The following is a 144,179-nucleotide window of genomic DNA, read 5'->3' on the forward strand; positions in this document are numbered from 1 at the left end:
CTCAGGATTAGGCTTGAGCATCCCCAACTGGGACTCAATTTTTGTCAAACAATTGGCATCAATGCAATTTACAGGTGTAGGATACAAGACAAAGCATGAGTGATTGAAAGAACTATGAAACATAACCAAAAGTATCACCATGTTTTCCATTGAACTATTATAACATCAATTAGGTATTGCATCCATCCATTTAACAATTACATGTAAATACATGAAATAACCATGACATGAAATAGTCATATAACCATGCTTATAAATAGCCTAAAAGAATTAAAATATCAGAGATATGATAGCCATTAAATCCACATATAAATAAGTGAAAAGCAAGAGAACTTAGGATTTATTAATTATAGGAAAATCCAACTAGTTTCGGGACTTCGATGTACCAGCCAACTGTAGACATGGTGGAACCAAATCTTTCTTTCAGCTAATCACCCCCATGCCATATCCTAAGCATTAATGTGGGATCTCATAGAACATCAAATGGAGTCTAGAGGTTAAAACACCTCCACCCTCATCAAACCATGATCACACCAAAATCGATGCTCTGATCACACTTGAACCGAACTTGGAATGTCATCCAGAATCCATCACTATTGCTGAGGAATTTTCCATCTCCTTATCTCTCAGGCTTTATCACAATCCAATCCCGGATCACTAGGTCGTAAACCTATACTAGTCTCTCAGGCTTTACCGCAGTCCAAACTAGGATCACTAGGCTCTAAACCGAGACTCCTCCCTCAAGATCTATTATATATCCCACCAAAACCGTTCAATGGATTCCTAGGCCTTTGGGAATGAAACTTGAGACCACCTCTACCGCGGATTCCGAAATACATTTGGAAAACCAAAGCTAAAATACCAAAATAACCATCCCAACACCATGGCACCTAGAAAAAGGCAAGGCGCCGAAATACATTTGGAAAACCAAAGCTAAAATACCAAAATAAACATCCCAACACCATGGCACCTAGAAAAAGGCAAGGCTAGGCTGAAAACCACTGTCATAACCTGGAAACACCATGCCACCGACAACAAGAGAACCATACATCAACATGCAAATCCATGCATGTCCAAACCATCTATGAAATCACATATGAAAAAGGTTACCTGCAAGTATTACTACTGGAGTTACTTGACCCTATTTTTCGTTCCTTGATCCTTGCTTTCCTTACTTTCCCTTTTCTTGTTTTTCCTTCCTTCCTCCAAAGCTAGAGTGCTCCAAGAAACTCTAAGTGACCAAGAGTTGGAAAGAGATAATAATGAGAGAGATCCAAACTTGAACTGGCTAAGACCTTACCACTGACTAAGAAAAAACTTTCCAACTAATCCTTAGAAGCCTTTTTATCAATGAGGCCTCTACTTTCTTCATTCTCCATTATTTTCCTTCAATTTCCTCCTCACATGCAACTTGTGACCTTTCACCTGATGTTTCTCCTAATTTCCCTTATTTTCATAAATAAATATGCCAAAAATCCCTTTTTACCTTTTGATTCCTTTTCCTTAGCCTTTTCCAATTTGCTTAGCCAAAAACACGCATCTAGTGATGCCTACTAGGATATCGTTTCCCACCATTCATCTTGGAATACATTTCCCTTACATGTGGTTTTATTTTTCCTTTATTTACATTTATTACATAGAATTTTCATCAGGGTTGTTACATTAGGGAATCCAAGATATTCATTAAGGATTGATATTCTTTGAGGACTTAGAATCCAAGATAAGAATAGTACTGATGGAACACACCCTGAGAACATGGGTGGGGTATGTTTTGAGAGAGACAATGATGAGAGTGAATATACATCATTTGTCTCACAAGAATTGTGCTAAGATCTCGTGGAGAGATAGAGTTATTAGTAAAGGCCTTTCTATGTGACAATTTTGGTTGATATGATGCTAAACAAATGGGTTACCAATCCAACTCTTCTTATGACAATGTTTTCAGGTTCAGAGTAACCAAGTACCATTATGAATATGTCCCTAGTTAAGAGGGAGTGTGGAAAAATGTAACTAGGTTTCATCTTCATAATGGCATGTGGAAATATGATTTTATGTAATTTTTTGTCATCCACTGCAAATTTCTTTTCAATTGACCAAAGTACAAAATAACAAGAGAATTTTCATCCATGTCCCAAGTCACAATAGCCCTCAAATCTAAATCATACCCCCTCCAATGGATCGTTCTAGGAATTATATTTCCAATAGTATATGGAACTCCTCAAATGGACCTGAGAATCAATAGTTATAACATATTGAAGTGGTCCTTTGAAAACCAAACAACAAGGAGAAAATGCCTAAGGGTAAGAGGTTCAACATATTGGAAGTCTTGACATATCCACAATCAAATAATTAGGAGGCATGGCATATTGGAGGTTCCAATGATATCATATATCGATGGTTGCAATCAGAGGTCTCAGCAGCAGGGTACAACTGAAGCATTTCACCGATATGAAATTAGTGATCTTGTTAATTGGCGATCCTACATATCAGAGGTCCAAGGCATCGGAGCACCAAGAGATCAACACATCGCAATTGATGATCAAATAGATGGCACCCTTTCAAAGTTGTGATATCGCATAAAGTTCTGATTGTGATTAAATTCGCGATGATTTGAGCCTTCAGTTTAAAATCATTGGGAATGCCTCGAAGAATGTAAGAAAGTAAATCAATGAAAAACCAAGGGCAGATGGGTCGTTTCTCTCTCCTTCAACTGTACGCATGGTGCAATGAGATTGCTTCTAACAAGGGCCACGTGGCGGCTGATGTCATCTTGATGTGGTAGTATGATGGATACGTGGCATGATCTAGCATTTTCAAGTGTCCTAAGGGGGAAAATAGAGTGACATGTGTTACCCCTTACAATGTGTATGTGGCATATGACGTCACAATCAAAGGTCATAAATTGGAGGTTGAGGGATATCTACGTTTTGCTACATTTGTCCCTTTAAAAAGTTTCGATAAAAGGGCTCTAATGTGGGGACTATACCAATGGTCACAAAGTGTTAGGAAACCAACTCACAAAAAGATAGAAAACATAGATGAATGCCTTAGAAATAATACTCTTCAAGGAGGCAACCTCCTTTACATTACACAAATGAACAATTCTTGCATGATACAAATGACAAGACCTCCTTTCTATATATAGGAGTCTAAGGGGTCATAATATAATCAGATACGACATAACAATAATAATGTAAGGGCACAATAATAACAATAGTAGGCTTCTATGGGGCACAATAATAATAATATAGGGACTACATGGGCACAACAATATAATAAGGGGGTTTTACTAATAACAATAATGGGTTACACTAGTAGTATAGGGACCTAACATGCCCCTCTCCAAAAAGTGTTGTCCTCAACGTTTGAGTAGTTCTTGATGCTTTTGTATAAATTGTTGTCCTCCCATGTGGAATCTTCAGTGGGTAAGTTCTTCCACTTGATGAGATACTCTGAAATTGATCTATTTCAAAGATTTCGATTTCTCTGTTTTGTGACTGCTTCAAGTTCCAATATGATTTTTCCTTCCTTGTGAAGTTCTCACAATACTGTTTGAACTGAGATCTTCTGCAACTTTTGAATGAGTTCCCACTCCTTTGGGAATATGGATATATGTAATGCCTGATGTTTGGAGGAACACTTCATGGAATCAAATGAATAGCATGATCATGATCATGAATAGGTGTGAGGCATTTGGGAGTCTCAAATACCTTGGAATGATTGTCCAAACTTTTTTGGAGATTTGGAGAAATACATGATTTCGATGTGGGATCCTCTAGTGAACATAATTCTGCAATTACACCCCATTTTTCTTTATTTATAAGCTTTTTCATGCTATTATAATTGATTATCTTTCCAGGTTTTTCTTCGATACCCCTTAATTCAACTTCCTTTCCTTCCGAAGAAAATTTCATAAAAAGTTCTTGAACATTAAAATCTATTGTACCCAAGGATTGTAGCCATTAGACTCCTAGTACAACATCAGCACCACCCATTGGAACGGAAAACATTGGGCTATTCAATACATATTCTCTCATGGATAGCTTGATATTATGGCACTTTCCAGAGCAATTTATGGTTCCTCCTCTTAAAATCATCACTTGACACTCTTGTGTTGGATCTAGGAAGCAATTCAAGTCCTTGGCTATCTTACAATTAATAAAATTATGGGTACTACCTAAATCAATCAACATTACTACCTTTTTCTTCTTGATATGTCCTTCTATATTTATAGTTTGAGGAGTGGTAATTCAGACGTATGCATTACAAGATATGGTTGGATTCATTTCTTCTTTCTCTGGGGTTGGTTCTTGGTGAGTATCCTTTTCTTTTGATGTTTCTTGATACTTTTCTTCCTGATATTTCACTGTTTGAACCTTCTTCTTCTTGATATGTCCTTTTATCTTGAGAGTTTGAGGAGTGGTAATTCTTGCCAATGCTTTACAAGTTATGGTCAGATTCATTTCCTCTTTCTATGGGGTTGGGTCCTCGTGCATATCCACTTCTTTTGATGTTTCTTGATCCTTTTCTTCCTCCTATTCATACTCTATGTAAAATAATTTCTTCTCAACACACTTATGACCTTTAATGCATTTGCTATCACAACTGTAACAAAGCCCTTTTTTTCTTTTTTCTTCAAATTTTTGTGGTGTAACCCTTGTAGGTCGTGGAAGGCTAGGAGAAACAACACTTCCATTGTTATAGTTGTGAGGGGTAGACTTCCTTGTTTCCATAATTTTACTTTCCACTTTGTAACAAAGCCCTTTTTCTCTTTCCAATTGTTGTGGTGTTGCTCTAAAGAAGGTGTTGTTGTTTGTATCCTCATAATGTGCTATCATTTCCTCTGTGAAAATTGACTAGGTATCAAGTTGTTTACGAGAACAAAGCCCTTCATACCATAAAAATTGATCCAGTTCTAAATATGAAGATGCAACACATACCTTTTGTAACAGTAGTACACCATCTAGATCAAAATATTGCTCCATTTGAAGTATTCAATTTACCGGATCCTTGCCATCAAACTTCCTCATATCACCATTTCTTGATTTTAGGAGCTCAATCTTGAAGCGACTATAACTTTGTAATTTCAGCTCTTCCAGTTCTGAAATTTTAACTTGCAGTAGCCCTCCGTGTACTCTTTCCAATGCCTAGTCTGATCGAATTTAGATTTTCCAAGAAAGAGTTAGGCACAATCTCCCAAGATGACCTGATTATATACCTTTTCATAAGGGTGAATTTGTATGAAGTGCCACATGTCACTGTTTTAACCTTAGGATCTAAAAGATATAGACAAGACACTACAGTCTGTCCTCTTTATGTAACTTCTTATGAAATTTCAATCTGATGCTGATGATTTTTCCCAGGTCACCTGTTTAGAATGTAATTCGGGAGTCTGCAAAAAGGTGAAATTCCTAAAATCCTATCTCCACAAATATAATGCAGAAAGCTCTAAAATTCGGAGCCGAGCTTTAGAACGATTTCAACCCAGATGGGTTTTTATTTTAGCATCTGAAACATCGCAAAAAAAAAGAGGTGCGCAAATGCCACGATGGCCTGTTTGGAGTAGCAAAACCGTAGAACCCAAAGCTCTAATACCAAATGTTATGAAACCAGCTTACAAAAAGATAGAAAAGATAGATGAACGCCTTAGAAATAAGCCTCTTCAAGGGGTTAACGTCCTTTACATTACACAAATGAGCAATTCCTGCATGATACAAATGACAAGACCTCCTTTCTATATATAGGAGTCTAAGGGGTCATAATATAATCAGAGCCGACATAACAATAATAATGTAAGGGCACAATAGTAACAATAGTGGTCTTCTATGGGGCACAATAATAACAATATGGGGACTACATGGGCACAACAATATAATAAGGGGGTTGTACTAATAACAATAAGGGGTTACACTAGTAGTTTAGGGACCTAACACAAAGGGCATGAAGGATGAAAGGCAAAGCTAAAAGACGAATACCAAATGGCTATTGCAATCAGAGATTGGAAGCAAGTCGTGGTTCCAATATAAAAACCCTGACCGGAAACCTCTAATAGGGAGGATTTCATATATATGGTGCATGGTCGTAAGAGTTAAGGCACTAAGCAATTACAAGGGAAAACAACCCTCAAACAATGAATAAAATCCTTAGCCTCAGAAGAGTAAGCTGATGATCACAGCCCTTCATCTTACGTGAAATAATGCAAGAAGGGCTTGAAGAAAAGGGGGCCAAAGTAAATTGGAGTCCACTATTTTGCAAATACTATCAAGTTTAAAAGTCTTGATGTAGTAATGTTTCGATAGCGTGGTACAAATTTTTAAAGACGTAATGGGTCAATAGCTAAGGTATTGAATGGAGGTACGGGGGTCATGAATATTTAATGGTTCAGCATGGAGCTCCACACAGTGATGCAACTAAGGACTACCAAGTTGAGTTCCAATTTTCCTCTATGACAAGCCAACACAATTGATCGCTACCAACTCCAAAGAGTGGTGAAACCAGATAGTTAAGGCGAAAGCAACAAGAACTAGACGAGCAGTAGGAAAGGCACACTCAGGTAGAGACATGGCCTGAGGAGATGCCATCACATGGTGGTAGGGGAGATATTCCCTCCAATAATCATTTTGTTTTCCTTTTCCTATTTATTTGTAATTTCTATATTTTCAAGAACTAAATCAAATACGATCTAAATCATTTTGGGCATTAGCCTTCCCATGCCAAAACAGTTGGTCTATTGAATAGTTAGAGCTCAGGCTATGATATTTTGTAATTATTTCCCAAAGCTCCCCCTTTGTATGAATAGGGGGAAGAAACACTTAGACGAGGTTCCAGAATTCTGCACCTGTAGTGCTCCAAATTTTGTGTTTCCACATTTGGTTCTATCTACCTATTCATGATGGACTTGAGCTATGTATTTCTAAATGTAATGGACTAGTTAATTGGATTCATTTCGAGGATTAATGAAACTCTTTAGTGATTCCAATCATGGAAGTAAGTATTATGTTTTCTTGCTTGTATTTGACTTCTTATATGTTTCTCTACTACAAAAATTATGTAATGAAGCTGTTGGTCTCATTCTCTCATGGTTCTATGTATGCTGCTAAGTAGTAAGAGTACCTATGTTACTTAAAGATTTAATTATGTACCTTTAAGAGCCAAAATTTACATATGTTGATTAGTGATAAGTGTATACATGGGATATATATCATGAAACCTTAATTCACGCTCCACAATTCCTGTCATTCCACCTCTTTAGTCTTGCATCCTTCTGTTAGGTATTGTTGCTTAGTATTTTTTATGGTTCACAACCCTATGCATAAAATTCCTTCCTTTCTCTCCTCAACTTCACTTTCCTACAAATTCAATATTACAATTCTTATTTTTGTGTGTCGGCCACCAAAACAAGACATTCCTCTTTGAGATTATGCTAACTTACTCCTTGAGTATTTGGATCCATAGGTTGGCTTGAACTCACCTTGATGAAATGCCTATTGAACCAAGCCACATTTATTATCTTTTCAAACTACATGACAATTGGAGTGCAACAGAAAGCCTCATTGGTAATATTCCAAAGCACTCCTTTATCTAAGATGCCATAGGCACTGGTCTACAATCAACCTAGAGCTTGTCTCTAGGGAGCTTTCTATATCCCCTAAACCATTGTGGTACAGGTGCTAGAAAAAGCCACAACATGTTTTTAGCGTTGTTTTCAGGGAACGGATTAGAATATTTTTTCTTTGGTATGAGAGATATTTACATTCTCTCTATTAGGTGAGAAAGGAAAGTGTGGGTTGAATATATCTGACCTTGGCGACTCCATTGTTTCAATTTTATGGTAAACATCTTAGCGACTCCATTATTTCAATTTTTATCTAAACATCATATTGACTCCACAGTCTATATCTCTATTTGATCATCTTGTCTTTCAAGCATCCTCATACTCACTTTGATGTTAAATAACAAAAAAATCGTCCTGCATTTGAACATGAGATTAATCACCTAGAGAAGTTTTTCAAAATCGTCATTCTTGCATTCTTGGCCAACAAATTTTCCCCACTAAATTTTTCTTCTATTGTTGGTTATCCCAATCAAGTCCCTTCATTTCATGAATGGAATACCTATTTTCCTACATTCATTGGAAACAAAGATAGAAGAGCATACCCACACCTTAATGATTTTCATGAATTTATGGAACAACAGGGTATTATTTTTTACGATGCACAAATGAAATTGTTCAGGTACTCTTCAGAAGACAACTTTAGAATTTGGTATAGAACAATACCTCGTGGCAGCATATCTTCCTTAAAGAGTTTTCATATGGAATTAAATCATTATTGCAAAATATGATGGCCATCAGATGCTCTATTTGAAGATTGTTGTTCATATTTAAATGATGAAAATATTCTTGAGGTTAATGACTTTACTGAAGATGTTTTCGAGACTCCATTACAAGAAGATATCTACTCACATTTAGAAGCATCATGCAGTGATCAAGGAATCAAGGAAGGAGACCACACCAAGCTGGAAATAGACACTCAAAAAACTTATTCAGCCGATTTTGGTGATTCTACTCCTTATCATGCATATGACTTTGATGGAGAGTCAAGTAATGCAGAGCCACAAAAATCTCAAATGTGGGAAGCTACACAAGAAGTTTACGATGCACATCCTTCACCAAGAGGATAATTTAAAGAACCTCCTTTGATTTATGATTCATATTATTCAAAGGAGGATGAGGTGGTTATAGATTCTCAAAGGGAGTTGTTTATGAGCAAGTGGGAAGCAAGCTTGCAACAACAATTTTTTCAAGAGGAGCCCAAATTTGAAGAAACCAAGTAGTGTCTATGACTGCCTACTGTAGAAAGGTTCCTATCAGGAATTCTTAGTAGACTCTCCAATCTATGATTCTTATTATTCAAAAAATGAAGATTCTATTGCAGATTTCCAATAGAGTTGTTGTGTTGACAAATGGGTAGCAAAAGATCAACAACAAGCTTTCCTTGAAAAATATAAGCTTGATGAGCTAAACAATATTTTTGGCTGCCCTAACCAAGAAGATATTTGTCAGCAGAATTTTCATGAAAATAAGGAAGCTAAATTTTTTTATTATTAGTTCTATGACCCTGTAACGGATTACATGACCACATTCATAGGTGAGCAACAAAGATTGTTTCTGGAGCATGTATCAGGTTTTTTGTTTGAAGTCTTTTCATGGTGCATGCTTCTTTTGATTTTTACATTTCAACAGCATGGAGGCATTCGGCCTAGCACCCAAATGTTGACCTGACACCATTGGAAGAATGAACTCCCTTAGGTGAATTCATGCCTAGAATATAAGTAGGAGTTTTATATAAATAAGCTCATTCACTGAGCATTTATTTTTAGTTGCTTGAATTTAATTTTCTGCATTTTAGTTTGGTGAGGAAAGGACTCCCTGTAAATAAAGTTCCATGGATATTTTATGGTCGTATAAGTGCATTATAATTTTTGACTTTATGCCCAATCATAAAGTCTACTGGTCTTCAGGTGGTCAATACCTTGCCAGTAAGGCACTATCCCTAATTGGAGCCAATGTTGTCACCCACTGTAAAATTTGTTTTCAACTAACCAAAGTATAAAATAATAGGAGAATTTGCAGAAATCTTCTAGGGCACATAAGCCCTCAAAGCCAAATTGAGCCCCCTCCAATGGATAGTTCTTAGAATTATCTTTCCAATGGTATATGTAACTCCTCAAATTGACCCCAACATCAAACGTTATAGCAAATTGAAATGGTCCTTTGAAAACCAGACAATAAGGAGAAAATGCCTAAGATTAAGAGCTCTGACATATCAGAAGTCCTGGCATATCGGCGATCAAAGAATAAGGCACTATGGCATATCAGAGGTTCTAGTGATATGGTATATCTCTGGCTGTAATCAAAGTTCTCAGTAGTAGCGTACAACTGAAGCATTTTGCCAATATGTGATTAGCGATCTAGCATATCGGAGGTCCAAGGCATCGAAGCATCAGGCGATTGGCACATTGCAATTGGTTATCGTACATATGGCACCCTTTAAAAGTTGTGATATCGCATAAAACTCTGATTGCGATTAAATTCGTTGGATTTGAGCCTTCAATTCAAAATCGTCGAGAATGCCTCGAAGAATGCAACAAAATCAATCAGCGAAAAACCAAGGGTAGGTGGGCCTTTTGTCTTTCCTCCAACTAGATGGCTTACACAATGATATTGATTACAACAAGGGCCATGTGGCAGCTGAAATCATCTTAACGTGGCATTACGATGGACACGTGGCATGTAGATCTGTCTTTTTGAGGATTTCTAAGGGATAAAATAGGGTGACACATGTCACCACTCAAAATGTTCCACGTGGCATATTACGTCACAATAGGAGGTTGCAAATATTAGGTTGAGGGATATCGGTGTTTTGTAATGTTTTCCACTTTAAACAGTTCCGATAAAGGGTCTCCGATTTGCATACTAGCCCCATGGTCACAAAGGGAACAAAGGACCAAATCCGAAGCTAGAAGCCCAGTACCAAAGGGTTATCGCAATCAGGGATTGCAAGCATGTCACAAATCTAATATAAAAACCCGCTTGCAAACCTCTAATGTGGAGGAGTTTCGATATAAGGTGCGTACTAGTAAGAGTTAAGGCACTAAGGAGTTAATATGGGAAAATAGCCCTCGAACAATGAATAAAAGCCTTAGACCCAGAAGAGTAAGCTGATGGTCACAACCATTGGTCTTATGTTAAATAATGCAAGAAGGGCTCGAAGCAAATGGGGCCAAGGTAAATTGGAATCTACTATTTTTTAAATCCTCTCAAGTTTAAAAGTTCAGGTGTAGTAATCTTCTGATAGCGTGGTATAGAGCTTTAAATACGTAATGGGTTGGTAGCCGAGGTATTGAATGGAGGTATGGAGGTCAAAAATATTTAATGGTTTAGCATGGAGCTCCACCCAATGATGCAATGAAGGACTGCGAGGTTGAGTTCCACTTTTTCTCTATGACCAGCCAACACAGTTGATCGCTACCAACTCCAAAGAGTGGTGAATCCATACAGTTAAGGGGAAGGTGACATGAACCAGCCGAGTAGTAGGAAAGGTGCACTGAGGAAGAGAAGTGGCCTGAGTAGAGGCCATCATAGGGTGACAAGGAGATATTTTCCTCACATCATCATTTTCTTTCCTTTTTCTATTTATTTGTAATATTTTTATTTTCAAGAATGGAATCAAATCCAATCCAAATCATTTTGGGCATTAGCCTTCACACTAAGAGACAACTGGTCTATCAGACAGCTCAAGCTCAAGCTGTGATATTTTGTAATGAGTTTCCAAAGCTCCCCCTCTCTGTATGAATAGGGGGAAGAAACACTTAGAACAGGTTCTGGAATTCTGCACTTGTAGTGGTTGAAATCTTGTGATTCCACTTTTAGTTCTATCTTCCTGTTCATGAGGGACTTGAGCTATGTATTGCTAAATGTAATGGACGAGTGAATCGGACTCATTTCAAGGATTAATGAAACTATTTAGTGATTCCAATCATGGCAGTAAGAATTATGTTTCCTCCTTGTATGTTCCTCTACTACTAAAATTGTGTAATGAAGTTACTGGTATCATTCTCTAATGGTTTTGTGTATGTCACTAAGTAGTAACAATACCTGTGTTACGTAAAGATTTACTTATGTACCTTTAAGAGCCCATATTTAAATATGTTGATTAGTGATAAGTGTATCCATGGGGTATATAGCATGAAACCTTAATTCATGCTTTGCAATTCCTCACATTCCATCTCTTCAGTATTCCATCCTTCTGTTGGGTATTATTGCTTAGGATTTTGTATTGTTCACAACTCTATGCATAGAATTCCTTCCTTTACCTCCTCCTCTTCACTTTACTACCAATTCAATATTAAGTTGCTTATTCTTGTGTGTTGGCCACCAGAACAAGACATTCCTCTTTGAGATTAGCCTCAATTACCCCCTAAGTTTTTGGATCCTTATATTGGCTTGAGCTCATCTTCTGTTTACAAAAAAAATTAGCTCAAGTGCTATCTTGTACTCTCTACAATCAAAACATGATGATCATAGACTACCTAGGTCTCAATATATAGGCCACAGGTCCTCCAATCTCCTATATTACGTATTTCTCTTGGAAATAGATCCTTCTCCATGCAAGGAATACTTACTAGAAATATCCAAGCATCTGATAGTACACTATCCCTCATCTAAACTCAACTGGGCCTGTGTCTGAACTGACATGCATCATTTATCCATGAGGGAATGCTCAGTTATCTGAAATAATAGTTGTCACATGCATGCAAGCATTAACAAACTATATCTCATTAATTTAACAACTTGTTAAATTAATCTAACTAGACTTGACAAAGTAAAACGAAGTTAACTGATCCTCTCATTATATAAGTCATACTTGATTCCTCAATCAATGGAGAAAATCAAGGATAAATTCCTCAATCAGTGGGACAACTAATTGCATGTTCTCACAAAGACTTCAAGTTTAATTTTCCATAATTAATTAACTCATGGAAATTAATTAATTAATATTTTAAACTGCTGTTAAGACCAAATTCGTTTTTACTTCCTATAATTAGACCAGGGACTGCTAAAAATAGGAAGGGACCCAAAAATGTTATTTTTAGAAGATTCTATTTTTAGCAGTTTCACCTTTCACCCAAGGTGGCCAAAAATGCTCATTGGCAAAACTGCTATTTTTAGAAGTGTTATTTTTAGGAGTTCTATTTTTAGGAGTTATATTTTTAGCACATTCTGAATTTAGCATTTCTTGTTGCACACTTTTCAACACTCCCTCTCAACAAGAAAGGGATTATCAGCAACCCTGATCCTGTCTCTATGGACTCAAACTTGCCCTTTGATAATGCCTTTGTCACAATATCTGCATCCTATTCCTCGGTCGAAATGTATAGCAGCATCATGATCCTCTTGACCACACAATCTCGTAGATGATGATAGTGACTATCTATATGCTTGGACCTGTCATGAAACACTGGATTCTCAGAGAGTTTAATGCAACTCTGATTATCACCTAACCAAACAATCCTACTAGAATATTCCGCATCCAGATGGCCTCACATGCATCCTGACTAGCAGCCATGTATTCAGCCTCCGCTGAGCTAAGTGCAACAGATCTCTATTTCGTGCCATACCAAGAAACCACAGCTGACCCAAGGTTGAAGATTCCTCCAGAAGTGCTCTTCTTGTCTAATGGACTACCTGCCCAATCTACATCCATGAAGCCTTGGAGCTTCACTCCCTCTGTCCACCTGTACCATAATCCATACTGTGTAGTGCCTCTTAGATATCTCAGCACATGCTTTGCCGCCTTCCAAAATAACTTGGTTGGCTGAACCATAGCTTGACTCAGCTGGTTCACCGCAAAGCACAAATCTGGTCGTGTGTTCACTAGATACATAAGTGAACCCACAAGCTGCCGATAAATAGTAGTAGCTACTACCTCACCTAAAGTAGCATCCTCCTTCCTCCAGTTCCCTGCTAGAGGAGTCTCCATGGGCTTGCACATCTCAATGTGGAAGCACCTAGGTATCTCATTAGCATACTTGCCTTGAGACACAAATAGTTCCCCATATCTATGCCACACCTCCATGCCTAGAAAGTAGTGCATGAGGCCCATGTCCTTCATCTCAAACTCTATTGCAAGGTCCTCCTTGTAAGACGTGATCAACTGATCATCACTTGTCAAAATCAGATCATCGACATAAAGTACAATAATCAATAGCTTACCTTCTACCATGATGTGATAGAGGTTCACATCCGCTTCACTCTTAGTGAAGCCCAACCTGGTGAAATAGTTGTCGATCCTAGTATACCAAGCACAGGGTGCTTGCTTCAGCCCATACAATGCTCGCTTGAACCTTGCAACAGGAGAAAAGGTCTCATCATAGTCAATCCCCTCCACCTGTGAGAAAACACAGGCAACAAATCTTGCCTTGTGTTTCTCAATACTACCATCAGCTGCCCATCGGGAAGTAACCACTAACTTTTCCCTCAGTCTAGGGACAACATCCCACACACTGTTTCGCATGATAGAATCATACTCCTCTACCATTTCATCCACCCAAGCTAGTTGTTGCATTGCCTCCTCAAAAGAAGAAGGCTCAGTCACTACACACTCCCCAACGAGGGCCATGTAGCTAGTGTATCTATCGGAAGATCTCCTCTATTTGCGCTGAGAGGATGGCCGCCGCACATTCTCTCTCGCATCCTGCATCAATCTATCAGCTTCCCGTGAGCATTTCCGCGCATCTCTGTAAGACGCTCCAGCAGTGGTGATCTCCACTACTGGAATCTCTACATGTGGCTGATCCACATCATCAGGAGGCTCCTCCTCCTTAGGAACTAATAGTTCCTCATCATCACCATGCAACTTGAGCTCCCTCTCAAGTGACACTCACATGGCTCACTACTCATCGAACTTCAGATCCCTCAGCACTACGGTCCTCTGACTAGCAAGCAAAAACACAGGATAGTTGTGAGGTGTATCCGTGTACCCCGCAAGCATTCCCAACTTAGATATTAGGTCTAGCTTCTTCCAAGCATCTTTGGTCACATGACAAAAAACTGGTGATCCAAAGATGAGGAAGTGACTCACATCTGGTCGCTTCCCCGAAAAAGCCTCTATAGGTGTCTTCATCCCCAACATACGATGAGGACTTCTGTTCTGAAGATATACTATTGTATTGCATGCCTCAACCCATAGATGAAGTGGCAGTCCTTGGTCATGCAACGTCACTCGAGATGCTCCCACAATAGCCCTGTTCTTCCTTTCATACACCCCATTCTGTTGTGTGTTATGAGGTGCTGCGAGTTCCCGTTTAATTCCTTCTGAAGCACAAAATTCCTTAAACTGTTGGGAAACATACTCTCCACCATTATTATTCCACAAGGCCTTTATTTTCATCCCTAATTCTTTCTCTACCAAAGCTTTGAACTCACAAAACTTCAAGAAGGTTTGATCCTTCTTTTGCATGAAGTAGATCCAACATCTATGAGAAAAATCATCAACAAAAATAACATAATACCTATGCTTTGCCATGGAGGTTGTAGAGAAGGGCCTGCATACATCTGAATGAAGTCACTCCAAAATTTCTCCTGCTCTACTATCTCGATCATGAAAGGAAGCTTTTGCATTCTTACCCAAAGTGCAACCTTTGCATGTGCTCGTTTGTTCCAGATTGCACTTGGGTAATCTGGTAGAAATTTGTTGCATGATCTTCAAGGCCCCATGATGTAAGTGGCTCAGTCTCCTATGCCATAACTCACCAATATCTTTGCCATGCACCACCTCTGCTTTGGAACTTAATGCAGCATAGTCTTCTACCTGTAACTTATAGATATTCTTAATTCGAACCCCTATCTGTTTGGTCTATCTAGTGCCGATATGCCTTAGGAAAACCTTTCCCAAACTAAAGACTACATCATAGCCTTTATCCTCAAGCATAGCAATAGAAACAAGATTCTTTTTTAGCCCTGGTACATACATAACAGTAGAAGTAGTGAGGGGAGAACCATGCTCCCTATGAAACACAATTGTACCTTCACCTGAGACATGGTACTTTCCATCATCACCCATCTCGATCCATATCTGGAGATCCTTCTCCTCCAAAGTGCTGAAAATATTCTTGTCACCTGACAGGTGGAAAGAGGCCCCACTTTCCAAGTACCAAACACATCCCATGCAGGATGAAACCATGCATGCAATAAGTGAGAAACTCATCTCAAACTGTGAAGCTAGTGCATCACCATCAGATTCCTTGGAGGAACCTTTCTTGGACTTCTTCTTTGGGAAATTAGTAACATAATGGCCTAACTCATGACAATGAAAGCATCTCACCTTCGACTTGTCAAACCTATTCCCTCCTTGAGAAGACTTGGATTGGGATGCCTTCCCTTTCCCTTTCTTAGCTTTAAATGCTAAAGCCAAGTTCTCTTCATCATCATGTTTTAATGAAGAAGCTCCATCCCTGGTGCTCCATTTGATCTCCTCCTGCATCAAATCTGACCATAGTCATTCCCAATCTGGTAGTTTGTCCCTTCCATTCACTAAGTCCTGGTAGCTATTCCAACTCTTAGGAAGGCCAAGGAGTGCTAGACTCACCATATCATCATCAGCAGTCACACCCACTACACTTGCAAGCTTATCCCTATAGGTGGTGAGCTTGTTCAAGAATGTAGATATAGTATCACCCTTTTCACACTTGATTTTTGCGATGTTTGTCCTTTAGTGCCAACTTCCTCTGATTAATACCATTCTGATATAAATATTTCAATGTTTTCCACATTGCATGCAGAGTCTCCTTCCCATGGAGGCTTGAAATTATGTGATCTCGAACTCCCTCCAAGATGATTCTCCTAGCTCTAGCCACACACTTCTTCCATTCAACTAGTTGAGTAGCATTAGTAGGCTTAGGGACTTATTGATCAATGAAGTCCTTAAGACCGTTATCTTCCAATACTACCTCCATGTTATCCTTCCAAGCTATGTAGTTTGAGCTGCCATCAAGGGCATACTCAAGCCTCAAACCATAGAAAGCCATAGGTGAAATAGATGTGATAAGAACTTGAGATCTATATCCGAATAATAAACTTCAAGTTTCTCTTTCCTGTATACTGTTCTTCCTTGATCACCTGTGCTCTGATACCATGTAGAATCTTTCTACAAATCAATTAGCTCTAATACCATGTAGAAATTTCACACTTGTAGATCAAACTAATATATGCAATGTACTAAAGCATAATACTTGACCTAGTTCTACAAAACATTAAGCGGAAGCATAATCGATTTCATGAGCAACATCAAGCATAAACACATATAATTGATCAAGAGAAATAATTAACCATAGCACAAGATATATCACTGGGGAAAGCACCAACATAAAACCCCTATCTGTATTATCAATCAAGTGGAAATTCTCTTCTGTTTACAAAAAGAATCAGCTCAAGAGTTATCTTGTACTCTCTGCAATCAAAAGATGATGATCATAGACTACCTAGGCCTCAATATATAGGCCACAAGTCCTCCAATCTCCTATATTATGTATTTATCTTGGAAATAGATCCTTCTCCATGCAAGGAATACTTACTAGAAATATCCAAGCATTTGATAGTACATTGTACCTCATCTGAACTCAACTGGGCCTCTGTCTGAATTGACATGCATCAGTTATCCATGAGGGAATGCTCAGTTATCTGAAATAATAGTTGTCACATGCATGCAAGCATTAACAAACTATATCTCATTAATTTCACAACTTGTTAAATTAATCTAACTGGACTTGACTAAGTAAAACTAAGTCAACTGATCGTCTCATTATAGAACTCATACTGGATTCCTCAATCAATCAAGAAAATCAAGGATAAATTTCTAAGTTAGTGGGACAACTAATTGCATGTTCTCACAAAGACTTCAAGTTCAATTTTCCATAATTAATTAACTCATGGAGATTAATTAATTAATATTTTAAACTACTGTTAAGAACAAATTCGTTTTTACTTCCTATAGTTAGACTAGGGACTGCTAAAAAAAGGAAGGGACACAAAAATTCTACTTTTAGAAGATTCTATTTTTAGCAGTTTCACCTCTCACCCAAGGTGGCCAAAATTGCTCATTGGCCAAACTGCTATTTTTAGAAGCGCTATTTTTAGGAGTTCTATTTTAAGCACATTATAAATTTAGCATTTCTTGTTGCACACTTTTCAACATGTTGATTAGTGATAAGTGTATCCATGGGGTATATAGCATGAAACCTTAATTCATGCTCTACAATTCCTCACATTCCATCCCTTGAGTATTCCGTCCTTCTGCTAGGTATTATTGCTTAGGATTTTATATTGTTCACAACCCTATGCATAGAATTCCTTCCTTTACCTCCTCCTCTTCACTTTACTACAAATTCAATATTAAGTTGATTATTCTTGTGTGATGGCCACCAAAACAAGACATTCCTCTTTGAGATTAGCCTGAATTACCCCCTGAGTATTTGGATCCATAAATTGGCTTGAGCTCGTCTTGATGAAAGGCCTATTGAACCAAGCCCCACTTATTATCTTTTCAAACAATGTGAAAATTGGAGTGTAGTGTAAAGCCCCATTGATAATCTTCCACAACACTCCTCTATCTAAGATTTCCTAGGCACTGGTCTACAATCAAACCAGAGGTTGTCTCTAGGAATATTTCTATATCCCCTGAAGCACTATGTTAGAGGTGCTAGGAAAAGCCACAACATAATTGATGAAAAGAAGAAAATAAATTATTATTAATGTTCGTCTCATGGGTTTCATGAGCAAGGAATTTTATTTATATTGATGGCTCTCATTGTGAGGCTTTAGGATTTGTCATCTAGTCATACAATTCAATTCGAGTCTATGTCATGAAAGAAGGACCCTTCTTGGGAATATTATATTTGTATATGAGTCAATCAAAATTTAAAATAGACATCTCGACTCACCCTCTTCATGTTGCCTTATTTAAAGAGGAAACATATATAAATAGGGATGCTCAACATCATTTCTCAGTTAAAATTTCGATGGAACAGTGATCTGAAATAGAAGTGCAAAAAGGGTAAAATGAGAAGCCTCCCAACCTGCAAAGTAAAGAAGAAGAAGTGATCTAGATCTCTTCAGCTACCAGAATTAACGAAAATCTTTTACTTCTATGATGTTAGGAGAATTGCATATGAAAGAATATGAAACAACCACACATGCATGCTTTAAGGAAGATGAAACATAATGAAATCCATTAGAACAAAGAAGACACACAAATTTATAATGGAGTTCACCTAGTGTGGGTTATGTCTCTAGGCACTGGTGTCAATCATGGGGAGGTCATTTCATTAAATGATAGAATATGATGATGAGTACATAGTACATTCTTTGTCATTGCAAGGATAAATTCTCTCAACTAGAGTGGCATGTCTCTCCACCAGACATTCTCCCTATAGGAACTCTCACTCAAATGGGCCCTCCTTTACGATTACAAGCTAATAAAATATCAAATGATGTGGCATACAAGTATCCCTCAACATAATGGTAACAAGGATCCTGACAAAAAAAATCATCTCATCAAATCAATATAAAGACATGGATTAATTACATCATATACTTCCACCTTCGGGGATGGCTGAAAAATGCAAAGGTCAGCTGTTGAAGCAAACATCACTATTGGATTCGTGGTGTGAAATTGTGTCAAATGACTATAAAATTTTCCCCTTTTGGATACCATCAAATTTTGAACCCTCGAGAATCCTTAAGATTCACCCAATGATTCCTTCCTGAATATGGCAAAAAAATTCGCTGCTCGGATGAAGATTCTGAGCACACCACTACACTCCCTATGAAATTCTCTGAAAAATGACTAGAAAGTTAGCATCATTCCACCTCTCTAAAAAATCAGCCTCCAATGAATCTTTTAGATTCTTCAAGATTCTACCAAGATTCCTTGCTACTGGCTGCCTGAATTTCTGTTGCTCAGTTGGGAAAATAGACAACACATTTGGACTCCTGGTGAGAAAAAATGGCACTGGCACCTCTAGCTCTCTACAGGAATCTTTTCAGCTTCTTTTGGATTTTGCACTCATGGTTCCATTTCATCTAGGCTGCTCAGAGTTCCGCATCTATCCTCCACCACCATTCTAGTCATATGGGCAAATGAAAAGGCTTTTAAATATAAGTGGGGGGCGAAATTGTCAAAACCTAATGGCTTGGCAGTTTGGAAATGTTTATATTAGATAAATTAACAATTTAACAAATTTTCCCTCTCTTGTGGCCAAATTCTGTGCATTGGGATTTTGACAAATAGTTTCCTTAATAAGACTGCCACTTGGTCAAGTTTGACTGGAACTTTGACCAACTATAACATGAGCATACAAAATCAGATTTAAGTGTTGTTCACACCATTGGAATGAAGGCGATGAGCACTACGATCTTGTCCTAGATTCACTTCCATTTGATGAATTTTATTTTTGAGCTATTTTCAAGGCCACTTCTATTTATGGATCCTCCTAGATCATTCCTTCCCACTGAGGAAATTTTTTGTCCTCCAAAAGCATGAACAGATCTTGCACACTTTATGTGTCTTCATCAAGCCACACTTTCAACATCTGGATTGCATGGAAATATGGTACATTCTTTGCAATCACATACTAAACCACACATGACTCAAATAACCCCATACTGGCCAAGAATTTATAACACACGCTCTTTGGTAATTTTTTACATAATAATAGAAATGAATATGCCACCTATCAACAAAAGGCCAAAAACATCATCGTTGCTTTAATGAGCGATGGAATTTAACACATCATCACTTTTACAGTTATTCACAACACATGATATATAAAATGTGCCCATGAGAAGATACTGTATCTCGTAAAACCATCTCTTACTCAACAAAGTGAAGGTAAAATAATCCTCGAGTTGATTCGCTTGATGAAAAAAATATCCCGTTATTTTCTTCATAGGTTCTTTTGGGAGCATCTCACACATGGCTCTTTGGTGTCCACCCTCATTGCAGTGACTATAATAGCTCTTTCTCCTTCAAAATTTATATATCATCTTTAAAGAATTATTCCTGGTGCACCTATGAGGAGTACCCATTGAGCCATCACTATCACTAGAACGTGATGAAGTGCTCTCACCATCTATTTTTGGTTGTTCATTGGTTGTCTTGGAGCATTCCCCAACCTCTTTTCTCACATATCCAAGTCCTGCATAACGAGGTAATTACTCCACTTTGATGGGATTCAGAATGCCTTGGCAATTAATGTTGAGGCCCTTTCCTTGATACCCCATTTTCTTCAATAATTTTGGTCCAATTCCTATAGTATGTTTCTCAAAAGCAATGAAATAATCATCATAAAAACTACATGAAATTGACGAGTCACTTTTTACCTTAGTTGTTGATCTTGAAACAGGTGATGATGGCTTCCCTAAGCCTTCGTTATGCTTGAGTTTTTCCAAGGCCTCTTCCACGGATTGTAGTTGAAGTTGTAGTCTCTACTTCTCCTCTTTTTCTTCTCGTAGAAGTCTCCTCAAGTTAGCATTCTCTATTTGAAGGATCTAATTGATCTCCTCATCCGAATGATGAAAAGACGATGAAGAAGAAGAATTTTCACTCAAGGGGGTAGATGGAGAATTGACCTCTTCTCTTTCTTTCTCGCGTTCCTCTCTTTCCATCTTCTCCTCATGATCTGCATGCATTATTTCCACCATGCATGCCATCCTAAGGAGGTCCTCATAGAGATAGTTGGTGTTCTCCATTACCCTTCTTATTGTGTGTTTAATCATTCACACTCGTAATTCACATCATCGAGAAGACAGCTCTGATACCAAACTTGATCTGGATCTCTTCAACTACCAGAATTAACCAAGATCTTTTAATTCTATGATGTTAGCATAATTGCATATGAAATAGTATGAAACAACCACACGTGCATGCTTTAAGGAACATGAAACATAATGACATCCATCGGAACAAAGAACACATGCACATTGATAATGGAGATCACCCAGTGTGGGTTACATCTCTTGGACCTGGTGTCAAGAATGGGGAGGTCGATTCATTAAATGAGTACATAATACATTATTTTTCATTTAAAGGATAAATGTCCTCAATCAGAGAGGTATGTCTCTCCACGGGATGTTCTCCCTTTAGGAACTCTCACTCGAATGGGCCCTCCTTCAATGTGACAAGCTAATAAAATCTCACATGATGTGGCATACGAGTATCCCTCAACAGAATGGTAACAAGGATATCGACAAAGAAAACATCATCTCAGCAAATCACTGGAGAGACATGGCATAACTACATCATATACCTTCACCTTCAGGGATGGCCGAAATATGCAGATCTTAGCTACTGAAACCAGCATCACTATTGAATTCATGGAAAGAAATTGTGTCAAACGAATATAAACTTTTTCCCTTTCTTGCACCGCCAAATTATGAACCCGCGGGAATGTCAAAGATTCCCCCAAAGATTTCTTCATGAATATGGATGAAAAATCCACTACTCAAATGAATATTCTAAGCACAGTACTATGCTCCATGTGAAATTCCATGAAAAATGACTATAAAGTTGGCATCATTCTACTCTTTCAAAAATGAACCTCCAAGGGAATCTTTTAGATTCCTCAAGATCTTGCCAAGATTTCTTGTTACTGGTTGCCTGAATTTATTCTTCTCACATGGGGAAACGACCCACACAGTTGAAATCTTGGAAAGAAAATGTGAAAAAATGACTATAAACTTATTAAATTCTGACACTGACACCTTTGGCCCTCTAAGAGAATCTTTTCAACATCTTGTGTATTCCTTACTCATGACTTTGCTGCATCTGGGTTGCTCAGAGTTCCATGCCTATCCTACACCATTGGTTTGGTTGTATGGGAAAATGAAAAGGCTTTTAAATATAATTAGGGGCTAGAGTTGTCAAATTCCAATGGGCTAGCAATTTGGGAAATGGTTATATTACAAAAATTAACGATTCAACAAATTCGCCCTTTTCGGTGGCTAGATATCGTGTATCGGGATTCTGCCAATTTTCTACCTCATTAAGGTCACTGCCAAGTGGCCAAGTTTGACTGGAACTCTGACCAGCTATAACTTGAGCATACGAACTCAGATTTGACTTCCATTCACATCGTTGGAATCAAGGCAATGAGCAATATGATCTACTCCTAGTTTCACTTCTATATAATGAATTTTATTTTTGAGTTATTTTCAAGGCCACTTCTATTTTTGGATCCTCCTAGTTCAAGAAGAGAGAGGTTCTTAGGGTACTTTATGGGAATATTTTAAGGGTATAAAATCCCTATACGTGCTATTAGTCTGTTACAACAGTAAACGATGAAAAGAAGTATATTGCAACAATAAATGTCGAGGAAAGGAGAAGTCTATTATAGCAGTGAAGGCCAAAGAAGTTTGTTGCAACAGTGGAATCCAAGGAGAACTGCAGTCCTCCTAGGAGCCGAAGTGGAAGAAGGTTGAAGGTCTAAAGAAAAATAAAGCCAAGGTTGAAGAAGAAGTTGAGATGGAGGAAGGAGTAGAAGGTTGACTATCGTCGACGAAAGATCTTGTGTCTTGGTCTTAGAGTGGAAGATATGTCAAGGATCTTTGTCTAGATATTCATCAACTGGAATCTCTATAAGAATTATTTTATCAATTTTTTCTCTCAAAGCGTGAGAGTTTTTTGTTCCCTGGCTGATAAACTATGTTCTGCGTCTCTTGTCTCTTTATGGTTTATGCATTAGTAGTTGTTTGATGAAGAAGAAAACTAATAACCTAAGTAAAAGAAGATCCTAATTTAAAGAAGTAAAAATAACACACAAGAAGTTATTAATAGAAGATAAATCACTTAATCTTTATGCCCTAGATTTCTTAATAGTCTGCACTACCTCCCAACCCATTGGATTAATCCTAGCTGAATAGGACATGTTACTTTGAACTAACCTAGCCTCCATGGCTTCATTAGGAAGATGGGGTTACAAATTTCCTTCTCTCCCTATGTATGCAAAACTCAGTTAGGATAACATCACTTCATTTAGGTCTTTGAAATCTTTCTAATGGCATAGTCTTTTCCTCAATCCAACTCAATATTGAATGTTATGCCCATTTGGACTTGGCATTATTACCTTTGACACATTAACAAGGATTCAACACATGGAAACGATGTGGCACCCCTTCCTCATGTAAAATCCACCATGTCGCTTTACAATTCATAATGCCTTCATGCACCACTTCCTCATGTGAAATCCACCATGTCACATGCCAATTCATTATGCCTCTGTGCAATAGTGTCAATGCCATTTCCTAATAATGGCACTACATTCAAGCCTTTTTCGTGCATCACACATTTTTATGTCAAGTGATGGTAACAAACTCTAGCCTATAGCTATGTTTACTTCATGCCAATATTCCGCACCACAAGGGTACACCACTCTATTTGTTGAAAATAAGCAAAAAGAAATGATAAAAATAGAATCCAGAATATTCCAATTTTAATTTGTCCTTAAATTAAAATTCGAATTTAGTCTCACCAACTGCTTGGAAATAATTAATTAATTCATTATGGATTAATTAGTTGGAGAAATTCAAGTTAGAAGTCTTTCTGAAGTCATGCAATAGTAATCCCTTAAATTAAGGAGATTATCATTTAATGAAGGAGATAAGATTGAGTTATATTTCAGTTGTAATTAGTTAGCTCAGTTAACTGAGTTAAGTCTAGTTAAATTAGTTCCAAACTATTCGAGGAACAAATTGTGAGTTATCAGTCAGTTGATGCATGCATGCACTCAACTGGTGTACTCTAGATAACAAAAGATTCTCTCATCAATAACTCATGCATGTCTATTCTGAGAAAGACCTAGTTGGGATTAAAGTCAAGGATAATGTACTATTAGTTGCATGTCTTCTCCTATAAAGGAAACTCATGCATGCAGAAGGAAGAAGGTTCCTTGAGGATTGCACAGTTCTGATAGGGTGTGAGATCAGTGTGAGAAATCAATGTTACACTTGGTAATAGGAGAATCACCCAAAGGAAATTGCAAAAGGAAATAGGAGCTTGGAGGGCAGAGAGGAAGGCTTATGAGAAGTCTATTTTGCCTGTGAGCTTCTGTGAGTGATTGTATTGAGAGTTGGCTAGTTGTGAGAGCTAAGGCTTTGTGTAATCCTGATATATTTCCACATTGTATGATAATATAGATAGTGGGGTTTTTAGTTGAGGCTTTCCCATGAGTATTTTCTGTGTTGATTCTTCTTCTTATGGTTATATGTGTTCAGCTCTAATTCATCTAGATCTTTAAGCTTCGACAAAGCAAATTGATAGTAGAAGTAGATTATAGTATTTTTTTTCGGTATATTTCATTATCAAGTTAATGTACAGTCAAATTTTCTACATGATCTTACAGGTAGATTTGTATAGAATTTGCAGAATTTCTACATGGTATCGGAGCTATGAACAATATACATAGAAGACAATTCGAAGTTTGAAGTTCATGGTTGCAGGTGTAAATTGAATTCATATCATACTTCAAGGTTGGCCAATGGCGTTCTATCGCTTGAGACACAAGTATGCCTTGGAAGGTAGCTCGAATTACATAGCATGGAAAGATCGCATGGAGGCTGTATTAGAAGACAATGGCTTGAAGGATTTCATTGATGAAGAAATCCCAAAGCCAACTTCAACTAATGCACAAGAGTTGGCTGAGTGGAAGAAGTGTGTGGCAAGGGCGAGATGGATCATCCTTAAGGGAGTTCGAGACCATATTTTCTCTAGTCTCCATGGGAAGGATACTCCATATTCAATGTGGAAGACATTGAAGGACCTCTACAAGAACAGTAGTGACCAGAGGAAATTGGCGCTCAAGGATAAGCTTTGAAGAATCAAGATGGAGAATAGTGATACTATTTCCACATATCTGAACAAGCTCACCACTTGCAGATGAGCTTAGTAGTGTGGGAATAACTATTGCCGATGATGATATGGTGAGCCTTGCTCTCCTCGACCTTCCAAAAGAGCTGGAATAGCTACCAAGACTCTGTGAATGGAAGGGATAAACTGCTAGATTGGGACTGACTGCCATTGGATCTCATGCAGGAGGAGATCAGGAGGAGCACTTGAGATGGTTCTTCATCCAAGGATGATGATGAAGAAAATCTGGCCTTAGCAGGTAAGGCAAGGAAAGGGAAGGGGAAGGCTTCCCATTCCGAATCGAATTCTTCTCATGGGGGGAAGAAGGTTGACAAATCTAAAGTGAGATGCTTTAATTGTCATGAGATGGGGCATTATGTGACTAATTGCCCATCAAAGAAGTCCAAGAAGGGATCCTCGGAAGGATCTGAAGGTGAATCATTAGCCCCATTCCACATGACTGGCGATAAAATTTTATTTAGTACCTTGGAGGAGAAAGACCTCAAGATGCGCATAGAGATGGGTGACAATGAAAGGTATAGTGTTTCAGGAGTGGGCACGGTTGCTTTTCAGAGGGAGCATGGAGCTCTTATCACCTTGACAGATGTGAAGTATGTTCCTGGATTGAACAAGAAATTGGTATTTATCGCGATGTTCGAGGACAAAGGCTACGATGTTGTCCCCAGTAAGGGAAAGGTTTTCCTCAAACACATCACCATGGGACAGGTGAAACAAATTGGTTCACTAGTCAAGAACCTGTATGGTCTTGAGGTTAAAGATACATGCAAAGCCTTGAGGAGCAAGGAAAATGTTAGAGACTTGGTGGTTGAGAGGGAGACTAAATTACCTCTCAACATGAAGCCCTAGAAGAAGTCTCAGACAATTGTAGAGGAGCCACAATTGGAGATGTTGAGAGGAGACTGAGTGGAGGCATCCACTCATGCAGAGACCTCAAGTAGGGGGAAATTTCAAGCCAAGTGGGCAAAGGGATCACATGCAGCCATACCTCCAGGTGTGAGGTGGGGCGATGTGAAGTGATAGTCCCAAGAAGGCTGAAATTGGGAGGCTCAATTGAGAGGTTTTATCTCATGGATCGTACCTTGCTACGGGAGCCCAAAGTACAGAGTAGCAGGAGGAATCAGTGGGATTGATGCAGTCAGAGATCAAAGTGATAGAGGCTAGAGAAGGCAGATATTAAAGAGCACAGAGAAGGTTTGACAACAGTGCAGAAAGGCAGAGTCAATAGAAGCGCAAAGTTTTTAGTTGACAGAGGCAATAACAGTCAGAGACTTTGATGACAGATGCATCATATTGATTCAGGTTGGATATTTTTTTGTTTTTGGAGTTGCTGGAGAAACAACACTAGAGATAATTGTTGCATGCATAACATTTAAAAGGTTCAAGATCGAAATCGAGTTAAATTCCTTTCTTGTTGAGAGGCAGTGTTGAAAATAAGCAACAAGAAATGATAAAAATAGAATCCAGAATTTCCAATTTTAATTTTCCCTTGAATTAAAATTGTGAATTGATATTTGAATTTATTCTCACCAGCTGCTTGGAAATAATTAATTACTTCATTATGGATTAATTAGTTCGAGAAATTCAAGTTAGAAGTCTTTCTGAAGCCATGCAACAGTAATCCCTTAACTTAAGGAGATTATCCCTTAATTAAGGAGATAAGATTGAGTTATATTTGAGTTGTAATTAGTTAGCTCAGTTAACCGAGTTAAGTCCAGTTAAATTAGTTCCAAACTGTTTGAGGAACAAATTGTGAGTTATCGGTCAGTTGATGTGTGCATGCACTCAACTAGTGTACTCCAGATAACTGAAGATTCTCTCATCAGTAACACATGCATGTCTATTTTGAGAAAGACCCAGTTGAGATTAAATTCAAGGACAATGTACTATCAGTTGCATGTTTTCTCCTATCAAGGAAACTCATGCATGCAGAAGGAAGAAGGTTCCTTGAGGATTGTGCAGTTCTGAGAGGATGTGAGATCAGTGTGAGAGATCAGTGTTACACTTGGTAACAAGAGGATCACCCAGGAGAAACTGTGCAAGGAAATAGGTGCTTGGAGAGAAAAGAGGAAGGCTTATGAGAAGTCTATTTTTCCTGTGAGCATCTATGAGGGATTGTACTGAGAGTTGGCTAGATGTGAGAGCTAAGGCTTTGTGTAATCCTGATATATTTCCATATTGTATGATAACACAGATAGTGGGGTTTTTAGCTGAGGCTTTCCCTTGAGGATTTTATATGTTTCATGTGCATTGATTCTTCTTCTTATGGTTATATGTGTTCAGCTCTGATTCAGCTAGATCTTTAATCTTCCGCAAATCAAATTGATAGTAGAAGTAGACTATAGTATTTTTCTTTGGTTTATTACATTATCGGGTTAATCTACAGTCAGATTTTCTACATGATCTTAGAGGTAGATTTGTAGAGAATTTGCAAAATTTGTACACTATTACCCACAATATGATGTAAATTACTTCTCGTCGTGTAATGGAGATACTTACATCTTGCAAGTTCTATCCCTTCCATGTATTTTATCAATCCCATGGCGAGTTATATAAAAAAAGTCACCACATACCTTTCTCTGTGGTGCCACAATTTGCAATGACATGACCCTTATCCACATGAGCCATCCTTCAATTGTTTCATGGTAATATTATGCCAAGTTTCACCACAATCGAAAATAATATGTCTTCTAGATGACACATCAAATAACCTCCATGTCACCCACTCCTACAACCTCTTGCTAATGTCATGTCGATGCCAAGTTAACTTCATCCTACCATTTGGAATTCCATAATGGTGTCATGTGTCACCCAAAAAATGGTCACTTAGTGACCTAAAAGGGTCATATCTACATGCCGCATGTCATTCCATTAGTGTGCCAAATTATCAGTTTAGTCAAATCATAGGCACATGTCACTCATGCTTTGCATGGCATCTTCCACTTAAACTTAGATCTTGGGTCCCACCAATGTCTCAAACCTCTATGCAAACTATTGATTCCCATTCATGAACTAAGGGAGCTCCTTGTTGTTCCCTTTGTCAATAACACAAACATTCGAAATCATGGAAGAACCACAATTCATACCTCCATGAAAAAATAAAAATATTGGTGATGGGTGGTGGGAAGTTTCAAGTACCACACCCTTCATCAACCATGCCACCTTCCACAAACAATTCCCTGGCATAACTAGTATGGTGTGACGTGAATATTTCGTAGTGGTTAACAAGAACTTTCCCATCCCACCCTTTGTTAACTTAGTTCCTTAATAACTTTCACAATTCTTCCTTAGAAATTCATCAAGGTCTCTTCAGTACGAGAACCCATGATGAAGTCATAAGAACGTCAACACTATTAAATGCCCATTTTCCAACACTTTATAATGTAATATTTGAATATTAGATTGCTTCCATCATACATGACAAAAAACCTAGATGTCTCTTATCATGTCGTGAGAAACATTTGATCAAAATAACTCATCATCTATAAGGCATGGAGATTTCCACTCCATCATAACATAAAACACATGGATTTAAGCACACCAAATAGTTCAATGAGATTTATTAATAGTTATTCACACATAACATATAATCTAAATTGATCAAAACCACAATCAACTAGTCATATCAACAGCTAAACATAAGTATATGAAGAACTTGAAAGTCAAGGTCATATCAACATCATATGGATGTGCAGGTCCCTTATAACTAGTGTAACCATTCACAACCACCACATTGTAACACACATGAATACATATTCCTCATTGAGTGTGCTAATATACCCACTACCATTGAATAATAGTAATCATCATTCATATTGCATAAACATGCACAAGTCATAAGTAACTTATCTTAGAAATTAGATGATTGGAAACTAAGAGAGGGACTTCAACTCCCCTCCCAACGATAGGCCCATTACATTGCTATCCTTTCTTATAGTTAAAAACCCTCAAGCTTCATTTAGAGTTTGAGAGTGAATTTCTTAAGGAAAATTAATATTGACATTTCACAACACATGGGAATCTAAAGCACACAACACATCCACTTGTACTTGCACTCTCGTAGGAATCCAGGGCAGATAGTGCCTCCACCCAAATAGTCACTTCCAAGATTTTAGAGTCAAGAGTGTCTCCACTTGCAATATGGCAAGAATCTAGAGTATAGAATGTGTCCACAATAATAACTTATAGGATCTCCATAGGATCCCACAATGTTTCCATTGGAAATCTGGTAGGAAACAAAGCACACCATGCATCCATTTGATAACTTTCATGGGAATCTATATACTAGCTTTACAGTCTCCACCTATGAGAACAAAGATAATTCCCATAATAGTTAGTGTCTCCACTTACTATGTTGAAATCTAGAGTCCAATACCACCATACCTTCTTAACACTTGATCATCACCTTTCTACAACATTCCCTATCTAGATCTTAAGCCTAAGAATACACTGAGCCTCGACTATGCTTCCATGAATTTCTTCTTGTTGTAGGACAATCATGTCCCTTGGTATGATCATGAACTTACTCATTAGTTATCGCTTTCTATTCTCATCTTTCTGGATAATGCATGAACTACATCCTCATGAGAGTGTCCCCCATCTTCCCCAATGCATTTTTTTACTTCCTTTGCATGTGACCAATGTCCATCATTTCGCACAACCATCTCTTCCTTTCTCAGACATCCATACACTAGTGTAAATTATTGTACCATGTAAAAGTGATATTGATGAGAATTAGTCACTACATTCAAAGTATGGCTACTTCCCTAAGCTATTCCCAAGAAGCTACTAGTCCTAAATCTTCCAAATTTGTGACCTCTCTCTGAGTCAAGTCACTTTCATGTTCACAATTTATTTACAATTATACATAAAATATTTACAAGATGGCTAATGAAAAAGGGTTATTATAGACCCCACCTACATAGAGGAACAAGATCCTCAGTGTTCTATACATGAACACAAAATTTATAGTGAGATTTATATAAACAACTATTTTACATTTAAATTTGCTCATGTAATTAAAAAAAAAAAAAGTAATATACCTTCATTTTCTCAGCATCTACCAATAGGCTTCATTTGGTCCAAAGTGCCTCCACTACACATTAACCTACTCAATTACTCAATATCATAGCATGATCTACTTCTGATCCAAAATGAAAAGTGGCTTCTGTTAGAATTCACTCCCAAATTCCACATGTATCACAGACCAATCAACAACATGATCAATAGAATTTACATACCTTTAAAAAAAACATAGGGAAGAAATCATGAGCCTTCAGTTTAGATGTCAAGTTCAATATGTAGGCCACTAACCCCAGCCTTTTAATTATTTGAAATGGTCCATAGAATCTGGGTTCTAGCTTTGCAAAAGACAATTCTCAGTGAATTCTTCCTTGGTCTAATGCAAAGATAAATATGTTCTCCCACACGGAACTGCTTGTGCATTCTCTATTGATCTGCATAGCTCTTATGTTTATCCTGAGTTATTTTCAATTTCTTCCCCATAGAGATTACTTCTTTTTCCTTTTCTTTTAGCATATTTGGCTTGATATACACTATACTCATAGGATCATCCTAAGTGATAGGTGTATTGCACTTTTTTCCATAAGGACCATCAAATGGACTCATTAATAATGACTCATGGTACCCATTGTAATAGGAAAACTATAGAAGAGGTATAAATTATTCCCACCTCTTTGGTTGATGCATGAGATACATTGTACACATGTCTTCCAACACTTTATTTATTCTTATATTCTGACCATTATCTTTGAGGATGTGAGTCTATGTTGAAGGCCAACTCTATCCTGAAGCCACCAAATAGAGTCTTCCAAAAATTAGAGGTGAACTAAGCATCCCTATTCAAGATGATCTTTGTGGGTACATGCAATCTCACTCTTTCTCTTAAAAATCAAAGAAATGTCACTTTCCTTATCAGTGGAATTAATGACTATCAATTGATATACCTTCCTCAACTTATATAACACCACCATTATTTCATCACACTTCCCAGATGTTATTTCCAGTCCAGTGATGAAGTCCATTGATATAACTTCCCACTTACACTCAAGAATGGGGATTGGTTGAAGCAATCCCATGGGATACACTCTACCTTCACTTGATGGCATTCCATGCACTTGGAAATCTATTCAGCCACATCATTAATCATGACTAGCTAATTAGTCTATCCTTTTCATGGATGTTATCATTTTTTGGTAACCAGGGTAACAAGTATATGGTATTTTACGAAATTCATCCAAGATTAGCTACTTAAAGTCACCCATAAATGGTATATGCCCTTTTAATTTAACTTCAACAAACCGTCATCTATAAGTGAGTAATTCCTACTCAATATTCCTTTTGGGCCCTATTGCAAGCATTCTATTATTTGATGGTAGTGTTTATCTTGATGTACAACCTCCTGAATACTCTCGTGGATGTTAAGTTCATATGAAATTATAACTTCCAATTCAACTATCTATAGATTACTGAGTAAGTGCATCTACTACTTCGCTTTCATTTCCTTTGATGTACTAGATTTAAAAATAAGTCTCACTAATTAGGGCTAACTAACTTGCCTATCTCACATTCAACTTGAGAAAATCAAATAAGTACATTAGCGCTCCATGATTGAACATCAATACAAATTTCCTTCCGAGGAGATAACGCCTCCACATTCTTAGTGCGTGGACTATTGTTTCCAACTCCAAATCATAAGTGACATAATTCCTCTCATGTTCATTCAAATTTCTAGATACATAGTATACCACCTATTCTTCTTAAATTAGGACCCCAGGAAGCCACTCCATGTAGGCACTTATGCACAACAAATTTTAATCCTTTTCTTTATAGCTCTATGATTGGATGCCTAATCTTCGAGAAGTTGTGAATGAACCCCAATAATAACTAGCCAATCCCATGAAGGATCTTACTTTTGTCATGTTCTGAGGAGTAGGCCCTCCATAATGGGTTTAATTTTCTCTAAATCTACCACTACTCCCTCTTTGGAAACAATGTGCCCAACATACTAAATTTGGGACTGGAAGAATTCACACATATTGAGTTTAGAGTAGAGATTATGCTCTCTTAATAATTTTAGTATTACTGCTAAATGTTCTTCATGCTCCTCTGGTCTTTGAATAAACCAAGACGTGTTTGAAAAAAACCAATACAAAATTTTCCAAGTACAAACTTAAAAAAAAATCATTAGACATATAAATGTTGCTACTATGTTTGTGAGCCCAAATGGCACAACTACAAATTCATAGTGCCGATACCTAGTTCTAAATTTCATTTTATGAATTCCTTCATCTTTGATGTGTACCTAATGTACCCAGACCTCAAAATGGCCTTTGATAAGACTGAAACTCCCCTCAGTCAATCAAACAAATCATCAATCCTTGGCTGAGCATATATGTCCTTACTTATAACTGATTCAATTGTCAGTAATAATTACACAGCCTAAGGGTGCCTTCATTCTTCTTTATGAATAAAATAGGAACTACCCAGAGTTATAAGTTGGGTTAGATATACCCTTTTTCCAACATTTGTTCCATTGCATTCGATATATACATATTTAATTATTTACTTTATTTCTTTCCCATGTGGTTAACAGCTCGTAACGATTGATGACTATTATTTCTAGAGAACTTTTTTATCATATAGATCTAACCAAAAATATCACTTCTTGTTGGCTCAACCATGATGCCTGACTCCGAGAGCATCGAGATAATTGTCGTTGACCTCTCAATATAAGAGGTTCTTTTAATGATGGGGATTCAATGAACTAAGTTAACCCTCAAGGCCAATTCATAATGATTTGGATTTAAAAAAAAATTAACAAACATATAAAAAACTTAATAAATTTGATTAATAAATGTATAATTAAAAATAAATATATATTTAAATATAGAAATGTGTAATAAATAAATAAATATGTATGACTTATATATTATAAAACACATCTTCTTGACTTACTAAGTCAGAAAATTATTATTTTCGATGATAGAAAAGAAGTATGAAATAATCTCAACTAATCTATTAGTTTCTTAAAATTCGATAGAAAATAGTTTTCTTAATGGACATTAATCATGATTTAACCATAGAGATGAATAAAATGATTCTTCATAACAATTATATTTCATAATTTTGTATTTAAAATTAATTAAAAGGTATATAAAAATTTAATATTTACAATAAACACCCTATGTGTGTGTGAGAGAGAGAGAGAGATTAAGATTTTAATACAATTAAAAATAAGAATATTTTAAAAGTTTCATATTTATATAAATATTCCCTCATTGGGGTGCGAGACAACTCATTTTCCATCTCAGGACTCTCGTCATGTGTGAAATGATAGTTGAAAGGGTCGGAGGGTAGCTCGACCCTCTCCCTCGCATGCGTGATGAGGTGAGTTGGGTGGAATGCATGGGATGTGTTAATGGTGATGAGACAAGCCCTGAGGTTCTTAATCTCCAGGTGGGTAGGGCTCAACGTCCCATGCATGCATTTTCCTTGTGTTCAGGTTCGACTCTTGGAGGTAAGAATAGGATATTGGAAATCACTCTCTTGTATATAAGGAAGGTTAGGTGGTTCTTCTCCTAGGACACGACTGGTCCTCTTTAGTTCATGGATTTTGTAGTCAAGTGTGTTCTTCTCCTTTTCTGCGCCCTTCAATCATGTCCTGCTCAATCTTCTAATGTCTCTCGAAATCGTAATAAGAATGTTAGCAATTCGATTCTCGTGAGAAATGGTACTCGTTTTTTGGAAAATGAGAAAGTTTTTATGGTTTTTTCATATGCAATGTCTATTGTTTCTATGTCGGTCTCCATTTTCTTTGGCATTCTACTGTCTCCAATGGACATGTATGGTATTTTTATGGTTTGTAGTCTTTTGTTGGAGGAATACATGTTTTTGAGGGTTGATTTTGTCTTTGAATTGTTGGCCATAAGCATGGGAATGAGCTTAAACTATCTCCATATGATTTATTACATCTATCGTGTGGACCTTACTATTATTGGGCTCGAGGAGCTGGCCTGTGGAGCCTTCTTCCTAAAGCGATGGACTAACCTTGGATTTTTCTTTGTATGTTGACTCAATTGAGCATAGGGTACTGGAACATAGTATTGCATGTCGAAGGTGGATTTCCTATTCAGCCCTTAGTTTGTATGAAAGGTTCGAGGCTAACAAAGTTTGCCTCTTTCTTTTATCTCATGTTATTGTGTCAAGTTATCAAAACTTATTTAATCACCCTTCCTGCGAGCAGACAATCTTGTTCTAGACTGTTGCTCGACCTATTTAGTTGACAGTTTGTAACTCTATTGTTTTTTTGATAATTCAAATGGTGTGTCCATCCCTTGGTGCTAGCTCGTCCAGAAATGTGGGCCAAGGTTGTAGTCGACAATTAGGGAACTGTGGCAGTAGGGTTTCATCCCTAACACTCCAACCTAGAAGAAGCGGTTGCAAAATGATGCTCAAATCATCAGCAGGGTAGCCTAGGATTATAATACAAGCACCCCAACTTAGGTTAAACAAATGATGTCGACGTGGGATGAAAAATTAAATCAACGGGTATAAGATGAAGTTTAGATAGAAGACTGATGTGTCTTAGTTCCTGACCCAGGACATACACGAGGCCACACTACTTTATGTAAACAAATTGTCCATCTCTAGTGGCTGATGAAAAGTATTATGGCTAGAGCTATCATGACCTCTCTTGCAGGCTCTGGAAAATCTGATCCAAGTTTTCAGGAAATTAAGAAAGAACTTGAACTTATCCAATTCCAAATCCAGCAGCAGAATGTTCTTCTTGGCCGCATTGAGCAACACATTCTATGTCTTCCTCAGTCTCAACTACTAGGCTCCAGTGCTAAGGACCCAACTCGGGTGGAGTCCTTTGTTGTGTAGTAATTAGTATGGGTATGGTAGCACCTAATTTTGTTTAATTTTCTTGATGTATATGTTGGCTAGTAGTCTATATTATAGCTATTTAGATGATAGATGGTTTCCATACATTCATTCATATAAGGCCTTGTTTGATAGAATTAAATTATTGATATTTTAGATGACATATAATGTGTTTCAATGGCCAATAGACCTAGTTTCCCAATGGGTAGGTTGAGGCCACTGAATGTCTTTTTATGGATGGTACTTGCTTTTTAAAATATGAATGAATGAAAAGGTCTTGCCAAGCTTACAATTATATATATATATATATATATATATATATATATAATATTAAGAACTAAAATTTTTTGAGGTGCAAATATCTTTTCATATTTACATTTAAATGATTTCATGTGCTATTAAGGTATCAACTTGATTATTTTAAAGGATGTGAATGTTTACATCTAAAGTACCATAATACCCACTAAGGTATCAACTTAAAACTAGGCATTTGTGATGCATACACATAGAACCATAATACCCACTAAGGTATCAACTTAAAACTAGGCATTTGTGATGCATACACATAGAAGAACAAGTATTTGCTTGATGTGATATAGATCGATGGTATTTACCATTCCCAATAATTTTGCATAAGGAATCATGATTGTTGCTTTATTACCCACTAAGGTATCAGCTTAAAACTAGGTATTTGCTGATACATACGAAAAGAACGCATATTTGCTGGATGTGATACAGCTTTATGGTAATTATGATTACCAAAAATGAGGCAGAAGGAATCATGATCGGTGGTTTGAATGTGAATAAAAATCAAAATTCCCATGACTAAAATATATTAAATAAAGTTTAATTTAATTGTCCTAGTTGATATCAATAATTGATCTTATAATATAATAAAAGATATACCATTAAAATTTTGGGGAATACAATTGGGAATCGTTTGTATGAGACAAAACCACAAAATTAATAACTTTATGGCATAAAGTATCACTGTAACAAGATGATAACATTTCAAAATGACATGATTAATCAAAACATAGATTTGCACAAACTCTAATCATATATCAAATATTACAACTTTTTTTACAAGATTGAAAAGGCCCGTACAAATAAAAATATGAAAAGACTGACATATATATTATTGCAGCCACAAACTTTATTGAAACATAACAGTATTTTGAAATATACAAAGACGAAACTATACGGATGATACTACTGTAAACTCTAAAATATAGTGATTGGCTTCAAGACACTATAAAATAGGATGTAGGGCTTTCAAATTTCATTGTCAGAGGCCTCTGTTGAGCATGCTCTCCACCCTTTTCATCGATATCAATCTTTCCGCCGCCAATTTCTGCTTCGTTTTCTCAATGTAATCCTCTGCCTCTTTGTCAACAGCCCCGTCCTCAAATTTCACAGAGCTCTTGACTCTCTCAGCAGCCGCTGGTTTAGACCCCTGACTAACTTTAGCTGTATCACTAACTTTGCCTGAATCTGCTGCTTGGTTTTCCCCAACTTTAGCGGCGGGCTGCATGGTGGTATGGCCTGCAGGAGATTTCTTGCTAATATCCTCATGACTAACTTGAGAGCCCCACCCACCACACAGGCGTGAAAGAGCTTTACATACGCCAGATTTCTTATGTCGTCGTTCTTCTCGATTGCTGTGTTGCTCAGAAGTCTCGGAGACTCGAACCCTGGTTCTTGTTGCCATTACTGCACATAGAAATATGCAGATTTTCTTCCACTGGCGATATGTTTCTGTACATTCATACGGCTATATATAGTGCAGAGATAGGTAGCTTAGATGATAAGCACTTGAAATTAAATAATAATTAAATTGACTGTGCAGCCAGTTGTACATTTTCATATTCCCGTTCACCGAACTTATTCTCTATTTAAGATCACGTGTGCTTGCGCTCTCTTCATGACGATCATTTTACATGCCATCATCCAAGTTTGAAGAATAAAAAAGCAAATAAAACTAGGCTGAGAGAAAATTAAGTTACGTAAAGAATATTTGAGAAATTAACCAAAACAAAAACCAAAAGGTTGGGTGTTGAGCAAGGTATCCACATTTTCAGTGAAAAATGAGTCACATAGTTGGAAACACGTGCATGAAGTTGGAAAAACTAATTTAATTGAGAGAATCAAGTTCACTAATGGTGTCTCTTCTTAGAGTTTTCCAAGAGTATAACTTGTATTAAATTCATGGTGGGTTTGTTTGGTTAACTCAAAACATAAATATTCAAAACAAAATGTGAGATATTTTAAATAAAATTTAATATCTTTCTTACTAACAATACTGAATTTTATATTTATCATAATATTTTAATGATAACAGTTTCTATAATTTATAAAGTTAAATGTTTATCATAACATTTTTATGATAATATTTTTTATAATTTATAAATTTAAATGTTTATGATGCATCTTTTATACTTTGTTTTATAATTTCTTTTATTAAATTAATTTTTAAGCATTATTAAATTTGATCAACCATTATAAATACAAAATATATTTATATTATTTCTTTTTAACATTAAATTAAATTAAGTTGAATAATAATAATGATAATGATAATGATAATAATAATGGGACCCGCGATCGATTCCGGAGATGGCCCCCACTGCTCGCGTCTGCAGTTCCTTGGGCTCGCTACAGGGTTTTGCGCAAGGAGGATACAGATCTAGAGGCGATCACCCGCCTCTACAATCCCTGGCTCAAAGGAACCCGGATCTAAACGACCCTTCTGTCCGCCAAGATCTCACAGATACGCTAAACGCCCAGAAGGCGAAGAACGCAGACAATCATTGGATTGAACCAAGCGGTCCGAATGGCCATTCAGGACACCACCAGGACTCGGCTGACGGGAACAAGCTCGGCGGAGAAGCAGTCTATTGCAATAATGGAACTCGCAGGATGGAAAATCGTAAATTCTGTCCAAGGTATGGAAGAAAAACCCCCTTCATTGAATATCAGAACGATGCACTGTCTTTTATTGGCGTAGATCGGGTTTCCCTCCTACCATGGAGGGCCGAAATGGAGACTTTTCCATCGATCCGTGGCATCCTATACAGAGCATGCCCTGAACTAACAGATCTAGGCCCTAATATGGCATATCGACCCTATGTTGTCCCGATCCAGGGGAATATGCGCAGATCGAGACCTGGGTTCGTCGAACCAGATACCAACATGGCAAATCAGACACATATGATAAATCGGGCACAAATCATATCAGATCTGGTCGCCCATCCATTGATATGGGACAAGAAAAAGCCACAGAACAAAATCTCTGCATCAGATCCATCAATTACAAGAGCTGGAACTCCGGCAAGAGGATTCCAAATATTTATAAAACTACCTGAAGGTAAATCGAAATTTATCTGGGTTTAAGAATCGAATACTGTAATGCAAGTGCAGGAAATGATCATGAAACAATTAGGTCTCCCCATCAGATCACAAAATCTGATATATGAGGGCAGAGCTCTTCAAGACACTAAATATCTCTGGGAATATCAGATTAAACCCCTGTCAACAATAATACTCAATCTGAGATTGAGAGGGGGAGCATCTGTCAATGGCAGAAACAATAATAGAGCTGAAGGGAGTGGCACAGGTGCAGGGAAAAAACCAGGTAACACCTCCTTCAAAGACATCCTCCAAGGGAAAAACAAAGAAGGAACAACGCCAAATCAAGCAGGGATGGTCGCCAGGCCATATATTGTGGAACAGCTGGATCATACCCCAGTATATAACATAGACACACCAGAAACAGAGGAGTACTGCAATATATATGAAAGGAAAGCAGTTATATGCAGATTTAACAGCTTTTGGCCCAAACCAGTTGACTTATTCCACTGGATCTTCACGAACTGGACCATGCAATGCGAAATACACCTCTGCTCCAAAGGATTCTTTATAGTAAATTTCTTATCAGCATCTGACAGGGACACAGTAATGCAGGAAGGACCTTGGTTCTGGGGATCCACGGGACTCTTCATCACACCATGGTTTCCAGAATTTGACGCAAATACAATGGTTGTTACAAAAATGCCAGTTTGGGTGCATCTACACAACCTCTCAATACATCTCTGGACTGATCAAGTACTAGCTGGAATTGGAAATACCATCAGAAGCTACATCAACTGGGACACACAGCGATTGGAGGAAAGAATTTACACATATGCCCGGATATGTGTGGAAGTAGACCTCAGCAAAGGCCTACCAAACCAGATTCAGCTAAAGCATGGGCAGAGGAGCTGGACACAAGGGTTAGACTTCGAAAACACTGCCTTCAGATGTATAATATGTAGACAAACATGCCACCTACAAAGCACATGTCCAGCAGCCAAAAAAGACAACCGAAGAAAGAAGAAAATAGAAAAACAAGTGAAGGGATGGAAATTCCCCCCACCTGATTCAGATGACGAAGAGGAAGAAGAGATGGAGTCCACAAATCCAAAACAGCCCAACCAGACGAATGAAGTACCAACAGCGGAAGACAAAAGACCACAGGAACAATCAGAAGTAACACAGGCAAATACAATTGATACAATGGACATGAGCAGAAACAAACGACATCACATATCAGATTCTTCAGACTCTGATAAAGAAAACCCACAACCTGTGGCTGAAACTGCACTGGCATTGATAAGTCCAACAGAACCACAGGGGGTTTGGAAAAAAGTCGAGAAGAAAAAGGGGCGAAAACTATGATTTTCCCCCACATGTACATAATCATATATGCATAACATAATGTTTTTTTTGCACTTGTACACCCTGCGCGGTGTTGACGGATCACTGATTTTTTTTAAAAAGCACCACTTTTGACGGATTACTGTTTACAGCATATGCCAAGGGCATCTACAACATGTAATTTTTCAATATTAATGAAAGATTATGATTTTTCCAGTGAAAAAAAAGATAATGATAATAATAATAATAATAATAATTATTATTATTATTATTAATATTATTATTATTAGATTTGATGGTACATTAATGAAAATATGACACACTATGTAGTGAAATGTAAAAATATAAGTTTAGTGTTTTATATATTCATTTTAAAATGAATTTAGATAAACTTGTATATACTTTGTGAAAATTAATATATAATAAAGAAATATATTGTTTTTTAATGATATTTTTTTTTAAATATTAATGTTATTTAATAAATAAATTTATATTGTAGGTGTTTATCATTTTAGATCTAAATTTGAAAAAGTAATATTTTGAATCACTTTGTATATACTGTTATGTTCCTTATAAATAATTTTTTCTGTTTAATTAAAACTAAAAAAAGAAATATCTTTTTGAAAATGTAAGATCTATTATGTGAATACATATTTTCATTTTTATTTATGGTGTAGATTTTATGTTATTGATTTTCTTCAAACACTATAATATTACTTTTAAAAGGGAAAAAAAAGATAAAAACTACAAAAATCAAATATATTTGGATAAAAAAGTCAACAAAAAATTCGATTGGCATCAAATTCACCACCCAACATGAAACAAATAATAGATTTCATCTCATCAAATTGAATTTGCAAAAACAACATAATATTCTAATATATTTTTACGTTAAAAAAATATTAAAATTTATATATAATTTTCATTTATTGTTAATATATATATATATATATATATATATATATATATATATATATATATATATATATATATATAGATATATATAATGCATGAAGTGAATAATTTTCTTCTACTTTTCCATCTTATTTATTAAACGAGAATAACATAATATTCCACATGAAAAAATCTAAACTAATAATTCTAATATTTGTCGATGCTTTCTCATCACTGAAGATATCTACCTCATCGATTCACATTCGAAATTTTATTTGTATTTGCTTTCTTACCAATTAAGATCTCTATCTCATCGTTTCACATTCAAAATTTTATTTGTATTTCATGTCTTGCTGTATTCTATTTTTGTACATGGATCTATTGTAGAATCATGGTTGCTTGCTTTATGTCATCATCCTATTTACTCGGGACTCATGTATATTTAAATGATTAATTGTCTAGGTGAATATGTAGGCCATTGACCCTAGCCTCTTATTGATCTAAAATGGTTCACAGAATCTGGGTTCTAGCTTTGCAAAAGCCATAATTCTGAGTGAACCCTTCTTTTGTCTAATGCAAAGATAAACATGTTCTCCCGCACAAAACTCCTCGTTCATTCTCTATTGATCTACATAGGTCTTATGTTTATCCTGAGCTATTTTCAATTGCTTCCCGATAGAAATTATTTCTTGTCCCTTTTCTTTTAGCATATTTGGGTTGATATACATGCTACTCACTGGATCATCCTAAGTGATAGGTGTATTGCACTTTTTTCCATAAGGAGCATCAAATGGAATCGTTATTAATGACTTATGGTACCCATTGTAGTAGTAAAACTCTAGAAGAGGTATAAAGTGTTCCCACTTCTTTTGTTGATGCATGAGATATGTTGTCAGCATGTCTTCCAACACTTTATTCTTGTATTATGACCATATGTTTGAGGATGTGAGTCTATGTTGAAGGCCAACTCTATCATGATGCCACCTAATAGAGTCTTCCAAAACATAGAGGTGAACTAAGCATCCCTATTCGAGATGATCTTCTTGGGTAGATGCAACCTCACTCTTTCTCTTATAAAAATCAGAGAAATATCACTTTCCTTATCAGTGGAATTAATGACATCAATTGATATGCCTTCCTCAACTTATATCACACCACCATTATGTCATCACACTTTCAAGATGTTATTTCTAGTCCAGTAATGAATTCCATTGATATAACTTCCCACTTACACTCAAGAACGGGGATTGTTTGAAGAAATCTCATGGGATGTATAGACTCTACCTTCGCTTGATGGCATTCCAGACACTTGGAAATCTATTTTGCACATCATTCATCATAACTAGTGAATTAGTACGTCCCTTTCATGGAGGTCATCATTTTTTGGTAACCAGGGTAACCAATATATGGTATTTTACGAAATTTATCCAAGATTAGCTACTTCAAGTTGCCCATACATGGTATATACCCTTTTCATTTAAATTTCAACAAATCATCATACATAAGTTAATAATTCCTACTCAATATTCCATTTGGGCCCTACTGAATACTCTCATGGATGTTAACTTGATAAGAAATTATAACTTCCACCTCAACTATCTATAGCCTATTGAGTAAGTGCATCTTGATGTACAACCTCCTGAATACTCTCATGGATGTTAACTTGATAAGAAATTATAACTTCCACCTCAACTATCTATAGCCTATTGAGTAAGTGCATCTACTACTTCAGTCTCATTGCCTTTGATGCACTTGATTTAAATATCAGACTCACTAATTACGGCTAACTAACTTTCCTATCTCATATTCAACATGAGATAATCAAATAAGTACATCAGCCCTCCATGATCGAACATGAATGCAAATTTCCTTTCAAGGAGATAACACCTCCACATACTTAGTGCATGGACTATTGTTGCCAACTCCAAATCATAAGTGACATAATTCCTCTCATGTTCATTCAACTTTCTAGATACATACTAGACCACCAGTTCTTCTTACATTAGGACTCCATCAAGCCCCTCCATGTAGGCATTTATGCACAACAAAATTTACTTCTTTTCTTTACAACACTATAATTGGATGCATAATAATAACTAGCCAATCCTATGAAGGATCTTACTTTTGTCATATTCTGAGGAGTAGGCCACTCCATAATGGATTTAATTTTCTCTAGATCTACCACTACTCCCTCTTTGGAAACAATGTGCCCAAAATACTGAATTTGGGACTGGAAAAATTCACACTTATTGAGTTTAGCGTAGAGCTTATGCTCTCTTAATAATTTTAGTACTACTAATAAATTTTTTTCATGCTCCTCTAGTCTTTGAATAAACCAAGACATGTTTGAAAAATACCAATACAAACTTAAAATAAATCATTAGACATATAAATGTTTCTACTATGTTTGTGAGCCCAAATGGCACAAGTACAAATTTATAGTGCCTATACCCAGTTATAAATTTTATTTTATGAATTCCTTCATCTTTGATGTGTACCTAATGTACCGAGACTTCAAATCGGTCTTTGATAAGACTGAAACGCCCCTCAGCCGATCAAAAAAATCATCAATCCTTGGCTGAGTAGATATGTTCTTAATTATAAACTTATTCATTTGTCAATAATCATTACACAGCCTGAGGGTGCCTTTATTCTTCTTCATGAATAAAATAGGTACTCCCTAGAGTTACAAGTTGGGTTAGATATATCATTTTTCCAACATTTGTTCAATTGCATTCGATATATGCATATTTACTTTGTTTACTTATTTGTTTCCCATGTGGTTAGCGGTTCATAATGATTGATGATTATTATGTCCAGAGAACATTTTTATCATACAGATCTAGCTAAAAATATAACTTCTTGTTGGCTCAACCAGGATGCCTGACTCAGAGAGCGTCGAGAGAGTTAAACCTTTGACCTCTCAATATAAGAGGTTATTTTAATGATGGGGACTCAATGAACTGAGTTAACCCTCAAGGCTAATTCATAATGATTCAAATTTAAAAAAATATTAACAAGCATATAAAAAACTTAATAAATTTATAATTAAAATTAAATATATATTTAAATATAGAAATGTGAAATAAATAAATAAATATGTCTGAGTTATAAATTATAAAACACATATTCTTCACTTAATAAGTCAGAAAATTATTGTGATCTAGGAAAGCTACTCCCTTATTTTCGATCATAGAAAAGAAGTATGAAATGATCTCAACTAATCTATTAGTTTCTTAAAGTTCGATAGAGAATAGTTTTCTTGATGGAAATTAATCATGATTTAACCATATAGATGAATAAAACGATTCATCATAACAATTATATTTCATAATTTTGTATTTAAAGTTAATTAAAAGGTATATAAAATTTTAATATTTAAATAAACACCATATATATATATGTGTGTGTGAGAGAGAGAGAGAGAGAGATTAAGATTTTAATACAATTAAAAATAAGAATATTTTAAAATTTTCATATTTATATAAATATTCCCTGATCGGGGTGCGAGACAACTCATTTTCCATCTTAGGACTCTCACCATGTGTGAAATGCTAGTTGAAAGGGTCAGAGGGTAAATCAGCCCTCTCCCTCACATGCGTGATTAGGTGAGTGAGGTGGCACACATGGGATGTGTTAATGGTGATGAGACGATCCCCAAGGTTCTTAATCTCCAGGTGGGTAGGGCTCAACATCCCATGGATGAATTTGCCTTGTGTTGGGGTTTGGCTCTTTGAGGTTAGCATAGGATCTTGGCAATCACTCTCTTGTCTGTAAGGAAGCTTTGGTGGTTCTTCTCCCGGGACACGACTAGTCCTCTCTAGTTCATGGCTTTTGTAGTCAGGTATGTTCTTCTCCTTCCCCCCCCCTTCAATCACATCCTACTCAATCTTCTAATGTCTCTCGAAATCGTAATAACAATCTCAGCAATTCAATTATCATGAGAAATGGTACTCATTGTCTGGAAAATGGGAAAGATTTAATGGCTTTGTCATATGTAATGTTTGTTGTTTCTATGCTAGTCTCTATTTCCTTTGGCATTATACTATCTCGAATGGGCATCTATGGTATTTTTCTGCTTTGTAGTCTTTTGTTGGAGGAATATATGTTTGTCGGTGTTGGTTTTATCTTTTAATTGTTGGCCCTAAGCATGGGAATGAGCTTAAATTATCTCCATCTGATTTATTACGTCTATGGTGTGGACCTCACTATTATTGGGCTCGAGGAGCCGACATATGGAGCCTTCTTCCTAAAGCGACAGACTAACCTTGGATTCTCTCTGTCTATTGACTCAATTGAGCATATGGTAGTGGAACACAATATTGCATGTCAAAGGTGGTTGTCCTATTCAGCCCTTAGTTTGTATGAAAGACTTGAGCCTAACAAAGTTTACCTCTTGCTTTTATCTCATGTTATCGTGTCGGGTTATCAAAACTTATGAAATCATCCTTCTCGCGAGCGGACAGTCTTGTTCTAGACTGTGGCTCGTCCTATTTGGTTGACAGTTTATGGATCTATTATTTTGTTTATAATTCAAATGATGTGTCCATCACTTGGTGCTAGCTCATCTAGAAATTTGGGTCAGGGTTGTAATAGACAATTGGGGAACTATGGAAGTAGTGTTGCATCGTCAACCCTGCAAACAAGAAGAAGCGCCATAAGACTAATGCTCAAATCATTAACAAGGTTGCCTAGGATTATAATACAACTCAGGTTAAACAAATGATGTTGACATGGGAAGCATAATTAAATCAACGGGCATAAGTTGGAGTTTAGATAGAAGATTGGCGTGCCTTAGTTCCTCACCCAAGATATACACGAGGCCACACTACTCAATATAAACAAATTGTCCATCTTTATTGGCTGATGAAAATTATTATGGCTAGAGCTATCATGACTTCTCTTGCAGGCTCTGACAAATCTGATCCAAGTTTATAGGAAATTCATAAAGAACTTCAACTTATCCAATTCCAAATTTAGCAACAAAATGTTTTTCATTGTAAAAGCCCTATCCTAGGGTCTTCTAACAAATCTATTTCTGGTGAATTTAAATGCAATAAAAGACAATTGTTTACTTTCTTACAAGGCTTTTAAACAAATAAAATTTTACCATTACGTTCTAATCCTTATAACTTATGGAGAACATTTCATTTTAATAAATTTACCTGAGTAATCTAGAGAAGAATACCTATACCAGTGGCTGATGGAGATGCCTTTGAGCTGTTGTTCCTGCTAAACACTCCTCTTGACTGACCCAGCTGGATTTAGCTCCCAGCCAACTAGGAAATAATTCCTAGCCCAGGAAACCTCAACAAGTTCCCTAGCCCTCTGAGCCCAAGTCCAACCAGATGTAGTGTGTGTATCCAAGATGAATAATCCAGACCAAGATGAACAATATTTCCCTCCTCTCAACGAACCAAGAAACCTCCATAGGTTCTTAATGTCTCCAAAAATCACAACAAATCCTAAAGTCACAATCAACCCCAAAATCATAAGCAAGACTCCACCTCCCATTTTCTCCCTTCCCCCTCCCCTTTTTATACCCTCCATCTCTTCTCCATCTCAACCACCTCTCATTAATGTCATTAACTTCTCATCCATCCTTACAGTTGACTTCTCTTCTCCCAAATAAAGCTGGGAGTACATTTGGAAATGTGACATGAATATAAAATTGGGAAATTAATGGGAGAGGACCATGTCTTCTCCCAAGTAAATCTGAAAGTAAATTTTGGAATGTGAGATGAATATATATATATATATATATATATATATATATATATATATATATATATATATATATATATATATATATATATATAATTGAATGGAGAGGACTATATCTCCTCCCAAGTAAATGTGAGGGTACTTTGGGGAATGTGAGATGTAATTAAATGGAGAGGACCATTTCTTCTCCCTAATAAATGTGAGGGTACGTTGGGGAATGTGAGATGAATATATATATTGATAATGAGTTGGATAGGACCATGTCCTCTCCCAAGTAAATGTGAGGGTACATTGGGGAATGTGAGACGAATACATATATTATTTGAAATAATGGAAGGAGACCCTATCCTACCTAATATTCAATTTGAAAAGGTAAGTTGTGAATTTGAATAATAGAAATCATGAATTTTATATTGGACCAATATTTCTCAATGTTTTCAAATAATGTAAACATTAATAAAATTTGCAAGTTAATATTTAAGTGGAGCATTACATACACCCCTCCTTCAGAGAAATTCATCCCGAAGTTAGAATGAAAAGATACAAGGACTTCGAAAGCATAACAAACTAGAGAGTTATAGCCGTAAAATTTGATAAGTGAGACAATGACATTACTTCCCATCAAGAGTCTTCAACTGATCTATATCCTCCTATCCATCCTGACCTACTTCTGTTCCCACCCTATTCGTCCTCTGCTGCTTTATCACTGGAAATGGCCATACTAACCACTGATAAAATCGATATGGTGGAAGTGTCAAATACATCAACCTAACTTTCCGAGAAGGCAACTGGCAATCGTCATCACACATTTATGGGAGTGTGTCCACCCCTGCCCTCCCACGATTCCAGGTTTCAGAGGATACATGGTGGGAAATACCTCCACCCCTCTTTCACAATTACGGTCAATTCCCTAACATGGACCACACTACAGAGCTGGTTGGGCTTGTCATTGAATAATCCAATCAAGTAGCCTTGCCACCTAGCATTTGCATTTTACTCATGTCATAAGAGTGAATATCAAGTAGATACCAAATGTAATAGAACAATGTGCATTATACCTTCCCCACGAGATGTCTCGACCTTCCCTCAATGGAAGAGTAGCTCTGGGCTATCATATAGTTCTTTCCCCCTCTGGGTTAGCTCGTTCACGCCTTTATATAACAAAATGACATATAACCATCACATTATTAAGTCTAGTATCCACTTGTCAATTTTGTAGTTCATATTAGATACAAATCATAATTTCATTATGTTACTTATTAGATAAATCATATCCACTTAAGCCATACATGAAGCAACTATAACTCTGATAAGTCAAGCACTAGATAAATCATCACCAAGTACATCATACATTAGGTCATACATCAAAAAATTTCATCATCAAAATCAAACCTAAGTAGTTTCACGTGTCCAACCAAATGCATCAATATTACATAATGTTCATAAATAATAACATGGAACTACAAATTAAAACCTTAACATAGGCAGCTATCTACATTAAAATGGGCATCATAAATGCTCATGTGACATCTTTGTGGAACTCCTCGAATCAATTAGAGTTGAAACAGATTTAACTATCTGTCATGGAAAATAGCATTTGAACCTAGATATGCTATAAGGTGGAAGCAAAACCAAAATAATGGCAAGCAACGGATTAGTGCATTATCAATTCCACTAGAAGGTGCTAGTATAAGTTTCATGCATATAGTTCCTTTAAAGCCGTAGTGAATTTTATGGTTTTTCATCTTCCAAACCAATTAGTTAATCTTGAAAGTAAAAGACTCAAAACTTCATAATTGTTTCGAGCATTATTTTCATATTTTATATTTTGGAAATTGAGAGAAATGTCCCCTAAATGTCAAAGGTTAAAATTTATTATATATTTAGTCATTGTTTACTAGTACTAAAACAATTTCATGATATATAATGCAGCTCACAATATGACCATAGAAATGATAAATAATTAAACGAATGGAATGATATGATTTCAATGACTCGGCATACTAAAAAAATAGATAATTTTAATGAAACGGATATTTTTTTAGATACCAAAGCATTAGTGACAAAATATGTGGATTCTGCTTATATATATATACCGTGTAAGGGTGAATATATGAAAATGACACTGATTGCAATACATATTAGCAACAAAATATATAATCAATGAGGCTCCAAATGGACTCTAGAGTCAAAAAAATCATTACACAAGCTACTGTCTTGGTATATGGTACATAGTATAAATTATTGATCAACACGATAAAAATAAGATTCCATTATTTTTTTATAGGGTCATAAACATCGTTATGCCAATTAAGTTGTGCCTCAAGCTCAATAGTATGCAAATCACAAAGTAGATAACCAATTTCCAAAAAGAAGAATCCAATTCATTTTTTTTTGGGGGCCTGATTGAGAATGATTATATTATATATGATAATTTATAATGATTTAATAATGAGGATGGATGGCATGGTGTCACTTCTGGTTTCATTTAGTATACCATATTCCATGACCACGGAATGGGAAAATAAGTGTTAAGAATCTAATAGCTGTGATGGAAAAATAGGATGAAAAAAAAATGAAATCAAAACACACTCCTGAACATAAGAAAAAAGCAACATATCGAGTTGTGGATTTTGGTTTTCCACATTTTGTCGAGCAAAAAAGGTTGTAATGGTTTTTTTTTTTTTTTTTTGTGAGAATAAACTGTTTTTTTAATCTATGGAAAGATGAAACCCATATTTTCTTTATTGTGGCAAAGCTGTGAAACATTGCAAGCCCAAGGATGCCTAACTCAGAGAGTGTCGAGAGAGTTAAACCTTTGACCTCTCAATATAAGAGGTTATTTTAATGATGGGGACTCAATGAACTGAGTTAACCCTCAAGGCTAATTCATAATGATTCAAATTTAAAAAAATATTAACAAGCATATAAAAAACTTAATAAATTTGATTAATAAATTTATAATTAAAATTAAATATATATTTAAATATAGAAATGTGAAATAAATAAATAAATATGTCTGAGTTATAAATTATAAAACACATATTCTTCACTTAATAAGTCAGAAAATTATTGTGATCTAGGAAAGCTACTCTCTTATTTTCGATCATAGAAAAGAAGTATGAAATGATCTCAACTAATCTATTAGTTTCTTAAAGTTCGATAGCGAATAGTTTTCTTAATGGAAATTAATCATGATTTAACCATATAGATGAATAAAACGATTCATCATAACAATTATATTTCATAATTTTGTATTTAAAGTTAATTAAAAGGTATATAAAATTTTAATATTTAAATAAACACCATATATATATGTGTGTGTGTGAGAGAGAGAGAGATTAAGATTTTAATACAATTAAAAATAAGAATATTTTAAAATTTTCATATTTATATAAATATTCCCTGATCGGGGTGCGAGACAGCTCATTTTCCATCTTAGGACTCTCACCATGTGTGAAATGATAGTTGAAAGGGTCAGAGGGTAAATCAGCCCTCTCCCTCATATGTGTGATTAGGTGAGTGAGGCGGCACACATGGGATGTGTTAATGGTGATGAGACGATCCCCAAGGTTCTTAATCTCCAGGTGGGTAGGGCTCAACATCCCATGGATGAATTTTCCTTGTGTTGGGGTTTGGCTCTTGGAGGTAAGCATAGGATCTTGGAAATCACTCTCTTGTCTGTAAGGAAGCTTTGGTGGTTCTTCTCCCGGGACATGACTAGTCCTCTCTAGTTCATGGCTTTTGTAGTCAGGTATGTTCTTCTCCTTCTCCCCCTTCAATTGCATCCTACTCAATCTTCTAATGTCTCTCGAAATCGTAATAACAATCTCAGCAATCCAATTATCATGAGAAATGGTACTCATTGTCTGGAAAATGGGAAAGATTTTATGGTTTTGTCATATGTAATGTTTGTTGTTTCTATGCTAGTCTCTATTTCCTTTGGCATTCTACTATCTCGAATGGGAATCTATGGTATTTTTCTGGTTTGTAGTCTTTTGTTGGAGGAATATATGTTTGTCGGTGTTGGTTTTATCTTTGAATTGTTGGCCCTAAGCATGGGAATGAGATTAAATTGTCTCCATCTGATTTATTACGTCTATGGTGTGGGCCTCACTGTTATTGGGCTCGAGGAGCCGACATATGGAGCCTTCTTCCTAAAGCGACAAACGAACCTTGGATTCTCTCTGTCTATTGACTCAATTGAGCATATGGTAGTGGAACACAATATTGCATGTCAAAGGTGGTTGTCCTATTCAGCCCTTAGTTTGTATGAAAGGCTTGAGCCTAACAAAGTTTACCTCTTGCTTTTATCTCATGTTATCATGTCGGGTTATCAAAACTTATGAAATCATCCTTCTCGCGAGCGGACAATCATGTTCTAGACTGTGGCTCGTCCTATTTGGTTGACAATTTATGGCTCTATTATTTTGTTGATAATTCAAATGATGTGTCCATCACTTGGTGCTAGCTCATCTAAAAATGTGGGCTAGGGTTGTAATAGACAATTGGGGAACTATGGAAGTAGTGTTGCATCGTCAACCCTACAAACAAGAAGAAGCGGCCATAAGACTAATGCTCAAATCATTAACAAGGTTGCCTAGGATTATAATACAGCTCAGGTTAAACAAATGATGTTGACATGGGAAGCATAATTAAATCAACGGGCATAAGTTGAATTTTAGATAGAAGATTGGCGTGCCTTAGTTCCTCATCCAAGATATACATGAGGCCACACTCAATATAAACAAATTGTCCATCTTTATTGGCTGATGAAAAGTGTTATGGCTAGAGCTATCATGACTTCTCTTGTAGGCTCTGACAAATCTGATCCAAGTTTTTATGAAATTCATAAAGAACTTCAACTTATCCAATTCCAAATTTAGCAACAAAATGTTCTTCTTTGTAAAAGCCCTATCCTAGGGTCTTCTAACAAATCTATTTCTAGTGAATTTAAATGCAATAAAAGACAATTGTTTACTTACTTACAAGACTTTTAAACAAATAAAATTTTACCATTACGTTCTAATCCTTATAACTTATGGAGAACATTTCATTTTAATAAATTTACCTGAGTAATCTAGAGAAGAATACCTATACCAATGGCTGATGGAGATGCCTTTGAGCTGCTGTTCCTGCTAAACACTCCGCTTGACTGACCCAACTGGATTTACCTCCCAGCCAACTAGGAAATAATTCCTAGCCTAGGAAACCTCAACAAGTTCCCTAGCCCTCTGAGCCCAAGTTCAACCAGGTGTAGTGTGTGTATCCAAGATGAATAATCCAGACCAAGATGAACAATATTTCCCTCCTCTCAACAAACCAAGAAACCTCCATAGGTTCTTAATGTCTCCAAAAATCACAACAAATCCTAAAATCACAATCAACCCCAAAATCATAAGCAAGACTCCACCTCCCATTTTCTCCCTTCCCCCTTCCCTTTTTATACCCTCCATCTCTTCTCCATCTCAACCACCTCTCATTAATGTCATTAACTTCTCATCCATCCTTATAGTTGACTTCTCTTCTCCCAAATAAAGCTGGGAGTACATTTGGAAATGTGACATGAATATAAAATTGGGAAAGTAATGGGAGAAGACCATGTCTTCTCCCAAGTAAATCTGAAAGTAAATTTTGGAATGTGAGATGCATATATATATATATATATATATATATATATATATATATATATAGATATATATATATATATATATATATATATATATATATATATATATATAATTGAATGGAGAGGACTATATCTCCTCCCAAGTAAATGTGAGGGTACTTTGGGGAATGTGAGAGGAATATATATATTGATAATGAGTTGGAGAGGACCATGTCCTCTCCCAAGTAAATGTGAGGGTACATTGAGGAATGCGAGTTGAATACATATGTTATTTGAAATAATGGAAGGAGACCCTATCCTACCTAACATTCAAATTGAAAAGGTAAGTTGTGAATTTGAATAATAGAAATCATGAATTTTATATTGGACCAATATTTCTCAATATTTTCAAATAATGTAAAAATTAATACAATTTGCAAGTTAATATTTAAGTGGAGCATTACATACACCCCTCCTTCAGAGAAAGTCATCCCGAAGTTAGAATGAAAAGATACAAGGACTTCGAAAGCATAACAAACTAGAGAGTTATAACAGTGAAATTTGATAAGTGAGACAATGACATTACTTCCCATCAAGAGTCTTCAACTGATCTATATCCTCCTATCCATCCTGACCTACTTCCATTCCCACCCTATTCGTCCTCTGGTGCTTTATCAGTGGCAATGGCCATACTAACCACTGATAAAATCAATATGGTGGAAGTGTCAAATACATCAACCTAACTTTCCCAGCAGGCAATTGGCAATCGTCATCACACATTTATGGGAGTGTGTCCACCCCTGCCCTCCCACGATTCCAGGTTTCAGAGGATACACGGTGGGAAATACCTCCACCCCTATTTCACAATTACGGTCAATTCCCTAACATGGACCACACTACACAGCTGGTTGGGCTTGTCATCGAATAATCCAATCAAGTAGTCTTGCCACCTAGCATTTTCATTTTACTCATGTCATAAGAGTGCATATCAAGTAGATACCAAATTTAATAGAAAAATGTGCATTATACCTTCCCCACGAGATGTCTCGACCTTCCCTCAATGGAAGAGTAGCGCTGGGCTATCATATAGTTCTTTCCCCCTGCGGGTTAGCTCGTTCACTCCTTTATATAACAAAACGACATATAACCATCACATTATTAAGTCTAGTATCCACTTGTCAGTTTTGTAGTTCATATTAGAAACAAATCATAATTTCATTATGTTACTTATTAGATAAATCATATCCACTTAAGCCAAACATGAAGAAACTATAACTCTGATAAGTCATGCACTAGATAAATCATCACCAAGTACATCATACATTAGGTCATACATCAAAAATTTTCATCATCAAAATCAAACGTAAGTAGTTTCACGTGTCCAACCAAATGCATCAATATTACATAATGTTCATAAATAATAACATGGAACTACAAATTAAAACCTTAACATAGGCAGCTATGTACATAAAAATGGGCATCATAAATGCTCATGTGACATCTTTGTGGAACTCCTCGAATCAATTAGAGTTGAAACAGATTTAACTATCTGTCATGGAAAATAGCATTTGAACCTAGATATGCTATAAGGTGGAAGCAAAACCAAAATAATGGCAAGCAACAGATTAGTGCACTATCAATTCCACTAGAAGGTGCTAGTATAAGTTTCATGCATATAGTTTCTTTAAAGCCTTAGTGAATTTTATGGTTTTTCATCTTCCAAACCAATTAGTTAATCTTGAAAGTAAAAGACTCAAAACTTCAGAATTGTTTCGAGCATTATTTTCATATTTTATTTTTTGTAAATTGAGAGAAATGTCCCCTAAATGTCAAAGGTTAAAATTTAGTCATTGTTTACTAGTACTAAAACAATTTCATGATATATAATGCAGCTCACAATATGACCAGAGAAATGGTAAATAATTAAATGAATGGATGATATGATTTTAGTGACTTGGCATACTAAAAAAATAGATAATTTTAATGAAACAGATATTTTTTTAGATACCAAGGCATTAGTGACAAAATATGTGGATTATGCTTATATATATATATATATATATATATATATATATATATATATATATATATATATATATATACCGTGTAAGGGTGAATATATGAAAATGACACTGATTGCAATACATATTAGCAACAAAATATATAATCAATGAGGCTCCAAATGGACTCTAGAGTCAAAAAAATCATTACACTGGCTACTGTCTTGGTATATGGTACATAGTATAAATTATTGATCAACACGATACAAATAAGATTCCATTATTTTTTTATAGTGTCATAAACATAGTTATGCCAATTAAGTTGTGCCTCAAGCTCAATAGTTTGCAAATCACAAAGTAGATAACCAATTTCCGAAAAGAAGAATCCAATTCATTTTTTTTGGGGGGGGGCCTGATTGAGAATGATTATATTATATATGATAATTTATAATGATTTTATAATGAGGATGGATGGCATGGTGTCACTTCTGGTTTCATTTAGTATACCATATTCCATGACCATGGAATGGGAAAATAAGTGTTAAGAATCTAATAGCTGTGATGGAAAAATAGGATGAAAAAAAATGAAATCAAAACACACTCCTGAACATAAGAAACAAGCAACATATCGAGTTGTGGATTCTAGTTGTCCACATTTTGTCCAGCAAAAAAGGTTGTAATGGTTTTTTTTTTTTTTTGTGAGAATAAACTGTTTTTTTAATCTATGGAAAGATGAAACCCATATTTTCTTTATTGTGGCAAAGCTGTGAAACATTGCAAGCCCAGTGCCCACACAATCTTATGAACCCGAAGAGTTATAGCAAACAAATCAGCTATAAATGTGTTGTGGTAAGAAATTCCTAACCGGAAATTATGAAGAAAACTGAAATTGAATTTTTGTTTGTTGATAAAAGCATAAATCTGACGTTCTGGAACCCATCTCTTTCACCTATTAAATAGATTCTTCCCCAAAATTTCTCTAAACCTTCTTATTAGCATGTTTAAAAGATTCTTGTCCCTCTAAGATTAGGCAAGATAATCATAGGATGAGATAAGAACAATTCTAACAGTAGTCCTCGAAGAGATAATGTAAAATATCATTTTGGAGAAGATAAGAATGCTGATTTTGAAAAGGATAAGAACCCTAACGAATGCAGAATATTTCTGATCATGTTTTCCAATTGAAGAAAGAAAGAGATGTTTTTCCGAGTTTGACCTAATGTTGTGAATTTTGTTGCTATCACAAAAAATCTTCTATTCTTTGACATCCTCTACAATTCATGGATCTCCAGTGTATTTTTCCAGAGTGATAGTTGAATCTGATACTAAATATGAAATTGCAGCTTCTCGAAAACACAATTTAAGAGAATTTACTAAAGATAACAAGCCAACAGTGTAAGAGAAACATATATAATACACATTTGATTTTATAATTTGAATAATAATCCACACACCAAGGTCAAATTAATTCACAAAAGAATACGGATTAATGTTCAAACTAGTTACGATCCATACAAAAATCTTTGTGATTGTCACTGTCAAAAATGCAACTCCAACAAAACTTTTCCTACATAAAAGGAATCTCAATCATAAGAAACCCATGGCCAAATAAATGTAATCATTGTTAACACCAAACCACTTAAGAAAGACAATTTATAAATGTAATTTTCCCGCAGGTTTGGCATTCCTTGTAAATGTAACCCTGATCTATTTTCTAGTGCAACTTAACAATCTATGATAGAAAACATTCTAAATACCAGTAGAAAGATTTCTCTAACGGATAGAAGGTTTTATGAGGTGTAAACTATAAAATTTTATCTAGAATTTGAATAGGTATTTGAACACCAGACCGTTTAGGCACATCAATATTTAATATTGAGAGTATTTGTGTGCATGGATAGACTAGTTCAGGTATTCAAGCACATTGGCTTATAAAGTGAGACCATATGCAGGCATTTATGCATGGTTATCATTAAGTAAAAATGTACATAAGTCGCATTGGTTCAGGTATTCAAGCACCTTTGGTTTCAAAAGCATCCACATACACATGTTTATGAAAGGTTTTCATGAAGGACAAATGTGGTACCATTCATTGGTCACCATCAAGTCACATCAAAACAGCATAGCAAGATATATTATATTAGGAGACTCAATGTTGTTCTACGTAGAGAAGGGGCTTGATATAGACTGTTGCTTAGAAGGCCATTACCAACTTGCTGGGACTCAAAAAGTGATGAAAGGGAAAAATTGCTTCAAAGGTAACATATTTGTGCAGAACAAAATCTAATTTTGTCTAAGCATTTACTAAAGCAAAGTTGTTTACTAAAATCAAAGGCCAGAATCCTCGAGGAATATTTTAACACAATGATTACTCTAAAAGTAATCCAAGCATAAAATGCACCATGGAATAAAGATTCCAAAATCCCCACTTCTAGCCAATTGATTGCAAGTCACTGGGGCCTATACCACAAGCACATCTGAAACAACTCAAACACCAAAGGGTTGGCTATGTTAGCTAACCCCGCACACCAGCTTATGTAATAGCCAATTGATAATCTGGGAGTGTGTACAGTTTTATAATCTTGTACTCAGTTTATCAACAGAAACTCAAGCAGCTAATTAATAATTTGTACTGCACACAAAAAACAAATAGTTGAAACTCAGAAAAGCAACCATTATAGACTCTATATAAACAATAAATGCCTGAATGCATTGCACTCAAACACCAAATACTTAAAACTCCAAATGGCAAACAAATAGCTAACCCTGATATCACATAGCATTTCCTAGACACATCAAACATCTCACATCCCAAAAGCCTATCCAATCATGTTAGCCCGAAATGTTCACATGCATTTAGGACACATACCAAATATTAAATAACTCCAACCCCAAGAGTCTACCGACTTCAGCAAAAACCAAAATGGTAAAATGCCCAAAATCTCAAGGCCACACACCGCAAATAGATAAAACCAACAAAATACTAGAAACATGGTCATTACATAGTTGATTTTATATTTTGAATAATATTACATATCCAATTCAAAATATAAAACCAACAACAAATTAGAAACATCTATAATACACATTTTATCTTAAATTTTGAATAATCTTGTATATCCACACAAATCAACTGAGTCAAATTAATCTGCAAAAGAAATTGGATTAATATACAAAGTAGTTACTGAACATAGAAAATGTTTGTGTACACTTACAAAATGTAGTTACAACAGTTGTCAAAATCTCAACTACAGTAAAACCAAGGCCTAATAAAATCAGTTGTTATTAATTCCAACCCAATTTTGGAACAGATGCAGGTTTGGTGTTCCTTGTAACATAACTAACCCCTTTGAATGATAGCTTGACATATCTAAAACCATGGACATCTAAAATACGTATGGCACTAACCAGTCAAACTATAAACCAAAATAATTCTCCAAATGGCACACATTTTTTTAGAAGAAACAACTATTGCCACTTTACTTTGGATGACAAACTACTTGCCACTTCACTTGAATGACAAACTACCCGAAGTGTTCCTGGGATGTATAAAACGATTTTATGGATCACACTATAATATTTAATCTAACATGTGAACAAGGGTATTCAAGTACTATGTTGATATCAGCAAGAAACTCGAGCATGCCTACAAGTCCCTTCAGTTTGATTCCCTCTCAATATTTGCAGTCGATCCTAAACTATACTCTAAGCGGTCTCAATATTTTATTTGCAGAATCTTTCCTGAGGAATCATAAAAGTTGGGATTATTATCGATCTTGGACCATGGGATCATTAAAATGTTTGCAAATGCAAAAAAATTTAGATGATTTTTTTTGAACAAATGAAGCAAGAAATACCTGATGGAATATGACCCTCAATCCTTGGGCAGGTCTCTAAGGTGAAGGATTAGTTGGATTCCCTATTGAAAAGCTAAACGAAGGTGCCAATGTTTACAAGTCAAGTACTTGGATGTGCCCACTGAAGCTTATGTACCTTAATGTTTTCCTAGCACTTCCACCTTTATAGACCACCAAGGATCGCAGTAGCTTCCACATCTGCATGAGACAAAAAAAGACTCTTGCCATTTGATTTAAATGTATTACCAAATATTCGATTTATTGGAAATTGTCTGGCAACTTCTTTGCTTTAACTATGGCACAAGCACAATGAAAAGTGTTTAGGTGTAGGTATGTTGCAAATTGTAGTCACCTTTATAACTTGTCCTCTTCTTCTTCATGGACTATGTTATTCCTTGTAGAAAAGTTTAAGTAATTCTAACAACTTTTGGTACCAAATTGTTTCAAGATCAGTCCTCACCCCCATAGCACAATGAAAAACAATGTCTGAGCCTCCATCTAAGAACTTAAAAGGGCTTAAGCCCCCAAAGCCTCCTGCAGATAGGTTGAATCATGTTTAGCCTATTCATATCAATTCCCCAATGTATGTATGGGGCCCTGCCCCGAATTATCCTAACTGACTCTCTCCTATGGCTGGCATGGTCATTTTTTAGCCTTTTAATGCTTGGGCTTCTGCCCTTTGATATCATTTTTTTTATGAACAATTTTCTCTTGAATCTAGATTGTGGGTGTTGTGGCCTAAGCCAATGCACACTTGGATTGTTGTCGCTTTATGCTTGTAGGGACTGCTTGGGCGACCTGTTTTTTGTATGAAAGCCCTCTAAATTAATAGTTAAATGAAGCTTTAATTCAAAATTTGAATTTATCTAAAGATCATCATAACCATATTCCTAACAATACCTGGAGAGAGTAAAATTAGAGGAAGAAAATCACCTTCCTTCTGTGCATTTGACCTCCTACTCTTGTGGAATAGAACCAATAACCACTGGGAAGTTCAAATAGGACATGATTCTACATTTAGAACATCAGGCTATTCATCTACTAGCTCTGGTACATGCCAAGTACCATTATGCATAGGATATTACCATGGTGTTAAGGAACTAGTAATTTATCTCGCAATCATGTGAGAAACTAGTTGACAAGAAGGGGATATAGGATTTAGTTACAAAATTAATTAACAAGTTATAGAACATTTTGGGAGTAGATGCAGTGCATAATGATGACAAATTACAGCAGAATCATTCTAAAAAAAATTGTTAGTATTTCCCAATAAAATGTACAGCGAAGAAACACCCTATTCATCATTGTTTTTTTTACCATCAAAAATCTAGAATTAAAAGATGACAAATTAGAAGAATATTATTATTGTTGTATACTAGTTGTTTCAACAATAGATTCTTGATGACACTATTTGATTAAAGAGATCTCTCCCTAATGTATCACAACCAGTTGCCACAGGTTCTTTTATAATGCATCACATTCTACATATGTAAGTGTGGAGTAAAACAACACCCCATCTCCATGGAGTCCCATAGTTTGTCTATACATATCAAACAGGTCACAGCGCCATATGCACACTTTTCTCAACAATGAGAAATGAGGTTTTCTTGTCACCTATAATGTTAATGGATTCCATTCAGCGTTGATCCTTTCATGGGAGAAATAAAACATATATTTACTTGAAAAAGAGTTTCACAATAACACAATTAGAGTTACAGCCCTCTAAAGTCATGACTACAAGGAAACTCCAGCCCTAAAAAAAAACTAGAAATACTAGCATATGAAGCACTGTCTCTAGACATTGATGCCAAAACTGATGTTCTATCATGTCTATTTGCCATAATTTTGAGGTACTGTAACGGAGAAATGTCGCATGATTCAATGACAGATAATTTCCCTTTAGATGCTAGGCCCACCCATTTACAACGTTACTGACCTTGTACCTCTACATCCATATCTTCACGGCTGGGAATCAACATTTGGACAGATCGGCTTACTCTAAAAAAAATAGATTGAACTTTTAAAAGGCAATTTTTCTTAATTGGTTATGCCATTATTTTAATTTTCAATCCCTCTTTTTATGAAACACAAGAATACAAACCCACAAGAAACACCTCTCACAGAATTATAGTCTAAAATCTAACAAGATTCTCAAAACTAAAGGGAAAAAAGACAATAATTTTATACAGAAGATCGTGAGAGCATTTTGAAGAAAAGTTTAGACATATTCATGATTTTAAGGACAACAGAAAACTCTTTTACAGAATGTATGAATTACAGCAAAATGCAGATCATTCATTACTAAACAGAAACTGTGCGTCTATAGAAAATTTCATCCTCACTCTCCTCATCTTCCTCTTCTGAATCAACAACATCTCTTGGTGATTCCAATGCTCCACCCATAGAGAATAATGGACCCACGTCCTCATTCTCAATATAGTTACCTTCCAGTCTTTCTTCAAACCTTTGGTCACTGCAATTAAGCAGCCATGCTAGGCTACATCTAATACCCTTTCTTGACATTATTTGAAACCGAGATTTGATTTTGAATTCTAGGCGGTATGTAAAGTAAGATGGAAATTCTACAAGTTCCTCTAATGGCTTGTTCATCTCAGCCTTAGAAAAATAAAAACTATGTTTCATGAGTTCCACATTTACAACAAGTAGCTGGGGACAAGAAACTACCATCTTTGCTATGTCCTCATCTGAGAAACCATGTCCTCTGAAAAACTCCACTCGTTTTTTAATTGGAACATGAGGAAGGCTTACAACTTGTGGCATCTTCTCTAAAATTCTACCAAAGTCTTCAAACTAAGCCCCAGGATCTGTGCATACAATGCTATAACAGAAGCAAGAGCTTTGCGCCGTACAACGAAACTAAGAAAACTTTCCACATTGCGCTTCACTATCTCGTCCAACTCATATCTAAGAATATACGGTCTCTTCTCGATCATTCTAGCTAGAACTTGTTTGGGAAGTCCTAGATTCTCAAGGTAAGAAACAATAGGTTTAATCACTTTACCAACCCGCATACCCAAAATCTGAGGACACTGTGTCACCATCGGTCTAATGTCTCTTGGGTTCACTCCAATACTGACCAAATAAGCGACAGATGTACTCATTTTCCCTTCGAGTTTAAATTCCAGAATCTCGGGATACTTCTGTAATACTATTGGAATGTCGATTCTCTCAATGTCAAGACCTCGCAGAATTTTAATAACTGGCACAAGGTCTACAATAACACTAGCATACAACACTTGGGGATGTTTTCTAAGAAAGATTGGAAGCTCCTACTTTTGAAAACCCAATTTATTCAAATAATCAAGGATGGGAACCATATTTTTCTTCACACTACAACCCAGCATGAGTGGAGCCTGATTTATGTCATCGATGGTGAGACCTAATCTTTGTAGGAAGTCCATCCTTTCTTTCCTAACATCCACTGTCGAAGGAAGTTCTAAGTGTTCCAGCTCGTCAAGGACTATCCCGCTACCTCTCAAGTAATCACAAATGATCACTCGAGAAACAAGCTTCTCCTTTCTCCCTGCACAACACCCCAAGTCACATTTGGCATCTGGCACTCAAGAATGTTGTTCAGCTCGCCGGAAGCTGCCCTACTAGGTACTCTGAAAGCAACATTCCCTCCATCTAGCATTTTCATTTTCAATGTCAAAAACAAACTTTTCCTTGAAAGAAAACAATTTCTTTCAAATGGATGTCATCCTATATTGCATTTTATTTCACACGAGTTTCCATTGCTTCATTCAATGGAAACTTGGGGAGCGGATGTTGCTCCCACACTCGTTTGATCCCACACATATGCTTTTCCTGGCGTGGCCCCGGAGGTCGAAATGTGATTTTCTCTATTAGGGTTTAAGTGTGCAATCCCTGCATGTAGAATTGAAAGAAAGCAAGAACGAGAACGATTTGTTGAAAATCCCCACATTGCATCATTCTAAACACTGGAATTATATGAAGATGTCTGCAGCAAAAGTCCCAATGCCACTTCATTCATGCCATGAAGGACCGAACCACGACACTGATACTGGCGAGCGTGTGGTTGTTAACCACAACAAATTAACAACCACAAGGTCAGAGGTTCAAGCCCTTCTACTATCAGAATTTGGGGTTTGGTCGGAGGTTAAAGCCCTTCTATCAGTATTTGGGGTTTAGTGGGCTTTGGGTCTAGATTTTGAACCAAAGCTCTAATACCATGTGTAAGAGCCCTTTCCTAGGGTCTTCTAACAGATCTATTTCTGATGAATTTAAATGCAATAAAAGACAATAGTTTACTTTCTCACAAGACTTTTAAACAAATAAAATTTTACAATTACGTTCTAATCCTTATAACTTATGGAGAACATTTCATTTTAATAAATTTACCTGAGTAATCTAGAGAGGAATACATGTACTGGTGGCTGGTGGAGATGTCTTTGAGTTGATGCTCTTGCTGAACGCTCCTCTTGACTGACCCAACTGGATTTACCTCCCAGCCAACTTGGAAATAATTCCTAGCCCAGGAAGCCTCCATAGGTTCCCTAGCCCTCCGAGCCCAAGTCCAATCAAATGTAGTGTGTGTATCCAAGATGAATAATCCAGACCAAGATAAACAATATTTCCATCATCTCAACAACCCAAGAAACCTCCAAAGGTTCTTAAGGTCTCCAAAAATCACAACAAATCCTAAAATCACAATCAACCCTAAAATCATAAGCAAGACTCCACCTCCCATTTTCTCCCTTCCCCCTTCCCTTTTTATACCCTCCCTCTCTTCTCCATCTCAACCACCTCGCATTAATGTCATTAACTTCTCATCCATCCTTACAGTTGACTTCTCTTCTCCCAAGTAAAGCTGGGAGTACATTTGGAAATGTGACATGAATATAAAATTGGGAAATTAATGGGAGAGGACCATGTCTTCTCCCAAGTAAATGTGGAAGTACATTTGGGAATGTGAGATGAATATATATATATATATATATATATATATAATTGAATGGAGAGGACTATGTATTTTCCCAAGTAAATGTGAGGGTACATTGGGAAATGTGAGATGTAATTAAATGGATAGGAACATGTCTTCTCCCTAGTAAACGTGAGGGTACATCGGGGAATGTGAGATGAATATATATATGATAATGAGTTGAAGAGGACCATGTATTCTCCCAAGTAAATGTGAGGGTACATTAGGGAATGTGAGATGAATACATATATAATTTGAAATAATTGAAGAAGACCTTATCCTACCTAATATTCAATTTGAGAAGGTAAGTTGTGAATTCGATTAATATAAATCATGAATTTTATATTAGACCAATATTTCTCAATATTTTTAGATAATGTAAACACCACTAAAATTTGCAGGATAAGATTTCAGTGGGGCATTACATTCTTGGCCACATTGAGCAACACATTCTCTATCTTCATCGCTCTCAACTATTAGGCTCGAGTGCTAAGGACCCAACTCGTGCAAGTCCTCTGATGCGTAGTAGTTATTATGGCTATGATAGCACCTAGTTTTGTTGAATTTTCTTGATGTATATGTTGGCTAGTAGTCTATATTATAGCTATTTAGGTGATAGATGGTTTCCATACATTCATTCATATAAGGCCTTGTTTGATAGACTTAAACTAGCATTTGCAGCTCTTGTTGCAGAGGAAACGCCGTAAGGCATAGAGTGTGGAAGAATAGGGACATGTGAATGGGCATTGTTGAAAGCAACGGTGGATGATAAAGAGTTGCAATTGAAATTGTTAGTTATGTGTATGTTGAATATAGATATTTTATAAATAATAGTGTGTAGAAGAATAGTGACATGTGAATGGACATTGTTGAACGCAAGGGTGGAAGATATTGAGTTACACTTGAAACTATTAGTTATGTGTGTTTTGAATATGGATAAGTAATAGTAGTGTGTGGAAGAATAGCAACATGTGAATGGACATTCTTGAAAGCAAGGGTGGATGATAATGAGTTATAGTTAATGTCATATAGAGGTTATCCATTATTCATGTAGCAGTTGTTGTTTATGTGAACATATTTTTGTACATTATTTTAAGTTTTTTTTTTGTATTTGGAGATTTTGTTTTTCCATATGTTACATATTTAAGAATGAATTGTTACTTTTAAAGAGGGCACACAAGGTTGCTAGCCGTCACAAACCATCATGAGAGTAAAAATTAAATGTCCTTTTCCTACTACATGGTTCTGTCAACTAGGTGTTTCGAAAAATACAAGTGAAAGCCATCAAACTCCTTGCTGAAATCAAACTCTTGGTGAAATTTTCGTAAATACAGGGATGCACAAATTCCTTAACTTGCTAGAACTCTATTAAAATGACATTTTTCACTACTTACTTCATATGAGATGTCATGAACTTTGGTATTCTTCTTCTACAATTCCAAGATTTCAAATCATGATTCATACGTAGATAATCTACCATAAATTTAAAAATGAATGCATATTTAAAACATGGTAAATGCTTAGAATTTTCATTATATAGTGAATATATGTACATTATGATATGAAATAAGGAAACATTTTTCAGCCCTGTCGTGGAAAATAAGCTCGAGGGAAGCATCTAAGAGCCGTGGACTCTTTTATGATTGAGAATGTTGTTGTAATCAATGCTTGACTAGCTACAATAGCTGCTAAAGTGGAAACAATGAACATTGACTAATACACAGGTTGTGTATTGCTTTGTAAAATGTAGAGCCTATGTCCCCTGGGTTTTTTAATCAAATAAGCCGCTTGTCTCGTATATGTGATAAGCAGAGATGGGTAAACCAACACACAGAAAGCAAGCTGCAACAAGCAACCCAAATTTCTCATTATGGTATTAAAACTTGAGGATGAAGCACGCAGGTATGATGAAATACTAATAATTATGTCCTTGACATATAGCTTGGACCTGGATTAAGTTCCTGTTGAAATGGCCTAAGTCTGTAAACATGGCCTCGACACCTGGATCCAGTTAGAACAAAGCACTGATGTTAGTGTTTCTATTTGTATAGATTTAACATAAATAATTGGGATGAAGTTATGAATTTTGTTTGAGAAAATCATTGGTATGGATTTATCAATTGAGTTAGAAAACAGCTCCAAGTATACTATATGATAAAATGAGACACATATCATCATGCGAATAATCAATACCTGTTATACATAAGCCTACACCTCCAAGCATCACCCATCCTTATTAGTGATATTCATGAAAGTAATAATATATATAATATGAGTTGAATTCCTTGAATGCTCCAGGATAATATTTCACAATATTATACTACCCTATCATGATGTGCTTTTTTGAAACCAAAGAGACCTCAAAAGGCTCAGTTGCATGGAAGCAACTTGGAAGGGAGGAAAGAGACTCATAGGCCAACCACAGGTGCAGTTCAAACCAAAGGGTAAAAGTTTGCAGCTGCACATAGCAATGCTAGAGTCGACATGCCAACACATTCCAAGTCAATCTTTCTCAAAAATCTATCGAAGTATAACACGATCTTTCAACTCCTTCACAGGAAGAGGATCAACAGATGAAAGATGTAAGCACCCCAAAGAAACCATGTTTCTTTTTGAGTCTTACATCCAAAATGAGGGACAAATTTCAAGCTGAGAGTAGAAAATCAGTAATGTATATCAAACAAGTCCACGACCACTTGCCATTCATCTATACTTTTATGCTCTTGGGAGAGAAGTTTCCATTGTGTGTTATTTCAAAAACATATCATATAATTATTTTTTACCAGGAAAAGTGCTTGAAGGAATTGGTTATCATATTAATTCATTCCATCCTCCTTCACCGCAAGAAATAAGAATGGAATGATAGTTCTTAGTTTTCCCATCAGATTGAGGATGATAAGATGAGCTATGAGCTAATTGAGTACCGAGACAAGAAATTAATTCTGTCCAAAAATTTCCAGTGAAAATGGGATGTATGTCACTTACAATAATCTTTGGGTTCCCATGTAGCTTTTGAATTGTTTCCATAAATGCAGTAGAAACTGTTGTTGTTGGGAAAAGTATCCAATACGGAATGACCCTATCCCACTCTAAGGGTGATAGTACCTCAGCAACAACTGAATGCAAAGCTATTCAAGATTACTTCTTTATGAGATGAGAGAGAGAAGAGAAGGATGATCTACTAACCGTTATCTTGCGCTTAATAGTCGATCTAGTCCTCACTCCTTACTGCTTGCTCCTAGCTCCTTGCTCTTTCACCGGCCCAGCTACACGAAGATCTTGTAAAAGCACAAGAAAAGGAAACTACAAGAAGCATACATCCATAATCGATTCAGGGATTAGCATAAATCAAATATACAAGCATCTATTCACCATAAGGGCACATGCGTATAGAAGAACCTCAAATACTTTATTAATGGAAGAAGTAAAGTTCTGAGAGGGTTACAACCATAAGAGGCCCAATCCAGCAACACCTCCCAGCAGAAAGAAATCTCCTCTTCACCTCCTTCAAGAAATCACCCAATAGTTCTATACACAAACCAACAGCACTTCCTTACTTGCACAAAATTCTAGCCTCCCTAGACCTCATGAGAGAGCTCTATATATAGGGTTTTGGAGAAAGGATGAGTCATCTTGAGACTGGCATGAAGCTGACTAGTGTCCTCTCCCACTTTAGTTAATCTTCAGTTCTTGAGTCCACTTGGAGATTCTTGCTTCCACTTGGAGATCAAGACCCTCTTACTCACCACAAGGCGAATTCCTTGACCCAAGTGTTAGTTTGGAAGCTTCCTGGGCAGTTGACACCTTGCAGAATGACTGTGCCACTTGGCCAATCTCACCCAGCGCAGGTAGCCTTCATTAGTTTTGACATTCAGCGCAGGTACAGAGTGGAGCAGTTGACATTCAGCGCAGATGCTCAGTGGAGCAGCTGACATGATCCAGAAACTGCTTGTTTTTTAGTGTTTTCAGGTGGAGAACTGCTTTTCAGTGCTGTGGTTTGCTGACCTTGTTCCTCTAGGGGTAAGAACAACATGTTTAGGGACTTTGGATCCCTCAGATTATTGACATTTCATGCTTCATGTTGTTAGGCACAAAAATGTCTATAACAGTTACCCCCTAAAGTATGAGGTCGTTTATCGGGTGAAATGCTTTATCAGGAGGATCCGAAGTTCATTCAATCGCTGAGAGGTGCCCTGTAATAAAATACAATACAATACATTATTTTTCATTCTGCTTTCATGATCTAGCTGAGGCGGGCATTCCCATGCTCAGCTTTATAAATTCATTTTGGTACATAGAACAGACGATCGTCTGATGGTAGACTAATAATTCTCTGCTGAAATTATCATCCTTTGAGTAGGATGATCATCTGCTGCAATGATGTACATAACAAATGTCTTTATATTTCCTGAATATATATCGCAGCCCGGTGTAGAGCCTCTACTTTACACCTTATCATCCATCATTACCTACTGTTTTCATCACTTTCCTCTCTCTTTTGCCTCATTTTCCACCCAGATCATTACATTAGTTGTCATTAAACATGATCAAGTGAGCTTTGCTAATGGGTGATTGTTTTGTTTAGTTTTTGACATATTTGCAGAGATTCCGCAGCTGTCTGGCAATTCCGTAGCCATTCAGCGATTCCGCAGCCATCTGATGATTCCGCAGCCATTTTGTTGATCTCAAGGTTCCACGTGCTATTTTGCAGAACGAGCCACATGGGAATGTTGGAATATATGTGCTCGAGGTTCCTCTGCCATTAGTTCATCCAGCCACGTCATCTGTACCTCCGGTCAAAGGGGGTCAAGTTACGGTCAAATAAAGGCAGCTTAACGTTGATGCGTAAGCTGTTTGGTCACGTCGGTGGAAAAGATGACTTGTCCGTGTTTTGTAAGCCGTGCGGAACATGATCTAACGCTGGATTCATTGCCCATAACGACCAGGACCTCCAGCTCGACCATGAAGCATATGACGTGTTCACTGCACCTTTAATACGCATGATATTCAGTTTATTTTATGTTTTATGCTTTACGCATTAGGCCATCTTGCAGATGCCTATAAATACTTGCGTCTGCGTACGCTTATGTTAACTTTTTAGCTGCTGTAGTTTATGAACTTGTGAGAATTTTAGCACTTTTCTGAACTCTGTTTTTATAGAGCTGTTCCAACACTTTTGACTATGTATTTCTGCATATAAAGTAATGGAAACAGTGCTGTTTTGAAGTTTTAAAGCATCTGAGTTTTCTGTGGGTTGTATGGATGGAGGGCCCCCGTTCATGACTACCCTTGTATAAGTATTTCATGTTTATACTTCTGCAATTTCTTTATTTCACATACAACATTTCCTTTTCTTGAGTTATGTACAGCTTGATTTCTTTTCATTGCTGCAGCCTTTATTTTCACTGATCAGATTTGCTTCTTTGCAGGTTTTAACCCGGGATTGAGTGTGTTGTATTTGATTTAATATCTAATGGTAGTTGCAGTTGTCTTATTCGTAATGCTTCCTTTTTTACTCTGTTTTCTAGATTAGTTTTTATCTTAGTTTTACAAGTTGGATGCTAACTAATTTATGCTCTCTTTATCATGAATGGTTTATCTTTCAGAGAACAGAACACTAATTAATTGCAGCTTGTTTTTAAGTAGTCTTGGCTTGTGGCACTAATACTTTTTCCACTTGTTACACATAATCACATATGTAGGAAGCAGTATGATGGAAAAGGCTTAGTAGTGTTATAATTTGTCATTTAGAGTTTTTATCAATTCTTGGATTTGTCTTCAGCTACTTCCTAATCGTGTTTTACACAGTACTATGTGGTAGAAGCAGGGAGTTAGGAAGAGATAACCATTATCATCAGTCCTTGAAGTGATTTTCTTGTTTCTTTTATTTGCAGCAATATGAGTAGAGACTAATGCCATTAGAACATGGTCATTTGCTTTCAAGTCATTTCAAGTTCTTCATTTCTTTCAAGTTCTTTTCCTTTACAAATTCAGCAAGTAATTAGAAATCACCAATCACACACTTTCACTCATCTAGAACTCACTTTTCACACACTTGCACTCATCTGTCTATAATCATCACTCCATTTTAGGAAGATAAATCAACCACAAACAACACCCCCAAACGACAAAAACTCTAAGCGGTTGCTTAAGTACATATAGTACACCTTCACTTCATCAGCTTACGAGCCCCGGCTTGACAATTAATGACATCAATTTAGGAACACTAAATTGACTAAACATTTTGGCGCCGTTGTCGGGGAAGTGAAATTAAGTAGCCATACTTAGAGAAAAAAAAAACATAAAAATTTCAAGGAAAGAGGTCAATAACCTATCCAAGTATGCTCTCCTCTTGCACTTCAAAGTGATCTGGAGGATCAGAAAGGAGAAAGTTATTGATTTAGTAGTTTCTTGAGTATGCTCTCTTCTTGCACCTAGAGTGACCTGGAAGATCAGAAAAAGAACTATTAACTTGACTTGAAGAAAAAATAAAAAATGACATGCATAGAGCTAGAGATTCTAGAGGAAGGTTTTTAGCTAGAGCTCGAAGTTCAATTTTTACAAGTCCATCTGCTTTAAGGGATAGACAAGAGACACCCCCCTTATCTCCAACCGAAACTCCTAGTCCTAGAATTCCTGGAATTCAAGAGCCAAGAGTTGACTCTCCTACACCTTCTATTGAGTTTGAACCAGCAAGAGACTCTTCTCTTTCTCCTACAGGAAGACCAATTATAATTGAGGAATTGGAATCATCTGAAGAAGAAGGATAAATCTCTTCTCATTCACCTTTTGTAGAGGAACCAGAAGATTTTGAAATCCCTAGGAGAATCATCATGGAAGAGGAAGAAGGAGGAGGTAGAGGTAGAGGTAGAGGAGGAGGAGGAAATAACAATAACAATAATGGAGGTAGAGGTCCCATTGGAGGAGGAAATAGAAATGGGGATAATTCATTTGGGTTTCCCATTGTTAATGAGGATTCCCGAGCCACTATGAAAAACATATCACCATCTGTCCTCCCTAACTTCCATGGGTTAAGGACTGAGGACCCTGAAACATTCTTATTTGAGTTTGAAGTGGTGTGTCGAACTTATGACTACCTGGATGACTCTGAGAAACTCAAGTTGTTCCCTTCAACACTGAAGGATCAAGCCTTGAAATGGTTCATGGGGTTACTCACTCAATCCATTAGGACTTGGGATGAGATGAAACAGACATTTTTGGATAGGTATTTAGACTATTGCATGCCTACTAATCACAAGGATGAGGTTTTTAAAATGATACAAAAAGAAGATGAGAGTCTAGAAGATTTACTTGAAAGGTTTCAATATAACTTGAAAAGAGAAAAAATGAATACCTTGGATGAAGAGACCTTAAAAGCCCTCTTATTAAAAGCTATCAGGGATGAATGGATAGACATCTTAAACATGATGGGGAAAGGGGATATTTCTCAACTTTCTCTCAATGACATAGCAGAACTTTGTATCCATCTCTCGAGGGGCAAATCAAAAACTCAAAAAGGGCCTAGAGATCCTTCTCTCCTTAGGGCAAATAAATCTGCAACAGAATCAGTGAGTAGGGCTGAAATCGGCAGTATGCTTGATGAATTTAAAACTGACATCTTAGGGAGTCTTAGTGAACAACTTGATACCCTTAAGATTCACAATAAACAAAAAGCAGAAGCTAAGGCATTGGCTATCTTTTGCCCGAAATGTAGAAAGAAACATGCTTTAAGGGAATGTCCCTTAGATGCACACGTTGTAGAAACATGTGTAATTTTCTCATAAACTCATGAGACCAAGGATTGTCCTTCAATTCCTGGCCTCAAAGCAGTGTTTCAAGAGGATCTAGATACACTTGAATCTCTCTGTTTTATTGCAAGGAGACCTTGGCAAGGACAACAGAATCAAGGGTTTAACAACTCCATGAATTCTCAATCCCAACCAAATTGGAATCCTTGGCAACAACCTTGGCCTCAACCTCAAAATGCTTTCCAAGCATGGATGCAAAGCATGCAAAATCCTTATGTGAGATTTTGCTCAATTCTATCAATATCCTCCATCATTTCAGAATCAGCAAGCTCCACAACTTCCAAACCAAGGTCAACAACTATCATTTCCATACCCTCAACAACAACAACCTCCTCCACAAAATCAAAATTCTCAACTCTCGCTTCAATCCCAGCAGAAGTCAAATCAACTTCCCTCTCATCCATTACCAAATCCAAATAATAGGAACCCTCAAAATGCTTACATGATGGAAGGTAAACCATTCCCTACCTATATGGTTGTTCCTCTCAATGAAGTACAACTCAGATCAGGTAGAATCCTAGATCAACCTTCCACAAGTGTTCAACAACCAAGCATTTCTGAGGAGGAATCTCTCAAAGTCAATAAAGGTTCTGAAGTATCACTTCAAAACCAAAATATCCAAAAATAAAAAGAAAAAGAATCAACCTCTACAACTCCCATAGTTGAGCAACCTACACCTTTAGCTACACCTCCCTTTCCAGAAAGATTGCAAATTGACAAAGGGGTGGAAAAGCAGATATGGGTGCCTGACTATAGCTTCCTAGATGAAATGAAGAATGTATGTATCAAGATCCCCTTGTTACAAGCCATTAAGGAAAATCCCATTCTAGCGAAGACAATAAAGGAGTTGAGTTTGAAGAAAACAGTAAAAAGAACCAGAGATACCAAAAGGATACACCTAGTTGGAAAAATTGCAGACATAATGATGGGTAAGATTACCATGCAAAAGTATGTGGATCCCGGTAGTCCTATTGTCAAAACTCATATTAATGGGGTTGAAATCCCAAATACTTTAATTGACTTAGGAGCTACTATCAACATCATGAGTAGACAGACCATGGATCAGTTAAAGCTTCCTAACCTTCTCTTTACACCTACTTTGTTGCAACTTGCAGATAGATCAATCATTAAACCTGATGGTGTATTGGAAGATATTCCAGTCTCTCTAGATTCTTGGGAATATCCCGTTGATTTTATGATTTTAACTCCCAAGAACAATCTAGGAGGACATCCTATTATCTTAGGAAGACCTTCGCTAGCAAAATTTGATGCTTTCATCAGTTGTAGGTCTGGAGACATGTATATATCAGATGGTAATTCCACCAAGAAATTCAACTTGTATCCCCCAGCAAAAGCTATAACAGAAATAGGAGAAGATGAATGGGTAGAGGATGAAGATACTATTCAACCTGTTCTAACCATCTCTGAGATTAGTGAAGACAGTCAAATTCTAAATACATTAGAAAATTTTGAAGTACCTTTAGAATATGACCCTGAACATTTTCAGATAGATGCAGACATTGAATATCTCTCCTCTAGACAAATGTCTCTCTTCTCAATGGAAGATTTTGGTAGTTATACAGTTGAAATCCTCCCAGGAAAAACATTAAACATTAACAAAAACTTGGGAAGACCACAACAAGAAGAATTAACTAAACTGTTGCAAAAACATTCCACTGCCTTTGCATGGGAATACACTGACATGAAAGGAATCGATCCTAAGACTTGTATTCATAACATCTACATTGAAGAGAATAGCAGACCTATTAGGCAACCACAAAGAAGGATGAATCCAAACCTTAGGGAAATCGTGAAAGAAGAACTCCAGAAATTGCTCAAGGTAAACTTCATTTACCCTATTTCAGATAGCCAATGGGTTTCTCCCTTGGTTATAGTGCCCAAAAAGAATGGTAAATGGAGAGTTTGCATTGATTATCGAGAATTGAACAAGGCAACCTTAAAGGATCATTTTCCTCTACCTTTTATTGATCAGGTACTAGACACTTTAGCAGGTAGAAAGTATTTCTCATTCTTGGATGGTTTTAGTGGGTACAATCAAATTCAGGTAGCACCTGAAGATCAAGACAAAACCACATTTACTTGTCCTTGGGGAACTTTTGCCTACCGAGTACTCCCTTTTGGATTGTGCAATGCACCTGCTACATTTCAAAGGGCTGTATTAGGAATCTTTTCAGATCTGATTCATGATTGTGTAGAGGTATACATGGACGATTTCACAGTTTATGGTAATACATTTGAAGAAGCTTTGGAAAATTTGGAAAAAGTACTGGTAAGATGTAAGGAAACAAATCTTTCTTTAAGTCATGAAAAGTGTTTTATGATGTTTACTGAAGGGATTGTTTTAGGACATCATATTTCAGGAGATGGAATTAAGGTTGATAAATCCAAAGTTGAAGTCATCTCTAAGTTACCTGTTCCAAATTTCCAGAAGGATGTTAGAAGTTTTCTTGGGTTTACTGGGTATTACAGAAGATTTATTGAAAACTTCACTAGGATAGCATCTCCTCTTTTCAAATTGCTTACCAAAGACTGTGAGTTTAAATGGGATCCTGAGTGTCAATCTGCCTTTGAAGCTTTAAAGTCTAGAATATTTGAAGCACCCATCTTAAGGGGACCAAATTGGAAACTCCCTTTCCACATCTCTACTGATGCTTCAGATACAGCTCTAAGAGCTGTTTTGGGACAAAAGGATTTGATCCCTTATGCCATTTATTACACAAGTAAGAATTTGACTCCTACTGAGTTAAATTATACTGTTACAGAAAAAGAGTTTTTAGTTGTGGTACATGCAATCAACAAGTTTAGACATTACATAACCGGCTATGAAACCTTTTTCCATACTGATCACTCTGCCATAAGATATTTAATGAACAAACCTGTCACTAATGGTAGAGTTACAAGATGGCTTTTACTTTTGCAAGAATTTAACATTACTCTGTTAGATAGACCTGGAAAGCAAAACAAAGTAGCTGATTTCTTGTCTAGAATCCAAAACACTAATGAAGATTCTCCAGTAGAAGATAAGTTTCCAGATGAATACTTGTTTGCAGTGACTACCAAGATTCCTTCGTATGCAGATATGGCTAATTATCTAGTTACAGGGAAGCTTCCTCTACACTTATTTCCTAATGAGAAAAGGAAAATCATTCGGGAGAGTTCACATTATTCTTGGATTTCTAATGAATTGTTCAAAACAGGTCCAGATTGTATAATCAGAAGGTGTGTTCGGGAAGATGAAATGCCTGACATCCTTAAGGCATGTCATGATGAACCATGCGGTGGGCACTTTGCGGACAAGAGGACAGCCTATAAAATCCTTTCTTTAGGATATTATTGGCCTTCTCTCTTTAAAGATGCAAAGCAGTATGTTAAAAGGTGTGACAGCTGCCAAAGAGTTGGGAAACCAACTCCTTCAAATGAAATGCCTCTACAGCCTCAGGTATGCATCGAACCCTTTGAGAAATGGGCTCTAGATTTTGTTGGACCAATTAATCCACCATCAAAGCAAAAGAAGTATATACTGGTTTGTACTGATTATGTTACTGAGTGGGTGGAAGCAAAAGCATTACCTTCTGCCACTGAAAATTCAGTTGTTCAATTTCTTTTTGAGGATATTTTCACTCGTTTTGGTGTCCCAAGGGAAATTGTGACAGATCAAGGCAGCCAGTTTACATCTAAATTGATGGAGAAGCTAATGGAGGAATATAAGATCAAGCACAGAACATCTACTCCCTACCATCCGCAATCCAATGGTCAAGTGGAATCTACCAATAAAGTTCTTGAAGGCATTATCACCAAGACTGTTCATCTTCATAGAAGAGATTGGGCAGAAAGGATCCCTGAAGCCTTATGGGCCTATAGAACCACATGGAAAAACACAACATGACATTCTCCCTATGAACTTGTTTATGGGAAGGAAGTCCTGCTTCCTATTGAGTTCCAAATCAAGACCTTCAAGATGGCAGTCCAATTGGGAATGAGCCTCTCAGAAGCCCAAAAGAACAGAATGGACCAACTGAATGAGCTAGATGAAATGAGACAAGATGCAATTTTAAGGACCGATCTAGTTCAGCACCAAAGATCTAAGTGGCATGATCGTCATATCAAGGAAAGAAAGTTTCAGAAAGGAGATTGGGCTCTATTGTTTGATTCAAAGTTCAAAGACTTCAAAGGAAAGTTTCAAACTCATTGGCTTGGGCCATATGAGATTGATGAAGTCTTTAGCAATGGAGCAGTTCAAGTAAAAACTATTGATGAATTTCATACTCCTCTTATTGTGAATGGCCACTGCTTGAAAATCTACTAGAAGCCATTCTCAAAAGAAGAGTTTGTCAAATTGTTCAAAGAAGATTTTGCAATCAGGTTGGTGGAGAAGGATTCTTCTCCTCCATCAGCCTAATCTTTGGTTTTTGAAAAAAAAAAAAGAAAAAAAAAAAGAAAAAAGAAAAAAAAAGAAGAAATGTATGAGCCTGAAAACCAATCTCTGATTGGCAGTCTCATACAGAAAACCTGAGGTGAAAATCAGGGTCACCTGACACCTCATGTTTTCCAAAAAAAAAAAAATCTCTTTCTCTCCTTATTTCATCTCATTTCATCATCACCACCATTTCATTCATTTTCACTCCACCTCATTTTTTTTTCATTCATCCATCCACTCACTACATTCCATTCCATCAATAAAGTCATTTTTAGATAGTTAAAGTTGTTTTTGTGCAGTCGGAGGTTACTACTGCAGATTCCGCAGCTGTTTGATGATTCTGCAGCCATTCAGCCATTTCGTAGCCCTCTGCACCTGCATAAAAAAAAAACACAGTCTATTTGAAATTTCTTTACAGCTCAGTAGTCATCAATAATAAATGGAAAATAGTCATGCAACAACCATAAATCAGTGAAGGGTTAGTGGCAAGTCATCAAAGGCAAATCTAAGCAGGAATCTGAGGTATGGTTTAAAACCTAAACTTACAGTTATTTCATTATGAAAAGTTTTCTAGGTTATGTTTCTTGCCACTAAATGTAATGATTACCAGTCATGCGACCATATACCCACGTATCTCCCAAGTCTATCAGTCCTTGATTACCACGATTTTGAATTTCACTTGCGGGTGCTTCTTCCATTAAGATCTCGTACCTAAGTGACGTAGCCTAATGTACTACGTCTCTATATGACATTAACTCACGCAGCCAAGTGTAACTCTGAAACCGAAACCTAAGGACATAGCCGTTTCCATTCATTATTCCATAACCCTTCTACCCTCTTACGCTCATATCATTTCACTTCCGCTGTTTCATTTCCACTCACACTGTTTCATTCCATTTACGCTGTGCTCACTACGCTGCTACCATTCACCATACTCTTTTTTTCCTCTCCGCTAATTCTAATCACCAGTGGAGGTCTGTTACGGCCGTATCCAGAGCTAAAACCATAATCCACTGTGTAAGGCCATTTTGAAGCCGTGTTCTAGAACAAAGCCGTGAATTGACTATGTAAAGCCGTTTTGAAGCCGTGTTCTAGAACAAAGCCGTGAATTGACTGTGTAAATCCATTTTGAAGTTGTGTCTTAAATAGAACAGAGCTGTAAGAGCCAATGGGGAAGCTCTTAAGGGCAGAACCGGAGGGTTCAAAGTTTCTGGAGGGTTATCCTCAGGTTAAAGAGGCATTGCAAAAGGCAAACTGGTTACAATGCATCCAGAAGTTCAAAGGCTACCATAAGGAGGTTACGAAGGCCTTTGCACGGTCCTTCAGAGAAAAAGATAATCACGTGGAGATAGGGGATTTACAATTCACAGTCACTGAGAGCAGCATAGCACAAGCTACCTCACTTCCACAGACTGGAGAAAGGTGATTTAAGAACCGGTCAGTTCAAGATCAGCAGTGGAGACAAATCTTAAAAAAACCCAGGTATGGATACCAGCATCTTTACAAAAGGGATTCCTGTTTCTTATGTTAAGGAGGAATGGACAACTTTGCTCTTATTAGTGCAAAAAATTTTCACTTGTGAGGGAAGATTTGGGGTCTTATATGTTTACCATGCAAAGGTTATGATGCATTTTCTAGGAGATGATATTAACCTCCCATACTTTCTACTTTCAAGTCTTAAGAAAATGTGTGCAATTGTCCAAAGGAACCCCAGAAATATTGAAGCACATTTATATCATCACGGTCTTGTGAAATTGCTAGTTGAGGAACAATTGAAATCAAAAAGACACACATGGGAGAGGTTTCTCATAAGAAATCATTTTCAAGAATTAGGAGAAACTTCTGGAGGGTCCCCTCAAGTACCAAAAAGAAGTAGAAGAAAAAGAGGAGAGGGGGTTAACCAAGAAACTATTGCCCAAACAGAAACTATTGTTCCTGATACCACTATTCCTGAAACAACTGCCCAAGAGGAAACTGTTCAAGAACAGTTTGATGAAGAAACTGATATACAACATCCTGAACAGGAAATTGATCCTGGATTTACTGAAGATGATAACCAAGCAGCCCAAGGAATTATCACTGAAACTCTTTCAGAACTTGCTCAAGAAATTGCTCAGAAAAGAAAAGAAGAAAGGAAGAAACAAAAGCAAGATAAAGGTAAATTTGTAGTCCAAGAAACTTACCTCACTCCTGAGAATTCTAGTGAGGAAGACACTCAGCCCTTAGCTCAAAGAATGGCCAAACTTCATGAAACTGCCCTTTCCAAAAAGGAGGAAAAACAAAAGCAAAAAGTACCAAAAGAAAAACAGAGTACCACCTCTGTAACAAGGAGCAGCAGATTACAAAACAGAAAAGTAGGGGCCACAAAGGGTAAACAGTCATTCTTCATTGACTTAAGCTCACCTCAAAAAGGTGCTACAAGTCCTGACTTGGAGAAAAGTCCTTCACACGCTGAGAATGTAGAGACTAGTCCTCCACGTGAGGAAAGTCCTTTTGAACATGAACTTGAGCATGAACACGGATCTGAATTTGATTATGAACCAAGTCCCAAAAAGTCACATGAGGTTGACCCGGATCAGCAGAAAGTGTATAATTATCTGGAGACATTGGAGCAAGCAGTGGCTGGGCCAAGCACTGCTCAACCTTTAGAGCAACAAGTTCACTCCTTAAAACAGGAAATTTTTTAGATTGAGGTTCTAAATCGACATATCATGAAAGAAAATGAAAAGTTGAAAGAGCAAGCCAAATTGGATAAGATGATTCATGATAACACCATGTTACATTTGGGCCTGTGGCAAAGAAGTAACAAAAAGTTAAGCAAGAAATGCAAAAGGCTAAACAGAGCCTTGATCAACCTAAAGTTCAGATGCTTAGTAAAGAAGCCAAGGGTCAATGTGTCTACACAGAGAAAGAAGAGGAGATTGGATGTCTTGGCAGAGGCATCACAGCAGGCTGATTAATCAGTGTTTTTGCATGAGGGCATGCAATGCCCTCGTAGTGGGGGTATGTAGAGCCTCTACTTTACACCTTATCATCCATCATTACCTACTGTTTTCATCATTTTCCTCTCTCTTTTGCCTCATTTTCCACCCAGATCATTACATTAGTTGTCATTAAACATGATCAAGTGAGCTTTGCTAATGGGTGACTGTTTTGTTTAGTTTTTGACATATTTGCAGAGATTCCGCAGCTGTCTGGCAATTCCGCAGCCATTTAGCGATTCCGCAGCCATCTGATGATTCCGCAACCATTTTGTTGATCTCAAGGTTCCACGTGCTATTTTGCAGAACGAGCCACATGGGCATGTTGGAATATATGTGCTCGAGGTTCCTGTGCCATCAGTTCAGCCAGCCACGTCATATGTACCTCCGGTCAAAGGGGGTCAAGTTACGGTCAAATAAAGGCAGCTTAACATTGATGCGTAAGCTGTTTGGTCACGTCAGTGGAAAAGATGACTTGTCCGTGTTTTGTAAGCCATGGGGAACATGATCTAACACTGGATTCATTGCCCATAACGACCAGGACCTCCAGCTCGACCATGAAGCATATGACGTGTTCACTGCACCTTTAATACGCATGATATTCAGTTTATTTTATGTTTTATGCTTTACGCATTAGGCCATCTTGCAGATGCCTATAAATACTTGTGTCTGCGTATGCTTATGTTAACTTTTTAGCTGCTGTAGTTTATGAACTTGTGAGAATTTTAGCACCTTTCTGAACTCTGTTTTTATAGAGTTGTTCCAACACTTTTGACTATGTATTTCTGCATATAAAGTAATGGAAACAGTGTTGTTTTGAAGTTTTAAAGCATCTGAGTTTTATGTGGGTTGTATGGATGGAGGGCCCCCGTTCATGACTGCCCTTGTATAAGTATTTCATGTTTATACTTCTGCAGTTTCTTTATTTCACATACAGCATTTCCTTTTCTTGAGTTATGTACAGCTTGATTTCTTTTCATTGCTGCAGCCTTTATTTTCACTGATCAGATTTGCTTCTTTGCAGGTTTTAACCTGGGATTGAGTGTGTTGTATTTGCTTTAATATCTAATGGTAGTTGCAGTTGTCTTATTCGTAATGCTGCCCTTTTTACTCTGTTTTCTAGATTAGTTTTTAGCTTAGTTTTACAAGTTGGATGCTAACTAATTTATGCTCTCTTTATCATGAATGGTTTATCTTTCAGAGAACAGAACACTAATTAATTGCAGCTTGTTTTTAAGTAGTCTTGGCTTGTGGCACTAATACTTTCTCCACTTGTTACACATAATCACATATGTAGGAAGCAGTATGATGGAAAAGGCTTAGTAGTGTTATAATTTGTCATTTAGAGTTTTTATCAATTCTTGGATTTGTCTTCAGCTACTTCCTAATCGTGTTTGACACAGTACTATGTGGTAGAAGCAGGGAGTTAGGAAGAGATAACCATTATCATCAGTCCTTGAAGTGATTTTCTTGTTTCTTTTATTTGCAGCAATATGAGTAGAGACTAATGGCATTAGAACGTGGTCATTTGCTTTCAAGTCATTTCAAGTTCTTCATTTCTTTCAAGTTCTTTTCCTTTACAAATTCAGCAAGTAATTAGAAATCACCAATCACACACTTTCACTCATCTAGAACTCACTTTTCACACACTTGCACTCATCTGTCTATAATCATCACTCCATTTTAGGAAGATAAATCAACCACAAACAACACCCCCAAACGAAAAAAACTCTAAGAGGTTGCTTAAGTACATATAGTACACCTTCACTTCATCAGCTTACGAGCCCCGGGTTGACAATTAATGACATCAATTTAGGAACACTAAATTGACTAAACACCCGGATGGATGGAACTAGATCCGGGGTCTTCAAACTCGTTCGATCTTCACTCTAAGTACAAGTCGCTGCATGTGAGAATTGCGCTGAAGTCGAACATGGAAAGACATCGCTTGATTACCGGTCAATAATGTAAACCGTTAACAAGCGCGAGAGGAATCACCAATAATGACAATGACCCTCAAGGTACTGCAGTACAATTCACGTGGTGTGAATAAAGGACTTGGCGTCGAACACCACGCAAAATCTTCTGGTCGAAGGTCATTGATGTATACCTGTCGCCGGAAGTGAGAAACTTGCCATTGAGGCATGCAAGCTTCAAAGTACTGGGGGTTTTGTTCCTAGACCAACTTCTTGGATAATGAGCTGAAGTCAACAAGAAGCGATCCGTCAAAGGAGGGCCTTAATGAATCCCACATCAATGACACGGAACGGAGCTAATGATTTTAGTGGAGGTGAAAACAATCTGTGAAATATGATTCAGGGTGGCGATCATGGGTGGATGAAGGATAATGTATGGCAGTGGATGGGACACAGTTGACTCTTTCTGAACACATCTCTTGAACATATAATGACACTGATGTGATGGATTGGTAGCATTACCCCAAATGTGTATGGTTTGGCGAGGACCATGGTGATGAGACCGGTGAATGAAACAACCCAACCCGATGTGATACGGAGGACAAAGTGTCATGTTCAAGAGTGACTTGCTTCCATTAAAGCTTCGAGGTTCTCCCAATTTTTTCCCCAGACATTTCTGACCAGTACCTCTTTATTTTTGTCAAGCTTGAGGAGGATAACATATGCTTGTTCTATAACCTGCCCTTCGAGCAAGTCCATCGCTATGTTTTAATGAGCCTAGCGATAGGGAAACTCGTTCTCGTCTAAAGACAAGTTTGTCGCTATTTAATCATTTTAACGAGTCTAACGACAAGGAAAACTCGGTCCTTTTCATTTTTAGAGAGTCTAAAAAGGTACAGAAAGTTAACTCCAAAATTCCTTTTTCGTCATCTAATCCCTTAAGTCCGAAAAAGTATAAAACAATACAGAAGGGATGAGTTTTCGATTACTTTAACGAGCCGAATAAAACAAGCGCTTGACCTTTTTGTGTAATAATCCCTCAGGTCCAGAAAGATTAAAATCTAGAGGAGGGATAGCTCTTCCTGTCACTTTAACGAGCTGGAAGGCCAAAACTTGGCAAACTTTTCATATTTTACGAGTCAGGAGAAAAGAGCTCAAAGAAGACTCGTCTTTTGAGGAACGAGTGATAAACAGGGATAGCAGCAGATTCCAGGTACAGGTTGGAATTTTCCAATCACGGCAGTGTCACAAGGATGGCTAAGTGAAATCACTCTTCGCAGTTGTTCCTCAAAATGGGTAAACAATCATATGGAGGTGAACGATAGGCCAAATGGAATGGAGGTGGCAGGTGCAAAACACGACCAAGGCTTTTATGGCTAATAAATTTACGATCACAATGGTTATTTCCCGGTACTGGGTTCATTTTTTAAAGAGCTTGAATGCGCCAAAACACTGCTCAAAAGCTTATGTTTATTTTTTAACGAGCATGAACTATGACGCTAAAACTGCTCGGATCTCGCTTTTCTATTTTTTAACGAGCATAAATTCCGCGGTAAAACTGCTCGATTAAGTTTGCATGCCCCCAGCATAATAATGCAAATCGAGGTGCACGCAGGTTACTATTTAAGCATAGTAACGCTTGAGGTACAACCCGTTGCGGGGCTGCGCCGATGGAATTCCATCGTAATCCATTAACTCGTAGGCTCCTTTTGCTAACACCCTTTTAACAATATAGGGGCCCATCCATAAGGACTTGAATTTACCTGCTCCCAATTTATCGGATTCTTGGTCATAAAGCAAGACCAAATCACCTTCTGAGAAGATACGGGGTTTGACATTTTTGTCGAACTGAGCCTTGACTCATTTCTTATGAGCTTCGTTAGCCAAGGCGGCGTCACGGCGGGTTTCATCCAACTGGATTAATTCCAAGAAACGGGGCTCTTCTTCTGAGGTTCCGGGGAGAAGATCGATTGCGAGTTTAAGCGACGAAATTTCGCACTGGATTGGAAAGACTGCTTCCAAGCCATACACCAGTTGAAAAGGTGTGAACCCGGTTGCGTTCTTTACCGAGGTCTGGTAAGCCCACAAAGCTGAGTACAGGATTAGGTGCCATCTTCTTTTATGAACCCCGATCATCCTTTGCAACATACGCTTCAGGACCTTGTTGATTGCCTCAACTTGTCCATTGGCTTGCGGATAATATGGGGTAGAGCTGTCCTGAGATAGCCCTAGCTTGGCATCTAATTCGACCATCATGTGATTGCGAAAATGTGACCCATGATCTGTAACTATAGCCTGTGGTACGTCGAACCTGGCGACTACATGGTTGAAAAAGAAAAGGGCAGCTGTTTCACCAGTGTTATCCAATGTAGGCATCGCCTCGGCCCATTTGGTAAAATAGTCAACAGCGACTATAATATACCCATGCCCCCGGTCGAGGTGGGGTTACATTGCATGAAATCGATGCCCCACTTGGCGAAGGGCCCAACAGCAACTATCGGCTGTACAGGTGCGGGTGGTCGTCTGGTTTTGCTATCAAAGATTTGACAAGCATGGCAGCTTCTAACTGCGGTTATGCAATCTTTGAACATGGTTGGCCAGAAGTATCCTGCTCGTAAGATTCTTTGTGCTGTTGCATATCCAGACTGATGTCCTCCACACGCGCCTGAGTGACAATCATTCAGGGCTTTTTCGGCCTCCTCATGGGTAAGGCACCTCCTCAGAACTGTATCGACACCACGACGGTAAAGTGTATCATCGACGATCATGTAGTTTTTTGTTTGGTATCGTATACGTTTTTGTTCGGAGTGAGAGGTATTAGACCTGAATTTTTGGGTTTGGAGATAAACTATGATATCGCCATACCACTCATCGCTTACAGATATCATAAACAAACTTTCGTCCACGATTGACTCTTCCGATGTTTCATCGTTGGACAACGATGGGAGATCGCATAACAATTTCGCGAAAACTAGAGCTTTCTTTGATTTGGATTTTACAAATTCCAGATCAAACTCTTGAAGGATCGCTATCCATTTTGAATATTTGCCCCCCAGCAACTGTCGCGACAGTATATAAGTCATGGGGTTGCAATCTGACAGGATGGTAGTTTTCCAAAAGAGGACATAATGTCGAAACCTTTGAATTGCTTGAACAGCTGCAAGCGCTAGTTTTTCAACATAAGAATATTTACTTTCTGTATCGTTTAAGTTTTTACTTAAATAATAGATAGGGTGTTCAATTCCATCGACTTCTTGAACTAAAACCATCGCGATGGTCGTATCCGCTGCAGCCAGATACAGGTTAAAATCTCTTTGATAGTCCGGGGCGTACATTAATGATGCTTTTACTAGACAATCTTTCAGAGCATCAAAGGAAGCTTGCGCCACCTGGTCCCAGACAAAAGGTACATCCTTTTTCAATAGACGAGTATAACCCTTAGCAAGTTCTGCGTAATTTGGAATGAACCTCCTCAGAAAGTTTGCTTTCCCTTGGAGTTTCTGAATCTGAAGAAAATTTGAAGGTGGAGGCAAATTAATGATAGCCTGAACCTTACAGGGGTCGAGACGAATCCCATCTTTAGAGACTACAAAGCCAAGTAAACGACCAGAACCGACGCAAAACACACATTTGTGCGGATTGAGTCTTATCTTGTAGTGTCGGCAACATAGAAATATCGCTCTTAAATGCTGCGGATGATCAATCCGCTTTCGTCAATGAGCCGGAAGATCGTCGAGATAAGGTTGAACAATGTTCTTGATGTCATGGAAGGCATAATTCATCGCCCTCTAAAACTTCGCCCCTGCGTTCTTTAAACCAAAGGGTAATTTTCGATAAGCGAATGTGCCCCACGGACAAATAAATGCAGTCTTTGACTGGTCCTGTGGGCGGATATTTATTTGATTATACACGGAAAATCCATCCATAAATGAAAAGATTTCACATTCGGCGCATTCATCAATCATCTGGTCGATGAAGGGTGTAGGGTAGTTTTCCTTCGAACAAGCTTGGTTTACATCCCTATAATCAACACACACTCTAATCGTCCCTTGTTTTTTCATAACAGGGACAATATTCGATACCCAATCGGTCAGAGGAACCGGGTAGATGAATCCAGCATGGAGGAGTTTTTCAACTTCCGCCTTAATGGCAACGGATTTCTTCGGGTGCACCTGCCGAAGCCGTTGTCTTACTGGTTTGACATCAGGATACATTTTGATTTCATGTTCAACGATACTCGAGTCAATGCCTGGCATTTCATCATATGACCAAGCAAAGACATCTCTAAATTCACGAAAAAGAGCGTTATATATTTCCAGTTCTGAAGGGGAACAACCTTTGCCGACATAAATATTCTCTACAACATCTGTTTTGGTCGAGATATTTATGGCTATAGTCTCTTCAATATTGGATAGGTTTCGCTCAGAATTCACCGTATTTACAGTATTCGTTAGGAATTCAAATACTGAAGGGTGATAAAGGTCACTTTTAGTATCTTATTCATATTCCGGAAGAAGGGAACGATGGTGGTGATCATTCCATGGTGCCCCCTCAATCATCATTGATTGTAAGATTCCTTCGTCAGTCCCGTGTACTTTCGACCAAGGATCTAATGGGGTTCCATATTCTCTAGACCTATCTACCCAAACGCTTGACGAGCGTTGATTTGGGCTCGCCTCCCATGCTTGAAACATTGATTGCTACAATATTTCTAAAGGGCTTGGGGGCAAAACCATTGAATGATCCATGTTGACCTTCGTGGAAGATATCATGTTGCAGGTTGCTACAAACGGTACATTTCCTATATAAATAGGAGGTGGTAGCGCGAAAGTTCCCATCAAGGTGGGGTCTTTCAATAATCCTACTCCGATATCTTGAATTGAATGGTTACTCTCATGGATCATGGGAATGCTTCCTGTTACTTGCGAACCATTAGGGAGGAAATTCTGTTGGTCGACGATCGTAATCCCTCCTTCAAACGGGAATGCGATCTTCCTAAAATAAGTCGACACGACAGCTTCCATGGCATAAATCCATGGTCTACCCAGTAGGATGTTATAGTCAAGATTTCCATCAATGACTTCTACATCAATTTCTACTGTTTTTCCTCCTAGTTCAACTTTCAAGTTATTAAGGATACCGTAAGGGGTATAAGTCCTTCCGTCGAAAGCTTTTAATGTCGTCGAAGATCGCGACAAGGTTGGAGATCCTAAAGTTTTCCAGCAACTCATTGACATAATACATGTCGAGGCTCCCTCATCAATTATTGTTCTGTGAACAGTTTTGTTGAGTGCTTTCACTTGAATAAGGAAAGCTAGCTGAGCTGGTAACTGAGGATCATATCCCTTGTGATCAAAGGATACAAGATTGGAATCCTTAGGATCAACCCCACCAATTGCCGATAACAATGCCTGCCTTGGGGTTGGACAATTTTGTAGCACTTCAAGAGTCGACATAGCGGATGGCGATTGGGCCAAATATTCCACTATATTATAATGATGCGCCGCTCTGGCGCGAGGATTAAATGTCGACTTGTGTACTACACCCTTCGGCGGTTTTATTGTTAATTCATGGATGGTGGGCGTCACAACCTCTGTCGAAGTTGTTGTCGAACTACTTGGTTGATCTTTACCTTTTTCGTTCGAAACCTGGGGATTCCCATAATCTTTGTTCCTTGTCGAAATCAAAGCATCATTCTGCTGTTTCGAAACTGACAACATAAGGACTTGCGACGGGGAAGCATTTCCACTATCAACCAGATTTTGACCTATGTTGGGAAACGGATCAGTTAACACAGCTGACGTTTGGGAGCTTTTAAAGAACCTCTTTAACTCAGCTTTGAATGGGCAATTCTGTGTGTTATGATCCTTATCATCACATATTAGACATGGATAATTTTGTTTCCTTTTGCCAGGAGGGTTTGAAGAAGTTTTTCCAGGGGATGAATCACCCTGTTTCTTCTTCTTCCCTTTGTTTTGTTTCTTCTTGCTTCCTGGTTGATTGGTTTCTTTGCCTTTATCTTCCGATACGGCATTTACTTCCGAAGCAAGAATTTCTTCTTTTGCATTTTGATCCGAATTCTTACAGGCTTTCTTTGACGAAGCCTTTATCGATTTCGCATTTGCTGTGCCAATCACGCCATCACCGGCATGAGAGTCACTATTTGATTTAGGAGGGGGAGGAATTGAAAACTTTGGTCTAGGGGCGTCAGGTATTTTGTCATAGAGTGTGCCGGACTGAGTATAAACTAAGTCCAAATATTGTGCACGAGCAATAACTTGCTCCTCTGTTACGACTCCCCCCTTGGCCACATCTTTCGTAATAGCCGGAAGTAACGACTTTATGAACCATTCAGCTAATAGCTGATCGGGAACATATGTTTTCACCATCCTACGACGACGACGCCACTCATGTATATGATCAGATATATGGGTAGCAGTTGTCTGTTTGAAGTTGGTTAATATTTCTGTTCCCGTTTCATACCTTATCGGTAATTGAAAATGGGTTAAGAAAGTCGTGGCTAGGGAACTAAAGTTGTCAAAAGAGGCTCTTGGCAATTCAATATACCATTTAGCCGTTGGACCTGTCAATGTCCTCTGAAAAAGGCGAAGTCTTATCGAATCGTCGTTAAGGGTGTTCGACGAACACCACAGATGAAAAGTCATCACGTGATTCGACGGGTCTTCACCTGGATTTCCATTGAATTTAGGAATGTTAGATGGAAGTTTATGAGGAATCGCTGGCCACCAAGGGGCATAAGTAATCGGATCGTTGGTTAAACGGTGTAAATCAGGTAACTCTAAAGTTGCCACGAATGGTAACTGTTGATTCAGGTTAGGCGAAGCGTAACCAGGGTACGATGGAATCACTTGAGCAGTGGGTCTTTGCATACCAGCATAATGTAATTGATGTTGGTATGATTGATACGGTTGGTGGACTTGACCACTGTAAAGTGGTTGGTTTTAACCATTTTCGATATACGGATGTCCACTATTCGCAAAGATCTGCTTCTCAGAACCTTGGTACACTTGCTGGAACTGCGGTTGTTGGTATTGTACAAGCCATGGTTGTGACGCCATGTTCTGTTGCACCATGCTAACCCTTGGACCAAGGTGTGGGGTAATTGTACCCATTTGTACTTGTGTCATCCCACCAGTTGGCGATTGTGGTTGTGACCCATGGTCAAGCGACTGTTGCATTACAACCTGAGGTTGACATGTAACAGGTATCGCTTGAACTTGCGACACGGTTACAATAGCCGGGGTGGTTGGGATATTTGTCACAGGTACACACTGTTGCATAGAATATACAATCCTTGGTTGTTGAGGTAGCATAGGTATCCAACTACTTGATGCAATTCCAGTATAACTAGAATACTGTTGAGAACTGCCATATGGATATCCTCCCGGAGGAGGTAATGAAAGGGCATACTGCCCCCCATATGGTAGCAATCCGGAACTCAGAGGGATTGTTAGTCCTTCAGGACTAGATGGCCCAAACTGACCTCCATGAGGATCAATCTGTCAAGTTTCAACATAAGAATTACCGGGTATTACTCCGGATGAACAAACTGGAACAGACCATACTGTCGAAATAGTCCCTTGGTGGACTCCTTCTAGCTGTTGAGAGCTAGTTGGGACAGCTGGTATGCCGGCAAACATCGTTGGAGTGACAGCAGGGGCTTCTGTTGTCCCTGTGTCATTTGACACAGTCCTAGATGATGACAGTTGTTCAGACATTTTAAGTCTATCCAATAGATTGCCTAGCGATTCTACAGGGACTTCCACTTGTGATGGATTAAACTCTGATGAAGGAAAGAGAGTGACCCCTACTCCAAAATGAGTTGGATTACTTGCTTGCGGATCCTCTGCAATTTCCTCTATCACAACCAAACCCGGTGGAAGAGGAAGACCGTCAGGTCCGTAAAATATTTCTGGTGCCAAAGAAGTGGTTGTTTCGACAGCGACAGTTTTTTGGGGAACAAAACTTTCTGGACCAGTTACAGATGGAACTGGTTCAGTTACACAAGTATTTGCCCCCAGACCAGGATCAATATTACTGTCCTTCTGTGGCTGTTGAACTTCTTCTATAGAGGCAGGGTTTCCAGAAATGTTAGGAGTAACCGGAACCTCAGATGTAGTTGGAACACTTGTTCTAACTTTCAAAGGAGATTTTGAACCGGTTAAACGAGTTCGCTTTGCCCGTACTGTTTTCGATTCCGGGGACAAAGACGGTTGACTCGTAAGCCTCCGCGAAGGATGGGGTTTCAATTGACTTTCTTCCACGATTGCGGATTACTCGATCAACTAAAATATTAAAAGGGGAAATTTATGTTTCCGAATTGAATGAATTTTATTAGATGCTTTTAGACACAACTTTCTTTTTCACTTTTTAAGAGTCGAGAAAAAGCTAAAGATGACTCTAGTCTCCTTCGATGTATTAACGAGCCCGAAGTGACAAATGCTCGGTTGGACTTTTTCAGTTATAGAGTTTGAAAAAGGCCAAAAGAAACTGCTCTGGAGATCTAGGCAGAGGGTGTGCCAAACGTTTCGCAAAACCACAGAATACGTTTTACGGTACGGGTGGTCGATCTTCGTGAATGCTGTGTTCACTGCATTGCGATCAGTAGGGCGGCCGACACGGTTTCCTATTGGATAAAGGCTTTATTCCTATAGGGGTCTTCCAATATATACGCGACGGTACGTGGGAGCACAATTCCGTATTAGTGCCACCGATTCTTAGGAGGAATCACCCACCTTCGTCGAGATCGACAGTCACTACGTTTAACGACGCCGGAACACGTCTCTAGCTTAGACCTCTAGATGTTTGCGTTATGTTTCAAAGCGTTGTTAGCTTCATTCAATATATTTTAAGTTGATCTTTTTTAAAGTTTGCCTTTCAAGGTTCACCACGAGATGTATTGATACAAATTCCTAAATGCAGTCTAAGATGAGAAGCAAGCTTTTTCAATCTTTTCGACTTATGAAAATCTTAACTACTGAGGGAAAAGAGAGACAAAAATCTTTTCACATAGATCAAAGAGCACTCGCTAATGCACTTTCTCCCTAAATCAACATACAAACTTATATGCAAAATTCAAAGATGCAGGTATTTCTTTTCTCTTTCTTAATGTTGGTGAAATGCAAAAAGAAAGTTGTTGTATAATTTTGAATTCAATTTCAAGTGAAAGCAAACAAGCTTGTCCAAAATCAAAAGACACCTTAAGATTTACTTGTTTCGACACTAGAAATATATAAATTCAAACCATATGACGAAAGTAAAAGCTCAATCAGCTATGAACAGCAAACAAACTAACTCTTAAGATCAAAACGACACTTTATCACAGGTCTAGATCTAGGAGGCTACAGCAAGACTAGTTCACTTTCGTTATGGGAAACTGTAAATGTACAAGAAATACACAAAGAAAAAACACAATTTATTTATACAATCGAGGCAGAATAGTGACAAGGAAAGTTGGTTTCAGATAGGCCTACTGACTGGTAACAAACAGCAAAAAACAAGAGTGAAAACAAGGCAAGACAAAGCAGGAAACCCCAGCAGCACAAGGCAGGACTGGTCCAGCGCAGGTGGAACACTGCCTGTTTGACCTTCAGCGCAAGTAGCCCCTTCGGGAACTGCGCTGTAATGCAAATAGCCTTTGTACAGCCTGCACTGAAGAACGAAACTTTCGTTTCTGGTGGTTTCCAGGTCACAGATTGCTCAAAAATTCATAGTTTTTGCTCAAATCAGAAGCTATCAGTCAAGGACACACTAAGGAATGATAAGGAGGATGAAAAGCTATCACTAAGAGCTTATTAGAGTCCTTGTGGATCAGCTCTTCAAATTATAAACTTTCCCAGAAACTGAGCTAGAGTAGCTACCCTCTACTTTGTATTCGAAAGATTCAAATACAGTTCGATTCGGTACTCCCTTTCTTTATAAAATGAATAGCAAAAAACACAAGTAACCAACAAGATACTTCCCCAGCGGAGTCGCCAATTTGTTGTTGGGAAAAGTATCCAATACGGAATGACCCTATCCCACTCTAAGGGTGATAGTACCTCAGCAACAACTGAATGCAAAGCTATTCAAGATTACTTTTTTATGAGATGAGAGAGAGAAGAGAAGGAGGATCTACTAACCGTTATCTTGCGCTTAATAGTCGATCCAGTCCTCACTCCTTGCTGCTTGCTCCTAGCTCCTTGCTCTTTCACCGGCCCAGCTACACGAAGATTCTGTAAAAGCACAAGAAAAGCAAACTACAAGAAGCATACATCCATAATCGATTCATGGAGTAGCATAAATCAAATATACAAGCATCTATTCACCATAAGGACACATGCATATAGAAGAACCTCAAATACTTTATTAATGGAAGAAGTAAAGTTCTGAGAGGGTTACAACCATAAGAGGCCCAATCCAGCAACACCTCCCAGCAGAAAGAAATCTCCTCTTCACCTCCTTCAAGCAATCACCCAATAGTTCTATACACAAACCAACAACACTTCCTTACTTGCACAAAATTCCAGCCTCCCTAGACCCCATGAGAGAGCTCTATATATAGGGTTTTGGAGAAAGGATGAGTCACCTTGAGATTGGCATGAAGCTGACTAGTGTCCTCTCCCACTTTAGTTAATCTTCAGTTCTTGAGTCCACTTGGAGATTCTTGCTTCCACTTGGAGATCAAGACCCTCTTACTCATCACAAGGCAAATTCCTTGACCCAAGTGTCAGTTTGGAAGCTTCCTGGGCAGTTGACACCTTGCAGAATGACTGTGCCACTTGGCCAATCTCGCCCAGCACAGGTAGCCTTCATTAGTTTTGACATTTAGCGCAGGTACAGAGTGGAGCAGTTGACATTCAGCGCAGATGCTCAGTGGAGCAGCTGACATGATCCAGAAACTGCTTGTTTTTGAGTGTTTTCAGGTGGAGAACTGATTTTTAGTGCTGTGGTTTGCTGACCTTGTTCCTCTAGGGGTAAGAACAACATGTTTAGGGACTTTGGATCCCTCAGATTATTGACATTTCATGCTTCATGCTGTTAGGCACAAAAATGTCTATAACAACTGTACTGGCTTTAAATGGATGTGATAATGCACAAAAGTGTGCATACTTGGTAAGTTTGTCAACTACCACCATGATGACACTCTTTCCCTCAGACTTGGGTAAACCTGTGATAAAATCCATTGAAACCTCCTCCCAACGTTGGTTTGGAACGGATAAAGGTTGTAATAGACTCGAGGTCTTAATTGTTCCAACTTTATTTTGTTGGCAAACCAAACATTCCGCCACAAATTTTTGAATATCCGATTTAAGGCCATCCCAAAAAAATTCCTTCTTAACCCTGTGGTATGTTTCTAAAAATCCTGAGTGCCCTCCTAAGGGAGAAGTGTGCAATTCCATAAGAATCTTTTGTTTGAGTTGGGAATTCTTACAGAGGTATAAGCGATCTTTGTACCATAACGAATCATTTTGCCAGCTAAATGTATCATATGTACTAGAATCTTTTTGTAACTTTCGAATAAGTGCCCACACTTCTTCATCATTCTTCCATTCCTCCCTTTCTTCATTTATCCAATCTGGTTGGATAATAGAAATGGCGCACAACAATGCTTCCAAATCCTCATCCTTTCTTGAGAGTGCATCTGCCACCACATTTTGCTTCCCTTTTTTATAGATGATTTCAAGGTCATAACCCAACATTTTTGTGACCCACTTTTGTTGCTCTTCAGATGATAATCTTTGTTCTAAAAAGTATTTAAGGCTATCATGATCCGTTTTTACCTTGAAGTGTCTTCCCATTAGGTAGGGTCGCCATTTCTTAAGTGCATGTAGTATTGCCAACATTTCCTTCTCATAAATAGCTTTGTGTAAAAACTTTCCCTTGATTAAACGACTTTCAAAAGCAATGGGTCTTTCATCTTGCATTAAAACAGCACCGATTCCATTTCCTGAAGCATCACATTCCACAATAAAGGTTTTTGTGAAGTCCGATGTAGCTAAGACCAGTGCTTGGCATATTGCCTCTTCAAGATGTTTGAAGGGCTTTGTTGCTTCTAGAGTCCATGAAAATGCATCTTTCTTCAATAATGTTGTTAGAGGTGCTGCTATTCTCCCATAACTCTTAACAAACTTGTGATAACACCCTTTCAACCCGTGAAATCCTCGCAGATGCTTTATGGATGTGGGGATTTTCCATTCCTTAATAGCTTTAATTTTTCTAGGGTCTACCTTAACTCCTTCATGAGATACAATATGACCCAGATATTCCACCTCTTGTACTCCAAAGAAACATTTGGATCTTTTTGCATATAATTGTTTCTCCTCCAATAGTTGTAGCACCCTGTCAACATGGTCAACATGATCCTTCCAAGACTTGATATAGATTAGTATATCATCAAAAAATACTAACACAAATTTTCTAAGGAATTGTTTGAAAATAGAATTCATCAAACCTTGAAATGTAGAAGGTGCATTGGTAAGGCCAAAGTGCATGACCAAAAATTCATAATGGCCCTCATGAGTTCTAAATGTTGTTTTTGGAATGTCTTCAATCTTCATTCTAATTTGATGATATCCTGAATGAAGATCCAACTTGGTGAAGTAAATTGATCCATGCAATTCATCCAGTAATTCATCAATGAGAGGAATGGGAAACTTATCCTATAATCCGGACACATGCGCCATGATCCATCCTTCTTGTGCACCAATACTACTGGAGCGAAGAAAGAACTTTGACTAGGTTGAATTATACCAGCCTCTAGCATTTCTGCAACCATATGTTCAATTTCACTCTTTTGGGCATAGGGATATCTGTACGGCCTGATATTTGGAGGAACACTTCCTGGAATCAGATGAATAGCATGATCATGATCACTAATAGATGGGAGACCTTTGGGAGTCTCAAATACATTGGAATGATTGTCCAAGACTTTTTGGATATCTAAAGAAATAGATGATTTCGATGTGGAAACATCTAGCGAACATAATTGTGCAATTACACCTCTTCGTTCCTTTTTTAGAAGCTTTATCATACCGTTAGAGTTGATTATCTTTCCCGGCTTCCTTGCAATACCCCTTAATTCAACTTCCTTTCCTCCCGCAGAAAATTTCATGAAAAGTTTTTGAAAATTAAAAGCTATTATACCCAAGGATTGTAGCCATTGGACTCCTAATACAACATCAGCAACTCCCACTGGAATGGAAAGCATTGGGCTAGTCAATACATATTCTCCCATGGATAGCTTGATATTATGGCACTTTCCAGAGAAATTTATCGTTCCTCCATTTCCAATCATCACTTGACACTCTGATGCTGGATATAGGAAGCAATTCAATTCTTTTTCTGTCTTACAATGAATAAAATTATGGGTACTTCCTGAATCAATCAACATTATTACCTTTTTCTTCTTTATTTGTCCTTCTATCTTGATGGTTTGAGGAGTGGTAATTCTAGCCAATGCATTACAAGATATGGTTGGATTCATTTCTTCTTTATCTAGGCTTTGTTCCTAGAGTATATCATCTTCTTTTGACCTTTTGTTCTCCTTTTCTTCTTCCTCTTCACAATCTATGTAGAATAATTTCTTCTCAGCACACTTATGACCTTTAGTGTATTTGCTATCACAACTATAACAAATCCATTTTTCTCTTTTTTCTTCCAATTATTGTGGTGTCAACCTTATAGGTTGTGGAAGACTAGGGGAAACAACACTTCCATCTTTATAGTTGTCAGTGGTATGCTTCCTGGTTGCCATAATTTTGCTTTCCATTTTTCTTGCAAACTTGAATGCCTTCTCTAATGAATCAGGTTCCCAAAGGTGAACATCATGTCGAATATTATCCTTTAAAGTCCCTATGAACACATCAATCCTATGCTCCTCTAGAATATTTTTTACCCTTATGTTCAATTTTTGGAACTCCTCAATGTGCTCTATTATTGAACCCTTTTGTTTGAGACTTATCAATTAGCTAAAAAAAGTGTTTCTTTTTGTATCCTCATAATGTGTTGTCAATTCTTCTGTAAAAATTGCCCAAGTGATAATTTGTTTACGAGAGCAAAGCCATTAATACAATAAAAACTGATTTGGTTCCAAATATAAAGTTGCAATACGTACCCTTTGTGTGTTTTGCACATTATTGAGATCGAAAAATTGTTCCATCTATAATATCCGTGTTGCAGGATCCTTGCCATAAAACTTCCTCATATTGATTTTTGGAATATGGTGGGTATTCGATCCAATATTAGAGTCTATGAAATCATGATTAACATTTCTTTTGTTCGCATCATGAGTTTCCTTTACTACCTTTTCACCATTGGTAAATATTTCTTGTAGAAAATTTGTCAAATCTATCTTCAAATCTGCCATGCATGTCTTCAAATCTATCTTCAAATCATTCATCTTAGCTTCCACGCCATTCATATTAGCTTCCACACCCTTTATCTTAGATTCCACGGAGTATGCTCCATCAATTATATGATTTAGTCTTACAAAATACACAAAATCAACAAGAGCTTGAACAATCGTTCAATAAGAGCTTGAACAATTGTTCAACAAGAAAGAATTATAAATTAGCAAAGAAAAAGACTGGTAGAAATATGAAGACAAAGAAAGTTGTGTTAAACATAGAAGCCTTACAAAGATATTAGATGATTGATAATAAGAAGTAGAAAAATACTTCTCAAGTTAACTTAAAAGGATTAATAAAAAAAGACCCATTGTTTTCTAAGGCCTTGACAAAAAAATAAAGTACTATGGCCAATTGGGAAGAACGAGAAAATGAAGCACGTCAGAATGACGGAGGAACAAATAGAGAAAATGACAAAAAAAACGACCAAGGAAGAAAAAAGTCTAGCAACTTCATCCTTTCACTGTTCTCCCCACTTAGATTCTACCTGTTTTTAGTGGTGTAATGGACCCAAAGAAACATCTGGATTAGTTTCATAGTATATGCAACATTCACCTATTTGAACACATTGATGTCATGATCAGAGTCTTTCTACATACATTTATGGACCAACATATGATTGGTATCTTTCACTTCCCACCTATATAATCTCTTCTTTTGATGATATGGAGGAAGTATTCATGTCAATATTTGCTTGACCAATTGCTTATCATACACTTCTTACAAAGTTTACTTAAATCCATCTTGAGAAAAATGAAAGGCTCATAATTTCAATCTCCACTTCTTTTAGACCCTGCAAGAAATCCCTATGGAGCAATGAGTGGATGACTCAATGATATTTGGATGTTACCTTAATGCTATACCATCAAATGCAAAATATGCTCTAAATCTTCCCATATTGTACAATAGAAAAATGCAACAAGGAAAACCACTATAATGGAGAAAGACATGATCGAAAGCAATGTTAAGCTAGAAAGCATCCTTGGGCTTCTCCAGAAACAAACATCCAAATTGGCATTGCCTTCACATCAATTAGTACATATACATATGCAAGATCAATACATATACAAGATCAAGTAGTAGGAAGAGGAATTTTACAAAATAGGATTTCCAAGTAGTATTTTTCAAGATCAAGGAGTTGGAATGGGAATCTTTCAAGGATAATCTCTGAATATAAGGAATGTTTTAGATGAAGTTTTGAGAACGCAACAAGAGGTAGAAATTGTGCAACTCGATTGGACTCTAAGACAAATGAAAATGATATTACTCGTCTCAAGAGAAATGATAAGCTTATCTCATGACAAATAGGAAAAACGGTGATGTTGAATTCTAGAGAACAAATTGATTAAAATTAGAAGCCCAAAGGACATGTACCAAGAGCATTTTGTGCGCCAAATCCAAATGTAGTCATTTTTGGAAGAAAATGGCACGTTTGAAGAACTTCATGAGTACTCAGATCCTTCAACCAATGAAACAATTCAAGAATCAAATGTCCTAGAGTGCATGCAATGTGAAGAGAGCATACAAACTTTTACCCCGTAAAACTATGATGAACATGAAAATTATGAAAAAGATCAAGAGAATTTCATTCAAACAAGAGCTCAACTAAGTATGTTCAAGCCTAGAAATCAAGTAGGTAAAGGAAAAGCATTCAATAATACTCCTCATTCAACCCTTCATCAAGCTAATGAATAGCATACAAGGAACAAGCTAATGCAATGATGAAAATGACTTATAACATAATGAATGAATTCATCGAGCTACAAATCACTCATTCTTTTGTTAAAGTGATAAAATTACCCCAACAAAAGGAGAACTTGTTGAAAGCCTAGGAGAATACAAATCCATCAAGCTCAAGAATAGAAACAACTTTTATAAGTAGTTAACAAAGACCCAAGTACCTCCACCTAGAGTAAGAAGAAAGATACTCCTTTTTATCTCTCTCAAAAATCATGATTTTTATCTTACATAATTGCATGGTCCATAGTTGTCTACAAATAATATAATGCCACTTTCAATTATGAATTTTTTAGGACTGGAACACCAAATATTATGAAGCCCCAAAAAAGTATACACGCTATTGGTTCAAAATAGATTCCTTCCTATGATAAAATTAAAGATTCTTGTGCATGGATAAGCTCTGATCCACATATAAATACAATCTTCTCTCTGATTGTAGTTGACTTTCCAATGGCTTATGGAGTTGTTGTTGGTTGTGATTAATGAAATAGCTGATCGTACCTACGGTTGTATAACTTTGTTTTACTTTTGTATGATCTATGAAATGGATTTTGAAGGGCTGTAAAGCTTTCAAATGAAATATTTTCTCCTGATCTATCATATACAAATTTTTGACAGAAATAGCGACTAAGATGGCCATAAAGAGATCCCTTACTTCCATATTAAAGGTTATTTTGGCACAAGTACCATGCAAAATTAGATACAGAGGTTCATTAAATAAAAAAAATAGTTATATTCACTTGGAGCTGGTGCCGAAGAGGATTTGTTGTCTCGTGCATAAGGTTTCACATTCAAGCTTTGGCCTGATGATGTGGATTGCATGATGTGCTTTTTATTGTTCACTGATGAAATATTTGATGCATTTTAAAATGAATTCTGAGAAATAGTTTGACAAACCATCTGATAGTTCTAACAGATCACTTGGTGAAATCATTGCTTAAAGCATATTCAGAATAATATTTGTTTTGTTGTGCAGGTAATGAAGTATGGTACAAATGAAACACTACTAGACCAAGCCTTAAATGGCCATTCATCACAGGTGTTATTTTAGCCAATTTGGAACCCACGAGTGCTTTATCTTGATTGTGGTCTTTTATCAAAAGGTGGCAAATCACTTCTAGACAATACTTTCATTTCAAACTAGCGATCAAATGCAAAAACAAATTTGTTTCTCCGTGGCTCTCTCCTCTTTTTTATGAAACTCTGCTTAAATGTAGTCAACTATTTATCATGCTGGAATCGCGGCTCTCTCCTCTTTTTTATGAAACTCTGCTTAAATGTAGTCAACTATTTATCATGTTGGAATCATACAACTGTTTCCTTGATATATACCAAACGCTAGAAGAGAATATGAAGAGGAAGAGCAAGCTGCTTTCCCAAGTTCTTGATCACATGATATTGCTTCTTCTAATGTATTTCTGTGAGACACTGAGGGATCTTCTAACACCACAAATTGTTCAGCAAGAGATTTACAGGACTGCAACACCCACCTCTGTGTGGAAGATCTGTCAAAAAGAACCAACTTCAAGAGTTAGATTCGTAGATCTATTACTTGATTAAGAGATAAAATGAAGATTAAGTGGTTACTCTAGAGTCTAAATGACAAAATAAATCTTTAATTAATGTCTAGTTTCTATCCTTGCCATCAGGAATCATGCAGGGGAACCATATTTCCCGTAGTGGAGTGTCTAAATCTTGAAACATTTCGCGGTATCTTTCTTAAACTTTTTTAGTTTTTCTTGGATAAGTTTTCTAAACATTTTCAGGTCAAGTTTAGGATGCATTTTTAAAAGAAAGGCCCAATCCTCAAATCAAACTTATACTTATTTCAATTAGATATTTGTTTTCTGAAACTTGGTAGTGAAGAGTGCTGCCATTGAAGCAAATTTTAAGAGTTGTCTGTTCTTTTTAGCTTTTAGGTTTCTTGGGTAACCTTCCAGGTTTTTAATGCTATATATTTCTTGTGGAGGAGATTATTTGCTCTTCATAGGCTGCTAAATGTGATTCGAGTCTTCTTTTTGTGTGATTCAATTCTGTTTTTTGTTTCTATATCCTTTTACTGGAGAAGACTATTTACTATTAATGGTTTGTTAAATGCAATTTTCCTTTCTTAAGTGTACTTTTCAGTGCTTTAACAAGTAATTAATTGTACAAAGATAGTTTCTTTAACCCCTTTTCACATACATTACCAAAAATATTTTGATTTCAACTCAAAATTTTTAGGTTTTACATTTTTGATTACTTGTTTTGTGGTTGATGAGGTTTACAATCTGTCAATCTGACAAGGAAAGAAAAGATTCAAGTTAGGAAATATAATCGATATCTCTAATATCTAAATGATTCGCGGTGTCATGACTGTTCGTGTGAACCAAATATTATATTAAACATCATCAAATATGAGTACAATATATCATCTAAGCAACCTAACCAATCTCTTCCATTTTAGTTTATTTAGGAAGTAAAGAGAAGAAATGGAATAAGTTTCATTGTATTCAACTCCAAAACATGGGCATTACTGGAAGTGTTTTGATCAGAGGGAATAGCAGGGCACCAAAAAAAGAAGTGGTGATGTAGTACTAAGGATAAATTATGAAAGATTCCCTAAATGCAAGTTCATAAAAAATGTAGATGCAACTACTCACCTTATTTGAAAAATAAAAAAATGCAATCAATGGTGTACTTGGGAAGAGTCAGTTACTAGCTCTCATCTTTCCATATCTCTTACATGTACAAATTCATAAGAAAAATAATAAAAATTGCACTAAATCCTATAGAATACGAATCAAAGGTAAAAGAAGAAGGTTCAGAACTTGGGAGGATTTTGGCAGAATGAGCGAGCCCATCCAATCTGGTTTTTCTCATTGTCATAAACAACAAGGTGCTCTTGCAAAGAGATATATGCAAAATGCAACACAATTTTGTTACTTTATCTTAATACAATCACCAACATGTAGATTAAGAACATGCCTTAACTGCTCTAGATACAAGCCCACCCAAGGTCATTGATGACATGCTTGTAGAAAAATCAGACTGACAAACACACAAACAAAAAGCAGCAAAACAATATGTTGTTTCATTACCTTTAAGAATATTCGTGTCCACATTACCGATTGCAGTACCATTCAAGATTCCCGAGCAGACGTAACATTTTTCCTGTGCGTTGAAACTCATTCAGCAGTAACCTTTTTTATCATAGCAATCATTGAGCTTAATGAATAAATAACTTCTTCAATAATATCTTCTTTGGCAGACTCATAATGTTGATCCTTGAATGCTATCTCATGTTACAATCTCATCTAGTGGTAAAATACAGTTCTTATAGAGTATGTCAAAGCTTATGCATGCTTACACTGATGACCAAATAACCTTCTAGGAAAATTTCCATCTGTTTTGCTCTGGCACTTCTAAATTTGAGTGTTAACAACTGAAATTATGGTGTCGCCTTTGCAACAGAGCTGATACATTTCACAAAACTCAGGAAGCATTCAGGATACTAATATATTTCCAATGGCCATAGTTTTTATAATTCGTACTCTAAATAATGCTAAGATGAAAAGGTTGACTTTCTGGCCATAGTTTTTATAATGTGTACTCTAAATAGGCCGGAGATTGAATTGTTGAAATTGAACTCACACTTGATTTTCAAAACTTAATCAAAACCATTTACGTGAACCTATTTTTCCCTCGCCAACAGAGTGGTAGGAATGAGTCTGATGAATCTTGTTCCAACTGATTCCTAGCTAGGTTTTCTTTAACCTGGCAGCATTGCATTATTAGAAACAAACAAATTCCTTATAGTACAAGGGAAGGGTAATTTGTGATACTTACAGCTGAAAGAAAAGCACTATAAGCTTGATTTGTGAAGTATGTGTAGGAGCTTACACTATCAAGTATTATTCTTCCTAGTCTTTTTCCATCTCCATATTTGTCAAGGGGTTTGTTCCCAAACATCATCTGTGCAGCCTCCACATCATAGTGTTTTTTGTAAAACAAGAGAACAACATGATAATAGAAGTTCACAGATTATTTTAAATAACAAATTAAATCAATAAAGTTTATTTTAAAGGGATTCCAGATTTATTCTTAAAGCAGAAGACATTGGAGTTGTTTCTAACTAGAGGCCTATGATGCAACTTAGTGTCCCTAATACCTATGAATTATGGGCCAAGTCTAAAATGCAAGATGCTACTGTAAGTAAATATCAAACTGGCTTTAGGATGGGAAGATACTTGTCAGAGAATATAGTTAACTTGTAGGAAATTCTGGACTGAGCTTCAAGAACAGATCAAAATATATTGTTAGTGATGTACTTCTCCAAGGCTTAGACAGAATGGAGTTGCATGTTTTCATGTTGATGTTTCTGAAGGAAGGAATACTGTTGCAATGACGTCTCTTTACTTCATCTTTTTCTTAATAAATATGCCATAGGGTATATGATAATAATAATCTCAGGTCTTAAACAAATACATCTCCTACAAAGTGGTTCTTAGCTGATTAACAATTATCTTGCAATGGACATAGTTTTACACCTACAAACAGATCATATAATGTGGAATGGACTAGAAAGCCTGTTGACAACATTTGTTTAGTAATTTGAGCTTAAATTGGACGTTAAGGAAGAAGTTATAGCCACCCATTCTATGAATCTATTTAAATGGAGTAATGGATTCTTCAGCAAGGATGGAGATAGTTACAGAAAGAAGAAAGAAGTAGCCTCTATTGAAAACCATTTTTCCTACAAGTTTCCTCTTGCTAAAAATGGGAGTGAGCTACAAATAAAATAAACATAACAAGTAAATATGAATGGATAACAGTTATATATTCAGAGTTGGGGAATCTATCATCTTTTGAAAGGGTCTTTGCACAATGTCTATTGATTATTCCCCTCCAAAAAGTAAGCATCTTGGTCACATGATTGCATTATAGTTTATAACAAATGATAAATGGTCAGATAGAAACTAAGCAAGTAAAATGCATGCATTAATTCTAAAGTGTACAGCATGGAGCTAAAACAATTAGTTATTCAACACTATACATTTGGTACCAAATTCCAAGTATAAGGCAGTAGGCTAAACATATTAAAAAAATGAGCCATGGAAATGGCTGATAATATGAAAGGAGAAAAAAACAACTTGCTTGAAAGCAGAAAGAGTTTTTCATATATTTAACATTATGTATATTATAGAAGTAAAAGATGAATCTTTTATCATATTGTTCAAGTTCCTTTGGAGACGATGGTGAAAATGTTCTCAGATTGTTATTCACATTTGTAATAACCTAAGATGGTCCTCGTCTTATCTGGTAATCTAACTCAAAATAGTTGGTATCCCTCTCTAAGATAGCTAAGTCAAATGACATTTAAAAGGCCGCAAAGAAGAAGAAACCTTGATGAAGATCAAGCCTGCTAAGTTGCATGTGAAAAAACAACTGTTTAAGATCTTAAGCTGGAACTAATGTACAGACACTTGAGTGACAACTAGAAACATGGAATCTAGCTCAATATCCTTCTCTAGGATAGCATGAGGCAAAGGAATGTTTCAAGACATCTGGAAGTTGGAACCTTAGATTTTATACCAGAAAGGTCACAAATAAAAGGAAGAACCTTGATGAATATTAAACCTGCTAAGTTGTATATGAGAAAAACATCTGATTAAGATCTTAAAGTAGAACTATTGCACTTGGGTGACAACTAAACATGGAATCTAGCCTTTGACAATTTTAAATTAGTCGTTATCAAAAAAAGATGAAAGAATGTAGTAAATGATATTTATAGACAATATCCACACTAAAGAATAGTTAGACAGAAAATGAGATGCTAATATATATGTCACATAAAATTTGTAACAAAAATGAAGGTGGCATTGTTTATTTTGGGAAATGCTAATCTATTTACAAGCGTTTCAGGTATTTTTGTTCTAGGGCATGAAAGTAACCTTTAAGGAAAATCAAAGAGAAATATGTAAAGATGGGATTATACAATGTGATACAAACCAAGTCATCTGTAGACAAATTGTAGAAGAGGAAGATCTATGGTTTATATGTTAAGCTAAATGTGCAACTCTGAGTAGAAGCTATGGGTTCATACTATCAAGTCAATGTACTATTATGGGTATTATTCTTCTCTTGAAATCGATGTAACTATTCTATCTCTATTCAATAATCCTCGTTGTTGTTCAGCTATGGAAATCTCTTTTGAAAAAGGGTTCAATAAGACACTAGTGTTGTTCATGGGGCAACTCGGACTGTCAGAACTTAGACCTATGACAGCATGGAGAGGAAGAAATACTCAGAGAAAATGTAGGGTTAGATAGCCTAAAAAATCTCTTCCTATACATAATCCAGATTGCTGTGGAGACTTGAGGAATGGATGGAATAACATCAAGAGAAAACTATCAAGGTTCAAAACTAGTTTAGATAGACGAAGAAGGACATTAGTTTTGGTGTTGTATCTCAGGGTACAGAAACCAAAATTACACGAATTAATAGCAGATGTGTATGAGCAAGTTGAAAACTCTAGGAGACCGTTTTTCCGTAAAACAGAACACAAAATGAAGATGAAGAACAACATTGTGAATATTCTGAATCCTAAAATGACCATGGGGTGGATCTGGAGGAATTTCGTCCCATCCATATAATCAAGACTGTAGATGAATAACCTTATCCAAACTCTCCATGGTTCTTGTACTGAAGCATGTTAAAGGACAGAAAACGGGAGCTCATACAATTTACACAAATTTTGGGTCAATTAAATAATTAGCACAAATGAATTCAAAACAAGAGGGCTCTGCTGATTCATAGAATTCAAGATTAGCAGTTCAGTGAGGCTAAGAAGTGAATTTATACTATGTTCCTTGAGGTTGAAATTAAACGTGAATTCTTCTATGTGATGAACTAGGATTTGGTGCCTATTATATTGATGAAATTTTTGTGTTGAGGGTTACTTTTATGAAATATGTCGAGAAAGATTCTACTTGATTATTCTTAACTTTAAAATGAAAAGACAGGAGAGAGTGGATTTAATTTGATCTTACGTGGATGGCTTGCCAAGCATGGGAACCCAAGTCATGGCTGAGGTGGATACAAGATCATCACCAAAGAACATGTATCCCCCTTCTTGTCCTCCTCCAGAAATACAGTGACCTATCACATTCTTGATGAGGCCTTGCTTTGCCCATTGAGATGGAAGACTTGCCATACCACTTCCAAGACCCAAAACACCATCCATGTGTGTCACTGCCAAAGATCCCTGCTGGTTATATCCACACCTGTCACAAAAAACATCTATGAACATGGGTGATCACCTCGATTTATTTTTATGCCCATCACAACCACTAAGGTCTTCACCTAAAACACTTTTTCCATTTTCTTTTTCTACATCCTCCACACCAGGACGGTCTATCAAGCCTTATTAAAATATGTAGTGACATTTTCTGGATAATCAAGATTATCAGATTCCATAATTCAGTAATTTTTCTACATCCTCCACACCAGGACGGTCTATCAGGCCTTATTAAAATATGTAGTGACATTTTCTGGATAATCAAGATTATCAGATTCCATAATTCAGTAATTTTCATAGTTTTAGAAGTTGTTTGAAAGAAATGAATTCCACCTGACACAAACAAACTAACTAAAAGAAGCAACACATACCCAAAAACAGAATTTGCTGGCACCCAACCTCCATTGGTGAGATTGGTGAGAAAGGCCCAAACAGTGTCTCTAACAAGGAATCCCAGAGAATAGCTATGATCGACATAATCAATATCATAATCGCACTGTTGAGACATTCGTTTGTGGTTGTGATTATGACCACTTCCTACCTGCACAGCGGCACACAGAGGATCGGTGCTTGGCACCAGGGAGCCTTTCTTTAGCTTGTACAACGGATGTGATCCCTGCACAGAAGACATAACCCTCTCATGTTGTCTCAAACTACCGAAACCAAGATAGAATGAATTCAAGAAATAATAAGTGTCCACTGATGACCCAAAAGCTGAGAGTGTAGTCAAATGCATCCATTACAGTAAATCAAGGAAGTGCATAAGACATATCCAAGAGAGAAATGCAGAAAGACAACTAACAGAACATACAACAAATGCAACCCATGATGCAGATGCTAACAAGTAGAAAACAATTTTCATATGCATCAATTGGGTCCTGCCAAGCACCATGAATATCTAGAAATCCAGCATGCTCAATGCCAGATTGGAATGCATGCTTAAACAAAAAGAAAGCAATGCATGGGCTACTGACCCAAAATGCAGAGGCTAATAACTTGGCTTATAAACCCATGATAACAACATAAATCCCACTGCCCAAAACGGTATTCACATGCAAATAAAGCCACTCCATTCATAGAAAGAACCTCGAAAGCGATGAACCCCAGGACCCTGAAATTACCCCAAAAAGCCCATAAGATCGGTTAAAAAACTATATAACCATCCAGAATTCACTGTCCAACACTGTTAAAACCCTTTAGTCTCATAGATCATTAAACCACATTAATGGCACCACTTAGTCATCAAAAACTGTGAGGATTTACTCTCATACCTTAACGCCTCCTGAAGAATGAAGAAAAGGGTTTCAAAAACATTTCTTATGAATCACATCAACATTTTTGAAATTCAACCCTACGTAATATTTAATTCCAGCATGTTAAAAAACATTTCTTATGAATCTCTAGGGATTTCTGTTCTGCAATCCTGAAGTGTCTCAACTGTCACAAAACCTTAAAGAAAATTTTGAAATCTAATGTCCACGAAACCTAAAACACAGACCATTTTATGCTCAACAGGTAGAAAGCTTGGAACATTTAATCTGCCCCTTCATCTTGAGCTTTGACAAAGGCTTCTTCCTCAACTTTGCGACCAGCAACACTTTCTGTCTCACCATAGACTGGTAAATGGGCTTCAGAATCATCTTTTCTTTTTCCAAGAACATTGTCTTTGCCAGTCTCTGCTGTCTCCTGCTCCTTTGTCTTTGCAATTCCTAACATTCATATTGAATTTATATTTTTCTTAAATTCTCAAGACAAGAAAGGCCTAAGCAGAAGGTTGGAAAAAATAAAAAAATCAAAAACCACTTTAGCCTTGAGTGATTTAAAAAGTATCGGAAGGAAAAATTTGAAAAATTAAAAAAATTCTTTAAACAAGATCAAAATAATCTGGTTTCTTTGCGAAATCCTTTCAGAATTCAAGTCTGGAATTTAACTATACATAAACTATGACCAGTATAGTAAACTATGACGAATACAAACACGATTTTCTACAATTCCTTGAAGCAAGCTCTTAAGCATTGCATTATCGTTTAAATGTATAAAATATTGCCCTGTTTTTTTCGAGTAGCGAGAAAACACACAGAATAAAACCCTAACCTTACTCGGCCTGTCTCCGATCACTTCATAAAATAGCTCAAATTGGAAGGCTGAAACAACAAACAGGCTGTTAAAACAACCATGTCATACCCTGCCATGGCCTAGACACCTCCTGGACTCTGTTTCCATAATCAGTGCAATGGACCGCTTCTTTGTTCAACTCTTCTCAATGACAGCTTTGAGGAATCAAGGGGCTGACCTAACTGAACAAACCCTTGGCCCTAAAAATTTGACAAATGAAAGAAATGCTCACTGTGGATAGCTAATGATCCTTTGTTTCATTAGTATTGTTTTCGCTTGTGAAAGCTTCTTGGATCTTGTGATCGTTGTCCCAGAAAGGAAGAAATACAACCATGGAAGGGTAATTGCTATGCGGGTAAAAGGGGCATTCGATAACAGTGAAAGCGTCCCATTTATCAACACATACATACAACTGATGTAGTTGATGCTCTCTCTCTTTTGTTGCATTTGATTCTTGGCAGTTGTCCAGTGCTTTCTCTAATGGCTTCTTTGATATTCCTCAAACTGTATTCTCTTCCGTCAGGTTTAATACCTGCAAACAAACTACCAATTACTATTACAAATCTAAATACTGATTTTGTATGAAAGAATTAATTTGGCAGCGGTCTTGTGGTATCTGATCACCTGCTTCTTTAAGCGCCCCGAGAATGTCCATATTTTCTCTCAAGGAAAGAGCCGACTCAAAGTATGAATGCTCATCAAGATTGAGAGAGCAAGTGTCGTGCTTCTCCCATTCGTGCCCCCAGAATTTGTGTCCATCACTGCTAGGACAGCTTAAAGAATCCCAATATTTGTTCAGTTCTTCCTTCAGATCTGAAATCTCTAAATTCTCTCACAATACATAAAATCCGGCCATGATCATATAAGTCAAACATTATATTTTATTACCACGCATGGAAAAGTATAGATTGAGCAGCACCTTTGAGTAATCGAATTCTCTTGAAGAATCACAGAACTGTGGACATTTCTCGTCGCTATAATTGGGCGAGAGACCATGAATGGAAAAGTCGGAAGAAGGCTTTCCTGTGCAAGGGTAACAGCACCCTCTACGCGTATCACAGTATGAACCAGGCCACTACATTTACAAGCAATTGATTTCCATTAACATACACTACGAGAAAGAATACTGAAGCAGAAAAGGAATTTGATGTTCATAATGAATATATACCTGTTGCACGAAATAATAGAAATCCAAGGATCTCGCAATAACACCAGTGAAATAGCACTCAAATATGATGAGCACCAAAATTATACTTCAGAGGAAAGTCGGGCATTTGAAATCCCCCTTCAGATCTTCTAATACATCACTATCAGATTTGCATCTGGAAAGGCAGGTAGCCCGCCAGGAGCACGAACTTTGCAGGGCCAGATGTTGGCCTTGCCTACGTCGTATCCAGAGGGTAATCACCTGCGGTGAAACGTATGACAGTGCGCCGCACGCTGTGTGGAGAAGGTCCTCGGGTATGAACTGTTCTCACAGCGCACTGAGGCATATCGCCATTTTCGTCTACTGGTTCTCCGACTTCCGGTGACATGAACCCATTTTCGTCTACTGGTTCTCCGACTTCCGGTGACATGAACCCTGGTTCTTTGACTTCCGGTGACATGTGATCCAACGGTTCAACCTTTCTCAATCGTCTAACATATAATCTAACGGTATTTAAGGGTCACAGATAGACAACAAAGGGAGTTCATTTCAAAGGGAACGCCTTACGATGTAATTATTGATATTTTAGATGACATATAATGTGGTTCAATGGCCAATAGACCTGGTTTCCCAATGGGCAAGTTGAGGCCACTGAATGTCTTTTTATGAATAGTACTTGCTTTATTTAAAATGAATGAATGGAAATGTCCTACCAAGCTTACCATTTTTATTTATTTATATAAATATATATAATATTATTAGGAACTAAAATTTCTTGAGGTGCAAATATCTTTTCATATTTTCTACTCAAAATGAAATTTACATAATGAGAAATTTGATCTCTATCCATACTAGATAAATTTATAATTAGAAATGATTTATAATATCTATATATATCTATATATAATTTGATTTCATAAATAAATTGATATAAATATTTACATTTAAATGGTTTTATGTGCGATTAAAGTATCAACTTGATTATAATAAAGGATGTGAATGTTTACATCTAAAGTACCATAATACCCTCTCACGTATCAGCTTAAACCTAGATATTTGTGATGCATACACATAGAAGAACAAGTATTTTCTTGATGTGATACAGTTCGATGGTAATTACCATTCCCAATAATTTTGCATAAGGAATCATGATTGTTGCTTTATTACCCACTAAGGTATCATCCTAAAGCTAGGTCTTTGCTGATACATACAAAAAGAACGAATATTTGCTGGATGTGATACAGCTTTATGGTAATTATGATTACCAATGATGAGGCAAAAGGAATCATGATTGGTGGTTTGAATGTGAATAAAAATCAAAATTCCCATGACTAAAATATATTAAAAAAAGTTTAATTTAATTGTCCCAGTTGATATCAATAATTGATCTTATAATATAATAAAAAATATACCATTAAAATTTTGGGAAATACAGTTGGGAATCGTTGGTATGAGATAAAACCACAAATAACTTTATGGCATAAAGTATCACTGCAACAATATGATAACATTTCAGAATGACATGATTAATCAAAACATAGATTTGCACAAACTCTAATCATATATCCAATATTACAACCTTTTTTTACAAGAGTGAAAAGGCCCTCAAAATAAAAATATGAAAAGACTGACATATATATTATTGCAGCCACAAACTTTATTGAAACATAGCAGTATTTTGAAATATACAAAGACGAAACTATACGGATGATAATACTGTAAACTCTAAAATATAGTGATTGGCTTCAAGATACTATAAAAAAATAGGATGTAGGGCTTTCAAATTTCATTGTCAGAGGCCTCTGTTGAGCATGCTCTCCACCCTTTTCATCGATATCAATCTCTCCGCCGCCAATTTCTGCTTTGTTTTCTCAATGTAATCCTCTGCCTCTTTGTCTACAGCTCCGTCCTCAAATTTCACAGAGCTCTTGACTCTCTCAGCAGCCGCCGGTTTAGACCCCTGACTAACTTTAGCTGCATCACTAACTTTGCCTGAATCTGCTGCTTGGTTTTCCCCAACTTTAGCGGCGGGCTGCATGGTGGTATGGGCTGCAGGAGATTTCTCGCTAATATCCTCATGACTAACTTGAGAGCCCCACCCACCACACAGGCGTGAAAGAGCTTTACATACGCCAGATTTCTTATGTCGTCGTTCTTCTCGATTGCTGTGTTGCTCAGAAGTCTCGGAGACTCGAACCCCGGGTCTTGCTGCCATTACTGCACACAGAAATATAAAGATTTTCTTCCACTGGCGATATGTTTCTGTACATTCATACGGCTATATATAGTGCAGAGATAGGTAGCTTAGATGATAAGCAGTTGAAATTAAATAATAATTAAATTGATTGTGCAGCCAGTTGTACATTTTCATATTCCCCTTCACAGAACTTATTCTCCATTTAAGATCACGTGTGTTTGCGCTCTCTTCATGACGATCATTTTACATGCCATCATCCTAGTTTGAAGGATAAAAAAGCAAATAAAACTAGGCTGAGAGAAAATTAAGTTACGTAAAGAATATTTGAGAAATTAACCGAAACAAAAACCAAAAGGTTGGGTGTTGAGCAAGGTATCCACATTTTCAGCGAAAAATGAGTCACATAGTTGGAAACACGTGCATGAAGTTGGAAAAACTAATTTAATTGAGAGAATCAAGTTCACTAATGGTGTCTCTTCTTAGAGTTTTCCAAGAGTATAACTTGTATTAAATTCATGGTGGGTTTGTTTGGTTAACTCAAAACATAAATATTCAAAACAAAATATTAGATATTTTAAATAAAATTTAATATCTTTCTTACTAACAATACTGAATTTTATATTTATCCTAATATTTTAATGATAACATTTTCTATAATTTAGGGTTTTCCAAGAGTATAACTTGTATTAAATTCATGGTGGGTTTGTTTGGTTAACTCAAAACATAAATATTCAAAACAAAATATTAGATATTTTAAATAAAATTTAATATCTTTCTTACTAACAATACTGAATTTTATATTTATCATAATATTTTAATGATAACATTTTCTCTAATTTATAGTCATCTTTTATAGTTTATTTTATAATTTCTTTTATTTAATTAATTTTTAAGCATTATTAAATTAGATGAAGAAGTATAAATATAAAATATTTTTATATTAATTTTTTTATAATAAAATAAATAATAATAATTATTATTATTGTTGTTATTATTAAGTTTGATAGTACATTAATGAAAATATGACATACTAGGTAGTGAAATGTAAAAATATAAGCTTAATATTTTATATATTCATTTTAAAATGTATTTAGATAAACTTATATAAAGAAATATATTGCTTTTTAATGATTTTTTTTGAAAAATATTAATGTTATTTAATATAATAAATCTATATTGAGGTAGACGTTTATCATTTTAAATCTAAATTTGAAAAAGTAATATTTTGAATCACTTTGTATATCATTTTAAATCTAAATTTGAAAAAGTAATATTTTGAATCACTTTGTATACCCTGTTATGTTCCTTATAAATAATTTTTTTTGTTTAATTAAAACTAAAAAGAGAAATATCTTTTTGAAAAAGTAACATCTACTATGTACATACATATTTTCATTTTTATTTATGGTGTAGATTTTATGTTATTGATTTTCTTCAAATATTATAAAAATTGTGAAAAGAATGTAATATTACTTTTAAAAAGAAAAAAAAAAAAAAAAAACTACAAAAATCAAATATATTTGGATAAAAAAATCAACAAAAATTCCATGGGCATCAAATTCACCATCCAGCATAAAACAAATAATAGATTTCATCTCATTAAATTGAATTGGAAAAAACAACATAATATTCTAATATATTCTTACATTGAAAAAAATATTAAAATTTATATATAATTTTTATTTATTGTAAATTAATTGTATATATATATATAAAATGCATGAAGTGAATATTTTTGTTATAATTTTCTTCTCCTTTTCCATCTGATTTATTAAATGAGAATAACATAATATTCGACATGGCAAAAATACCTAAACTAATAATTTGAATATTTACCCATGCTTTCTTATCAGTTAAGATATCAATCTCATCGATTCACATTCGAAATTTTTTTTGTATTTACTTTCTTACCAATTAAGATATCTATCTCATCGATTCACATTCAAAATTTTATTTGCATTTCATGTCTTGCTGTATTTTATTTTTGTACATGGGATCTATTGGAGAATCACGGCTGCTTGCTTTATGTCATCACCCTATTTACTCGGGACTCGTGTATATTTAAATGATTAATTAAAAAGGAAATAAAAGTAGGTGCAGAGACATCGAGTTACGTAAAGAATAATGGAGAAAAGCTCTACCTCAGTGGTCGACACCTTTTTCCCATAGACGTGATTGGGTGTTAAATTACCCACATTTTATTAGTGACATCCACCTTGTATATGAAAGATGACTCACATTATAGAAGATTCGCATAAAGTTGGAGAAACGCATAAAGTTCACTTTTCCTAAAGTTCACCAACGATGTAACTTGAACTCATGATGAACATCAAACTCGTTGTTGGTGTCTTTTCTTAAAGTTCCTTATGATGTGAATTTTTTTAACTCTCGATGGATTTGACTCAAAGTCTTGAAAGTTGTATACTTTAAAGTAAAATATGAGATATTCTTTCAACAACAGGTTGCTCTATAGTTGAGATATTTTTCTAAAAATTGAGATATTCTTCTACCAGCCTATTTTTATAATTTTTTTATGTTATGTTTATTATATTTTTCGCAAGTATGTATGGCATGTATGGTATTATGTATTTAGTTTTTTGACTGGTTATTAATTTGTTTTTGATCAAAAATTTATGTCACTTACTCATAGTTTAATATTAGGAATTTAATTTTTATTATTTATTATTATTATTATTTAAATTCACTTATTTGTAAGGTGATTGGTTGAAGTCTTATTATGGACTATTTAATAACTTCCATTTCTATTAGTTACTAATTTTTTGTTTTTAGTTTCATTTCATTTTTATTAAATTTTCTGATTTTTTTTTCATTTTTTCTATTATTCATTTTCTTGACTTTTAACATTACTTACTATTATATTAAAAATATATTTTAATAATTTTAATATATATATAAAACAATATTAGGTAATCATATTTCTTAATTTTTAGTGATGACTTTCAACAATACAATATTTTATTAGTTGTTTTATTTTCATGATAAAATCTTTGTCTTTATTGTTTTTAGCTTAATTAAACTTTATTTAAACTAAGTGACAAGTACTACCTACTATGTAACCCTAATTTTTAATAAAGTCATTTTTTTATTAATAAAAAAAATAATTAATTAAATTTATTTTCTTTATCTTTAACCAAATTTCACTCTAATTATACCACTTCTTAATTAACAAATTTTTACTAAATAGCACATTTAGTAAAAATCTATAAGATGACGTAATTGCTATAACAATAAATTAATATTGATATTAATTTATCTTATTTAAACTTAAATCAATGCTTTGCCTTCAAAACTTTACAACATTTTTCACACTACAATAATAGAATACATAAAAAATTATATGAAAATCCCAATCGAAAATGAAGTCTAATGTGGGATTGCACATTATGTAAGGATCTAGTAATTAGAACTGGAAAAGAAATATGAAAGGGGAAAATACACCTTTCTTTAACTAGCCGTTTCTACATGTTCAGAAATATAGTAGAGACAATGTTGATGGTGCACACCCAAACAGGATAAGAGAACTTGAACAAAAAGAAACTATAATACATCATGTAGATATTATTTTAGATATTTTTATGACGTGATATATTCGAAGCGTTAGATTTTATTCCAAATCTAATCCTATATTGCATAGTGCTTCCAAAAAAACTTAGTGACATCATGGAGATTTTAAATATTAATTAGAAATTGATGTCATTAATTTTGGGTATAATGGTTGTGGATGTTTAAAAAAATTAAATATTAAATTAGTACTTAAATTTTTATCATTTATATTTCCACAATTTTTTTTTATGAAATTTCAAAAAAATCAATAAAAATAAATAATAAAATAGAATCAAAATTGTTTAAAACGTTGTTAAAGATGAACTAAAACAAGTTGTTTGAAATGAATTCAATTTTAACTAGTTCGTTAAATTTTATACATGCTTTATGTGATTTATTGTATAATCTATCGCAAATTATTATCATTATATTTATTTTTTAGTTTTTTATTTATATCACACTTTACTAATTATATTAAATTGAATTTACTTAAATATTAATAAATTATATGTAATTTTATATTAATTATTTTATTGTCAAACAATTTTTATAATTCTAAACAGGATAATCTAATCAATAATATAACAAATAAATTACATGGATAAGTAAAGTTAAACATTATACATTTAATTTGAGAAATGTAAATACTATTATAAAATATATGTGTATTAAAATTTAAAAACACAAAGTCAAAAGATCATAAATTTTAACATATATCTATCTATCCATATAGTATTTTACACATATAAAAGCAATAATAATAATAATTCTTGACTAATAATAATAATAATAATGATGATGTGTGACAAATGAATCGTGATGATGGCGGAAGGAGCTAGGGTTTGATGCAGGGTTTACCTCGAGCAAGCCTACAATAGTGACAGTGGGCAGGTGAGACACAGAAGATTGGGTCAAGGAAGCACTATCATGGGTCATAGAGCAAGACCAACTGGGGCAGGTGCAGAATGACGGAAGAATGATGAGCCTGGCAGGGGGGGAGCGATCCCCTCCCACAAGAATGTGAAGGCGGGAGAAGCAAGCAGAAACGGGAATACGAGAAGTCAGGGGAAAAGGGGCAACGACACACCTGTCATGGGAGTGCGCTGGCAAGCTGGTCTAGTGCCTACCCAAAGCAGCAAAAGAACCAAGGTTTGTCATCCCCAACAACAAGCTAGAGGAATATAGAGAGTTTATGAAAGATCATGCACTTATCTGTAGATTCATAGGGGCCTAGCCTACAGAGAAGGAATTGGTCAAATGGATACAACAGCGTTGGCAACCGAAAGGTCACATAGATTTGAAACTAGGGGCGAAAGGCTTCTTTTTAGTCATATTTTCTAAAATAGAAGACAAAGAGAAGGTATTTGAAGATGGATCTTATTTTTTCAATAATGTTGGTTTATTTATGCGCTAGTGAGAAGAATGTTACAACCTGGATTACGAAAAAATGCTGGCCACGCCAATGGAGTTCTGGGACTCCCAATGGATTTTTGCGACTCGGAAATCCTAGAAGGAATAGGTAAATCAATTGGGACCTTCGTCAAGGTGGCCGTCACAACAAGAAAAGGAAGGTACACTTCTTATGCTCGGATTTGTGTTTATTTGAACATTACAGAACCTCTCCCTAATTGCATAGAAGTAGAATATCATGATGAAATCTGGCAACAAACTCTGGATTATGAACACATACCCTTCAGGTGTAGGAGATGCCATGAATATGGGCATCTATTCAAATTTTGCCCTCAGAACCTCCCGGAGCCCACTCAAGGAAGTAAGAAGGAAGAAGGATCTGGTAAGGAAGCGAAAGGGGGATTTCAGGAGGCCCACAGGAAGAAAAGGACCCAAAAATCGATGAATAACCATAAGAACCCACAAAAAGAGAAGGAACAAACAAATCAAAACAAATTCGTTGTGCTACAAGAAGAGGAAATGGAAGAGATCAATGAGGAAAACAATGAGGAACCAATAGAGCCAATACAGAAAGATAAAGGTGAAAAGCAAGAACGCATCCAAACAGTGGAAGAATACGAAGGGGAAGTAAATAAAATGCATATGGAGCAAAGCCAGATGGAGATAGACCCACAAAAAGAAAATTTTAGCAAACAGGAACAAGTGATGAAGAGATTACTACAGGAATTGAGACACCTAGATGAGGGGTTCATTCCAGAAGACCAAAAGCAGTTATACAAAGAAATGTTTCAACAATACAAAATGAAACTAAGAATGATCATGGTAATTCAACCCAAGCATCTAGGATCACAGGGGGGACAGGGTCAAGAATAAGGAGTACCAGGCAAAGGAGGAAAAAAAGGGGAAGAAGACCCATGAGTGAATCCATCCAGATGGTGGGAGAAATTCTTGTTAACTCAGGAAGAGTGGTGCTATTATCAGAGGTATTCCACCAACCAACCAAACTGTTGAAATGATAATAACAACCTAGAACATAAGAGGTCTGAATAGTAAAGGGAAACCGAGATATCTCAAAGAAAGATTGTGGAAAGATAAACCTAGTGTGATGTTACTTCAAGAAACCAAGATCAGTGCATTAAAATTGAAGGAGATCATGGGAAACTTCAAGCCCAGATACGAGATAGTAGGACAAGATGCTATAGGAAGTGCAGGAAGTTTCGCCATACTATGGAACCCTGAAGAAGTAAGATTCGATGAATGGCTAACAATGTCAAGAATCCTCTCTGGCAAATTTAGAAACATTGGATCCAAAGAATGGGTTCTCCTCTCGGGGGTATATGGTCCTCACATCCCAGGCGAAAGAAGGACTTTCATCCGAAACTTAGTAAATGTGCGAGGTTTGTACCAAGATACACCATGGATTATAGGAGGGGAGTTTAACATGATTACATCCTTGAAAGAAAAAAGAGGAGGTGTGAGAAGAGTAGATGCAGATATGGATCTGTTTGCGAACACCATAAATGACCAAAGGCTAGTCTATATCTGAACTAATAATGGGATACACACCTGGAACAACAAAAGAGGAGAGAAGCATAAAATTGCCTCAAGGTTAGATAGGTTTCTAATATCTGAGCAGATTATGAGTAGAGACAGTTTTTTGGAAGTGACGATATTACCTAGGATGGGATCAGACCACTGGCCAGTCAGATTAGAGATTGATCTCAAAGCCAATCCTAAAAATCATTCATTCCAATTTTAGGCTTTCTGGCTCAGAGAACTTAAGTTTACAAACAAAGTAGAGGAATGGTGGAAGCAAAGTGAACAAAGAGGAAGAAACATAATGCAAACGTTCCAGCTTAAGTTGAAGGAATTGAAGCAAAGAATCAAGAAGTGGAACCAAGAATAATTCAGAAACATAATACAGAACCAATAGTAGTTAAATCAAAGGATGATGCCAATCCAACAAGAAATTATAAGGGAAGGGCGAAGTGAAGAATTAGTAGTAGAAGAAGGTAGACTGGTTAGCCAAATAGAGGAATGAAGGAAACAGGAGAAAATCTTATGGTGGCAAAAGTCAAGAGTGAACTGGTTAAGGGAGGGAGAGAGGAACACCAAATTTTTCCATAAGGTGATGGTACAACATAGACAGAGAAATAGAATCTTTTCTCTGGAAAATGAAGAAGGAGTTCGAAAAACTCAGCATGAGGATATGGAGGAAACCCTGGTCATACATTTCAAAAATCTTCTAATACAAACACAGGAGGAACGACAAGAAGCAGTTCATAGAGTCTACAACCAGATCCCCAATATGATCACCAGAGATCAAAACCTTGCTTTATTGAGAGCAACTACAATAGAGGAGGTTGAGGACCAGATGGCTTTACGACTGAAAAAAATAAGGCCCGAGGACCAGATGGCTTTACGACAGAATTCTATCAAGCTGCATGGAAGTTCATAAGCACTGACATCCTGGAAGTGGTGGAAGAATCCAGAAGAAATCAAAAGGTATGTCCAAGTTTAAATGCCACCCTCCTCTTCCTCATTCCTAAAACCTCCAAGTCAAATGACCCGCAAGGATTTAGACCTATTGCCTTATGTAATGTTATTTACAAAATTATTTCCACTTTGATAGTTAAAAGATTGAAACTGATTCTGCCTAGTATTATATCCCCGAAGCAAACAGGGTTTGTGTAAGGGAAATAGATCTTAGATGGACTGATAGCATCCCAAGAAGTGGTGCACTCGCTAAGAACAAAAAAGGTGGCTGGATTAAATTGGATCTATCCAAAGCCTATGATAGATTAAATTGGGAGTACCTGAGGAAAGTTTTGGAGGCCTTTGGTTTCTGTAATAGATGGATAGAATGGATCTCGGTGATGATATCCACCCCGGTCTTCTCAATCCTCTTAAATGGAACCCCGTCATCTATCTTCAATGCCAATAGATGTCTTAGGCAAGGGGATCCCTTATCCCCCTTCCTCTTCATTATTGCTGCAGATGGGCTAGGACGATATATCAAAAAGGAAATGCAGGAGGATAGAATTAAAGGGATAAGGGTCTGGGGGAATGATCTCCCAATAACCCACCAGCAATTCGTGGATGATATCATGCTCTTCTGTGTGGTATCTCTTAGGGAAGTTAAAATGATGAAACACATCCTCGATCTATTCATGGAAGCTTCAGGAACTCAAATTAATAAGGAGAAATCCTGCGCTTACTTCTTCAACACAGCTAGTAATGTAAAATCTTATCTTGCAAGAATTTTGGGATTCAGGGTAGGAGAGCTACCCACCAAGTATCTAGGAATACCCTTGGAAATCAATTCTCCCAAGATGACAAATTGGCAGCAGACTATCCAGAAGATCCTAGGAAGACTAGCCAACTAGTCTTTTAGATCTCTAAACCTTGTAGGAAAAGTAGTCCTGCAATCAATACCGATTTACCAATTATTTGGAATGGCAGCTCTGAAAGGGGCATGTTCCAAAATGGTGGAAATGTTTAAAAAATTCATATGGGGAGGGCCTCAACAGTAGAAAAATGGGCTTTGATATCCTGGCAATGATTGACTAGAAAAAAGGAGGATGGGGGCCTAGGACTGAGGGATCCATACCTCATCAATCAAATTATGGGAGCCAAGTTGTGGTGGAGATGGATGGCAGGAGGATGAGACCTCTGGAAACAAATATCGACGATGAAGTATAACATGTCAGGGAGAGCAAAGGATATATTACGATATGCAAACCCACTAAGAGGATCTACCATTTGGAACGCGGCAAGCCATAACAGGGACATAATCACAAACTATGCCTTTTGGGAAATACGAAATGGTAAAACAATAAAGTTCTCGGAAGAGGCTTGGAAACAATGAGAAAAATTAAATGGAAAGCAAGAACTCGGAAATTTTCTAAAGTTCTCAATATATGTAGGCCTAAATCGAGTAGATGAGTACTGGAAAGAAGACCACAATGAGGAGAATTGGAGAGTTTGGAAAAACCCAAAAGAATGGGGTCAAAATATAAAAGAAGAACAGAGAGAACTCTATGTAAAAGAAACGGGAACAAGAAAGATATCTATCAGAACAGGACCTGATATCTTGAGATGTGGACACTCTATGAAAGTGACTTTTATGATCAAAGAAGCATATGATTTAAAAACTGGGCATGAACAGGAAGGAGTCCAACATCTATGGAAACACATATGGCATAGAAAATGGTGGCCGAAAGTCGCTCACTTCCTCTGGCTAACATGCAAAGGACAAAGATTAACATGGGACCAACTACAGAAAAGAGGGATGCAATGGCCAGCCCTATGTGGTCTCTGTAAGTAGGACAACGAAAATATAGAACAATTAATCAATTCATGCAAGTTCGCACAACAACAGTGGGAAGCTATCTATGTTATCTTCAAGAGGACGGATAGGAATCAACAAGGCATAAGGGAGACAATCCAACATTGGTGACGAGGTCACTTAACCAGCCCGGTTCTAAATAGAGCTTGGGGGTTAGTAGTAGGATTTAATCTTTGGACGATATGGAAGGAATGGAACCGACGAATTTTCGAAAACAAGGAATCCACTCCAGAGCAGGTATGGAGAGGAGTAATACAACATATCAAGGAAACCATCCTAGCAGAAGAATGGTGCCAAGAGGATTGGGAGATCCCGCCATGGGAAGCAAGAATCCTAAAAAAGCTAAACCTAGCCAAAGAAATGGTGGGAGTGCATACATGGAAAGCAACAAGGAATAGCAGGGAAGTACCCCAGAATTTCGCTAGACCAACAGAAGGATTCATTAAATTGAACTTTGGTGGAGACTCCAAAGGGAACCCGGGTATTGCAGGGATAGGTGGCATCTTCAGAGATTTCCAAGACAGGGTTAGATTGTTATATTTCACACATTGCAGCATGATGAGTAACAATGAAGCAAAACTCATCATTTTCCGACAAGGTATGAGAATAGCTATCAGGCTTGGGTATAAACAACTGGAAGTTGAAGGAGATTCATTACTGGTAATCAACATGATGAGGAAAATCTACAATGGAAAGGCATGGGACAAGCTGAGTCAAAGCTGGAGAACAACAAGCCTCATCCAAGAAATTGGAGAGATAATGAAACTGATAATCAAGCACGTAAAAAGAGAAGGGAATAAAGTTGTTGATTTCCTGGCCAACTGGGGGTGTAATCAGAAAGGAGGACACATGGAAAGAACATGGCCTATACAACCAAGGGACACAAGAATGGAACCGATAAGAGATATATTAGTCCAAGATGCTTATCATGACCAGACGCAATGATAATGATCACAACAAACCCCTGATTGGGGTGACACAGTGGATAATCAAAGTAATACATTTGGAGGTCAGTGGCCAGGAGGTGAAAGGACTGCCTACCACTGCCCACATGATTATACCACAGGGCGTGGTGGAGTCTCGCATGTTTGCAGTGACATCAGAAGGGAGAAGTGGCATTTGGTACGCTGGTAAGAGGAGAGGTGGTAAGGATGGCTACATAAGGTGGATGGGACGGTAGGTAGGTAAGGAAAAGTATGAGAGGGAGTGTAGAGAAGGGATGATGGATAGATTGCATGGTAGCGGGAGAACAAGAGTGGAGGACTAGCCATACTCCTATCAAGCAAGCAGGAATAGCAACCACGGGTACATTAATTGTTTTCTTTCTGTAATTAGTAAAGGAAAGTCTAACATGAGGGGTGGGAGAAGAGAATTTAGCCCTATCAGGAAGGAAATACCATGGGGAGAGATTATGTTATGCAGAAAGAGAAAAAACAATGAGGAAGAGAGGCCCTTTAGCTTTACATCGTTGCTAGCCAGGCTTGAGGGCATAGAAGCTAATAGGGAATGGCGCTTTATGCTCAAGGAAAAGGCTAGTGAGGCTAGAGAGGATTTTATCTAAGTGGAATGGAGGAATGAGGGTCCAGCGAGGTTCTTCAGGCCGAATTTCTGGGTAGATAGGGGGAGATATGGCAGCAGAGAAGAGAAAACCTCGGAGGGGAAGCTAGGTAGGAAGCTAAGCAAGGATTGGGTGGCATGCATAGGCGATAGCATTGCGAGGGTAGGGAGTGGTGATGTCATGCAAGGTAGGGGGAGGGAGGAGAGTATCAGCGCGAAGCTCTCTTTGTACGCTTTACAAGGGTCGCACAGGGAATGGGATAGCCTGAGGGACCTTAAGGTGGGAGGAAGGGATAGTGGAGGAGTGCCCGAGACCATAAGTATGCTCGAGAGACAGGACAGGTTGAGTAGGGAGAAGGTGAAGGCCACCCCTATTTCACTTGAATGCCTGGGAGCAATGGAGTGTGGGCAAAGGGGAGTCAGTGACGGATAACAGCAACTCCACGAGGCAATTGGAATTTGGACTAGTGATGGTTTTATTTTCCTGACATTGAACTGTGATCACTATGAACAGGTAGTAGGCAATGGTGACATGGCGTGTCTAGCCAGAGGAAGAGGCCATGGAGGACGAGGAAAATTTGGTCCTCGTTCAAAGGAACTGGGAACCTCGGAAGAGAGGAAAGGGAGAAGACCCATGGACGAGACTGTCAGGGAAGCAGCGAAAGCATACAGGGAAGGAACGGATGTAGGGATCCGTAAAATTATAGCATAAATGGAGGAACGAATTATGGAATAGGACTCTGACGATGAAATGGAGGAATGGAAAGAATACATTCCAAATCCTGGGAACACCAGAGGGAGACTATCCCAATTCAAATAGACCCTTCATCTGTATTGGCTCATGAAAAGATCGGTGGGAAAAGCAATGGAACAGGTGTCACGGGGATGGCTCTGACCATTAGAGACATGCCAGACTACAAAAAGGATCTGCAAACTATCCAATTCCAGCTCTGCAAGCAGGACATTAGACTGGATCGTATACAACAACACATTCCATGCATTATCGAAATGACACCAGCACCTAGAGATTCAGCTGAAGATCCAGCGACAGTTGAATTAGAACTGGAAGACCTTAAAGAATAGCTGAGCACAATGATAGCTCAGGTTTTTTGTTTTTTAGTGGCTAACTTTCTTTTACATTCATGCTTATGGTATGTAAGACTATAGACTAGTTCTTAAATATTTATGTATATATTGCTTGGGTAGAAATACTAAGAACTTATCATTTTTGTATGGTTTACAATATGCATCGGTGGCCAACAAACTTGGTTTCCCACTGAGCAAGTTGAGGCCACCTATTAACTGTATGTGGTTTCAATTTGTTTATATATACATAGAAAAGAAAGACCTACCTAAGCTTACAAAATAATAATAATAATAATTATTATTATTATTATTATTATTATTATTATGGATTTTTCTTTATTATTTGAGAGTGGAATTATGAATTTGTAGTATTGATATTTAATGTTGAAAATTTCACATCTAACTTATTTTTTTAAATTAATTTTTAAAAACTGATATATATATATATATATATATATATATATATATATATATATATATATATATATATATAATCATATTTTTCCAACAAATTTTAATATTTAATATAATCAGTTGAATCATATTTTTCCAATAAATTTTATTATTTAATATAATCAATTTATAGTGAATTACATTTTTGTTGTTTTACATCAATGTGAATTTATAGATATTAGAAAAAAAAAGGTATTTCATAGATTGTAATTATATAGTTCTTTTGAGTTTTTTTTTTAATTACATATTTTTACTGTGTCTTGAATTTATATAATATTTAAATTAAATGTAATATTTTTATATATATATAAATTTAGAATGAAAAATCAAAAATATTTTTTTGAAAAAGAAAGATCTACAAAATACACATTTTTTTTTAGTAATTTTTGTTGTGTATATTTTATGCTAGTAGTTTTCTTTAAAGGCCTTAAAAGTTGTATAAAAATATATAAATATAAATTTTGAAAAAAAAACTAATTAAAAATATAAAATGAAATAAAAACTAATAAAATCATATATCATTAATTATAAAAATTCATTTAGGAATCCATTAACATCAACTTCACCACTTAACATGATATAGATGAAGTAGTTTCAACCCGTTCAAATTTTATGCGCAAAGAAAGGAATTTGTATAAGAGGAGAGGATTTTAATTTTTGAAGGCTTGATCGAATTAGGGCCATAGTTGAAAATTATTTGAAATTTCATTTTCTTGAGTTAAATATATTTTCCTAATTGAGTTTTTATAACTAACTTATGGAAAAAACAACTCAACCTAGGAAATCCCTCAAGGTTCTATGAAAAAATGAAAAAGAAAATACTTTAAGTTAAATCTAATTTCTCAAACAAGTTTGTATGTCAACATCACAGAAAAATTCTTCAATGAAGGAGATATCTCAACCCTAGTTCTACGAAAATAACTATAATAATAAATACTTTTACTAAGGAAATAAATTGATCAATGTTTTTCTATAACTTAAAAACACCAAAATGTAGGAAATTTTACATAAAACAAATGTATCTAGATTTTTTTATTTTTTTTGGTGACAATCTAATACCAAACCACATTATAATCACAGTGATTATGGGTAGTTTAAGAAACTATCAAAGGATATATGAGTGACAATGGATTGATGAAGATGAAGTGTGAGATAAAGATAGAGAATGCATTATCCAAAAGGAAACAAAATTAAGAGAACACCAAAAGCAAAATGTGGATTAACCCATTGGTCAATATTCAATACATCTATTTGGGGAGTATTTGGGGCATCAATATTAGGTCCATAATCGTAAATTTAAACCACATTTCCCTAATGCATAATATATTTATAGTTTCAATTTATACTTTTGTTTATCCCATATATATCAAGTTATGTAGGGATACAGTTCCATTAATTATTGCAGGTGCTTATTTCCTCTTCATGATACCTATCTCTACATATGGATGTTTGACATAATAATTCACATAATATCACCCTTCCCTTGCCCCCCAACACCCCATTGCCTATAAAAATTATCTTAATTCCCTTTCTTAACTACTTCCCTCCAAGTGGATTGAATTCTATGCAACACTAAAAATAATTTGATTAATGCTTCAGGAAGTATACCCAAGGTTTACCTCAAGAGTTGATGAGGCTATTCACACCTTACCTTTTCATAATGTTCGTTTGGATGATTTCCAACAATAAATTCATCTCATATACAGTTAGAAAATTAATGTTTAAGAAACCTTATCACCATAAACTACCTATTGAGATGTCGTAAATAGTGGTAGTTAAAGTGACCAAATATTTTGTGCTCCAACATTCTTACTTCATCACAATGAGTTAGAAGTATATATTTTGTAAGAACAATAGAAAATACATACATCTTGGACTAGTAATTTTCTTTTCTATCCACAAACATTGTTCCTTAAGAAAAATCCTATAATGACAGTCAAATCAGGTGTGAATTCCACCTAAATGTTGGCACCTAAATAGTTATCTAATAAATGGAAAGATGTATTAGGGAAAATGAAGATACACCCAATATATTATAAAATTGTTCATGACCTAAATCAATGGTTTCTTTCCCACATACCTAAACTAGTATATTATCTCTCATTAAAATGGTACCGTTAGTGCATGGATACAAAGTAGTAAGCATTCCTTGTGATGAGGCCATATGGTTCAAGGCTCTTAAATCATGAACTATTGAAGATGATGAGGAACGAATAGAAATAAGTGCAAAACCCATTTCCTTACATTTCCTTTTCCTTTATGACATTTTGATTTTAAATATTACTCATCCTTATTCTTGATATTACTAGGTAAATTGATATTCTAACTATAAAAAAATTATTTCATTTTATCAATTTGCTTCCTCATTCATGCATACTCAATGATTTTGTTTCTTATAGGAAGTAGATATCAACTTCTCCTTTTTTCTATTTCTTACTTTCAGAGAAAGAGGACAATTGTGTATATTTTGAAATGCAACACTTCAATCTTGGTCTTTCTCTCCTTTAAATTTATATTTCAATTTGTTTGTAGTCTTACTTTACTCATTTGTACACAATGCATTCACCTTTTCAATATGGTCAAAAATTCATTAGATGTTTTTTCCAATTTGAAGTAAAATAAGGGGTTAGGATAAATAGCGAGAAATAAGAATCCCTATAACTCATCCATTCAATTGAATTTTTTTCCATTTTCAATAAATGCATTTTATTTAGCCTGATTCCCATTTTGATTGTGCATGTCCTCCATTCATAGTAGTTGAATGGTGTAGGGATCATTTATTGAGACTGATCCATCTTATCATGTCTTCCCTAATTTGTGTCTTTCACTTGAAATCTATGCCAGGCTTAAGCCCATCTAAATCATGTGATAACATGCATACCCTAATTACAATAGCACATTGATATAAATAATATTGTTTGTAAACGTTGATAGGTAATTAGACACTTATCGCAGGATATATCTCACATTGTCAAAATAAAAAATCGATAAAAGTTAACTAGATTGTAAATTTACTTTAAATTATTATTATTATTATTGTTATAGTGCACACATGAGGGAAACTTAGTTGGTGATTCACATGTTATGAAGTGTGATGTACCATGAGATTCGGTGTTCGAATCCGCATGGATCAAGATAATAAAAAAGAAAAACATTATTATTATTATTATTATTATTATTGATGGGCCAAAATGTTCTTCCAATGATAAGGAGATCTCCCTAGTGTTAAGTCCCAACTAGACATACACCATTTGGAATAAGGTTCCGATTTTCTATATTGTCCTAGTTGACATCTTGTTTGCTTAAGGATATTCTTTAGACAAAATAAGCAACATGTAAGAAAAATAATGAAATTTTTGATAAACACAAGTTAAATAGCTATGTCAAATACGTTACAAATAACATGCACAAAACATGACCAAAATCAAGACGAATGACATGAACCTTTAAAAAAAGAATTTTAGCATAGCTCGATAAAGATACATGTGAAAGGAAAAATTTGTTCATCAATTCAAAAGTAGTTTACAATCAATAATGACTGTTAAAATAGAAATGGAATTACAACTTCAAACAAGATGTATGTTAGAAGTAACAAAATAGTTCATTATCCTTAACACATGAAAGTAAACACATACCATCAAATCATTAGAGAAGAGTCTCACAACGCTTAATGATACATGCATGAAATTGTCGGTTGGCTCAAGGAGCTTCTAAATACTAAGGAGAGATGTTGAAGTGCACAATTACAAGATGTACTCACTAAATCTAGTAGTGGAGTTTCAAACTTATTACTTTCTTTCCCACAATAATTGAAAGCTCACTAAACAATATTCTTACAATGAAACCCAAAACTAAATGTCCATTTTTCCTAGACATGATGATATATTTATAATAAATTAGGTGACCTTTCACCTCCCACAATGACTCGTCAAATATGATCATGCATATGTCAACAAGAAGTATCAAGGCATCATCATCATAAAGTTAGGATCAAAAGCACTTCTAAACATCTTATGAGTACCAACACATTTCCACACATCATCAGCAGATTGTAACCATTATCAAACAGTGGAAATAATTGAGAGGATCATATCAGACCATTTTTCTTGAGTCTGTCCCACTGCTTTTCCTCAAACCAACATATACACAACTGTGCAGCATTGAAATGGTGTATACACATGACTTGTCTTTATGAAACTTGTGTATGAGATTTAGAACACTAAGGTTCCATGCTTTCAGCTCCCTCTGAGTCCGTCATGTCTATATACTCTGCTATGCCACATCTTTTTTTACTGTTTTCCTTTTTATTCCATATCTTCAATTGTGATGATGTTTTCTCCTTTTGGTATGGTGCCCAAAATCTTCTCCTGCATTCCTTTGCTATATGTCCAAGCTTGTTACATGCATAAGATCTTACATTTTTCATATTCCTTCTATAGTAGTCAACAGCTTTGTGACCAAACATATTGCAAGATAAACAATACCCCTTAAAGTACCTGGAATGTGATGCTCTTTCTGTGTGACGGTCTTGTACCATTCTACTTCTGCATCTTGCTGCAACATGTCCAAGATTATGACATACATAACATTCAACATTATTTATCGAAGGAAATAACCATTTATCACTTCCACAGTTAGGAGCAAAAGGTTTTCTTTGAAGACTTTCTTTCCTTGGTTGTTGATGGGGTTGACCTCTCATCTCCTTGATGAACATTTTGGATTTTTCATTAGAGTTCCTTGCCTCACCTTGTGAGCTAGATTCACCTTCAACAGATTCATAAAAACTAAGACCAGTCTTGATAGCAGGCGACCTTTGACTACTAAGAATATCATCGAAAATCTTAGTACTCTCTTGAAATTGTAATAGTTTATCCTTTTCTTCTAATTTACCTTTCAAGATATTTACCTCAACCTGATGTTGTTCTTCCTTTTCTAGATATTGCTTCTTCATGATTTCTTCAGACTTTCTTCCTTCTTCCACTTGTTGCCTTAGTTTTAGAATCTCATTTTCTTGTTCTTCATTCTGCTCCTACAGCATTTGACGTACTCTGAAGGAACACTCCACCTAAGCTTTTAAACTGATAAATTCTTCTTTGAGGGCACTCTCCCTTTTGTTAAATATATCTTGTTGATCCATGATTTTATATGATTCTTCATTTGTTGGTTCATCTTCAATCTGAGGTGATTCATAATCTGAATACTTGCTTCCACCTAATAGTAGGCTATCACTGTTCCTTTGAGCTGTCTTCCTCTTCTAACGCGCTTTCTTTCCCAAGCGATCAAGCTTCTACCAAAGGAACTGCTCTGATACCCAATTGTTGGAAATAATACTAAGAGGGGGGGGTGAATCAGTATTAGCAAATCACTAACTTTTTCATTTCCATAATCAGATTCATATACGCTACTTCAGTTAAGGGAGCCCACATGTACACGCAACTGTGTTTAATGCAACTAGCGTATATCCAGTAAACTTATGATTCAATTAATCCATTATATGTTGATCTTTAATCAGTGCATCAAAAATTCGTTAACCATATAAATAGTAAACATGTGTAGTAAAACATAATAGATCATCACATATAAGAAACAAAAATGAACACCATGATATAAGGTGGAAACCCAATGCAAGAAGAAAACCACCTGTTGTTGTTTTCTTTAAGATAAAAAAAACCTATTTACAATCTTGTACTGGCGCAGACTCATACCAGTACACAGGTACCTACCTGCAGAAGGCTACAACCTTCTCTTGTTCTCCAGCTTCTACTGGAAGGGAGCTACAACCCCCTAGCTCTTGTACTAGCCAATGTATTTACTAGTATGTAGGCACCGCCGTATAGAAGGCTATGACCTTCTCTTTTCTTCCAGGGACCACGTTTCATAAATTTTCACACTGGATACTCCTGAAGCACAACACCATAATTTGAAGGCCACATTTCATCCAATTTTCATACTGGACCCATCAACAACATTGAAGCACAAAATTAATCACCATTGCAATACACCCATCAACTACACCTGCATCATCAATCTCTGAATCACCCAACACTGAAACACTGAAACCATGTCAACAAAACACAGAGTAGACCACAGAATTCTGCAACAACAAACAGATCAAACTGCAACTTCAAATATCATACTCCATATTGTATACGCTACTCTGATGAGCTGAACCAGCGTGTATACGTGCTTTTACCAAAGTGAACCCACGTACAGAACTGTAAATATTTACTCATAACTTTGCAACTATTCCATACATTAGTCATACCTAGATCATAACATTTATACAATAAAACATCCATCAATAATTCAGATCTAGTCTATCCATGATCAGACCACATAATGATAATACATTCCAAGCCTTATGATCCCGATCCATCATCCATCATCAACCGTGTAGATGCATCCTTGGTTCAGATCAAGAAAACTATCACAAACCCATAACCAGCATACTAGATCTCACACTTCATCAGATATTCATCACTTGCACACTTGCCCTTTGGCCTAATGATCTTCTTCTCCTTATATAGATTTAGGCCCCTCTCAATACCATGGTCCAAAACCACATAGGACCAATACATTGGACCCAACACCTAGGGTCAATACCTCAGACCAAATACCATGGATCAATACCAAAATACCATGGACCAAACTTAGCTTTCCAATGTGTACGTGCCTTTCCATCTATGAAAGTGCATGTGTACATTATACGCGCCTTTGTATATAGTGATCCTGTGTGTATACGCGACTTGGTATATAGTGAATCTGCGTATACCTTTACGTATACACGACCTCGTATACAGTGAACCTGCATGTATACATAGCTTCATATATAGTGAACATGTGTATACCTTTCTTTCTTCATTCTCATTGTTTACCTACTATACTATGATGTTTCATATGAGAGAGTTGCCATCAAGGACAACACTTATGTCATACCTGTATCCTAATGCCAACACTTCAACTCTTTGAGTTCATCATGAATTGTTGCTTGTAGACTCTCTTGGTTGAATCTTATAGTGGATAGAATTTTATTTTCTATGTGGAGTTTCTCATACTTATGTTGTGCATTAGTTGACTCTCTCTTCAACCTTTCAACCTCCTTAGATAAGTAATCAACATTCTACTCTATTGTGGATGTGAATGTTATGCCTATAGAATCTATTGTTGTAGGATTGGTCCTTGTATCTCATATAATTTCCTTTTCAAAAGTGATCAATATGGACCTCTCTATTTCATTAGGATAATAATTTCTTCTCTCTGAACTAATATTGAACTTAAATCAGTCAAAAGTAAAGTTTGATATATCGAATACTATATCTTCTTCTTGTAATGTGATTCTCATTTCATTGAGTGGAAGATGCAATCCAGTAATGGTTGTGGGAGTTCAAATATTTAATTTCGGAAATACTGGTTCACCTGCCAAATCATTCAATCTAAATTTTTCTACTTGTTTATGAGTTAATTTTTGGTGATCAATTCTTCCTATAATATCTTGGCCATTGCTTCTTCATCTCTCTTCTTGGTTTCTTCTTCTTCAATTTGATTCTTTTTAATCTACTCTTCTTCCTTTTGTTTTTTTCGAGCTTCATCTTTTCTCCTCTAAGCATCCTCTTTTTATTTCTTTCTCTTCTCTTCTTCGGTTTGTTTCTTTGTGTATTTATCTACCTTAAGTTTCTTGCTATTTTCCTTTTTAGCACCTTGATATTGCTTCCTTTTAAGTTCATCCTTCTTCTGAGTGTCCATGTTTTCCAGAGATTCTTCCTCCAAATATTCTAGAACATTTATAACCTTGGAACAACCTCTTCATTTGGCAGTTTCAATTTTCTTAGTAGCATTGAAGAAATTCTTGATGTTCTATTCTTATGGCCAAGAAGTAGAAGCATGAATCAAACTATATTTTATTCTCGAGCAATGATGAGTATTGATGCCTCTAATATTGTATATATGATAGCCCAACTCACTAAAATTGATTCCCTCTAATTCTTACATGTCTAACTTCCTATATTTCTACGTCGTTTTCTTTCATATTTTTCAAAGCTTATGCTCCTATGCATAATGGAAAGACCAGAAAATAAGAGTTATTTCGCTTTTGCAATGAACTAGATAGATTTGTAGAGAGTTGGTAAGAAACCTACTGCATTACCACTTTATCAGTCGCAAATAGAGGCAACGGATTAAGACTTCTGTATACACCAAAGACTTGTATGAATTTTCTATCACGAGGAGTAAACAAATCAGAAACCTCAAGAAAGGATGCTCCTGATCTATTAAATATACAAGTTCATCCACTATAAAAAAGTATTTGGTACAACACTAATATGAAATGTTCATGGATTTTAGCATAAGCCCCTTTGTAACCTATCTCCCATATTAATTTAAAATATATGTGCATAGGAAATACATCAATGCGAAAGCTCCATTTACATCCAATTATTAGATAATTCATATTCACTTGCAACAAACAAATAGGAAGACATATAAAACTCATGTTTCTCCCCTTCAACTGTATTTTAGGCTCTTGTGAAACAATTCATAAGTGAAGTTTCTATGAGGTCATCCCAGTTGAATATGGCCCCTTTTGTGGCACAAGGATATAACTTATAGACTGACTTTTCTTCAAATAATTTAACATATTGTCTTCCATAAATTCCACAAAACATCGCATTCAAATATTGATACACACTCCTAAGCACATGTTTCTTATACATGCATTCAAGCCTCTAACTAAACTTCCTAGGTTCTTTTGGCATGACTTAAGGATTTATTTAATTGACTCTTTGAAGTTAGCATACCACCTTGAGCTAAGATACACTCTCCTAAGTACCTTTTTCTTATACGTGCATTCAAGCCTCTAACTGAAATTAGAGGGTTCACAGAGTCACACACAAGACGACAAAGTCATGAAAAGACAAAGGACATCCATGATTAGAAATTTTAAGGAGAGGAAATGATTATCTAATTTGGTATAGTTAAATGGGCACACATGCAAGTTGTAATGGTAGTTTAGGCTATGCTTGAAAATTTTGCAAAGAGCACACCAAAATCAATCAACATAATGAAATGAGGAAGGTGTTTTCAAGTCTTTATATAGATTAACCACATGTATGGAGGTGAATGTGACCCAAATTTATGTAGGAATGAAATGAAATACATATTCAAACCAAAACATAAAGATATAATCAAATAAAATTTCAATTAATAAAATAACAATTGTTTAAAATTGTTTACAAACATAAGAGAAACAAACTAGCTCGGGCGATCGTAGTTAATCTTTGAGAAGAGATGTGATGGATACCTACCTTCTGAGTTGTATTACAACGAGGCTCAGAGACCTTTTTATTATTGACAAACAATGGAAAACCCTAAACATCCTAAAATATAACCCTGGGAGATGAAGCGCCAAATGTTTATGGGCCCTGTTGGGATTAGTTGGTACACAACATCCTGGGGTTGTAACTTTGGCATAAAATCGTTGATTGATGCACACGATACCTCATTTGAAATATATATCCGAGGAAAACAAATTTTGACTAAAAACCCCAATTGTATGCATTTGGTTTACCCATTTTAAGAAAAAATATCGTTTAGGGCCTCAAAATGGCTTTTAAATTTCAGGACCCAAAAAACTACTAAAAATAATAAATAGTGCTATAAATTAGGAAATTGAAAGCAAATAGTGTTGGGGATTCTAGTAGAATAGGTTAGTGGCCACCAATATCCACCTAGGTCATTCCTCCCCCCTCAGCAAACAATAGTCCCCATTGCATTGAGTACCTCCATGAGATGGGGAAACTTCTGCTAAACTTGGTCCTCAGTGAGCCACTTTATTTGGTGCAGGACCAGGATGGATTTGACAACCAAATACATTTTGATCCTATATTGGTGAGTGATCTTAATCTATTTGTACATGATTTGATTAGTCACAGCCTATTCAATGCAGTTTGGGTTGAGATTTGTTGGTGTCAACTCCTCAACAATGTTTGATATACCCTGCCATGGTGGAAAGTACGGCCAAAGGTAGACCACATTGAAAATTGTGTGCAAGCCAAGGAATGGGGGAACGATGAGCTTGAAATCATTGTCACCCATGGCCTTGGTGATGGTGTGAGGATCATATCAGAGCAGTCAAATATTTCTATGGGCTCCAGTAAGGTGTTCCTTCAATAAATGCAACCAAATTTGTTGACCACTTGAAACTTATGTGGAACACCATATTGACTATGAAGTCATTTTTACTTGGCATTGGATTTATCCAAGATTTCATGCACATATTGACAGATGTGTTGGATGCGTTCAATATACCTAGTGGCTTTATCAGCTTCATACTAAACATGTGCATATTTCATCTGTATAGTTGCAGCAAGAGGCATTGCAACATCTATGGGACATAATGGTTCAAATCTCATTCCCACTTGAAAGAGGTTGTCGCCAGTTGAGCTATGGAAATATATGTCATAGATATGATGCAAATAGGGAAGACTCTCATCCCATGTTCATGGATGCTTGGAATTGTACATGCATAGTATGTGCATTATCATCATGTTGACAACTTTTCTCTGTCCATCAGTGCGATGATAGAAGGAAATTGACTTGGTGATCTTACTGTCTAACAATGACCAGAGGTTTGAACAAAATGTGCTTGACAAACTTCTATCCTGATTTTAGATAATTGTCTGTGGGATCCCAAAATTGTCGCACACTCGTTTAAAGAACATTTTGGCAGTGTCTTCTATTGTGATGCTCCTCTAGCAAGCCATCAATATAGCATCTTAGAAAATATATCAATAACCAAAAATACACAATCATTATCGTGATTGGTATAAGGAAGGACATACATATAGTCCATGGAGATAGATTCCTAGGGACGACGATGAGTAGGAAGAGGAGTATACAGGCCTTACCTCTTAATGGTTGGCTTGGAGATGGCACAGGTAGTGCAAGATCTTATATATTTTCCAATGTCATGTAGGAGACTTGGCCAATAAAAATAATTATACAATATTACCACTATCTTATCTATGCCAAAGACTCATGTGACTAGACTATAGTGTGCTCCCTAAATCATATTGGATCACCCACTTGTAGGAACAAAAAGGTGTTCCAAGCAGCCTAATGGTGCATCATGGAGGCTGAAGTCTAGAACTCTCTTTCCATCCACCAGCATATGGTATGTGGTAGTAAATTTTGGATCATTTTTTTGAAGTTGTAGGCATCCATAAGTCTCGTTCACACAAGAGTGGATAAAAGTGGTCAGTGCCACAACTCATGGCTAACTCACACAATCTGCAACATAACTAGTGTTTCCCTTATAGTACTTGATGTTGATATTAAATTATTTCAATTATATGGACCAATTCTGATGGTGGTCATTCTACAATTTCCCTTGTGTCTGTATACATTGAAGGGTTTGGTGATATATGTGGATGATCATCTCCTTCCGCAAATTGTAATGTTTCCACTACTTGAAACTTTACGTGATGGAATACATCTCTTTATCATAGGTGGGGTATTTCTGAATTGTATTGGAGAGTGTCTCACTATGATAGGCCACCGGATTCCCTTGATAGGTGATAATTGCACCAATGGCATAGTCAGAGGCATCTATCTCAATTTCAAATGGTTTTTGTAGGTTGGGAAATGTGAGTACTAGTGTAGAGAAAAGATGGTGATTTAGCTCAACAAACACCTTCTATTGGGAATCAGACCAAAAATATTGTTCTTTCTCTCTTCCCTAAGTAACTTGACTCAAAGGTCAAGTGATATAGGAGAATCCCAACAATAACCTTGGATATAAATTGGCAAGCCCCAAAATTTTGTAAGGCTTTGTTAGAGTGATCAGGGCTAATAAATCATGAGTGGCTTGGACCTTAGGCAAATCCACATGGACAAATTTCTCATCAATGATGTAACCTAGATATTGGACCTGGTTCATGCCAAAGGTGCATTTATCTAGGTTGGCACCTAGTGTGTGTTGCTGCAGGGTTCGAAGGACATGTCGAATATATTGCAGGAGCTCTTCTTAAATCTTACCAAAGATGAGGATTTCATCCACATATACAATAATGAACGAGTTGGTGAAGCGAAGAAATATGTCAACCATTAGCCTGATCAAAGTTGTAGGGGAATGTTTTAACCTAAAGGTCGCAACCAACCACTAAAGAAGGCCCTCTTTAGATCTCAAGGTAGTCTTCCATAAATCTGTTGGTTTTATTGGAACTTGGTGATAGTCAGACGTCAAATGAATCTTGTTGAAGTACTTGGTCCACTTGATATGGTCAAGAAGGTCATCAATCAATGGGATTGGATGTGTGTTCCTGATAGTGATTTTTTTCAGTGTCTAATAATCAATGTAGAGTCTCCAGTCCCATGCTTCTTTTGTAAGAGTACAATTATGCTCCCACAAGGTGAGGAACATGATCGAATGTGCCATTATTTTAGTAACTCCTAGATATGTCACTTGACTCCCTTTTTTATATAAGAGAGTGGTGATATATCATCCCATTGGGTAGACGTGCTCCAAGAGTCAGATCAAATGAATGCTTGACCTTGCAGTGTAAAGGTACCCCAGTGGGTGATGAGAAGATGTCCCTATATTATTCGATGACCTTATCTAACTGCCTTTGTTGTGTGGAGGAACCCTTCCCTAGGGCCATGGATCTGGCCATCATATTCCCCTTATGTTGAGATCAAATTAGAAAGAAAAAAGTTTTCCCAGTCTTGGAGATGATCTTACTACATTGCTTAGCAGAGATCAAAGAAATGGCGGTAGGGGGGATACCTCTGGTATCCTGTATAGCTTACTGCCCAAAGTGATATTAAAAGTGTTAGCCCTGAATCATACATAACATGATTCTTCCAAAAGTATGGTTTGCATAATAATACTTCACAAACTTCAAGGGGAGCAACATTGACACATACTATCTCATCCGTGAAGGGGTTGATGTTGTAGGGTAGGTGGCACTGTTGGCTAACATGGAGATCTCTCCCTAAATGGAGCCAGTTGTCTACCTCAACCAATATGAGGATATTTTGGATTCCAATGTCAATAATGAACTGTAATGGTGAACCCTTCACCCACATCTGTGAGTGGAAGAGGCACTCACTCTCCTCTAGATCTTCGAGCTCAATCTTCTTCACCTTGGTGGTGGTAATGGTGGTAGTAGGTTCTACATCAATAATATGCTTCCCCTTGTCATTTCCCTTGCTATTTTTTAGCTCAGAGTTAGAACATGCATCTGAATCTGAAACTTTTAGCTCAGCCACATGTGAATTCATAGTGCAACACTCATTTGTGTTGTGGATGGTGTTGTTGTGGAACTCACGCCACTTTCTTGTGTCCTTCTTTTCATTCGTAATGTTATTATTTTCTTATGGATTTGATGGGTTTTCTTGGGCTGGTCCACCTTGGCTCTTTCCTTTGTTCTATTATGGTTTATAGGTTCATTTTCCCTTCTTCAGATTTACAGATCCAATGTCCTACTTCTTCTATTTAAACTTTTGCTCGATCCTCAGAGCATATCAGTATATTGCGCCAAGCGAGGATATATACAGGAAATCCATTTATTCTTGGATGTGTTTATGCATAAAGCCATGCTACTTTACTATCAGATGCTGCTCAAAATCCTTGATGCCCAACTTCATGCATAGGGTATGGAAAATGTTTGTGAACTCCGACACATCTTGGTCTCTTTCCTACTATAGTGAAGTCCACTTTATGTACATATCTTCATAGCTTCCAACACGATAATATTATTCCTTGATGGAATCTTGGAAATAATTCCAAGAGGGTGCAACTAAAAATAGTAACAATCTCTCCTCGTCTGTCTACTCACATCAAGTTTCTCACAAGTCCTTGACATAGGAGTGGCTTTGAGGAGGCAATAAATAATCTTTTCACTGTTGGGAAATAATATACCGATAAATATACCTCTAGCAGATTTAACCTTCTATCCATGGCATATTGTCTATTTTACCTTCAAATATAGGGATACCAAAGTTAATATGTACCTTAAAAGGGGCGGTGCTTCCGAAGTGATTGTTGGATGAAGATGATTCACCTGATGATACTCACCAAAGTATCAGGGAAAAAATGTTCATCATCTAATTACCTTAACATTCGAGGAATTCTTTGAGAAATATTTTGAAACAATCTCCATGGGAGGTTGTTAGTGTCAGTGAAGCCAGTCTTGCAAGGGTTCAACTAGTTCAAGTCCCAACTCCTTATACCTCAACCTTGTTGGGGACATGCACTGAAAAAAGAGAAAGAGAAGATCACTTTGATACCACTAATCCATATTTATGTAGGAACTAAATGAAATACATAATCAAAGCAAAACAAATAGATACATTGAAACAAAATTTCCATTAATAAAATAGCAACTCTTGAAAATTGTTTACATATAGAACAAAAACAAACTAGCTCATGTGATGATAGCTTATCTCTCAGAAGAGATGTGATGGCTACATGCCTTATGGACTATGTTAGATTGAGGCTCAAAGGCCTTTTTATTATTAATAAACAATGTAAAACCCTAAACATCAAAAACCTAACCCTAGGAGATGAAGCGCCAAACATTTGTAGGCCCCATTAGGGTTATTTGGTGCATCAAATTTCCATGGTTGTAACTTTGGCATACGATCTGTGTTTCACATGTACAATAACTCATTAGAAATATATATCCGAGTAAAAGAAAATTCGACTACAAACCTATAATGCAATATATAACTTTTCTCATTTTCCAATGAAACCTCCTTTAAGGCCTCAAAACAGCTCTAAAAGTTCAGGACACGAAGAACTGCAAAAAATAGTAAACTTTGCTAAAAATTAGGAAACTGAAAGGAAATAGTGTTGGAGGTCCAAATGGAATATGTGGTTGGACACCAATATCCACTTGGATTAGAATGAATTCAATGATAACTCGTATTCTGAAGTGTGATAAGGTTTAAGATAGTGAACTGAGTTCTTTAGTATAAGATTACCACTAAAGGATGAAGTTGTGGTTTCATTTGAAAATGTGTGTTATTTGGACTCTGACTAGAAAATTCTATTGTGATTTATCAAGAAAAATTGCAATTATTCTTTTACTAAGCAAAAAACTTAGAAAAATTAAGAAGTTGATCCCTTTGAGAATTTGAAATGGGGGGCTCCAAAATTATAAGATGGAAAACATTTTGGGTGGTTGTTATTGTTATTAAAGAACATAGCTATGGTCAAAATTCATAATCCTTGATTTATTTATAAAACTTTGTAGAAATACAAAAGAAAATTAAATTTTAAATTATAAGAAAGAAAAGAAAGGAAACCAACAAAACCATAAGTCATACTAACATAAATTACATGTTTACCATAAGTTACTACCCACCATAATTTAAGCAAGTATTTGCATAACAGATGGGATATGCAATAAGATGTAAAGAAATATACTTACGAGGAGTTACTACCCACCATTATTTACGTGTTCTTCAACACTTTAAAAAATATAAATATAAACATGAATGTGCTAACTTAGTAGAATTTAATTTACAAAGAGACATGATCTAATTCACAAAGAGACGTGTCTCTTTGGTATATTGAGTATAAAGTAAACTTAAAACTTTTCATTTTATATATTCACTTATCACTCACATATCACTCTCATTTTACACGTGATCTCACATATCCTAAGTTTTCAACATTGTGATCTATACTTTCCTTTAATGGTGATTGGTTGAATTTTAGAAGTTTGAATATTTGATGAAGATAAAAGGACTATAATAAATATTCACAAGTAATTGCCATAGTTTAGAAATAGTGATTATATCCATTGCGCTCTATTTTTCAGCATGGTATCAGAGCTTTACTCAACCAAGGAAGTTGAAGATCATAATTTGGTAACTCCCTCTCTCTCAAGAATAGACTAACATTATATATTTCTTTTATCAGAGAAGTTTGTGCAGTTGACTTAACTTAGTAGTGTAGCATAATGGATTATGGATAAGCAAATATGCATGAAAATGAAATATCATTTTTCATAAATTAGAACTATGGTGGAAGATTATGTTTGGATCAGAATGGCTATATCTCTATTAGAATGTTATATTTCCTTAATTCTTTTTGAGGAAAACATCTATGTGGAAAATTTGTTTTAAATTCTCTTATATGTATTGTGTGGAGGATGTATCTTTATTTTCTATGCTTACCATTAATGCATGGAAATTTTTATGTAAGTAAAAGATTAGCACGACCAATACTATCTTACATTTTTGAAGCATTAAGAAACATTGATGGATGTGAAAATTGAATGCCCTTTTGAGTATATTTGACAAGCAGTTTGTAAACACGATGATTTTGTTAAGGGTATAGTTTTATGAAATACAATTGTGACTAATGTTGGTAATATAATTATTCAAGGGTATCTTAATGATAGCACCATGATATTACTAAGATTCTGTCAACACAGAATATAAGAAATCGTGGAAGGTAAAAGTTTGCAATTTGATTTGTGAATGGGAATGTGGATGTATAATGTTTCTCGATATGTAAACATGACATGCAATATTTGTGCATAGAATATATAATGGTGTTTTTCTAAAATCAACATTAATTATTATGTGGAAATTTGAATGAACACCACTTATGTGACATGAGATGTTAGTAATTCTTGTGAATTGTTGGATTTCGGGGATGCCCTAATTGAAGGCCAAAGTCGTGAGGATACTCGGGTAGTAGGGTCTCGAATGTTTCAAGGAATCATAAGTTGGTAGGAATGACAAGTGATGATTGAAAGATGTTTCAAGAAAATATTCGATGATAGTATAAATCAAACTATGACTATAATTTTTATTTTTATAATGCAAATTGACATTTAACATCAAGGAAAAATGGTAAATCTATTTTAAAATGACTTTAATGATTTTATAAGATGACATAAGACTGAAAAACCAAATCTTTATGAAAATTTAAATATTTGTTTTGTTGATATTAGAGGACCCACCACATGAGAGCTTAGACTCCTTACTATAAGGAAATAGTGAAAATAGATTATGGTCCATGAAGGGAAGGTAAAAAAAACCTCCATTGTGTCAAAGTGATGACCTTGTTTAGCTTATCTAACAACCAAGAGCTAACATGACTAGGGATAAATTTCATGGGTGGAAAACCACTAAAAGCTAACATGAATGAAGATAAACGTCATGGGTGGAAGATGTATGAAAAGGACTATGGGAGATAAAGATAATCAAAATTTAAAGGTGTCACTGGGAGATAAAGATATGACTTGTACCCAAAACTAGTTAGACACGGCTTGGGTTGAGGAGGTGAAAATCTGTAAAATATTATTTATTAGATTCCTAGAATGAAAGGAGCCTAGTGCTCAAGGAGGAACTACTGGAATTGTATTTCAAGGCCGACCTATATTGTGTTTCTAAAAATTCATGATACTAAACTTGTGGATTTCTTTAGTAGGGGCTATGATAGTATACATTTTGTGTTGTTATGACTACTTTGACAATTTTGGTGATTAGAGAGCCATGTTCTCTCCGAGTACTTGAATAGGTACTATAATAAATGGTTAATAGTTGAAAATATTATGATTAAAATAATAATATTATTACCATTGAGAAATGCTCACTGGATTACATAAACCACGGGGTGCTTTCCATGGAGGTTGATAAACCACTTGAGGTGCTTGCCATGGAGGTTGATAAACCACTCGAGGTGCTTTTTGTCGAGCTAATAAACCACTTTTAGAGTTCTTGTGACAACTGATAAACCACCTATAGTTAAAATAGTATCTGAAGTGGCCATGGTTTCCAGTAGTATTGGAAATTAACAAGAAGTTTTTATAAAGACTTTTTTTTTATTTTCACAAAATTGAAAAATGGAAAAAAGATTGAATTAAAAAACGAAACATTTTTGTAGCTATAAATATTTATGATTATTAATAAAAAGTTATTGGTTTTACTTCGTGGTATTTCTTGGAGATAAAATCCTTCATTTTGAAGGGGATCCCCTTTTGGTTGTTTTAAGATAAATGTCATGATTGGAAGATGATCTAAAAACCAAATTCCAGGAGATAAAAGAAATACAATTGAAAAGAAAAAGTCTCAATGGCAGATACATACTAGGAAAAAATATAATGATTATGAAGGGAAGAAGATTAAATATCGAGGAAAATGTTATCTTTAATGGGGGAAGAATGTAAAATCCCTAGAACCAAATATTTACATTTGTCATTCAAAAAAGTATAAATTAATTTAATATGTTCCAAATGGATGCCATCTAGAAATAGTTACATAATGATTTTATTGTTAATTTCTATTTTGCATCTGGTACAAGTTGAAAGAGAGGATGAACAAAAAGATGTCAATGGAAAATCAAGACTTGAAAATATTCAACACTAACGAAGCTTTGGAATATGAATGTCTAGAAATGAAAATGATTAGTAGTGACAGAAAATCAATCGTTTCTTTATTTGAGTGTCGATATTTTTCGTAACTTGGGAATAGTAAATGATGAGTTCCTTTATATCGGACCTTCCACAACAAATTTTCAACTTCTTCTATTTTCATTCCAATTTAGTTCTTAAAAGCCATGTGAAAGAATTTGATTTTGATTCTCTCAAGTCATGGATTGGTCGGAATTAGATTTGAAATTTAGTGCACCTAATGGCCTTGACTGAGAATCCAAGGCCACATGTTATAAGAGATCGACTCAAGAAGAAAATTGGAAAATGGGTGTCTTAATTCAATAGGGTTAAATGGCTAGAGGATGTGCAAAGTTTCATGGCTGGAAGTGGCCATATGATGGGAAAATTCACTAAGTTGACCATGTTGTCATGAAACAACCCTTTTTTATGGAGTTTAGTTGTGGATATGATGGACTGAATATGGAGGCAGAAGAGAAAGGGAAGATTGCACAAAAAAATAAGTTAACCATGATATTTTATTGAAAAATATTGCATGATTCTTGTGCATAAAAAGATAAGTTAAACATCTTATTTTCTTGCAAAAGGCTACATGCTTATTATGTGTAAAAATATAAGTTAACCATGTTCTTTTCTTGAGAAAGGTTCCACGATTCTTGTGCATAAAAGGATAAAGTTAACCATGTTATTTTCTTGAAAAATATTCCATGATTATTGTGCATAAAAAGGATAAGTTAACCATGTTATTTTCTTGAAAGTGGGTGCATGGTTCTTGTGTGTAGAAAGATAAGTTAACTATGTTATTTTCTTCAAAAGGATTGCATTATTCTTGTGTGTAGAAAGATAATTTAAGTATGGAAAATTCTTTGAAAAGATTATGTGGTTAATTTCATTAAAATATTTCTTCATTAAAGGTTCAATATTATAATTTTTCTCTAATGAATTGTTTTTCATTCATAAACTTGAATAAAATCGATGTTTCTACCTATATATTACAATTACCAGCACCATAATAAGACACATCTATTTTTTTCCATGTTATGTTCTCTGAAAAGGTCAAGACCATTTCTATAATCGTTCATAAAATGCCAACGTTTGTGTATGTTTAAGAGTTTGGTAGCTAGCATAATAACTATTTAGTTTCATGATAATCAAGTACAACAAATGTCATTATGTAATGCACTGAGTTGAAATGCATTATGGACAATGAATGATTATGGTGGGTGTAAACTCACCCTAGAATTTATGTTATGCATTAATGCCTCTTGGAGTTTTGTGTGCATTTACTTTAAAGATTGGCATGAATAATTTTTATATGGCATGCATACTTTGCGTTGAAGGTTGATAATATAAATAAGGGTTGCATATGGAAATACATTGCATTAGGGAAAAAAAACTATGATGTTGTGATTGTTTTTGCATTTTATAATCTTTTTCTGCATTTCCTTAATGCACATGGCATATCGATGATTGGGCATGCTTTTATTATATGTATGAATTTATTCGATGCATTCTGAATAAGGGAACAAATATATTGTTTTCCATGTTTTTTTAAAAAGTAAAACCACTCAGAAACAATATCATGGTTGTGCAAATTGATTCCCATGGTTTTGCATTTGGTTAAATGTATTAAAGGTGGGGTTTTGTGGATAATAGTTAAGGAATTGTATATATTAAATAGTTATGGTTAAGCATTTGATAATGTGTGAAAAGGTAGGAGAGTAATGATGGATATGAATGTTACTCTAATTTACACATATGGAAGAATGTTTCTAGGCCAAGATGTATAACAAGTAGAATATTATTAGTGATTCTGATATGATAACTAGTAGAAGTTGGAAATTTGAGATAGAGATATTTTGAGTCTCTCACTTGATTTATTTGATGAAAAAGGTCATAAATCTTTTGGTTTTTGAAAAATTGATATTTCAAGTAATAATGGTGTTATAATTACTTAAGATAGTCTTTGTATAATATAATCATGACTTTCGTAAATAATGGTGTGATGGTTTCTCAACTAATCCTTTTTAAAATGATCAATAAATGGATTTGTAGGTGAAAAAGTCATTATTTATGACTATTGTTACATGCAAAGAGGAATATTGTCAACTATGTTTTACAACGAGTAACTTATTGCATTAAACAAGCATGCCACAAACACATTGTGTTTAAAGAATAGTGGGGTAAAGTGTTTGAAACATTATATCATTTTCAATGTAATAATATCTAGTTAATTATGCAATGGATAAGAGATGGAATCACTTGCTTGCCATTGAGTGAGGGGTGAACTCCCACACAAATTTTTAATAAAATAAACATTTGTTGGTTTTTCCCTTTGTAGTTTCTAATGTATATAAATGTCCATTTATGCACTAGCCTATTATCTTATTTTGATGATATTGCTAACTTGCATGACATTGAAACTTGCATCATAAAATTTTTTGTTAACAATCCTGATTAAATGGATAATGTTAATGACGCAAAATGCAATAGAAAGAATTATGTTAATAAGTTGCATTAATTGTTATTACTTCATGAGTTTTTCTAATTTCTTTTTAAGGTTACTTCACTTAATGAACATGATTATATCATTTGATTATCAAATAAGGAGTATTGGATGAGTCAATTGAGAATATTACATGTTTTTAAAACTATTAAAAGTTTTAAATCACATGTATTTTGTTTGAGTTATACTAAGGAATGTTACAGATTCTATTCCTTTGGGGTGAAGACTATTAGCCCCCTAATTTTCTCTCTTTTGGCCATTTTGCCTTCCTAAATTATAACCATTTACCGTTGTTTTACCTCTCTTATACACCCTCATCTTGCACTAGTCCAAGAACGATGACATATTTCGTATGAACTTTATATTTCATATTTTTAACTTAACTTAGCATTAATTAATTATTTATTACATAATTTCTTGCTTATAATCACTCTTGTAACTTATCAATAACTCCAATGTTTGTTTGGTAGTCTAGTTCTTACTGTGTCCACTAATCCTAGTGCAAGATTAGATCTTGCACCGGTGCCAACACAACAAATCCTTGCAGTAGATCCGGACCTCCTTGATCACCGCCTCATTTTGTGGTGCTTCAGCCACGACAACAAGATAGATCTGAAGGCAATCGAGCTCCAGCCATGACAGCAAAGCAATCTAAAGGTAGTCAAAATCGAACTTATGAAGAACGAACAACTGGAGATTGGCTACAACCAGTTTTGTTGATCTGCCTAATTTTGAAGGCCGAGAAGCTTAATTCTACATATCAGTTATGTAATTGGTTAAACGATCTTTTTGGCCTTCGGGAAAAGATCTATATAATGAAGAATGTAAATAGGATGAAATAGTTTTCGCTAGAGTTTGTACAGAACAGAGATATAACCATGGAGGCGGTAACATGCTTGTATTTTGTTATCGCCCGAATCTAGGATGGACTATTTATTAACGCATGTATTTGCCTCAATGAATTAATAAGAAAGGGAGCTCTACCTCATGTTTCATAAATTTTATTTCTCTATTTGAAAGCTAATGAATTGATAAAGTACTAAGCAGTGTTTCTATTTGAAAGGGAAACGCGTTGGTTGGCTAGGGCCCAGCCAACCTAGCACATTTACCCTACTTTTCTATTTCTTGTAATTTATTTTTATACTGTCAAGTGTGATCTAATTTCTAGCACATGTATTCCTATTTGAGTGAAAGTGGATCCACTGTGTGAAGTAGTTAGATTTCCTTTTCCTACACCTGATTTCAGATTGGTTTTCTCACCTGGTCCAAGCAAGAGAAATAAACCTACACCAGTGCACATTGGTGTGCTATTCATTTTCCTGCACTTAATTTCGGATTGGTTTTCCCTGCCTTGTCCAAGCAGGAGAAATAAACTTGCACCAGTGCATGTTGGCATGCTATTCATTTTCTACAGTTTTGTCTGATTGGTTTTCCCTGCCTGGTCCAAGTAGGAGAAATGAACCTGCACCAGTGCACATTGGTATGATGCAGCAAGCCTTTCTAGTTTACTTCCCGCAATTTCTTGTTTCATTAAATACTTTATGACAGGATAAATTATAAGGATTGTTTCTTTATTTCTGCACTCCATTAAAATAAAAAACATTCATTTTCATGTGTGCAATTTGATTTCACAGTATAATAACACTTGCAATAATTAAGCACTTATTTCAAGAATTAAATGCTAAGTGAAAGAAGCT

At 36.2% G+C, this 144,179-nt stretch overlaps 2 pseudogenes across 1 annotated transcript; both read right to left on the minus strand.

The window, feature by feature from the left end:
- Positions 1-60,365: 60,365 nt before the first annotated feature.
- On the minus strand, positions 60,366-95,573 carry LOC149213687 (transcription termination factor MTERF4, chloroplastic-like; annotated as a pseudogene).
- A 3,646-nt stretch (positions 95,574-99,219) lies between these two features.
- LOC149213688 (aspartyl protease APCB1-like) lies at positions 99,220-104,433 on the minus strand (annotated as a pseudogene). The gene is made up of 7 exons (XR_016250045.1): positions 104,067-104,433; positions 103,448-103,681; positions 100,245-100,398; positions 100,084-100,172; positions 99,766-99,871; positions 99,497-99,569; positions 99,220-99,314 (listed from the first exon to the last, which is right to left on the minus strand). The product of XR_016250045.1 is annotated as an aspartyl protease APCB1-like (transcript).
- Between the last annotated feature and the right edge of the window lie 39,746 nt (positions 104,434-144,179).

The sequence above is a fragment of the Pinus tabuliformis genome, chromosome 1_1 (genome assembly GCF_031772625.1).
Source record: "Pinus tabuliformis cultivar Carrire ecotype Pingquan chromosome 1_1, CPIR1, whole genome shotgun sequence".
Taxonomy (NCBI): Eukaryota; Viridiplantae; Streptophyta; class Pinopsida; order Pinales; family Pinaceae; genus Pinus; species Pinus tabuliformis.